Source organism: Panthera pardus, unplaced genomic scaffold (genome assembly GCF_024362965.1).
Source record: "Panthera pardus isolate Hobbes unplaced genomic scaffold, ASM2436296v1 HiC_scaffold_3, whole genome shotgun sequence".
NCBI lineage: Eukaryota > Metazoa > Chordata > Mammalia > Carnivora > Felidae > Panthera > Panthera pardus.
The window spans coordinates 341,430-483,030 of record NW_026526876.1 but is presented as its reverse complement, the minus strand read 5'-3'; the positions used below and the strand labels follow the sequence as shown (position 1 = coordinate 483,030).

General features: G+C 47.5%; 3 protein-coding genes, 4 long non-coding RNA genes and 1 pseudogene across 13 annotated transcripts; 4 read left to right on the top strand and 4 right to left on the bottom strand.

The window, feature by feature from the left end:
• The first annotated feature begins 24,224 nt into the window (after positions 1-24,224).
• Positions 24,225-85,552, top strand: DHRS7B (dehydrogenase/reductase 7B). Of its 4 annotated transcripts, XM_019413230.2 has the most exons (8): positions 34,437-34,630; positions 57,353-57,597; positions 63,998-64,176; positions 68,737-68,846; positions 77,350-77,566; positions 78,197-78,289; positions 81,502-81,654; positions 84,335-85,552. In XM_019413230.2, exons 3-8 carry the CDS (start codon positions 64,023-64,025, stop codon positions 84,538-84,540), a joined length of 933 nt encoding a protein of 310 aa, XP_019268775.1. In that variant the 5' UTR covers positions 34,437-34,630; positions 57,353-57,597; positions 63,998-64,022; the 3' UTR covers positions 84,541-85,552. The 4 variants fall into 4 exon arrangements, with proteins under 4 accessions (XP_019268772.1, XP_019268775.1, XP_019268776.1 ...); XM_019413227.2 differs by lacking the exons at positions 34,437-34,630; positions 57,353-57,597 and adding an exon at positions 24,225-24,341; XM_019413231.2 differs by lacking the exon at positions 57,353-57,597.
• On the top strand, positions 34,640-44,830 carry LOC128774247 (uncharacterized). Its single transcript, XR_008418764.1, has 2 exons — positions 34,640-35,001; positions 35,243-44,830. It is a non-coding gene; the product is annotated as an uncharacterized LOC128774247 (long non-coding RNA).
• LOC128774246 (60S ribosomal protein L31-like) lies at positions 75,145-76,156 on the bottom strand (annotated as a pseudogene).
• On the bottom strand, positions 81,507-84,093 carry LOC128774248 (uncharacterized). Its single transcript, XR_008418765.1, has 2 exons — positions 83,592-84,093; positions 81,507-81,742 (listed from the first exon to the last, which is right to left on the bottom strand). It is a non-coding gene; the product is annotated as an uncharacterized LOC128774248 (long non-coding RNA).
• Positions 85,553-86,748: 1,196 nt separating the features above from the next.
• LOC109245748 (uncharacterized) lies at positions 86,749-89,049 on the top strand. The gene is made up of 2 exons (XR_002071055.2): positions 86,749-87,851; positions 88,252-89,049. It is a non-coding gene; the product is annotated as an uncharacterized LOC109245748 (long non-coding RNA).
• Positions 89,050-89,772: 723 nt separating this feature from the next.
• TMEM11 (transmembrane protein 11) lies at positions 89,773-104,619 on the bottom strand. Of its 2 annotated transcripts, XM_019413226.2 has the most exons (3): positions 104,498-104,558; positions 101,110-101,550; positions 89,773-90,684 (listed from the first exon to the last, which is right to left on the bottom strand). In XM_019413226.2, the coding sequence occupies exons 2-3, from the start codon at positions 101,115-101,117 to the stop codon at positions 90,168-90,170; spliced, it is 525 nt and encodes a 174-aa protein (XP_019268771.1). In that variant the 5' UTR covers positions 101,118-101,550; positions 104,498-104,558; the 3' UTR covers positions 89,773-90,167. The 2 variants fall into 2 exon arrangements, with proteins under 2 accessions (XP_019268771.1, XP_019268770.1); XM_019413225.2 differs by lacking the exon at positions 101,110-101,550 and having other exon boundaries at positions 104,498-104,619.
• Positions 104,620-104,800: 181 nt separating this feature from the next.
• Positions 104,801-112,540, top strand: LOC109245745 (uncharacterized). Of its 2 annotated transcripts, XR_008418763.1 has the most exons (5): positions 104,801-105,397; positions 105,494-106,080; positions 106,622-107,320; positions 107,471-109,489; positions 111,212-112,540. It is a non-coding gene; the product is annotated as an uncharacterized LOC109245745 (long non-coding RNA). The 2 variants fall into 2 exon arrangements; XR_008418762.1 differs by having other exon boundaries at positions 104,801-106,080.
• Positions 112,541-118,067: 5,527 nt separating this feature from the next.
• On the bottom strand, positions 118,068-131,009 carry NATD1 (N-acetyltransferase domain containing 1). 2 transcript variants are annotated; one of them, XM_019413224.2, is made up of 3 exons: positions 130,722-131,009; positions 123,091-123,209; positions 118,068-121,173 (listed from the first exon to the last, which is right to left on the bottom strand). In XM_019413224.2, exons 1-3 carry the CDS (start codon positions 130,825-130,827, stop codon positions 121,057-121,059), a joined length of 342 nt encoding a protein of 113 aa, XP_019268769.1. In that variant the 5' UTR covers positions 130,828-131,009; the 3' UTR covers positions 118,068-121,056. The 2 variants fall into 2 exon arrangements, with proteins under 2 accessions (XP_019268769.1, XP_053748850.1); XM_053892875.1 differs by lacking the exon at positions 130,722-131,009 and having other exon boundaries at positions 123,091-125,060.
• Between the last annotated feature and the right edge of the window lie 10,592 nt (positions 131,010-141,601).

The following is a 141,601-nucleotide window of genomic DNA, read 5'->3' as shown; positions in this document are numbered from 1 at the left end:
AATTAAACACACCCTACCCAGTGATGCAGGCTTCCACTCTTTGATACGTACCAAGAGAAATGAAAATATATTTTCACGAAAAGACTTGCAAAATAATGTAGCCACTTTATTCATACAGCCCCAAATTGGAAACAGCCCTAGTAGCCATCAATAGAAGAATAGGTTAGGGGCGCCTGGGAAGCTCAGTCGGTTAAGCACCGACTTCGGCTCAGGTCATGATCTCGCGGTTTGTGAGTTTGAGCCCCACATCAGGCTCTGTGCTGACAGCTCGGAGCCTGGAGCCTGCTTCAGATGCTGGGTCTCCTCTGTCTCTGCCTCTCCCCTGCTCACACTCTGTCTCTGCCTCTCAAAAATGAATAAAACGGTAAAAAAATAGAATGGGTTAAACAAATGATGGTGAATTCATTTGTTGGAATACTACTTATCAATAAAAAGAAATGAATCACAACTACCCACAACAAAGATGCATCTCTAAAACCTTTTCCTGAGTGAAGGAAGCCTTACACAAAAAGAAGCATAGTATATGATTTTATTTATATGCAGTTCTAGAAGAAGCAAAATAAATCTGTGCTGAAGAAAACCCTCAGAATAGAGGCTGCCTCTGGGCGATAGCAGGTGAGCGTTGAACAGAAAAGGGCATGAGGACGCTTTCCGGTTTATGGTAAATCTTGCTATATTTTTACTTCTTTATACGTGTTTTTGTCAAAACACAGAATATGCTACCCGATATTTGTGCATTTCATTGTATATAATATGTTCTTTTTTATTGTGGCAAAATACATGTAACACAAAATTTGCCATTTTAACCATTTTTAAGTGTACAATTTGGCGTCATTGATCACATTCATAAGGTGACAGCCATCACTGCTGTCCATACCCAAAACTTTTGCATCACCCCAAACAGAGATTCTGTAGCCACTAACCAACCAATGACTCCCCACCCCCTCGTCCCCCACCTCCTGGTAACTTCGAATCTACTCTGTACGAATTTGCCGGTTCTACATGTCAGGAGCTCAGCTCCGCTGGGAGAGAGAGAGAGAGAGAGAGAGAGCGCTGAGCTGCCAGGTGTTGGAGCAGATGACTAGAGCAACAAACCCAGAATGCAAGCGTTAAGCTTTAACCACTTACTGAGACGATCCGGGCGAGAATCTAAAACTGGAGAAGGCCGACTCCCCCCGTTCCACTCATGAAACGGTGTACCTGTTGAGGAGCAGGGGGATCGCACAGGTGTGGGGGGTCATCTTACTGTGGAGGGAGTCCCAACAAAAGGCAGTTTTATTTTTATGAGGCCTGAATTCAGAGGCAAGGCGAGGGAGAGGGCTCAAAGTGGGAAAGTATTGAGTACTGAGCCCGGGGGGAGAAAGTGCCTTGGAGGTTCCCCTAACCTCCCTCCCCCATAAAGAGGCCTCACAGAAGCACCTGGAGATCTCTGCCCAAGGCCTCAGATAAAGAGATCTGACAGCGAAGGCACGAGGGCCAGGAATGCACACAGGCAAGGAGCGGGGCCAGCCAGGGGGCCTGAGTCCTTGACTGCAACTCTCCTTGGAGACTGAAGGGCGCCTGCCCGTGCCCAAGCCCAGTGTGGGGAGAGAGCCTTGACCCACACCACCCCCCTCCCACCACTTCACCCCCACCCACGCCAGTGAGGCCTGACTGAGTAAGCCTTTGTGATGGCCTGTGGTCAGGCCTCAAGGTCACCCCAAGGTTTCCAACCCTTCAGCAGTGTTTTGTGGCTTTCAGAAGAAGGATTTTCTTCTGCCCGCGATCTTCTTGTTTTCTGCGTGTCTTACGAGTTTCTTGCTCGTCAATTCTATGACTATATTTTAGGTGATATAGTTTAGTTATTTATTTAAGTTAAGTAGTTAATCTATTGTAGCGTATCATTTGTATGTAGTGTATTTCCCTCTTCTTTCTTTTTCTGTATGTTTTTTAGTTATTTTCTTAGTGGTTATCTTTTCGACTACAGTTAACATCTTAAACTTATTAGCAACCTAATTTGAAGAATACCCACTTTGGTTTCCATAGTACACACGCTGCTCCCATGCTTCTCCCTTCCTCTCTCTTTATACTGTTGTTTTCACAGGTTACGTTTTTACACATTGTGTACCCATTGACAGATTTATAAATATTGTTTCAGGCATTTGCCTTTTAATCATGGGGGGGGGGGGAGAGGAGTTACAAACCAGAAGTACAATAACATAAGTCTTTATACTTAACTCTGTGGTTATCTTGTTTTTTTCTTACTTCATATGGCTTCAGGGTACTGCCCGTTTCCCTTTCATTTTAGCCCAAAGGGCTCTCTTTAGCATTTCTTATAGGGCAGATCTCCTAATGACTTTGAATTTCCACATGGTTTTTTAAATATTTTTTTTAAAGTATTTATTTATTTTGAGAGAGAGAGAGAGAGCCCGCATGTGAGTGTGGGAGGGGCAGAGGGGGAGGGAGAGAGAGAATCCCAAGCAGGCTCCATGCTATCAGTCTAGACCCTGACTCAGGGCTCAATCCTATGAACTGTGAGATCATGACCTGAGCTGAAATTGACAGTCGGACCCTCAACTGACTGAGCCGCTTAGGCGCCCCTCCTAAGCATAGTTGTGCCAGATGTAGCATTCTTACTTGATGGTTTCATTCTTCAGCACTTTAAGTATGCAATCCCACTGCTTTCTGGTTTCCATGGTTTCTGATGAAAAATAGGCTGTTAATCTCATTTAAGGCCTCTGGTACACGCTGAGTTGCTTTCGGCTGCTTGCAAGATTCTTTATCTTTGGCTTTGAGAGACTTATTACGTTACATGTCAGGGTCAATCTCTTTGTATTTATCTCTTTAGAGTTCACTGTGCTTTTTGGATGTGGAGATTCATGTGTTCCTTCAAATTTGGGAAGTTTGGGGCTGTTCTTTCTTCAATTTTCGGGTGTGTCTCTTTCTATCTCTCTTTCTGAGACTCCCTTGGTACATATATTGCCACTTGTGCTGGTGTCCTGCAGGCTTCTCAGGTTCTGTGCTTTTTCGTTCATTCTTTTTTCTTTCTGCTCCTCCGACTGGATAATTTTAACTATCTTATTTTCAAGTTTGCTGATTCTTTCTTCTGACTACTCAAATTTACTGTTGAACATTTCTAGGGAATTTTCATTTCAGTTACTGTACCTTCGAACTTTGGAGGTTCTAGCTCCTTTTTATAATTTTTCTCTCATTTATATTTCTTACTTGTTCATACATTATTCTCCTGATTTCCTTTACCTCATTGAGCACATTAAAGACAGTTGATTTCATGTCCTCAAGTAATATAACCAATGTCTGGGCTTCCTCAGAGATAATTTCTGTCAAATTCTTTTTTTTTTTTTCCCCTGAGAATGAGTGATATTTATCTGTATGCTTTGTAATTTTTTAATTTATAATTGGACATTTGAGTATTCAATGTGGTAACCCTAGAATTAAATGTTTTGTATGATTTGTAATTTTTTATTTCTAATTTGACATTTGAGTATTATAAGGTGGTAATCCTAGAATTAAATCTTCTCCCTCCTCAGAGATTGTTTTTGTTTCTTGCGGAGGGCTGCACTTGTCTGTTTGTAAAGTGACTTTTCCAAAATATTTTTTAAACCTTGTATTCCTTATTGTGTGTGGTCACGGAAGTTTTTGTTCAATTATTTCCGTGATCAGCCTGTGACCTGATAGAGATTTCCTTCAATGTCTGGATTAAAGAATACAATAAGATAAACTAAAAGATGATCTCTCTTTAAATCTTCTGATAAATGCCAGCTGATGGAGCAGCCTCTCCAGTCATCAACTACTCCCTTGGTTGCTGTAAATGTCTGATCACGTTGTGGAGTTCTGACATTATTGAATCCGATGATTTTTCCCAGCGTAATGGCTCTTTCAGTGGACCACATACCAAGCTCTGAATCTTCCTATCCACCATTTTCTAAGATGTTACTCTGTATGTAAATTCTACATGAAAAGAAAAAAATGTAAAAAAAAAAAAATAGATTCTAGTTAATGATATGCATGGTAAAGTATTTAGAAGAAAGTATATGACAGCTGAAATTTACTTTTTTTTTTTTAATTTTTTTTCAACGTTTTTTATTTATTTTTGGGACAGAGAGAGACAGAGCATGAACGGGAGAGGGGCAGAGAGAGAGGGAGACACAGAATCGGAAACAGGCTCCAGGCTCCGAGCCATCAGCCCAGAGCCTGACGAGGGGCTCGAACTCACGGACCGCGAGATCGTGACCTGGCTGAAGTCGGACGCTTAACCGACTGCACCACCCAGGCGCCCCATTACTTTTAAATATATAACAAAATATACTGGCTTAATGAATGGATAGAGAGATGATAAACAGGTGATAGACTAAGTATATCATTCAGGGTTCAACTAGAGAAGCATAACACGTAAAACATATATATTAAGAGATTTATTGCAAATAATTGGCTTACGTGATAGTGGGGGCTGGCTGGGAAAGCCTGAGATCCAGGAGCAGGCTGTTGGGAATAGCAGACTAGAACTCATGGGTGTGGGTTAAAGCTTCTTTTCTCAGGGAAGCCACAGGCCTGGTTTTAAGGCCTTTCAATAATCAGGCCCGCCAAGAGTATTCTAAGTTATTATGAGATTATTCTAGATTTAATCACATCAACCAGATGCATTCAGGCAACATCAAGATTAATGTTTGATTGAGTGTTTAGGAACTGAGTCTAACCAGGCAGACTCATGGAAAAGACCATCACAAGAACATTTGGGTGAATTTGGATATATCTGAGAACCTTGAACGCATATTTAACCCAGTCTTCCTTGCTTGAAGGCCATGTAATGACCTCATTTGAGGTAGCTGCTTTGTAAGGGGTGAGTGATCTTCTTCCAGGGACTCCCTCCCCCCATCTCTCCTCATTTCCTTCAGACCCTAACTACAGTCAGATCCCAGTGTGCCCCAAGGAGACAAATACAATGTTTGATGCCAAAAGAAATATATTACGCACTGGAAGAACTACAAGATGATGAAAGAATTATAAGATTTTACTAACTTATATGCCAAAACCTGGGAAATGCACGGAAATGGATTTTAAGGGCATTGGATCAAGGGGAAAAGAATATTTTGTTTGATTAGACAGAATTTAGGGATATGGATTCAGTTGCCAGGATTTCTGGATTTGAAATATTAGCTTGAGTATCTGGAGGTGGCTTTAATGGGTTGTTTCATTGGCCGATTGAGACCCGAAATCATCTCAGCCTGTATTCAATGAGGCTTCAGTTATTCCTAGTTTAACACTGAACAGTTGTTCTCACACTTACGTGTGCCTGTTAGAACGCAAGCTGGTGGTCTTCATTCCTGAAGATTCTAATGCAGGAGGTTTGTGGCAGGAGCCAACAATTTCCATTCATATATGTATGAAGAATACATATTCTTGATATGTATGGAGAATAAATATAAACATATAAATATATATATCACATATTTATCATCTCTCTTTCCTCTGTCATCTCTCACCTGCCAGCCAGTTGTTGAGAGAGCCAGACCCCTTTGTATGTTTTACATGGAAAGTAAAAACTTTTATTTGGTGCTCAAAACTAAGATATGAGACTTTGTCTTCAATATCTTTTTCTTTATCGTCACCGTATTACAGAAACTGGGACGTAGAAAAGTTTGATAACTTGTCTGAGGTTACCCACAGCTAGGCCAGGGAACCAGGCAGTCTGTTCCCTAAGCTCTCTTTGACTCTCCCTGCCATGTTCTGGCCACCACTTGACTTGGAAGTCCCTGCTACGCTGAAGGTGTAGCTGGCCCCAAGTGACTTACTAGCCCCTGTTTGTTTGTTTGTTTGTTTGTTTGTTTGTAGCTGTGTCCTATTAGGAATACAGAGGATGAAAAATGCAGTCACTTCCCACATGAGTTTAAATTCTTAAATGGGAGCATCGGACAATCAGACATTGATTATAGAGCATGGTGGAGATATGCTAGCAGAGGGCGCTGGTGGTCCAGATGAAGGGCGCCTCACCCAGCCTTAGAGGTCACAGAAGGCTTTCCAGAGGTGAGATACTGGAACCAAGTCTTGAAAATCGAGGATTATCCAGATTATCCAGACAGAGAGAGAGAGGGAAGGATTGTCCCATTAAAACTGTTCTGTTTATTGGGGCACCTGGGTGGTTCAGTTGGTTAAGGCTCTGACTCTTGATTTCAGCTCAGGTCATGATCTCACGGTTCATGAGATCAAGCCCCACGTTGGGATTCTCTCCCTCCCTCTCTCTCTGCAGTTCCCAGCTTGTGCATGTTCTCTCTCTCTCTCCCAAAATAAATAAATAAACACTTAAAAAAAAAAAAGAAAAAAACTATTCCAGTTATCTATTGCTATACAACAAATCATTCTAAACCTTGGTGGCTTAAAACAATAAGAATCATTACATTCTCTCATGGTTACGGGAGTTGATTGGCACGGTTCTGTGTCAGGATCTCACCCAGTTACAGGGAGATGGCTGGAATCCTGAGCTGGATTCCAAGAGCGCACATCCCAAAGAAGCTGGGAGGAACTGATCTCACGTTGACTTGGAAATGGCGTGGCCTCGTCCCTCCATAGTTACCAGCCCTCCCAGATTCAAGGGGAGAGGTGCTACCTCTCAATAGGAGGAGCATCAAGGTCACCTCTCTTCTCACCACTCAGATGTAATTCAAACACAAACAACCCTAGACCATAAAATAGGTGCAATACAGCTCAATAAAGAACAGACTTTCCCATAATGACTCCTTCCATGCATTTTGGACTTTTTTTTTTTTTGGAGGGGGTTTTTGGGGGGTGTCCCTACTTTGCTGGTGCTCTATGCATGTGCTCAAACTATATGTTAGGCGTTCCAGGCAGAGGGAGCAGCGTACGAAAAGAGAAGAAATAGAAGAACAAGGTTAAGTACACTTGAGTGAACAAGTATTGACGGGTGAATGGGGAGACATCATGCTGGAAGGTTGTTAGGGGACAAAGGATGAGTGGCCTCGAGAACCCATAGCAATAGCATGAATCCTTTTGTTCTTAGTATTCTAGGCACTTTTCATGTATTAATTCATTTAATCATTCAACAATCCTGTAAAGTGGGTAATATGATTACTTTATTTTACAAACGAGGAAAACCGGTTAAACGTTTCTTCAGGTTCGTGTGACTAGTGGGAGGCACGGATAGGATTTAAGCCCAGGAAATCCCACCCCAGAACCTGCTCCTCTAACCACAATCATTATGTCACTAATCAAAGGAGTTTGTAGTGCAGCCCAGAGATGATAGGGAGTGATTTATTAGAAAGTGAAATTTGAATAAAATGAAAGTAGAGCGTTCCCACTAAAACCTTCCGACCCGATTTCAGATCCTATGGGAATACTGACTCAAGAATGAAGTGTTAACATGCATCAACAAGAACAATACAGGCCCCAAATGACATTGCTTAGGTTAAAGCCCCGAGTCAGTAAACCAAGACTTAATACTTAACCTAAATGCAGTTTCCGCCCCCCAGGAATGTAACCTTTAACCACTCAACATGGGAATTCCTGGTCAGCACTAGGAAGTTTGCTCATAGACCTCTTCCATTCCCTTTGGGAGGGTGACCTTGCCCAAAACCATGAGTTCTCTGCTAATGATTTTCCTTTTTTTCTGCTCCCCCTCTACCTTTAAAAACTCTTCCAATTCTGGAGCCCTTTGGCATTCCCCTCTGCTTGCTAGATGAGATGCTGCCCCATTCACGAATCAATAATAAAACCAATTAGATCTTTAAATTCTACTCAGTTGAATTTTTCTTATTTAACATGCTTTACTTTTTTGCAGCATAATACACATGCAGTTGTTATAACAAAGTGCACTAATCTTAAGTGTACATATGAAAAATGTTCACATACATACACATGTATTCCCAAATCAACATGTAGACTAATTCCTGTACCATCAGGCTTTCTCATGGCTTGCTCCCCATCACAATACCAGCCCCCAGGGAACCACTATTTTAGCCTCTGCTGCCTCCATCGCCTGTTCCTGGACTTCATGAAATGGTACTCAAATTTCTCTTTGTGAAAGATCACTCATCGCTATGTCTGTGATATTCATTCATTTTGCCTGTAGTCAATTCTTTTCCGTTGCTTTGCTAACAATGCATTGAATGATTACACCACAAATTGTTGACGAACGTTTGGGGTCGTTTCTGCGTTTTGGCGATTACTGATAAAGTAGCTGTGCACATTCTGGTACATCTCTCTTGGCAATACACCTGACAGTGGAATCACTGGGTGGCAGGGTGGGCTACACCTTCACTCCCTCAATTCCGCTGCCTTGCCCGCGGCAATCCCTGGCCCAACATCCAGAGGCCACGGGTTACTTTCCGAACACTAGGACCCTTCAGCATCAGCACTTAGGGAAGAGCAGAGGTAGACACAGAGCTCAGCAACCCCTCCTCGGGACGCCGGGGCTTGTCTCCTCTCGGGTACTGACATCTCGTTGGCCCTCCAGGCTGCAAGGCATCATGGGAAGTGTAGTTTTTATTGAAGCTAGAGTGACCTGCTAAAAACTAGGGGACTTTTACTCCAATATCGATCGAAAGAATCAATATTTATTACTGTTACAATGACAAAAAGGGATTTTAAAGGAAGGAAAGGGCAGGGATTCAGGGAACAGAAATTAACGGACAACCTCACAGGACAGGATGCTAGAAAGTATCAGCCAAACTCCCTCCACCCATTTTTTTTTTTTTTTTTTCTTTTTGGACTTAACATCACTTCTCGCAAAAGCCCTAGAGACAGAGCCTGATCGGTCCAGACATGACAGAAGCCCAACCTTTGATGAAGACCTCTTGATTGGAAGAACTACCGATCTCTAGACTGATGGACAATTCACAGACGGGGGGACTGACTCCCGCACGCGACCACAGTCGGTAAAGGGAAGGAGAAAATAATTCCTTGCGAGTGGATCCAGGGGGAAAACACTACCCAAACCTAAATCGAAACCACTCCTGTGTCTCCGGCAACACGCTTCCTAACGCTCTCGGAGAGAATTTTACAGTCATTGACACCCGCCCAGCTACAGAGCCGGCTGGGTGGCCGGGGGAGCTGCCTCCCATGAGGGGGTCAGAAGTTGCATCTCTCCTCTTTTCATTTAAGGTGGAAAAGGAGAAAAACCAGTATCTCATCGGAATCCAAATGTGACGTGTGATTCCCCAACAACTACCAGGAGGACGGTATCCATTTCACAGAGAGCCAGAAACTGCGCAAAGAGAAAGTCAGAATTTACAGGAATTCCAGGCAGCAAGCATTTTCTTATCCCTCAGTGAAGAGGCTTGCCCCTGTCTGTTGGCGTTCAATAATAAGCTAGTTGACATTTGGACCCCAGAGCACTTTACAACCTCAAAATAACTCTAGTATCATCCAGATTCACTTTATAGATAAGTATCCCTATGGCTGACACATTAGTAGCTGAATTACAGGGGGGGAAACTAGGCATTCGTAAGCACAAATGAAGGTAAGATGCTTTAAAGTTTCATATCTTTTTTTTTTTTTTAATTTTTTTTTTCAACATTTTTTATTTATTTTTGGGACAGAGAGAGACAGAGCATGAACGGGGGAGGGGCAGAGAGAGAGGGAGACACAGAATCGGAAACAGGCTCCAGGCTCCGAGCCATCAGCCCAGAGCCTGACGCGGGGCTCGAACTCACGGAGCGCGAGATCGTGACCTGAGCCGAAGTCGGACGCTTAACCGACTGAGCCACCCAGGCGCCCCACCACCACATGTTTTTATTTATTTTATTTTTATTTTTATTTTTATTTTTTTCAACATTTTTTATTTATTTTTGGGACAGAGAGAGACAGAGCATGAACGGGGGAGGGGCAGAGAGAGAGGGAGACACAGAATCGGAAACAGGCTCCAGGCTCCGAGCCATCAGCCCAGAGCCTGACGCGGGGCTCGAACTCACGGACCGCGAGATCGTGACCTGGCTGAAGTCGGACGCTTAACCGACTGCGCCACCCAGGCGCCCCTAAAGTTTCATATCTTTAAACTTTCCTCAACAAAGGATTAATAGAAGTGGGTAGAAGGAGGGATAAATAAACAGAGTATAGAGGACTTTTTTGGGCAGTGAAAATACTTTGTGTGATATTATAGCGATGGATATATGTCATTACAGTTTTGTCCCAACCCACAGAACGTACAACACCAAGAGCGAATCCTGTTGTAAACTGTTGCCTTGGGTGGTTATGATGTGTCAATGTCAATTCATCTTGGTTAAAAAAAAAAAAAAAAAGTATCGTTCTGGTGAGTCATACTGATAATAGTGGAGAGAGTGTATGTTGTGGGGACAGGAGGTATGTGGTAAATCTCTGTACCTTCCTCTCAATTTTGCTGTAAACCTAAACTACTCTTTGTAAAATTGTCTTTTTAAAATGTTTATTTTATTTTGAGTGGGGGAGGGGCAGAGAGAGAGGGAGAGAGAGAATCCCAAGGAGGCTCCACACTCAGTGGGGATCCCACCACAGGTCTCGATCTCATGACTCTGAGATCATGACCTGAGCCGAAATCAAGAGTCAGACACTTAACTGACTGAGCCACCCTGGCACCTCTGAAAAATAGTCTTTTTTATTTTTATTTTTGTATACATTTATTTATTTTTGATAGAGAGAGACAGAGCCCAAGTCGGGGAGGGGCAGAGAGAAGGAGACACAGAATCCGAAGCAGGCTCCAGGCTCTGAGCTGTCAGCACAGAGCCCGACGCGGGGCTCGAACTCACAAACTGCGAGATCATGACCTGAGCCGAAGTCGGACGCTTAACCGACTGAGCCACCCAGACGCCCCTGAAAAATAGCCTTTTTAAAAATGTTATTACCGCTTAATATGTGCCAAAAAGGATGAGATGCACAAATTCAATTCCTGTCCTTGAGAATCTGTTGGTTGAGGTGGAGGGAAGACCACGGGTGGTTTGGATAATTAACACAAGTATATGGCTAATTTAAAGTATAACAAGTCATTCAGTGACATTGTTCTCTCTCATCCTTGTCCCTGCCTGTCCCGGTGGCTGTGTCTCCCTCCTTTGGATTCCCTCTGAGCTTGGTCTCATGTGCATCTGTGCTTTGATTGGGCTTTTGCTCAGAATGCTCACTCTTCTCCCCCCGCCCCCCAAGGTGGTAGAATTTACTTCTCTCCTGCTGACTTTGAATTTGACGTTCCTTTACTTACTAGAAGTTGGGCAGAAGTGAAAGTGCGCCATTTCTAAGCTGAGGCTTTAGGAGATGTGGCAAGTTACCTCCAGGACACTTGCATGCCTGCCATCTGCCGTGACAAGAGCTTGTATTTTTCAGACTGGGCCCAGAAGGAAAGACATGTGGAGTTTACCGGAACCTGACTGACAGGCTGAAGCCGTCTGACCCCGAGATCCTCGAGCAAGAAAATGTTGTCGTTGTTGTAAACCAGTTAGCATTTGGGAGGTGGCATATTTTGTTTGGTAGTAAAATTAGGCAGCAAAATTAGGCAGTTTCATTTTGCTTTTTTAACTTTATATAGAAGTCACTAAGATATATAGTGACTTTGCATATTGGAACATAGAGTTTCTTCTTGAGTTTCTTGAGATCTGTGCCCCACTGTATCCAAGCAACCTTCCACTGATGAGTGCTTGGGTTGGTCCACCAAGCTTGGGAAACTGAAAGGACTCTGTCTTGGAAGGGCTTTGTCTCTGCTGTTTTTCTGCTAGGCCCCATTTACTCATGTTCTATATTCTATCTGGTGATTGAATAAACCCAGGAAGCTATGTTCCCACTCCAAGGAGGAAGCAAGAAAGTTAATCATTCTCTGAGTTTTGTCCTAGGCCTCCAAACACCTGATAATATCTAAGAAGAACCAGATCCCAAACACGTTCCAGTACATTGACTTTGAACAAACCTCGGCCACACTGGCACCAATGCCCCCTACCTTCAATGATGCGTGAAATAACACCTATTATTCACCCATCACTCACCTTTGATTGGACGCTACCCTGGATTCCTGAAGGAACACACACCCTGGACCCCTTTCCCATGTAAACCCCTCACTTGTAGTGATGAGACTGGCTCTTCTCTAGTTTCCGAGTCTCCCACTCAGTCTGTTATAACCTGTCGCTGGATGCTATTCAATAAACTTTGTTTTCACTTCCTCCTGGGTCGCATTTGACTTCTATCCTGTGTGAATCTACCTCCAGGCTGGTCCTGCGGGGCCCCCTCTGAGTCCTCAGACCCAGCCTGCCTACATCGCAACCTTTTGCTGTCACAAATAAAGAGGCACTGAATAGTCTTGTACGTATGTCATTTTGCGCATGTGCAAAGGTACCTTTAGAATCTTGGAATTTCTGGGAAGGAGGGAATATGAAAATTGAAATGCTGGAAGATATTGCTCAGTTGCCCTACGTAGGAGTTTATCAGAAACAATGACATTGATGCTCAAATGAAAACCGGACAGGATTAAGAAGACACTTTAGTTTCTGTATCATATGTGTTCCCATTCTCATCCTCTTTCTCGGAGAGTCCCCTTCTACATCTTCTTTTCCTCTTTTCCCTTAGTTCACCAGATCCTGGGTATCAGGCAGGACGAGCCGGGTTATGCTGTGTAAGAAATGACCCGTGTCTCAGTGGAAAGTTTGCTTCCTGGTCACGTACACGCCCATGGTGAATCTGTGTCTTGTGCAGGTCTCAGCCTATTAATGACCAGTTTTGTGATTCTTATTATGATTGCAAGGTGCCCTCCAGCAAAAGCCATCAGGAAACCTTGAAAAAACAGAGGCTTATTCCTTACAAGACCTGGAAATTATACAACACATCTGGAGTCACACAGTGAGGTTGAGGGAAGAGACAGAAAGAGGGAGCATGGGCCTTGAGTTCTACTTTTATTGGGGCCAAGGGGGCGGGGTTAGAGTTTCACAGGTTCACTCCTTATTGGCGAGTGGAAGACATAAGAGGCAGAATTTAAAGTGTGGGGAGGAGGGGCCCTGAGTGGCTCAGTCGGTTAAGGGTCCAGATTTCAGCTCAGCGCACGGTTGGTGAGTTTGAGCCCTGCAACGCGCTCTCTGCTGTCTGCACAGAGCCTGCTTCAGATCCTCTATCTGGCCCTCTCTCTCCCCCTCCCTTGCTCTCTCTCTCTCTCTCTCAAAAATAAGTAAAAACATTAAAAAAAAAAAAAAGTGTGGGGAAGAGAAAAGACAAGTGGCCCAAATAGTTATGAAATCAATCAAGATTTCTAAATCGAAGGGACCCCAGTGGGAGGGAAGTGGCCTGGCTTTTTATGTCGTCCTGTGGCTGGCAGTGTGGTTATTGGCCTTTGAAGTGGATGCCTCTTTGTAATAGACGCCTTGGCAATCAAACCTTAAGCCAAGCACTTGCACTGAGAGAGGCAGAGCCACCCTCAAGGCTTATGCTACAGTCTGCTAAGGTCCCCACCCCTCACTCTCCTCACGCCAGGACCCACGCTATTGGAGATGCCTCTACGTGGGACACTGCTCATATTAAGGCAGGAAGAAAAGGGGCATGATAAACCGCACACTGATTTCTACAGTTTCTGCTTAGGAGTGATACATGTCCCTCGGCCCACATTTCATGGTTGATGCAAATATTAGGGCCACTCCTGAGTTCTACAGAGCAGAGACGTTTAATCCGTCTTCAGGTGGGGCACCACATATGAGTGAACAAGAATTCAATCTACCATGGCCCTATTCTCTTCTTACGTTGCAACGTAGACCTGGGGCCCACGCCCTCTCCCTTTCCCGAGGGTGACCCTAGGAACTCCCACGGTCTCTGCTCTGTCTCAGGCCTGACAAACCGACAAATTCAGTGCATGCTGGGCTGCTCTAGTGGGTTCCCTTGCCAGAACCCCAAACCCGACACATCTAAAATGGAGCTCATTTTATGCCCCGTGCCCCAGCCAAGCCTGCTTCTTCTCTTGTGCCTACATCCCCCTGGGTCATGCGTAAGTCACGTTTGCCTCTTTTGACTCTCCTGGTCCCTCCCCTTCCATCCAGCACTTTGCCAAGTCACACTGAGTCTTACACGTGCCTTGTCTCTGCATTCCAGCCACTCTCTGCTCCATTTCTGTCTGCGCTCAGGGCCTTAATTTTGAAATCTGTTCCCTTCATTATTACTAAACCACCTGGAACATGGGAGGTATGCACAAAATATTCATTAAATTATGGATTAACTTTCTTTATTTTTAAAATTTTTAAAAAACGTTTTTATTTATTTTTGAGACAGAGAGAGACAGAGCATGAGCAGGGGAGGGGCAGAGAGAGGGGGAGACACAAAATCCGAAGCAGGCTCCAGGCTCTGAGCTGTCAGCACAGAGTCTGACGCGGGGCTCGCACCCACGGAGTATGAGATCGTGGCCTGAGCTGAAGTCGGATGCTCCACCGACTGAGCCACCCAGGCGCCCCCCCCCCCTTTTTTTAATGGATTAACTTTCCATAAATCTGTCATGTGTTTTCAGCAAACTTGCGATAAGTTCGGGGCTGGGGATGCACCTGTGAACAGTGTTACTCGTGTGTTCTAACTGGGCTATCTGCCTCCTCTCTCAACCCTCTTCAGTCATGTTTCAGAGAGAGGTTGTGGAGATCTTCCTGATGCGGTATGCAGAACTGCTCCGTTCCCTGCTACAAAGCCAATCGCGGCTCCCCACCTCCAGCTGGACAGAGTCCAATCTGATCCTGTCTGCTCTCCAAATTCTCATTTTCACCTGCCTGCACAGTAGCCAAATCAGACCACTAATCATCCTCTGTGCCCTTGCTAATGTCGTAAGAGCGCAACGGACATATCCAAAGACACGCAAATATCTACTTTTCCACGAAGCCTTCCTGGATGCCCATCGCCACTCATCTCCTTCCAAATTTCCACAGCAGTGTGATGGAAACTCTTCTATACTGCATGCCATTTTCTCCTGTTACAGCTAAGTGTGTTCATGTCTTCTCCCGCCCTCGGATGGTGAGTTTCTTGTGTGCTAGAGCTGTGTCTGCTGTATCCTTGTACCCAGCAGTACCCTACACGGAGTAAGCAGGCCATAAGCATCTGTTGAACGGATGCAAAGGAAAGAGGAAGTAAGAAAACGAGGTGCTTTTCTCCACAAAGGTACCTTGATCCAGGCGGACGCCTGGTCGGTACTCTTCCGAGCATTTACAATATACTTCAGGACTTCAGGCCTGGGCTGGAAGCAGCTGAACCCACAGGCTGCTGGGCTCTCATTGTGTGATCTACCACCCGCTCCTGGGTAGGTAATGGTGGGGGCTGTCACCTCCCATTTCACCTTACAGATCCTACGGTTCAACCCAGAAACGTCGCAGACCGTGTGGCGCCATGGCTGATGGGGCCGCACGCGGGCGGTAAGGGTGCAGATAGCTTTTCATAGATCCTTAAACAGAAATTTGGAGAATCACACGTGTTTTCAAAAGCCAGAAATACCTTCTCCACGGCGGAAAGGCTCAAAGCTGCAAAATGGCCGATGTTGCAGTTTTGAGCCCCCAAGACGATTCCGTTTCCTTCCTGGGAGGAACCTTGAGATCAAAGCTTATTTGTCCGCCTCAGAGAGGGATGTGACCACCTCAAATATACAAACACACCCAGAAATCCATGGCCTCTGTTTCGGCTGCATCTCTGTGCTAGGGTAACAGGGGAAGGGCCAACTGACCAATGCCGCGTTCTAGGGCAGGTGGAATTGCTTTGTGAAGCTGTGTCTTTAAGGGAAGACAAAGAACGGAAGATACCCACCCTCCTGACCAGAGTTATTTACACACAATTCTAAAAAGAGGAGCTTAAAGGGTAGGGTAGCTGGCAAGAAGGTAAGAACGGCACAGACAGGTCACTCCTCTCGAGAACATCATCAGCACGGCCGCCTCCCGGGAGAAAATGGAAGCTTGGAAGGGCAGCCCGCGCCAAGATGTCTCCTCCCGCGCCAGCGCGCCGCTCGCGGGCGCCACCTGCTGGAAGAGTTCGGAACACACCCTTCTTCGGGCCCTGCTTTCCTGATGGACGAGGCTGGTAACCCCGGGCCGCAGGGCGAAGCGTTCGTCCCCTGCCTGGTATTCAACAAGGTCCTCAGTTTTAAGACTTCTGGCTCTATGGTCCTGTGAGGCCACAGAGTCACAGAGGGACGCTGACGGGAGAAAGATGTCGCTCCTCATACTATCTACCCTCCTGTCCCCACACCACCTCTAGGGCAGCAGTCAGTAAATTTCCCCATGAATTCTGGAATTGTAAACCACACACGTGCATCACATTTTACTAAAATCATTGATTAGTTAAAGGGAAACTGAAAAAATATTCCATCACTGTTGTGATCCCATTTGGGGAATTTTTTGTTTTTTAATTTTTTAAACACACGGGGAAGTTCAGAAAGTGGAAGCCCTGGGGTTGAGTACAGAGGAGAAAGGCAAGTGAGACTACCTCTCATCGAATCAGGATTGACACGTTGCAACCATTGAATAGATATGTTTTGATTCAAACGAAACCCAAACGGTTCTGGTGAACTAAAATGGAATTGGTTTTGAGGCAGGGTGTGTGTGCGTGTGTGTGTGTGTGTGTGTGTGTGTGTGTGTGTGTGTGTGTGTGTGTTGCAGGGAGGTGCTTTAGCGTCCAGGGCCCAGAATCAGAGAACTCAGTCCCTGGACTAGAAGAGAAGACGGCTGGAGAGCTGTGCTCTCTCGCTGGAAAAGCTAAGTGGCATAACTATTTCCAGGGATGTGCCCTGGAGTCAGACTCCCCAGGTTCAAACTCCGGTGTCTGAAGGTTGTTTTTTCCATTTGACGTTAGCACATTGTCTGACACACAGATGTCTTTGACAGGAGTAGAGGTATTTGGTGGAAATAATGGTGTGGAAGGAATGTTTTTCAAAGTTAATGTGCCCTTGCCATGACTCATCTAGTGCTGTTCCACAGAACTCTCTGAGAGGGTAGAAAAGTTCTGTATCTATGAACACTTGAAACGTAGCTGGTGTGACCGAGGAACTGAATTTTTCATTTTGTTTTAATTGATTTACATTTAAATAGCCATGTGTAGTTAGTGGTTACCGTATTGGACAGTGCAGTTTTAGCCCCAAATGCCACCAGCTTCCTGTGGAAAAATCAATTGTATGAAAATCTTTAGTCCATCTGGCACTCAGCCTTTCATGAATGTTCCTCTTGAACGTTATATCTGATTAAAATTTTGAAGAAACACAGTGTCGGTATTATTAGTTGAAATAGGCTATAGGATCCTACAGGAATTTTTACTTAAAAAGTTTTATATCCAGGGCACCTGGGTGGCTCAGTCAGTTAAGTGTCTGACTTCGGCTCAGGTTATGATTTTGCAGTTTGTGAGTTCGATCCCTACATCAGGCTCTGTGCTGACAGCTCAGAGTCTGGAGCCTGCTTCAGACTCTGTGTCTCCCCCTCTCTCTGCCCCTCCCCTGCTCATGCTCTGTCTCTCTCTGTCTCAAAAATAAATAAACATTAAAAAAATAATGTTTCTTATAGATCCTTCCTCCCAGGGAAGAAATATAGGCTTTCTTATTTCCGATGGTCACAATCTCTCTTCAGCAGCCACCAGCCCTTGCTTTTCTCATAAGTTTCAGTGAGTAGCAATAAAACTCCCCTTCCTGCCAGGAAGAGGAACATTTCCCAGGAACCACAAACAATAGAACATGTTGTACGTGTTCCAGCTTTCTGCTTTCTGTTCTTAGACGGGCAACGTTAAAAAGTGCATTGCCTTTCTTCTGCTACCACTTCCCAGGTGTCCTTCTGACCATTCAGTATCTTCGACGTAACATTTACACACACAAGTTCATCTCCAAGGGGGAGAGGTCGTATGATAACTGCAAACTACCAATTCAATCCCAAGTGCTTTGGGAAGGTGGTGGTCTTTCCTTGCAGCTCAATTCGGTGGAGGAGTTCTGGAAGGGTCCTTTGTATCTCCCCCAGCCTTCAAGTAGCATCATACAAAGCACAAATCAGAAGGAAACATTATATATATATATATATACATATATATATATATATATGTATATATATATATATAACTATATATATATACATATAACTATATATATATAACATTATTTATATATATATATATATATATGTATGTATGTGTGTGTTTTGAGAGAGCAAGTTGAGAAGGGGCAGAGAGAGAGGGGGACAGAGGACCTGAAGGGTGCCCTGAGGTGCCCCAAAGGAACCGATTATATTTAAAAAAATCCATGGGGTGGGGGGGAAGGGGTCATGTTAGAGTTCATGTCACTAATAGAAAATTTCTCCTTAGAGCTATACAAAATCTGTGTGATTACCATTGAAACATTTTTTTTTCTTTTTCTGCTCTCATCAGAGGAAGATATGGGTATGTATCCTTGTATTCTTGCAACAATTCCACCACTGACAGCAATAAAAACAACAGCCACAATTTACTGAGCACTGACTAATGTGGCACTTTACAAGTGTTATTGCCTTTGGTTTCATACTTTATTATCTTCATTTTAAGATGAGACTGCTGAGGTGTTAAGAAATTCAACATCTGTCGTGTGTGTGTGTGTGTGTGTGTGTGTGTGTGTTTAAATTTTAAACTTTATTTTTTTATTTTTTAAATGTTTATTTTTTTTTACATTTTTTTAACGTTTATTTATTTTTGAGACAGAGAGAGACAGAGCATGAACAGGGGAGGGTCAGAGAGAGGGAGACACAGAATCTGAAACAGGCTCCAGGCTCTGAGCTGTCAGCACAGAGCCTGACGCGGGGCTCGAACCCACGGACCGCGAGATCATGCATGACCTGAGCTGAAGTCGGCCGCTCAACCGACTGAGCCACCCAGGCGCCCCTAATGTTTATTTTTGAGACAAAGAGTGAGAGAAACAGAGCACAAGCGGAGGAGGGGCAGAGAAAGACGGAGACACAGAATCTGAAGCAGGCTCCAGGGTCTAAGCGGTCAGTCCAGAGCCTGACATGGGGCTCGAACCCACAAACCATGAGATCATGACCTGAGCCAAATCATGCAGTGTAGAGCATGATTATAGTACAACATCAAAACCAGGAACCTGACAATGCATGTGTTTGTGTGCGTGTGTGCAGTTCTGTGTCATAGGAGTAGATTCATGTAACCACCGGTGCATCCAAGATACAGAATTATTCTATCACCACAAGGATCTCCTACTAGCACTTTATAGTCAAAATCATTCCCCTTTCTCCCATTCTTTTTTTTTTTTTAAAGATTTTTAAAATGTTTTTTTATTATTTTTGAGAGAGAGAGAGAGACAAGAGAATGAGCAGGGGAGGGGCAGAGAGAGGGAGACACAGAATCCAAAGCAGGCTCCAGGGTCTATGCTGTCAGCACAGAGCCTGATGCAGGACTCGAACTCATGGACTATGAGAGCATGACCTGAGCTGAAATCGGGTGCTTAACCAACTGAGCCACCCAGGCGCCTCCCCCTCCTAGCTTTCTCCCATTCTTAACTAGCCCTGGCAACCACTAATCTGTCATTCCAAGAATTAATGTTATATAAATGGAATCATAAGTAGATGACCTCTTGAGGTTGGCTTTTTTCACTCAGCATAATGCTCCTGAGAGTCAGTCAAATTATTGCATGAATCAACAGGTCGTTCCTTTCCCTTGTTATGTATTATTCCATGGTGTGGATATACCATCGTGTGTTTAACCATGAGGGCATTTTGGTTGGTTCCAGTTTTTGTCTATCACAAATAAAGCATCTATGAACAATTGCATTCAGGTTTTCATCTTTCCGTAAGTTTCTATTTCTCTGGGATCAATGTAATTACTAGGTTTTATGTTCAGTTTTTTGTTTTGTTTTGAGAAACTATCAAACTGTTTTCAGGAGTGGCTGTACCATTTTACATTCCCATCAGCAGTGTATGAGAAATCCACTTTAATTTCTTCTGTATGTCCTTTATTTCCTTGCCTTACCTTATTGCACTGGCTAGAACATCTAGTACTAGATTAAATAGCATCAGTGAAGTTGAATGTCCTTGTCTTGCCCAATTTTAGAGGGAAAGCTTTGGTCCTTATTAGGTATAAGGACAGCTGTGGGTTTTCCATAGATGCTGTTAATCTGATTGAGAGTTTCCTTTTATTACTAGTTTGTTGAATTTTTTTTATCATTAATGGGTATTTGATTTTGTTAAAATATTTTTCTGCGCCAATTGAAATGATAATATTTTATTTTCTTCATTAACCTCTTATGGATTGCATTGATTTTCAAATATTGAAATAGCCTTGCATCCCTGGGATAAACTTCACTTGATTGTGATGTAGAATTCTTTTTACATATTGCTGAATTGCTAGTGTTTTGCTGAGAAGTGTTCCCTCTATATTTATGAGGGATGCTGGTCTATAGGTTTCTTTTTTTTCCTGTTTTTTGTTTTTTCTCTTTTGGTACTGTTTCTGTCTGGTTTTGGTATCAGGTTAATACAGACTGACTTCACAGAATGAGTTAGGAAGTGTTCCCTCCTCCTCTATTCTCTGGAAGAGATTTGTAGACTGCTATTACTTCTTTAAATGGTTGGTATAGCTCTCCAATTAAACTATCAGGGCCTGGACATTTCATCTTTGGCAGGCTTTTAATTATTTCTTTAATAGTTAACAGGCTATTCAACGTTTCTATTTCATATTGGGTGAGTTATGGTAGTTTGTACTTTTTATTTTATTTATTTATTTATTTATTTATTTATTTATTTATTTATTTTTGAGACAGAGAGAGACAGAGCATAAACAGGGGAGGAGCGGAGAGAGAGGGAGACACAGAATCTGAAACAGGCTCCAGGCTCTGAGCTGTCAGCACAGAGCCCGACGTGAGGCTCGAACTCACGGACCGTGAGATCATGACCTGAGCCGAAGTCGGATGCTTAACCGACCGAGCCACCCAGGCGCCCTGGTAGTTTGTACTTTTCAAGAAATTGGTCCATTTCATCTAAGTTGTCAAATCTATATGTATAAGTTGCTTTACTACTCCCTTATTATCCTTCTGATGTCTGTGGGTCTGTAGTGATACCCGCTTCATTACTGATATTAGTAATTTGTGTCTTCCCTCTTTTTTCTCAGTCTTGCTAGAAGTTTATCAATTTTATTTATCTTTTGAAAGAACTAGCTTTTTGTTTCATTAATTTTCTCCACTGCTTTAAAATTTCACTGATTCCGGGGCGCCTGGGTGGCTCAGTCGGTTAAGCGTCCGACTTTGGCTCAGGTCATGAACTCACAGTTTGTGAGTTCGAGCCCTGCATCAGGCTCTGTACTGACAGCTTGGAGCCTGCTTCGGATTCTGTGTCTCCCTCTCTCTCTGCCCCTCCCCTGCTCATGCTCTGTCTCTCTCTGTCTCTCAAAAATAAATGTTAAAAAAAATTAAAAATAAAATAAAATAAAATTTCATTGATTCCTGGAGCACCAGGGTGACTCAGTCAGTTAAGCATCTGATTCTTGTTCTCAGCTCAGGTCATGATCTCACAGTTGTGAGACTGAGCCCTGCATCGGTCTCCACACTGAGCATGGATCCTGCTTGGGATTCTCTCTCCCTCTCCCTCTGCCCCTCCCCTGCTCACACTTTCTCTCTCTCTCAAAATAAGTAAATAAGCATGGTTTAAAAATAAAATGAAATATTATTGCTTTCTGCTATCTTTGTTATTTTCTTCTGCTTGCTTTGGGGTTATTTTGCTCTTTTTTTTTTTTCTAATTTATTTTTAGCTTGTTTGCTCTGACACTGTTCCCTTTTCTAATGTAAGCACAGTGTTATCCCTCTCAGCACCACCTTGGCTGTGTCCCACAGGTTGTCATATATTGTATTCTCATTTTCGGTCATTTCGATTTATTTAATTTTTTTTTTTTTTTACTCTATATAATTTCAATTCTTCTAAATTTGTTGAGGTGTTTTCTTTTTATGGCCCAGAATACAGTCTATCTTGGCCTATGTTCTGTGAATGCTTAAAAAGAATGTGTTTTCTGTTGTTATGGGGTGATGTTCTACACATGTTGATTAAATTCTGTTGGTTGATGGAATTGTGGAGCTCTTTCATGACATGTGGCATGGGAGTTGGCCTTGTTGAGGCCACTTGCTGAGCAGTGGTACAGGTCCTGACTCTTCATCTAGTTCCCTCTAAGACCACCCCAGAAAGGAAGGAGGGGGTTACCTCCTCACCATCAAGAGGGGGTGGACGTTCAGGTTCCCCACGTGGAACCATAACACCACATTGGGTGAGAGCCTTCTGCTCAATGGGAATGAAAGTCCAGCTCTCCACTTGGCCTTCTCTGACATCACATCAGCAGAGGGAGGAAAGCTGTAGTGGTGTCCCTTTATTGCTTACCTTGAGAAGAAGCCTAAGCTTTCCACTTAAGTTTTTTCTGGCAGGAGTGGGTGTGAGGCTAAAGTATTTTTCAGAGGTTTTGGCTGGAGTAGAGCCATTGTTGAAATTTTCTGTCTTCCAAAGCTGCCCCTTTCCTGGTATTTCTAGTTAGAGAGAGTAGTGGTCTTTCCTTGGGGGCTTTGTCTTTGCACGTGGGCATTTCTAGGCTGCCTGCCCCTCTGGTAGAGTCTGGGGTAATGAGGCAAAACCAAGAACAAACCCCAGGGAACTCACCACCATGTTGTTCCTCAGGTCCCAAGGTCCCTAGCCAGTCTGCCTTCTCTCCACTTTTCAGACACTGTTTATGCTTTTTAAATATATATTGTCCAGCGTTTTTAGTGGCTCTTATCAAGAGGAATAGTGTGTCTATTCTGTCTTCCTAGAAAGTCCCTGTCCCATTTTCATTGAAAGCCATGGTGCTGTGCTAGCCTGGGGTCTATTTGTATAACATCCTGGCTGGGAAGTTAGAGTTCTTCACTTGCATTTGACAGAAGATCCAACTCAAATTGGCTATAAAAACATTGGAATTTATTTTCTTGCTTCCAGAATGACTCCAAGCAGGACTGAAGTGTATGAAGGGATGGATGATGGCTTGGAAAATTAACCCTAGAAAACTGGCTCAGTCTTGCAGTAAGGACTCAGGATCATATTGGGTTTATTACCGGGACATTTGCACTTTCTGAACTGGCAAGTAGGAGTCTAGAGTTTCCAGAACAGTGGGCAGGGGACAGGCGGGTCTACAAATTCCTGTGAAAATATCTAAGGAAAGCATATTATACATATTATTTGAAAAGATTAGCTAACATTTAGTTAAAAATATAATTTCCTGTTTCTAGATTGAGTACTTGTGAGGCTCTCCATGAAATTATTAGTTGATGAAAATGAATAAAAGCAATGTACAGAGCAGTATCTACAGTATGCTGTTTGTACAAGGGACAGTGGGGAGAATGCTGAATGTATACGTAATTGCTTGATTATGCATAAGAGAGCCATGGAAAGACAAACACATCTCGTGGCATTGTTACCTAGTGGGAAGAGAACTGGGTACCTGGAGAACAGGAAGCGAGACTTCTCAACTTATACACTGTTGCCATCTCTTGAGTTTTGAGCTATGAGAAGTCTCAGCTTCTCTCTCAACATCCTCTTTTCCACAGTTCCACTTCAAACAAATTCAGATCTTTTAAAAAATCTACTTGCAAGAATTACTTAGATCTTGTGAATAAAAATCATTTTCAGATATATGTATTGCAAATATCTTCTCCACTCTATTGCTTGCACTGTACTCTCTTTTGTCTTAAATTTCCATGTCTTACATTTAAGGACGCCAGCTTATCAGCCTTTCCCTTTCGGGTTGGTACTCTTCTCTGTCCTGCTAAAAAGGATCTCCCCGTCCCACGGTCACAATATCACGCTGTTGTTTTCTAGAGTTGTACCTTTCACAGTTAGGTGTAGTCTTGAATTATTTTTTTGGTCCGAGGTAGAGGTCAAGGCTCATTACCCGCCCCATTCCCCTACTGTCATTCAAGTGATCTAGCACTATTTACCTAAAGTAACTTTCCTATTGCATTACGGTGGCTCCTTTGTGGGGGAAAAAAACGCGACTACAAATCTGTGGGTTTGTTTCTAGCCTCTCCTTTTCCAGTGATCTTTTCATTTATCTTTGCTGTTTTAGTTATGTCTTTATAGTTTATAATAAGTCTTGATAACTGTAGCAGATATTCTCCACTGTCCCGACCACGCCCTCCACCCCCGACCCCAACACGCTAACCGAGAGAGCGCTCGAAACACAAACCACGACCTTCCGAATTACCCTCCAGAAGATGGAAGGAAGGCAATTACGTACGCTTCGCCTCTCTGACCTCAGAGTCGGGCGGATCTTGCCTGCACCTTGAGGGAGGCAGCCCGGCACGCATGCGCAGCCTGAAGGCCGGGATTGGACAGAGCCGCATGGGCTGGGCGAGGGAGGTCTCGCGTCGCTTCCGAGGCGGGAGGATGAACTTGATTGACCATGGTCACTGAGGCGACCAGGTAGGGGCTAGGGAGGAAGCGACCCTGGTGGCGGGGGCGCAGGGGCGCGCCCGGAGCTGAGGCGCGCGGGCCTATCCTGAGTCGAGTGCTCTCTGGGCCCCGGGCGAGGGGGAGGGAAGCGGGCGTGGAGGCCGCCCGCCGCCCCTCATTCTGAAGGAAGGCTCAGCTTATGCTGGCACTTATACTGGAGTTCCGCCTCTGGCACTTTCTCCCTGGACCGCCGGCGCCTTCGCGGAGCTCCCAGCGGCGGTGTGTGCGGCCGGAAAGGGCTGTAGTGAGGCCGCGGACCCGCCCGGGCTTCGCCGAGCGCTGGGTGTGCGCCCCCGGCTCGGGCCTGTCCCTTTCCCGGATTCCGCACCCACGGACGTGGCGCCGCGCGGCAGGGCTCAAGCCCGGGAGGCTGGTGGCGCTGGAGCCTGGTGTTAGAGACCTAGGGTTAGCCGGAGAGATCCCGTTTTTCGCACGGCAGGGGAGAGTATGGACTGTTGAGCACCCGCAGCAGGGGACTCTTTTACTTCTCTTACCCGTCCAATCCTTGTCCTGACGCATCCTGACTGTGCACCTTAGGGCAGATGTCTTAAACTCTTGGCGCCTGTGTACTCAGCTGTAATTTTGGGAATAATACGCCCATATTCGTGAGGTTGTTGTGAAATGTAAATGAGATTGCCTGTAGAATGCCCCCGCCAGTGTCTGGCACATAGTAGTTACCCAATAAATGGTACCTGTAGAATTCTCTTTTAAGTTCCCTTTGGTATAGTGATTTGAGAGTTGAGAAGTTACTTTGGGTGTAACTTATGAGCTTCATATATACCTGTGTTTAGTGAGCTAATAATTGACCGGGAAGTGCTTTTCACGTCTTCCGACCGGTATGGAGGTGGGGGTGGGAGCAGGGTTGGTGGTGAGGAGAACCAAGAGGAAGTCAGTTTCTAAAGAAGTGGCAGGTGGAAAAAGGGATCCTTAGCTTGGCGATCCAGAGATAAAATTAGTAAAATGATCGAATTCTTCAGCAGGATAGGGAGGGGAACTAGCTTTTTGAACACCCACGTAAATGTTTTCTGTTGTAGATATCTCTCTTACTCCTCACCGCAAAAGAGTAAAGTGGGTGGTATCTTCATATGCTTTCAGTGAACTTATGCAACAAATAAGTGGAGGAGGCAGGGTTTTACAACTAGGCCTCTGTGTTAAATCTAGTCATTCTGGTCCGGGGGTTGCCTTTGAAGAGGTCCTTGTTAAAGAAGTTATATTCAAAAGGTAATCTGAAGCCTTGTCATAATATAGTTTTATGAACATACAGAGGTCCCCCAACTTTTTCCCAGGGTAGCTTTTGATTTCTCCTGAGGCTTATGATGGGAAGGAGTGGAGATGGGAGGAAGAAGTAGGGTCATGACTGGGCCTTGGTCGGGGGTGATCAGTAAGACTTGAGTGCTCCTTCTTGCGGGGATTTTTCTGGGATGGCATTCTGCCGACCCCCAGAACGACATGATGAGGCTTCCAGATTAACAGTTGATGAGAGTTTATGTAGTCCCAATAGGGGTTCCTTTAAAAGGAGGCATTCTAAAAATGGATATGCATAAATTACATTTTGCTGAATTAATCTTTTTCAGTAGACAGAAGACCATCTGATTTGTTCCATTGTTTTCCTTTGCAACAATTGAAGCTTCATTAGAATCATTCCTTTTATTCCTGGGTGGGGGGTTTCTTTTATTGTAGCAAACACAGGACTTTGGAAAAAAAACCACATTTATAGCATTGAAAAGGATCTTTGTTGTGTTTTTTTTTTCTGGATTGTAGATTGATTAGGAACCTGGTAGAAACACTGAAACAGTAGTTACCATATGTTTATTTTATGGCACATACTGAGCCATTTACCTAAGAGGGAAGTACTATTTTAGTTCCATTTTTTACAGATGAAGAAATTGAGGCTCAGAGAAGTCAAGTGATGTGTTTAAATTTGGAGAATCTAAGAGAGAACAGAAATAATGTTTAAGGGGGGGTCTCTTAGGGTTACTCGGATGCCAGACAATATAAGAATGAAGGGACATTTTCTCATGAAGGCATGGAGTTTCCTACTGGGAGAGAAGGGCACTTATATCAAAGGCAAAAGCCTGGTGTTTTATCTGCATGTTCTGGGCCAACGTCAGCACAGCTGGACTGTGGTCCTTTAGACTTTGAAGCCCAGGTCTGGAACCTACTGCCTTGCAGTAATGGGTTGCTGATGTGCTTTGCTTTGAAAGAGGCCGACACTGTACACAGGAGTGTGCAAGGCATATAGATGCGTGATCACTTCACATCCAAAAAGATTCCTGGCTTTATGGACAGATCTATTTACGCTTTTCTTTTTTTTTCTTTTTAAAATATTTTTAAATTTACATCCAAGTTAGTTAGCATATAGTGCAATAATGATTTCAGGAGCAGATTCTTTAATGCCCCTTACCCATTTAGCCCATCCCCCTTTCTTTTCTTTTTTATTTAAAATTGTTTTCTAGATTTTTAAAAGTCTTAATTCCAGTATAGTTAACATACAGTGTTATATTGACTTCAGGTGTATGATACAGTGATTCAACAATTCTATATATTACTCGGGGCTCATAAGGTAAATGTACTCTTAATTCCCTTCACCTATTTCACACCTCTCCCGCATACACCTCCCCTCTGGTAACCATCTGTTTGTTCTCTATAGAGTCTGTTTTTTGTTCTCTCTCTCTCTCTCTCTCTCTCTCTCTCTCTCTCTCTCAGTTTGTTTATTTATTTTGAGAGAAGGAGAGAGCAACCATGATTGGGGAGTGGCAGAGAGGGAGAATCCCAAGCAGGCTTTGCGCTGTCCACACAGAGCTGGACGTTGGACTTGAACTCACAAACCGTGAGACCATGACCTGAACTAAAACCACGAGTCAGATGCTTAACTGACTGAGCCACCCAGGCACTGCATTCGTTTGTTTCTGTTTTTCTCCTTTGTATGTTTGTTTTGTTTGAAACAAACGAAAACATGGTGTCTTTTTCTGACTTATTTTGTTTAGCATTATACTCTCTAGCTCCATCCGTGTTGTTGCAAATGGCACGACTCCATTCTTTTTTATGGCTGGATAACACCCCATTGTATATATATACCACATCTTTATCCATTCATCTCTTGATGGACACTTGGGCTGCTTCCATAATTTGGCTATTGTAAATAACGTTGCAATAAACATAGGGGTGCATATATCCTTTTGAACTCGTGTTTTCATAGTCTTTGAGTAAATAGCCAGTAATGCGATTACTGGATCATAGGGTAGTTCTGTTTTTAATTTTTTGAGGAAACTCCATGCTGTTTTCCACAGTGGCTGCACCAGTTTGCATTCCCACCAACAGTGCAAGAGGGTTTTCTTTTTCTTCATATCCTTACCAACACTTGTTGTGTCTTGTGTTTTGATTTTAGCCATTCTGACAGGTGTGAGGTAACATCTCATTGTAGTTTTGATTTGCATTTCCCTGATGATGAGTGATGTTGAATATCTTTTCATGACTCTGTTGGCCTTCTGGATGTCTTCGGAGAAATGTTTGCTCATGTCTTCTGCCCATTCTTTAATTGGGCTATTGGTTTTTTGTGTGTTGTGTTTTATAAATTCTTTGTATATTTGGATACTGCCCCTTTATCAGATATGTCATTTGCAAATATCTTCTCCCATTCAGTAGGTTGTCTTTTAGTTGTGTTGATTGTTTCCTTCACTGTGCAGGAGGTTTTTATTTCGATGTAGTTACAATAGTTATTTTTGTTTTTGTTTCCTTTGCCTCAGAAGATATATCTTGAAGGAAGTTCCGTGGCTGATGTCAAAGAAGTTACCGCCTGTGCTCTCTTCTTCAGAGTTCTTTTAGATAATACGTTCCTATAGTATACTTAAAATATTGTATTCAGACTTGCCACTGTATGTTTGTATAAAAGAGCCGTGTTTGTGTTTTAGTCAAGAGCATGGAATGAATGTACCTTCCCTAACATATGCATTCCTCTCTTTCTCCATGCTTTAAGAATAATAATAGTTAACATTCATTGAGTATTATGTGCCAGAGTTTATGCTAAGCATCTTATTGAATTATTCAATTCTCGCAATAATCCTATAAAGTAGGGACAGTTATTTTTATTTATAGAGGAAGAAATGGGCTCATAGATGGTAAGAAATTTATACAAAGGCACAGAGCTAGTAAGGGCAGAGCCAACTCGATGTACTCCAAAAACTAGTGCTTATCTATGTATTTCATTCATTCCTTCTTTGAGCAGATATTTATTGAATATAGCTACTCTCTACCAGCAGTGTACTAGGTGTTGGGGATATAGTTATGGTCAAAACAGACACGGTCCTGTTGTTGGGTTGCTTATAAGTCTAACAGTGGAGACGGAAAGAGAATTACAAATTAAATATCAGTTGCAGTTGTAGTACGTGCTCTGGAGGACAGTAGAGGGTGCTAGGAGAATGTATAATGGGGCCATTTGGCAGTGGGAGGGAATGAGGAGAGACAGGGAAGGTTTTGCTGAGGAAATATTTAGCTGAGACCTTTAAGGACTGAGTTGGATTACGTTGGGCAAAGAGAAGGGTGAAGAGCTACCAGGGAGAGGGAACCTGGATTGGGGAAGGACTGTGGCTCTTGGAGTCAGCAAAAAGGAAGGGCCTCACCATGATGGTGTGGCCCTCCACCCTGTGTTTCTTACAACTCCAAATCCAGCAGGTCGCAATGCCTCGAGAATAGGAGCAGCTTGTGTCTTGCAGTTACTGAAAGACCTGTGTGGCCAAAGGGTGGAGGATGTTGCCCAAGTCAAACACACAAGGGAGGTAAGGGTCTTACCCTAAGAGCAGTATTGCTCCCCAGTCTTGGATTATGTGTAGTCAGCTCCACAAACCATATCTACTTTCCAGTTCTGATTGGAGTCCACCCTCCTTCTTCAAACATGTGGTTAGACCTCTGGTGGCCTACAGGATGGATATTGGGGATGAGAGGAGGGATAAATACCTAAATATGAGATGTGATTGGCATCGGTAGTTTGCCCTAGAATGCTAAATAAAAACTGAGTGCCAATGTTTTGTTTCATCATATTGTCTCTGGTTTGCAAAATGATTTAACGAACATTTTATAGCCTCACTATGGTCCACACCCTGTGTTAGCCACCTATGGTACAAATATATAAGGACATTCTTTTCCTTCACCGTGCATAATTTACTTAATGTTTATTTGCCTTCCATTTAGGATGCTGCAGTTGTTTTATCAACATTATTTTTGGACATACATTTACTTTGCATTTATTATGTGCTGGGCACTGTGCTATGGATATAGCATGAACAAATAGTCATAGTCTCAGTTGTCATGGAGTTTAAGCTCCCAGTCGGGGCTGGAGGGCAGAGAGAGAGGGAGTCAGGAAGATGAGGTTGAAGAGGTAGCAGGGGTCAGACCATGCAGGCCTCATAGGTCATACCAAGGATTTAGGCTTATCCTAAGAATGGTGGGAAGCCATTGAAAATTTTCAGTCATGAGAGTAGCATCAGTGGGTCTGTGTTATTAAAAGATCACTTTGGCTCCTCAGTGGAGGCAAAAGTCGATGGATTTGAGAACTATTTAAGAGGTAGGATCAATAGTGCTTGACAATATGTTCACTCTGGGGTGAGAAGGGAGAGGGAGGTGTCAGGGCTAATTCTTCATTTTCCGGCTTGTGCTTCCATGATAGGAAACCCTGAAGGAAGAACATGCGTTCAGTTTTGGAAAAGGTGTCTTTGAAATAATACAAGTGGAGGTGTCACAGAGGCAATGATATAGGAGTATCTGGCACTCAGATGACAGTAATGGGCTAAATCCCTAACAAACTCTTGTCAGGGAGGAATTTTTTTTTCTTGTATTGTGGTCATCAAGGTTGGGAAAGTGGCAGTAAGGTAGCCCAGTAGAGAATAGAATTTCTACACGTTTATGTGGGGAAAATAAAATCTGCCTACGTAAGAAATGATCTTCACAAATATGTAATGAAAGAAACTAGTTTTATTGCTGAATGAGCATTAACCCAGACTGGGATACATCACAAGTAGTGTGCTAATGAGATTACAAAAACAAAAAAATTCTACCTTTTACAATCCATTACATATAAAGTCTCAAGACGAATGGTAATCTTTAAGAAGACTTGACAGTGGCATTTGATGTACTTGCTTTCATAGTTCATCCTAAATTCAGCTGGTAATTGTGGTCATCTGTACTAATTAATTGCCTTTATCTGAAGGTAAAATAAAACATCTTTGATTTCTTTGTGCAGGTAATAGAGGTGTGTAGGCTAAACTCCTACCCTGATGGGGAGCTGAAGCACTGTCTTCCTAGATATTTACATTTATTTATTTAAAATATAATTTATTGTCAAGTTAGCTAACATACAGTGTATATAGTGTGCTCTTGGTTTCAGGTGTAGATTCCCGTGATTCATCGCTTACATACAACACCCAGTGCTCATCCCAACATGCCCTACTCAGTGCCCATCACACATTTTCCCTTCTCCCCTGCTCCCACCATCAACCCTCAGTTTGTTCTCTGTGTTTAAGAGTCTCTGTTTGAAACTATTTTTTCCCCTTCTCTTCCCCATGATCTTCTGTTGAATTTCTCAAAATCCAGATATGAGCGAAAACATATATCTTTCTTGGACTTATTTCACTTAGCATAATATCCTCCAGTTCCATTCACGTTGTTGCAAATTCAAAGATTTCATTCTTTCTCATTGCCACGTAGTACTCCATTGTGTATATAAACCACATCTTCTTTATCCATTCATCAGTTGATGGACATTTGGGCTCTTTCCATGATTTGGCTATTGTTGAAAGTGCTGCTATAAACATTGGGGTACAAGTGCCCCTGTGAATCAGCACTCCTGTATCCTTTGGATAAATTCCTAGTGGTGCTATTGCTGGGTCGTAGGGTAGTTCTATTTTTAATTTTTTGAGGAACCTTCACACTTTTCCAGAGCGGCTGCACCAGTTTGCATTCCCACCAACAGCGCAAAAGGGTTCTCATTTCTCCACATCCTCGGCAACGTCTGTTGTTTCCTGAGTTGTTAATTTTAGCCACTCTGACCGGTGTGAGGTGGTATCTCAATGTGGTTTTGATTTGTATTTCCTTGGTGATGAGTGACGTTGAGCATCTTTTCATGTGTCTGTTGGCCATCTGGATGTCTTCTTTGGAAAAGTGTCTGTTCATGTCTTCTGCCCATTTCTTCATTGGATTATTTGTTTTTCAGATGTTGAATTTGGTAAGTTCTTTAAAAAAGATGGCTTCGGGGCGCATGAGTGGCTCAGTCAGTTAGACATCTGATTCTTGATTTGGCTCAGGTCATGATCTTATGGTGAGATTGAGCCCCAAGTGAGCCCCACACTGGGCTCTGTGCTAGTCTGTTTAGGATGCTCCCTCCCTCTCCCCTTCCTTGCTCACACTCTCTAAAATAGAATAGAATAGAATAGAATAGAATAGAATAGATTAAAATAAAATAAAATAAATAAAATAAAATAAAAGGCTTCTAGGACTCTCAGGAAAATTATTCCTGAGTTCTGCAGCTAGCTTATTTAACCTTTAAAAAGATTTGCATACATATCAAAGGGACAGAAGAAAACTTTATAAATACTAGCTTTAAAAAAAAAAATGTTCTAAGAAAAAAGAGGGAGAAAAAAATGATCTCGTTCCCTTTTGGCAACAGGGAAAGGTCAATTTTAAAAATTTACTTATACTTACAGTGCAGTAAAATGTTGGAGTGGAGCACACACAGAAGGGGGATTATTCTGAAGATGACTTTTAAGTGAGTTCCATGTAGTTGAGTGTAGGTAGGATGCCCTCAAATGGCCAAATCTAGCCCATAATTTCTTACACATTGATTTAAAGAAAAATGTGGATCTGGATCCTGCTGGTAGTTTCCAGCCAAAACTATCATTTCTCAGTCCTACCCACTGTTAAAAAACAAAATTCAAGGTAAGTAAAATTTAAAGATCTTATTAGCTTGGGACGCCTGGGTGGCTCAGTTGGTTGATCATCTGACTCTTGATTTCAGCTCAGGTCATGACCCCAGGGTTGTGGGATTGAGCCCTGCATCAGGCTCCATGCTGAGCATGGAACCTGCTTGAGATTCTCTCTCTCCCTCAGCTCCTCTGCCCCCTGCTTACTTGCGCGCTCTCTCTCTCTCTCAAAAAAAAAAAAAAAAGTAAAGGTCCTATTAGTTTTATTCAGTGACTCATGAATCAGGCAGCATTGCATCTAGCAGACAGAGAGGAGCTCTGAAGAACTGTACAAAATGAAAAGACTTTTATAAGCAGAAGGGAGTGGGAACAAGGAAGTTATATTAGCAAAAAGTGGTTTGGTTTTGGCAAGGTCACTTTCCTTTAGGGGAGCTAGGGGTCTGTCAGGCAAATTACGTCACTAATGTTCACCAGATAATTCCTGATTGGTTTAAGATTCCATTTCTGGCAGAGGCTGAGACTGTAATTAAGACTCGGTTTGGTGATGTGGGGCTTAGCTTACGTGACTCCATTTTGGGCCTGTTTTCTTATTTTTAACCCCAGTCATCCACATATGAGACCTTTCTTTTGTGGGTAATGTTATGATTTTAATGCAGAAATGAACTCTCCATTAATCTATTCTGGAAAGCCATAAGCATGAGGATGAAAATTGAGCCTGAATGGCATGCAAATTTAGCTTGGAAGCTTCTTGCCACCCAGCAAGGTAGGAAATTGGATAAATGATTTTAGATTCTACTTGAGCTCTCCCTCTCATCTTAAGTTCGTGGTAACCTGAGACTTGTCTGCTCATCTGCTTATGGAGGGAGAGGTCTGCTGATAGCAGCTGAATTAATGGAACATTGCTTACAGTAGTTTGAACTTATTGCTAAGGTCACGTTTGTACTAGGAACATGAAGTTTTGAAGGGAGAGGTAAGTTTCTCCAGGTTTATGTGAGTAGTACTTAGTTGTTCAACCGCAAGGTATATTAGGAAACCGCTGTTGCTTCTCAATTCTCTGAGTATGGTATTATAGTCCAGATTGGCTTAAAACATTTGCTCAGCTGAATCAAGGAAATTGTACTGAGTTCCTATTAGGCAATTAGCTTGTTTACATTCCATTCTTGCATAAAAGCTTTTGTATTTTGTTTGGGTGATTTCAGCCGAGTATAGGGATTTATTCATCTCCTAGACAGTGTTAAAATTCTTCCTGTTTTAGGCTCCAACCAAAGGATTATTAAAATTATTATTTACACCTTATTTGATGTACTTAATAGTTAATGTGAACTTTAGAATCTGAATACCTGGTTCAAATCTCTATTCTGCCATTTGTTAGCAGTGTGATTTCAGGTGCTTTTCTCATTTAGCATATGGAAATAGCTATCATACCTACCCCATAGGATTGCTACGAGGATGAAATGAGATCATGGGTATGGAGTATGTAACCCAGGACGTTGCAAACCTTAAAAAGTTAGTAATTGTTATTAATATTTTTCTTCATACAATAGCCAATTATGGTAGCAAGCTAAAAGTTACTTTTTTAAAGTATAATTTGGACATCTGTGTAATATTGTTTCACTCTATTAAAGTTGTGTGTTAGAAGGAATCACGGAATAGGTAAGAGATTATGTTAGATATAGAAACGTACTTCTGGTTTGAGGAGTTGGGATACGTAGTAATTTGTACCACATTTTCAAGGGAATGAAGGATTGTGACATTAGATCTTATAGCATTCTGTAACACATAAAAAGCATCTGAAAGCAGCACTGTTCCTCTTTTCCTGTCCGTTTCCGGATCTTCACAAAGGGTGAGTGTTTTTCTCTCTTCTCAACCTGGAGATTTACAAATCGTGACAAAGAGTGGTTCTCACATACCTGCGCATGCACCTCCCAAGGGCCCAGTCTGGTAGGTCGCACCAAAGTGGTATCGTTTTTGCTCTCCACTGACTCTTTGGGATAGTGATTGGGGCCTGACGTTCTAGCTCCTGAAAACTAGGAGGGAGCCCCAGGTGCTGTTAGGGCTCAGTTGGCTCATTTCACACAGGCTGTCCGTTTGTTCATCATTCATTCAGCAGTATTTACCCAACATCCACTTTGTATCTGACACAGGAAACAGAGAGACGAATTGAGGGGCTTAGGCCACCAGGGAGAGACCACGTGTGGACAGATCACGTACAACCAGGGGTTCCAAGAACTCTGGCATGAGGCATCAGACAATTCTGGGCTTTCTTCTTCATCTCATTTCATACTTTGAGGTTGAGAAACACTCACATGAGGTAAACATGCAACAGCAGAGGATGTTTTAGCAGCCAGGGTAAGTAATGCCAATGGACCTCTCTCATCACTGTGTAGTGTACAAGGAACTGTTACCTCTTTACTCCTTAGCTCATAACTATCTCAAGATGTGTGTAGAATGAGGATTATTTCCTTACTTTATTGGTAGGGGAGCTGGGATCCAAAGGGGATGATAAGTTGCATTGTGGAACAGAAAGTAAATGGTGGCAACATTTTGACTCCAAATCAGTCGCTCCACCATTGTAGTAATTACAGTGATTTGCATTTCATTTGTAATTCTGGACTGCCTCAGTTTAAGGAATCTAGACTTCTGCAAATCCAGGTGTACTAATTCATTCAGGTTGAAGAGGTGAATATTTGCATTGAAGAAGGACTTGCCAGCAAAGGTAGGTATTCTAAATTTTTTTTTTTTTCAACGTTTTTTTTATTTATTTGTGGGACAGAGAGAGACAGAGCATGAACGGGGGAGGGACAGAGAGAGAGGGAGACACAGAATCGGAAACAGGCTCCAGGCTCTGAGCCATCAGCCCAGAGCCTGACGCGGGGCTCGAACTCACGGACCGTGAGATCATGACCTGGCTGAAGTCGGACGCTTAACCGACTGCACCACCCAGGCGCCCCGCAAAGGTAGGTATTCTAACTTGTGTCCAGATGGACTCCAGGGGGTTTGTGGATCTCTTGATATCATTTACACAGTTTACCTGTACAAACTTGTACTTTAGTAAATTCAACAGTTATAAGGCTTTCAAAGGACTCTGTACTGAGAAAAGGTGGAGAATTTTAAAAATTCAGTATACAAGTTTAAAAACTATGGTACTTAAGTTTTTCTCAGACAATATTTCCTAGACAGTAAATGCTCCACCCAAAAATTGTTTAAAAAAATAAAATTTAAATGCCACTTTGTAGGAAACTGTTGTGTTCCTTACTGTGTGGTAGAATATTGTACTATGTAGAAGTGTCTCAATTAATGAAAAAGGGGATAAAAGAGAAGGAAATTAAAATAGTTAATTTGGCCACCCATGAGTGCCGGACATAGCAAGGAAGATTAATTTATCCATTTTGTCTCTTGGTTCTTTTCACCCTGACATTACTTAGCAACTTTCTAAGTAGATAACCCAGCAATTGTAGAGATAAGTGCTATCATTTCTAATCCTTCCTGCAACTGTGTGAGACAGGTATTAGGCATATTTTGCAGATGAGGAAATTGGCTGAACTATTAAGTAACTTGTCTAGAGATACTTACCTAGTTAGTCTGATTATTGGTATTTGAACTTAAGTCTGCCTGGTTCCAAAGACAGTGTGCTGTATCATATAAATAATTTTAAATTATTATTCACACCTCTCATTTATATCTCAATGGAAAAATGGTAGCTGGAAACTTGATCTTAGGTAAAAATCAAGACAGACTTAAATTTAAAGAGAAATTATTTGTTGGGGGAAAAACACTGAATCGTAAGAAACAAAATTTGGTTTTGAATTGTATTAGAAGGAAGGCATGGTTGGACAACTGTAGCAACTGAACCAGGCCAGGGATACTGGAGAAAGTGAGGAAATGTGAATTCTTACAACAAGAAGCAGTTTTGCAGTGATCTAGTCTCTTTTGTCTTTCTTCCCATAAACTTGAAATTTATTTTTTTCCCCTCAACATTTTAAATTTAACTTGGCCACACATCACATCTTACGAGCCGTCTCTTTTGAAAGTTTCTAAGTGACCTGCAGTATTTGATTATGAAGACATTCAGATAGGATATTTGAGAGAAATAATTTCCGTTTGATTAGGTTTGTGTTATCATCATCAGTTTTAATTTCTATCAGTAGAAAAAATTCTATGACGTCCTTGGGATGGGCTGGGAAGACTTCTGGTATGGTGAAGAGGTTACAAATTTGCCCTCCCCAAACTAACTTTAAACAGGACAAAATTGTCAAAAAAAAGCATTTCAGAGGTCTGGGAATTGACTAAAGACAGACAATTGAGAAGCATTTATTCATGAAAAAGCACTGAACATTAGGTAAGACCAGTGAGAATCTGTGGCATTCTTGTCTGCACTACTCCCACCCCATACCCCCAGCTCAGTTAGTTCAGTAGTTCCACCAGGGTGGGGCAGGTGGTGAAGACCAGCTGTCTCACTGTCAGAGGAAGCTATTTGGAACGGAGAGAAAACAAAAAACCATGCCCAGCATCTTTGTCAATAAAGCTAGTAATCTTGTTGGGAAGTGAGTGGGGAAGGCCAACCGCTTACTTAGTCTTAGGTTGTGGCCCTGGTTGGGCATGCAGTGGACCAGTAGACTAGTTAGAAATTTGACAAGTCCTATAAGTGAGACAGCCGTAGATGGGTTTGATAAACCCCCAAATACCCTGGATGACTGGAAAGCTACATGTATGAGCATAGTTGACTAGGGAGGGCACAAGCTATCTATATATATCCCTGGATGACAGTGTGCAAATACAGAGGAGTTAAAGAAAGCTTAATGGAAAGTAAAAGCTGAGGAAGACTTAAAATGTGCCTGAACTTTGAAGGTACTTCCCATACCACACACAGATTTATCTGCAAAGGGTAGAAGCTGTATTGCTTTGAGGTGTTTGGGCACAAACCCTGACATGTACTGTTGACCATTACGATACTCAGATACAGAGTCTACCCTCAGTAGGAAGCCAAACATAAAAATAAAAATGAGAAGAAGAAAAAAAAAAAAAAGAAAAACTGAGCAGAGATATCAGTGGCCACACTGAGTGAAACAAAATCTATAGGTTTAATACAGGCAAGTTATTAAACAAATTTTAAAAGTCAGCTACTCTGGCAGTCTCCAGAAGGGAAAATGAGAATCTGGAGTCGCTAACAATGTGATATCTAAAATAGCCAATTTTCAACAAAAATTTATAAGACATGTTGAAGAAACAGGAAAGGGTGACTCATACCTAGGGGAAAAAAAGCAAAAAGAGTAAAGGTTGAAGGCAGATTAATAGAGCCTCAGAAATCTGTGTGTCAATATCAAGTACTATCATTTGGGAGTCCCAGAAGAAGAGAGAATGGGACAGAAAAAATATTTGAAGAAATGATGTCCCCAAACTCCCAAATTTGATAAAGAACATTGTATTAATTTCCTATTGCTGCTGTAATAAATTACCACAAATGCAATAACTTCAAACTCAGTAAATTTATTATCTTATAGTTCTGGAGGTCAGACTAAAATCAAGGTGTCAGCAAGGTTGTATTCCTGCTGAAAGCTCTAAAGGGAATCTTTTTACCTGCTCTCTAGCTTCTAGAGGCCATCAGCATTCATTAGCTCAGGGCCCCTTCCTCACATTACTCTAACCTCTACTCCTATTGTCACATCTACCCATATGACTCAACCCTCCTGCCTCCCTCTTACGAGGACTCTTGTGATTGTATTGAGCCTGCCCAGATAATGCAGGATAATCTTCCCATTTTGAGATCCTTAATTTCATCATATCGGTAAAGTTCCTTTTACCATGTAAATAAGGTAATATACTCCTAGGTTCCAGGGATTAAGATGTAGACATCTTTGAGGGATTTTTATTCAGGCTACCATAAACATCAGTGTATATATCCAAGAAACTCAGCAAACCCCAAGGAGGGTAAACACAAAGATTCACACCGAGATACATCATAGTAAAACTGTTGAGAGGCAAAGATAAAACTTAAAAGCAATAAGAGAAAAATTACTTTTTCACATACCGGGAACAACCATATGATTAATGGCTTAACTTCATCTTAAAGAATGGTGTTGGAACTTTTGGTTTCTTATTCAGCATGTAAGGAGCTTAGAAGCTGCCCTTCCAATCCCAACAAGCAAAAAGCTGAACAAATGGACAAATCAGCCAACGCTTAGGATCTGTCAGAATCATGAGATCACAGAGCAAACTGTTGCCACCAAAATTGGTGAGACAGGTACAGAGAATCACATTTATTGGAGTGGTAGGAAAGTCTGAACTATAATTGACAAATTGCTGGAGGCTCAGTGTGAACAAGTCTGAGATTTAAAAACTGTGGAGGGACCCAGTCAGAAGAGGGCCCCACAGTTTGATGAGTTTTAACTTAAGAAGCTCCACAAGGCCCTCATACTGAATATTGGAGAAAAATTCCCTTGTGCTTCTGGTATGGGGAGGGAAAAGTAACTGTTTTGAAATATGTCACAGCATTCTGTTCTTAACAAGACCTGCCCCCAGAAGAAACTATTTTATCTAGAGAACTTACTTAGGGAAAGGGAAATCCTCAACTCCCATCTCCCTCTAGTCATCCTGTCCTATCTAAGGAGGGGAAAAAACCCTGAGAACCACTGATGAAGTTAACGGTTTGGGAGATGGGCTCACCAAAAGACTAGATAGAACCACAGAGCCATAGTATGCTTCCACTGCCTCTGCATTTCTCAAGGCCTATTTCCTGCAGTTCTTTTTAACCAGCACATCATATCTGCCTTTCAACAAAACATTACAAGGCATACTGAAAGACAACATAGTTTGAAGACACTGAATAGCATTAGAGCTGGAGTCAGATATGGCAGAGAAGTTGGAATTATCCGACTGAGAATTTTAAAACTGTAATTGATATGCTAAGGACTTTAAAGGAAAAAGTAAGCAACATGCAAGAACAGATGGGTAATGTAAGCAGAGAGATAGAAAATCTAGGCAAGAATAAAAAACGCTACAGATAGAAAACACTCTAAGAGAAATGAAGAATGTCTTTGATGGGCATGGCTGTGGAAAGAATATCTAAGCTTGAGCATGTGACAGTGAGAGCTTTCAAAACTGAAAAGCAAAAAGACAGAAAAATATACAAGAACTGTGAAATAACTACAAAAGATGTAACATATGCATAATTGGAATGCCAGAGGAAAGAAAGAGAAAGAATCAGAAGAAAGATTTGAAGCAATAATGATTGAGAATGTTCCCAAATTAATTTGAGACACCAAACTATAAATCCAGGAATCTCAAAGAACACCAAGTAAAGTAATGTCAGGAAAACCTCACAACACCTAGGCATACTATTGTTAGACTTCAGAAAATCAGAGATAAGAAAAAAAATCTTGGAAGAAGCAGAAAAAAAAAATGTATATATATATTACCCATAGAGGAACAAAGAAATATATCTAATTTCTCCTTAGAAACTGTGTAAGCAAAAACAGAATGGAGTGAAATTTTCAAAGTGTTAAGAGAAAAAAGCTGAGAATTAAAAAATATATATTTTTAAAATTTTTGTTTATTAAAATATTTTTAATTATTTTTTATTTATTATTTTTGAGGGACAGAGATGGAGCATGAGTGGGGGAGGGGCAGAGAGAGAGGGAGACACAGAATCTGAAGCAGGCTGCAGGCTCTGAGCTGTCAGCACAGAGCCTGACATGGGGCTCAGACCCAGGAACTGTGAGATCATGACCTGAGCCAAAGTTGGACGCTTAACTAACTGAGCCACCCAGGTGCCTCAAATTTTTGTTTATTTAAAAAAAAATTTTTTTAAACATTTATTCATTTTTTGAGAGAGAGAGAGAGAGAAAGAGAATGAACGAGGGAAGGACAGAGAGAGAGGGAGATGCAGGCTCCAGGCTCTGAGCTGTCAGCACAGAGCCCAACGTGGGGTTCGAACTCACAAACAATGAGATCATGACCTGAGCTGAAGTTGGACGCTTGACCAACTGAGCCACCCAGGCACCCCAATTTTTGTTTATTTTTAAAGTAATCTCTAGGATCAGGAGTTGCATGTTCCGCTGACTGAGCCAGCCAGGGTCCCTAAAAGGCCTAGAATTCTATAACCTTGGGAGATACCTTTCAAAAGTGAAGGAGAAATAGACTTCAAACAAAAATTGAGGGAATTTGTTGCCACTAGACTTGCCTTGCAAGAAATGTTAAAAGAAGTTCTTCAGAAAAGGAAAATGGTATAGGTCAGAAACTCAGATCTACATCAAAGAAGGAAGAATGTCGGTGCAAGTATAAGTGAAAGTAAAAAACTTTTATTTTTATTATCCTTAATTGACCTAATAGGAACAGTTTGCTCAAAATAATAATAGGTAAGATGTATCAATTTGTGTGTGTGTATGTATGTGTGTGTGCTTATGTATAAGTGAAATGAATGACAGCAATGATAGATGGAAGAAAGGAATTAGGAATATTTTGTCACTTGCATTATCCGTGAAGTGGTATAGTTTTGTTTGAAAGTGGCCTTGGATTAGTTATAAATATATACTGCATTCTGTAGAGCAACCACTAAAAAAAGCATAACTGATATTCTAAGAAAGGAGAGAAAATGGAATTATATAAATGTTCAGTTAAAACTCCAAAATGTAAGGGTGCATGGGTGGCTCAGTTGGTTAAGTGTCTGACTCTTGATCTCAACTCAGGTCTTGATCTCAGGGTCATGAGTTCAAGCCCCTTATTGGGCTTTGCACTGGGTGTGAAGCTTACTTAAAACAAAACAAACAAAAAGTCCAAAATGTAGAAAAAGTGTGGAAGACAAATATAGGAGCAAAGAATGATTACGACACAGAGAAAACAATAACAAATATGATAAATATTAATCTAACTATATCAATAATCCCTCTAAACATCAGTGGTCTAAAAATCAAGACCCAACCATATGTTGCCTGCAAGAAACTCATTTTAAATATAAAGACACATATAGATTAAAAATAAAGGGATGGAGAAAGATATATCATGCTGAGTAATCAAAAGAAAGCAGGAATAGCTATATTCATTTTAGACAGAACAGACTTCAGGGTAAGGAAAGTGATCAGGAATAAAGAGGGGCATTACATGATAAAGGGGTCAATACTCCCCAAAGACATAACATTCCTTAATGTGTATGCACCTAACTACAGTGTGTCAAGGTACATGAGGAAAAACTGGTAGAACTACAAATAGATGAATCCATTATTACAATTGGAGACTTCAGTACCTCTCTGATCAGAAATGGACAGATCTAGCAGGCAGAAAATCAGTAAGAACATATTTGAAGTTAACAGCACCATCAATCAACTATATATAATTGACATCTATAGAATATTTCTTTAAAATTTTTTTTAATGTTTATTTATTTTTGACAGACAGAGAGAGCATGAGCTGGGGAGGGGCAGAGAGAGGGAGACACAGAATCCGACGGAGGCTCCAGGCTCTGAGCTGTCTGCACAGAGCTCGATGCGGGGCTCAAACTCACAGACTGCGAGATCATGACCTGAGCTGAAGTCGGACGCTCAACCGACTGAGCCACCCAGGTGCCCCAACATCTATAGAATATTTCATCCCGAAACAGCAGATTACAAATTCTTCACGTGGAACATTCACCAAGATAGATCGCATTTTGGGTCATAAAACACAACAAATTTAAAAGAGTAGAAATCATACAATGTCTGCTTTCAGGCCACATTGGAATTAAAGTAGAAGTCAGTAACAAAGATAGCTGGAAAATGCCCCAAATACTTGGAGATTAAACAACACACTTTTTTAAAAAAAAAGTTTATTCATTTATTTTGGGGGCGCCTGTGTGGCTCAGTCAGTTGAGCATCCGACTTCGGCTCAGGTCGTGATCTCGCTATCCATGAGTTCAAGCCCCACATTAGCCCCACATGTGCTGACAGCTCAGAACCTGGAGCCTGTTTCAGATTCTGTGTCTCCCTCTTTCTCTGCCCCTCCTCCAGTCATTCTCTCTCTCTCTCTCTCTCTCTCTCTCTCTCTCTCTCTCTCCGTCAAAAATAAATAAACATTAAAAAAATTAAGTTCATTTATTTTTGAGAGAGAGCGAGCATGTACGAGCAGGGGAGAAGAGAGGGAGAGAAAGTCCCAAGCAAGCTCTAGTCTGTTAGCACAGAGCCGGATGCAGGGCTTGATCCCATGAACCATGGGATGACCTGCGCTGAAACCAAGAATTGGATGCTTAACTGACTGAGCCACCCAGGTGCCAGCACACTTCTAAATAACAAATGGCTCAAAGAGGACATCTGAAATTTAAAAATATTTTTAACTAAATGGAAATGAAAATCTAATTTACCAAAATATGTGGAATGTAGTGAAAACTGTGCATACAGAGAAATTTATAGCATTGAATACATATATTAGAAAAGAAGAAAAATCTAAAATTAGTAATTTAAACTTCTACCTTAGGAAAAAGAAGAACAAATCAAATTGAAAATAAGAATAATGATAATTAGAGTAGAAATCAATGGAATTGAAAATAGGAAATCAGTAAAGAAAATCAACAAAACCAAAAACTGATTTTTTGAAGAGATTAATAAAATTGATAAGCCTCTAGCTAGGCTAAGGGGAAAAATAAGACATTGCTAATATCAGAAGAGAAAAGGGATATCACTACAGATTCCATGGACATGAAAAGGATAATAAAAATATTATCAATTCTATGCCCACAAATTTGATAACCTAGATGAAATTGACCAATTCTTTGAAAGACACAATCTGTCAAAGCTCGTACAAGAGGAAATAGACAATTTGAATAGACCTTTATCTGTGAAAGAAATTAGATTAATAATTAATGTTCCAAAGTAGAAAGCACCAGACCTGAATGAGTTCACAGGTGAATTCTGCTAAACATTTAAGGAAGAAATCACGCCAATTCTCTGCAATCTCTTCCAGAAGATAGAAGCAGAGGGAATACTTCCTAATTCACTATATGAGATCAATATTACCCTGATACCGAAACCAGACAAAGACATTACAAGAAAATAAAAGTACAGACCAATATCTCTTACGAACACATATGCAAAAATCCTCAACAAAATATTACCATATCGAATCAAGGATTGTATAAAAATAATTATACACTATGACCAAGTGAAATTTATCTCAGCCTGCAAGGCTAGGTGAACATTCAAAAATCAATTAAGTAATCCATAGCATTAACAGACTAAAGAAGAAAAATTATGGGATCATATCAATGGATGCAGAAAAAGCATTTCACAAAATATAATACCCATTCGTGATAACAACAACAACAACAACAAAATCTCAGCAAACTAGGAATAGAAAAGAACTTCAACTTGCCTGAGAACATCAAAGCCTCCCTGCTGAGGTCAGGAACAAAGCAATGATGTTCCTTTTCACAATTGCTTTTTAACGTAGTACTGGAAGTCCTAACCAGTGCAGTAAGATGAGAAAAGGAAATAAAAAATATACTGTTTGAGAAGGAAGAAGTAAAACTGTCTTTTCTTGCAGATGATATGATTGTCTATGTGGAAAACCCAAAAGAATCAGTAAAAAAAACAACTGGAATTAATAAGGAATTATAGTTATGTTAAGAATACAAAGCTAATACATAAAAGTCAATCACTTTCCTGTATACCAGCAATGAATAGTGGAATTTGAAACTGAAGACAATATCATTTACGTTAGCATCCTCCCCTTCCCCAAACAAAGTACTTAAGTATAAGTCTAACAAAATATATATGAGATGTATCTAAGGAAAACTACCAAACTCTGATATATGAAATGAACTAAATGAATAGAGATATATTCCATGATCACAGATAGAATGACTCAATATTGTCAAGATGTCAGTTCTTCTCAAGTTAATCTATAGATTCAACGTAATCTCAATAAAAATCCCAGCAAGTTATTTTGTGGATGTTGACAAACTGACTCTAAAATTTATATGGAGAGGCAAAAGACCCAGAATAGCCAACTTGATAACTGAAGAACAAAGTTGGAAGATGACACTATGCAACATCAAGACTGACTATAAAGCTACAGTAATCAAGACAATATGGTATTGGTGAAAGAAGACAAAGATCAATGGAACAGAGTAGAGAGCCCAGAAATGGACCCACAAAAGGTATGGTCAGCAGGTCATTGACAAAGGAGCAAAGGCAATACAATGGAACAAAGATAGTTTTTTTCACAAATGGTGCTGGAACAACTGCACATCCGCATGTAAAAAATGAATCTAGACATAGGCCTTATACCCTTCACAAAAATTAACTCAGACTGGACCATAGACCTGGATGTAAAACACAAAGCTATAAACCTCCTGGAATATAGTGTTGGAGAAAACCTTGATGACCTGGGGTATTAATGACGCCATTTTAGGTGCAACACCAAAGGCACAATCCACGAAAGAAATACTTGAAAACCTAGGGCTCCTGGGTGGCTCAGTTGGTTGAGTGTCCGACTCTTGATTTCAGCTCAGATCATGATCCCAAGGTTGTGGGATTGAGCCCTGTGGTCCGTGGCCTGCTTGAGATTCTCTTTCTCTCTCTCTCTCTCTCTCTCAAAAAAAAAAAAAAAAGATAATATGGACTCTGTTAAAATTAAAAACTTCTGCTCTGGGAAAAACAGTGTCAGGAATGAGAAGACAATCACAGATTGGGAGAAAATATTTGTAAAAGACATATCTCTGATCAAGGACTGTTATCCAAAATACACAGAGAACTCTTAAAACTCAATAGTAAGAAAATGAACAGCTCAAAATTTAGGCAAGACTGAACAGACAGCAAAGAAGATATACAGATAGCAAGTAAACATGCGAAAACATGTGTAACATCATATGTCACTGGAGAATGGCAAAACAACAGTGAGACATCAGTACACACCTATTAGAATGGCCAACATCCCAAACACTGACACCACCAGATGCTGGCAAGGATATGTAGCAACAGGAACTTTCATTTATTGCTGGCAGGAATGCATAATGTCACAGCCACTTTGGAAGACAGTTTGACAGTTTTTTTTTTTTTTTAATAAAACTAAACATATTCTGGGGCGCCTGGGCAGCTCAGTGGGTTAAACATCCGATTTCGGCTCAGGTCATGATCTCATGGTTCGTGGGTTTAAGCCCTGTGTCGGACTCTGTGCCAACAGTTCAGAGCCTGGAGCCTGCTTCGGATTCTGTGTGTCTCTCTCTGCCCCTCCACCGTGTTCTCTCTCTCTCTCTCTCTCTCTCTCTCTCTCTCTCAAAAATAAGCCTTAAGAAATTAAAAAAAAATTAAACATACTTCTACTCTATGATCCAGTAATTGCACTTCTTTGTATTTACCCAAGCAAATTGAAAACTTATGTCCACACAAAAATCTGCAAACAGATGTTTTTAGCATCTTTATTCATAATTGCCATAACCTGGAAGCAACCAAGATGTCCTGCAGTAGGTGAATAAACTGTGAGACATACGGGAATTTTTTTTTTTTTTTTTGTGGTACAAAAGAATGTTATTCAGTGTGAAAGGAGAGTGAGCTACCAAACCATCAGAGGACATGGAGGAACCTTAAATGCATATTGCTAAGTGAAACAAGCCAGTCTTAAAAGGTTGTATACTGTATGATTCCAACTATCTGACATTCTGGAAAAGGCAAACTATGGAGACGGTAGAAATACAATGGGTACCCAGCGTTGGGGGAGGGGGATGAATTAGCAGAGCACAGAGGATGTTTAAGGCAGTGAAACTATTCTGTATGATACTGCAGTGGTGAACACATGTCATTATACATTTTTCAAAGCCCACAGAATACGCACCGACAGTGAAGGGTAATAGAAACTGTGGACTTTGGTTGATAATGATGTGTCCGTGTAGGTTCATCAGTTGTAACAAATTTACCACCATGATGGGAAATGGTGATAGCGGAGGAAGTTGGGCATCGGTGAGGATAAGGGATATAGTTTTATTATGAACCTAAAACTGCTTTAAAAAATAAAGTGTATAAATTAAATAATTGAAAAGAGAATGGTAGTCACAGAACAGTGGAGTTACATGTTCAAAGCAAAAAGTCAACACCAAGTTCTATATTAAAATTTATATCTGAAACTATCCTTCAAACACGAAAGTAAAGATATTCTCACATAAACAAAGACTGAGAGAATCTATTGATTACAGACTTAACCTTTCAAGAAATACTAAGCCAAGTCCCTTAGACCAAAAAGAAATGACTCCAGACTGTATATCTGCAGGTAGAAATAAGGAGCCCTGGAAATGACTAACTTGTGGGTAGCTATAAGAGACTGTAGAGGCGCCTGGGCGGCTCAGTCGGTGGAGCATCCGACTTCGGCTCAGGTCATGGGTCCGCGGTCCGTCAGTTTGAGCCCCGCATCAGGCTCTGTGCTGACAGCTTGGAGCCCTGGAGCCTGCTTCAGATTCCGTCTCTCTCTCTCTCTGTCTGTCTGTCTCTCTCTCTCTCCCCGCCCCCCCCCCCCACCTATGCTCTGTCTCTGTCTTTCTCTGTGAAAAATAAACCTAAAAAAACTTAAAAAGAAGACTGTATAAATACATTTTCTCTTAACTTTTGTAAAAGTCATAAGATTGTATTAAAGCAGCAATAATTATTAACACTCTTGGGTTTATAACATGTTTCGATGTAACATGTGAGGCAATAAATTCGCAAAGGAGAAAGGCGGTAGCCAGAATGGGGTGTTTGAAATGAAGATTATAAAGGGCTTCTCTTTGGCTGTGGGAGTGGCTGAAGTGGGTGGAAGACAAGACAATAGAGGACAGGGTCACGGAACTAAGGCATGGGCAGGTGGAAGGCTGTGTATATGTGTATATACAATCTCCAGGAATTATAATGACAGAAAATGCCCTGAAGAGAGTAATAGTGAGTGGCTAAAATCTTTTAAGTAACGGTGGGGGTGGGGGCGGGGGCGGTGACCAAAAGGAAAGCGGGTGATTATAAGGAGGGGCAGTGAGTGACCCAGTGTGACACAGAAGAGTCACAGCTGGGCAGTTTTAGGGAGAAAGAAGGAGTACTAGGGAGGAGCTAGTTCATGAGGGACGTGGGGGAGACAACAGCCACCAATGCAGAGGTCTGCAGGGGGAATCTGTCCTCAGGAAGAGCCAGACGTTGCTAGAAGAGGAAGGTGAAGGAACTATTCAGAGTCGAAGACACAAGTGGTGTTGCTGCTGATTGACCGAGAGGACCACGTGTTTAATATCGGGAAGAGTGGGAGACGGGATCAGAAGGGAGTGCAGAGTGGTTTGGGAGCCGAGGGTTGTCTCAAGGGGTCTGGGCTTCCTGTGGTGACTGGTGTAAACAGGGATAAAAATTATGATGAGATTGGTCTCAGTAGTTTCTGGGCAGATGGGGGTGGTAAGGTTGGGCATTGGGGTTGGGGTGGAGGCCTTGCTGGGAGCTTCTTCTGGACTCCTGTTGATGGAATCTAGAAAAGATTCCTGTCCCCGTGAATAGAGTTTGGCAGACGGCCCTTGTCACTCCCAGGGTGGCACATCTCTCTTGGTAGACAACTGTAGAGATCTTCAGGGGCTTCAAACTTTAGTATCTATTAAAATCATCAGAGGAGGATATCAAGAGTCCAGATTCCCAGGTGTCACCCTTTCTGGTATTACTGATTTCAAAGGTCTACACTGGGTGGGGCCTTAGACCTGGATTTTAACTGGTGCTTCTAATGCAAGTAGTGATTATCAGACTACGATGAGTAATGTGGCTTGGAGCCAGCTCATAGGAAGCCTGGAAAAGTCTGGTGATTTACTCTGTAGTCACCTGGTCTCAAGTCCCAGGAAGGTGTAAATCAAGACCCCACCCACCATGCTGTCCCACATAGATGCCACTGTAACTTAACATTGATCAGTTTGTTCCTTTTGATGTTCTAGTTGATGGTTTTTATTAGCTAATTTTATTTTACAAAGTTGACACTTTCAGTGTAGCTAATTATTCATTTTTCCAACTTCATTCTGGCAAAGTTGAGTATGAAGTAGACATTATGCAAATGCTTTTGTGTATCTTTATACACAAAACTAGAATAGTACAGTGAACCTCCATATACCCAGTGCCCAACCTCAATAGCCATCGGCATTTTGCCATGGAATGAAAGAAATAACATGTTCCATTTCTTGACTCATAAATTTGACTTTAAAATTTGTTGTTTTCACCTCATTCTATGGCTAAGCTTATTAACGCTTATATCATCAGAAAAAAAAGCTTCGTTATGTCACCGCGTATATTTAAATGCAGTTTAAAAGATAGCCCTTATACTGTTACACGCTGTGACCACAAATACGGTGAACGTGTAAAAGATGTTGTCAGTCTGAAGGATTTTTTCCTTTTAATATAGACTCTGGAATTTGCCAAGTATTTTCTTAAGACCAAAAAGGCTCTGAGAGAGAAATGAGGCGAAAAAAATCTGTTCGGGGGTTGGGTGGGTGGGGGGAGTGGGAAAGCAAAGAGTGAGTGAAAGAAATAGTTTGTTTGACTCCCTACCGTGGGCCCGTCCTGAGGAGACATAGCTGTGTCTCAGGGAGCTATTTGCTAGGACACTATGAAAATAAGGTGATAGGGCACTTGCTGGGCTATTTTTAAACGAAATCTTAGAAGCTGGCTATGGAAAACCCCTCTCAGGTTATTATGCTTTCCTTCTCCTTTTGCCCTTTCAGTTTGTGAAGTTCCTTTTTTTTTTTTTTTTAATGTTTTCTGGCATAAGAGTCCATGCTTTACAAGTTTTAAGTAGAAGCATTGTAAAAACTGCTTCAGAATAAAGGGCGTTTCCTAGTTAAGTTTCACAATAATGTTTTTCAATTCTAAAAATAACTTGGAATTCAGGGTGAAGTATCATCCTCAGTAAATTACAGTAAGGCAGATTGTCTGAAAGATGGTGGACAGGGACAGAGGATCTATCCAAATCTGTGAGGAAACTAAGGCAGCAATTTGTTAGAATTTAAAATAATCTGATTTCAACCACGAGCCTACTTGAAATTGGACAGCATTTAGTGTTTAATCCTTAGTGAGTGACATACCTACTTTTCTTTTTTTGTTGTGATAAAATACACATAGTAAAGTTAACTGTCTTTTTAAGATTGTATTTTTAAGTGATCTCTACACCCAGCATGGGGCTCGAACTCATAACCCTGTGATCCAGAGCTGCCCTCCCCACAGACCGAGCCAACCTGGCACCTCACAGAGTTTACCATCCTGACCGTTTTTAAGTGTACAGGTCAGTGGTATTAAATACATTCGTAGTGTTATGCCACCCTCGCTACCGTCCATCTCCAGAATTCTTTTCATCTGGTAAAATGAAAACTCTGTACCCATTAAAATATAACCCCCATCCCTTCCCGCTCCCACCCCAGTTCCTGGCAAGTGCCATTCAACTTTCTCTAAGGATTTGACTGCTCTGAATGTCTCACATAAGTGCAGTCATAAAGTATTTGCCCTTTTGTGACTGGCTTATCTCACTTAGCATAATGTCTGCAAGGTTCATCCGTGTTGTAACATATTGCAGAATTTCCTTCCTTTTTATGGCTGAATACTATTCCATTGTATGTATACTATATTTTGCTTATCTGTTCACTGGTTGATGGACACTTGGGTTGCTTCCGTGTTTTATCTATGGTGAATAATGCTTCTGTAAGCATGGGTGTACACTTACCTCTTTGGGATTCTGTCTGATTTTTCGCGGTATATGTCCAGGGGTGGAATTGCTGGATCATATGGTAAATCTTTTTATTTTTTTGAGGAACCTCTGTACTATTTTCTCAGCACGTCTACCATTTTATGTTCCCACCCACAGCGCGCAAGGGTTTCAACTTCTTTACATTTGTCCAAACACTTGTCATTTTCTGGTTTTTTTTGTTTTTGTTTTTGTTTTTGTTTTTGTTTTTGTTTTTGTTTTGGTAGTAGTCGCCCTAGTGGATGTGAGGTACTATGTCACCGTTTTCATTTGCATTTCACTAATAAATAGTGATACTGAGCATCTTTTCATGTACTTACTGGCCATTTTCATACCTCCTGTTGAGAAATGTCTATTCAAGTCCTTTGCCCATTTTTGAATCAGATTGTTTGTTTTGAGTTTTTTTTTTTTTAAGTTTATTTACTGATTTTGGAGAGGTGGGGGGAGGGAGACAGAGACAAAGGCAGAGAGAATCTCAAGCAGGCTCCACACTGTCAGTTTGGAGCCCAAACTGGGTTTGAACCCATGAACCGTGAGATCATGGCCTGAGTCAAAATCAAGAGTCAGGAGCTTAACTTAACAGGCACACCTGTTTTGTTTTGAGTTTTATGAGTTCTCTATATATTGTGGATATTGATCCCTTATTAGATAAATGGTTTGAAAATATTTCTCCCATTCTGTACATTGCCTTTTATTTTGTGGATAGTGTCTTTTAACGCACAAAATTTTAAAATGTTCATGAAGTTTAGTTTGTGTAGTTTTTCTTTTGTTGCCTGTGTCTTTGGAGTTGTATCCTAGAAATCACTGTCAAATCCAATGTTGTGAAGCTATTGCCCTATGTTTTTTCTTCAAAGAGTTTTATTGATTTAGGTCTTACATTTAGGTCCTTGATCCATTTTGAGTTAACTTTTGTATAAGGTAAGGGTCCAACTTTGTTCTTTTGCATGTGAATATCAGTTTTTCCCAGCACCGTCTGTTGAAAAGACTGTCCTTTCCCCATTGACTGAGGTTGGCACCCTTGTCAGAAGTAATTTGATGATATATGGAAGGGTTTATTGCTGGATTTGCTGTTGTATCCCCCTGGTCTATACGTCTATCTTTATGCCAGAACCACATTTTTTTTTTCATGTTGATTTATTTTTGAGAGAGAGAGAAACAAGAGCGTGAGTGGGGGAGGAGAGAGAGAGAAGGAGACACAGAATCCAAAGCAGGGTCCAGGCTCTGAGCTGTCAGCACAGAGCCCCACGCGGGGCTCGAACCCATGAACGATGAGATCATGACCTGAGCCGAAGTCAGACACTTAACTGACTGAGCCATCTAGGCACCCCAGAACCACATTGTTTTGATTACTGTAGCCTTGTTTTGAAATCAGGAAATAGGCGTCTTCCAGCTTTGTTCTTTTTCAAGATTGTTTTGGCTGTCTGGAGACATTTGAGTTCCCATATGAATTTTAGGATGGGTTTTTCTATTTCGGAAAAATGTCCCTCGGATTTTGCTAGGTATTGCATTGAATCTATAGATCACTTTGGGTAGTATTGACATTTTAATAATATTAAGTATCCTACTCCACGAATATGGGATATGTTTCCATTTATTTATATCTTGTTTAATTTCTTTCAGCAGTATTTTGTAGTTTTCATTTTATAAGTCTTTACCTCTGTGGTTAAGTAAATACTTAAGTATTTAATTTTTCAGCTATCTTGTAAGTAGATTTGTTTTTGTAATTTCCTTCTCAGATTAGTCATTGTTTGGATATAGAAATGCCAACTGATTTTTCTGTGTTGACTTAATATCTTGCTACTTTGTAGTATTTATTTATTCTCACACCTTTTCTGTAGTCTTTAGTGTTTCCTATGTATGAGATCATATCATCTGCAAACGGAGATAATTTTACTTCTTCCTTTCCAATTTAGATGTCTTTTATTTCTTGCCTCATTCCAATACTATGTTGAATAGAAGGAGTGAAGTGGGCATCCTTGCTTTGTTCCTGATCTTAAAGGAAGAGCTTTCAGTCTTTTACCATTGAGTGTGATGTTTGCTGTGGGTTTTTCATATATAATTTTTATTAATTCGAGGTAGTTTACTTCTGTTCCTATTTTGTTGAGTGTATTTCTCATGAAAGTGTGTTAAATTTTGTCAAGTGCTTTTTCTGCATCAATTAAGATGGTTATGTGGTTTTATTTCTCCAGTTGATGTGGCATATTTTACATTGATCAGTTTTCATATGTTGAACCATTCTTGCATTTCAGGGACATCTCAGTTGGTCATGATGTATATTTTTAAAAATATGCTGCTGAGCTTTGTTTATTAATATTTTGTTGAGGATTTTTGCATCAATTTTCAAAAGGGATATTGGTCTGTAGTTTTTTTTTTTTTTCTTTTGGTTTTAGATTTTTTTCTTTATGGTGTTTTTTTTCTTGGTATCAGTGTAATGCTGATCTCATTGAATGAGTTAGGAAGTGTTCTCTACAATATTTTTGGAAAAGTTCAAGGGCTTGTATTAGTTCTTCTTTAAATGTTTGGTAGAAGTCATGAGTGAAGCCAACTTTTCTTTGTTGACTTTTTTTTTTAATCACTGACTCAGTCTCCTTAATAGTTACTGGTCTATTCAGATTTTCTATTTCTTAGTAATTGAGTTTTGGTAGTTTTGTGTTTCTAGGAATATGTCCATTTCATCTAGTTTATACAGTTTATTGGTGTATCAAGTTCATAGTACTCTCCTGGAATCCTTTTTTATTTCTGTAGAATCAGTAGTAATGTCCTCACTTTCTTTTCCGATCTTAGTAATTTGAGTCTTTTCTTCGTCTCTCTTTTTTTTTTAGCCCAGCTAGCTAAAGGTTTGTCAATTTTGTTGACCTTTTCAAAGCACCAACTTTTGGTTTCATTGATTTCTCTATTTTCTATTCTGTTTCATTTATCTCTGTTCCAATCTGTATTATTTCCTTTCTTTTGCTAGCTTTGGCTTTAGTTTGTTCTTTTTTCTAGTTTTTTTTTTTTTTAATTGTAGTTAGGTCATTGAGATCTTTCTTGTTTTGTAATGTATGTATTTACAGCTATGAGTTTCCCCCTTAGCACCATTTTTGTTGTATATCATAAGTTTGATGTATGTGTGTATGTATGTATGTGTGTGTGTGTATAATATTTATTTAACATAATAATAAATATTTAATATATATATGATACATATTTAAAAACACACACACATATATATGTGTATTTTTTAACTTTATTTATTTATACCGAGAGAGAGAGAGAGAGAGAGAGAGAGAGAGCACACATGAGCGGGGGAGGGGCAGAAAGAAAGGGAGAGAGAGAATCCTAAGCAGGCTCCATGCTATCAGCACAGAGCCTGATGTAGGACTCAATCTCACAAACCATGAGATCATAACCTGAGTGAAATCAAGGGTCAGACACTTAACCACCTGAGCCACCCAGGCACCCATGGTATATTATATTTTTGCTTTTATTTATCTCTATTTTCTTATATCTCTTGTTGTTGATTTCCAACGTTATCCTGTTGTGGTTCACAGAAGATACTTTGTATGATATCTATCTTTCAAATATTAAGACTACTTAGAGAGGGGTACCTGGGTGGCTCAGTTGGTTAAGTGTCCGAGTTCAGCTCAGGTCACGATCTCACAGTCCGTGAGTTCGAGCCCTGCGTCGGGCTCTGTGCTGACAGCTCAGAGCCTGGAGCCTGCTTTGGATTCTGTGTCTCCCTCTCTCTCTGCCCCTCCCCTGCTCATGCTGTCTCTGTCTCAAAAATAAATAAAAACATTAAAAAAAAAAAAGACTACTTAGAGAATTTGTGCCTAACATATGTATATCCTGAAAATTGTCCCATGTGTACTTGAGAATAATGTGCATGCTGTTGTTGTTAGGTAGTGTTTTATACGTCTTTTAGACCTAGTTATTGTGTTAAGTCCTTTATTTTCTTACTTATCTTTTGTCTGGTTGTACTTTCCATTATTATGAGTGGGATATTAAAGTTTCCAACTACTATTGTAGGACTGTCTGTTTTGCCTTCAATTTTGTCTGTTTTTACTTCATATATTTAAAGTCTGTTTTGTCTGATATTAGTGTAGCCACCCCTCCTTTCTCTCTCTCTCTCTCTCTCTCTCTCTCTCTCTCTCTCTCTCTCTCTCTGTCTCTATTTGCATGGAGTATCTTTTTCCATCTTTTAACTTCAACCTCTTTGTGTCTTTGGGTCTTAAGTGAGTCTCTCGTAGGCAGCATGTAGTTGAATCATGTGTTTTTATTTATTCTGCCAAATTCTGTCCTTTGGAAAGTTTAATCCATTCACATTTAAGGTAATTACATAAGGAAGGACTTACTTCTGCAGTTGTGCTATTTGTTTTCTGCTCTCCTCCCCTTATTTACTGTATTACTGTCTTCTTTTACATGTAGTTGATTTTTTTTGTAGCGAAACGTTTTGATTCTCTTCTCATTTCCTTTTGTGTATGTTCTATAGTAATTTTCTTTGTGGTTGCCATCGGGGTTATGTTTAACATGCTAATGTTGTAACACTGTAATTCGACTTTATACCAGCTTAACTTTAATAACAGACAAAAATTCTCCTTTATAGCCCTTATCCCTTTTGGTTGTTGGTGTCACAAAATTACGTCTTTATACATTGTGTGTCCCAAAGACTAATAATTTAAAATGCGTTAATCTCCTAAATTATATAGGAGACAAGATTCAGAGTTACAGAACAAAGTTACAATAAGATTAGCTTTTAAACAAAACTGTTTTTAAAAAATGTATCTTTTATAGCATGTAGAAAATAGAAAGTGGAGTTACAAACCGTTGTAATAATTCCAGTTTTTATAGTTTTGCATGTATATAACTTTACTGAAATCTTTATTTCTCCGTATGACTTTGAAGTACTGTTTAGTGTCTTTTCATTTCACCTTGTAGGAGAGGACTTCCATGAACATTTCTGCAGAGCAGATCTACTGATAAACTATCTCAGCTTTTGTTTATCTGGGAATGTCTTCATTGTCCCCTCACTTTTGAAAGACGATTTTGCCAGATACAAGATTTTTCGTTGACAATTTTTTCTTTTAGCACTTTGAGTATAGTGCCCACTTCGTTATATTGGCCAAAGTTTGTGACGAGAAATCTGTTGATCATCTTATTGACGATCTCTTATATTTGACAAGTCTCTGTCTTTGCCTTTAAGGAAGTTTGATTACGATATGTCTTGGTATGGTTCTCTTTGAGTTCATGTTACCTGGAGCTCCTTGAGTTTTTTGGGTGTTTTATTCGTGTCTTTCAGCAAAGTGGGGAAGTTTTCAGCCCCTATTTCTTCGAGTATTCCCTCTGCCCCTTGCTCTTTTCTGTTTTTGAAGCCTCTATAATGTGTATGTTGGTCGGCTTGATGTGTCTTGTGATTCCCTTACAACTCCGTTCACTTCTATTCAATCTTTTTTTCTCCTGTTTCTTAGATTCAATACTTTCCATTGTCCTGTCTTCAAATTCGGTGATTCTTCTGCCTGCTCGAATTTTCCTTTGAATTGCTCTAGTGAATGTTTCATTTCAGTTATTATTCTTTTCAATTCCAGTGTTTCATTTTGCTTTCTTTTTCTGTCTCGTTATTGATACTTCGATTCTTTTCATACATTATTTTCTTGACTTTCTCTACATTTTTCTTTAGTTTTTTTTTTTTTTTTAGCATCTTTAGACAGTTGTTTTAATATCTTTCTTTATAAAGTAAACCTATCTTTAGGTCTTTTGCAGGGACAGTTTCTGTTGTCTTTTCCCCTTTGAATAGACCATGGTTTCCTATTTCTTTGTATGCCTTTTGACTTTTTTGTTGAAAACAGGACATTTGAATCTAATAACGTGGTAACTCTGGAATCAGATTTTCTCTTTTCCCTAGTGTTTCCTCTTTTTTGTTAATTAATTAATTAGCTTCCCTGTTTTTGTAGGATGTGTCTGTGCCAGGGATCAGCATGATATATAAACTTAAGGTCTTCTCAGGTCTTTCCAAAGCCTGGCTTTCTAAGAGCCTAGTTTTCTAAAAGCCTACTTTCCTTGGACATGCGTGGTCACTTTCTAATTTTACCCACACATTCAGTTGCTTTTGAATGTCCAACTCTTTAATTAATGGCTCCCAAAAGGAGAAAAAGAGGAAAGTGAAGGGAGGATAACATGCTGCCAGCTCTTTAAATAGCCAGTCGTCACCTCATCCAGAGGTGGAGATGCTTGCTCCAGTGGAGGGAGGTGCAACCACAATGGTGGCCCACCTCTGTGATCAGAAAGCAGCAATCAGCAGTCAGACCCAAATCCATAATATTGGGAGCAGAGGGTCTTTTTTGCCCACCCTCATTCCAGCAGGCTGTGTTGCGCCAGGATCTGGTGCACAGCTGCATGTCCCTGAGGTGGAGCCTGTGTAGCTGCTACTGTGTTTACAGCTGAAATTGACTGAAATTAACTACAACTTACCAGACAAGCCTTCTCAGAGAATTTGCAAGCCTTCAATAGATTCCGGAGTTCTAAAATACACAGTTGTACCAAACATTCTGCCAGGACGATTATTGAGGACGTTAGCAGACAGATTCCTGGTGCTTCTTACTCCACCACTATCCTAGCATCCTTCTTCGTCTTTTTGTTCTTCTTCTTCTTCTTTGTTTAAAATGTTTTATTTTATTTTTAAGAGGGGGGAGGGGCAGAGGCGGCTCTGCGATGAGAGCGGAGTGCCAGGCTCGAACTCACGAACCGTGAGATCATGACTTGAGCTGAAGTCAGATGCTTAACTGACTGAGCCACCCAGGTGCCCTGTCCTAGAATCCTTCTAGTGTACATTTTATTTGTTTTTTTACTGTTTGTCTCTCCCATTGATATGTCATCTCCATGAGGACAATGATTCACTTTGTGTTTGTTCACTATACCACCGACCCTGGAAAAATCGACACACAGTAGGTGCTCAGTAAATGTTTGTAGAATGCATCTATACCATAGCAGATACGGAGGGCAATTGTGCTCAAGTTTGAATACAAACATTGTGAGTTACTGTGTTGTATGATTATTTCTGAAGCTCATGCCCAGGCCCAGTTCCTGTTAGATAGTCTGGTTTGAGCCCTACCAGCTCCTTTTAAACACACTGGATTCCTGACTTTATGTTTACATGGCACCTTGTTTGTCATATTCATATTGTTGTATGTACTTTTTTAGGTAATAATCTAAAACTCAGGAGTCACAAACCAGCAGCTTCCCTGGGCCAGGTTGTGTGTTGTGTGGCCAGCACAGTGGTTTGAATTGTTTTGACTTTGAATTAAAGCTTCAGGTGAGGCTTGTCCTTTAGACAGGCCACCACTATGTGGCTTTACAATGATTGTTTCTTTCATTACCACAATTCTAATCACTTAATTTTTGTATTTCTTTGTTTGTCGTCAGCCTCCTCATCTAGGCTGTGATCTCCACGAGGTCAGAAACCATGTCTACCTCATTCATTGCCTTACACCCCAGTCCTAGCTGAGCCTGATACAGGATGGCGCTTGATAAATGAGGTGTGAATATAAAGTAATCCGTCTGGTCTCTTTACCACACATACTTAAACACGAATAACCCTCGAAGCCGCCTGCTTGGCTGCCATTGCCTAGTTCCTTCCGCAGATCTTCTCCAGGAATTTCCTTTCTTCGGTGAGTTTAGGGGTCAGCACCATGTGTGTTCAGAACATTAGCATGTACAGGATGCTCCCTATGTGTTTTCTCATTGGAATAACCATCCCCATTTTGAAATTACAGTACACGTTTGCAGATGGTAAATTTGCCCATGTCACCCAGCAAGTACACGACGTAGTAGACTCGAACCCAGCTCCCCAAGTGCCAACTTGGTGCCTTTTCTGCTTCACCCTCACAGTGAACTTGCTGTCTGGTTTCTGTCAGGGCCTCTTGTGTGTTTTCTAGGAAAGTGGGTGGGATCACTCCTGCATCTCCCAGTAATACCTGACTCATTTTATAAAGCATGTTAGACACCAAAATTTTTGTTTTGTGTGTGTGTGTGTGTGTGTGTGTGTGTGTGTGTGTGTGGCAAGGTCCTAGGTAGGCATCATGAGTGCTGTTTTTAAAAAGCAGAACTAAGACTCCGGTTTCTAATAAACGTGCCCTGTCCTTGTGTAGGTAGCCTGCCCTGCAGGGTCTGGAGCTGTGCTTGGCTCCTCTCTTCCCGCCCTCCCTGGCTGGGGCTGCTGTGCAGCGTGTGTGCTCAGCGTCTCACTGGGGAGCAGGGCTCGCTTCAGCGTGGTTGCTCTTCCCGGGAGTGGGCGCTCAGGAGCCCGGTCTGGAATAGTCTCAGGCCTCCCTTTTGGTTTTATCTTGACTAATGCCAGCCGGCACTCCTTTAAACTGGGGGCCCTAAGGCTGGCATCCCAAAGTACACCCTCCAGGTCACTTGTCAGTGGCCCGTTCCGGCGCTTTAGAGAGGGCTTGCTGACCTGAAGTTGTCCTCTGGCCTATACTCTTAGTCACTCTGTCCCAGGTCAAAAGACCAAAGAAGACGCTGGCACCAGGACCCGCCACTGGCAAAGTAGCTGGCATTTGAGGTAGGATATTGTTTTTTCTTTCCAGTTGAAGACAGCCTTAGCTGCTGCTGCTCATGTGCTTAGACCGAAAAAGAGCAGCTTTCTCTGCTTTTACTTTCTGAAAATAGATACGTATTTTCAGATATGGGTCATAAGCATGACCCGTAGCTTATGTCACCTTTGGTAGATCAGCTGTTCAGAGCTGGTCTTCAGTTACGAAATATAAGAGCGGGTGTAGGTTTGTGGGAACGGGATCCTAACTGCTTTTGGTGATACTAAGCCACTCCTTGCCGCATGATTTCAGCGTCCTGCCTTCCAGTTGGAACTCCTCTCTGCCCTTTAGCCCGAATTTCTTGTGCATAACATGGCAGATTATTCCATGACTAATCCTTCTTTCAGACCTGAAATCATTTTTATTCTTGAACTGTGGAGAGCTTTTGGATACCCTCTTTTGATTTTCAGATGTGGCTGTTAATGGTTTAATTTCTATGTGTGGTTCTGAGTAGATTCCCACAACTTGTTTTTTATTGATGGTTCAAATTATTTTTTATAATTGCTCGAGAGAAGAAAGGAATCTCAGGAACAGATTGCATCTGTGAAATGCAACGTAGAATTGTGGCTAAAGGATGAGGAATGGAATAACGTTAAAGTGACATTTCTGCGCAGAGTTGATTTCTTGGAGATCGTCTTGTTTCTAGTTTGAGGTTCCAAAAGGAATGTCTCAGTAGAATAAGGGAACAGCTGAATTTCAAGGTCACAGTGAGAACCCATGAACTTTCTGGCTGCCCAGGCCCATGTAACACTCACGCACGAGCAACTTTTCTACCTTTACCCTCTTTTAACTTAGGTCTAGAGCTCCATAGCCTGTGGTATGTGAAAATACAGGTGGACGAGCTTAGTGCGTGAATGCCTAAACTCTCTAACTTCTACATGCCGGTTGATGTGGCTTATTACCGGAAGGTCATGCTTCAGGTCACTTCCCTGTCAATTAAGAGAGTAGACATGACTGTGAGTGCATACGCTTCTGTTAGGCAGTGCACTCGCACATCTAGACCATGTGTGATCTGTGGTTCCTATTCAAGGGAGGCTATCTTGCCTTTTTCCTTTTCTGACCTCACTCTCTTTTTGTGACTTGCCCTACTTTCTGCTCTGGCTCACAGCGATGCTGGGCCATCCCTTCTATCTACGAGCTGATCTCCAAATGCTAGAAATTGTGAGCTAGATTTTTTTCCCCCACTCTCTTTTATGCCGTCAGTCCTGCCTTCCCAGTTCTGTCTGAAACTAGCAGTTGAGCATTTTGGTATAAAAGGCAAAACTTGTAAACACATTAAAATCCTTCTTAAATGTCATTTTCAAAGTACACAGGCCCCCTTTGACTCCGTTTTACAGAAGAGATTTACTTCCTAATCTGGAAATGTGGCCAGCCAGGACACAATTCCTTTCTTCCACTTTGAAGTTGTCTCTTTGCTTGGAGAATGCCCCCGGACACCACAGCAAGGTGGTAGGGCTGAGTTACCTCCATGCCTTGCTCTCTTGAACATCCTGAGTGCTGAGGGTGAGACAGGGAGGAGCCGGCCCAGCTGATGCTCAGAGACTGGAGAGGCCTGGTGGCCCAGCGGCCCATCAGTATGGCCGCGTGCACTGCAGAGTGGAATGCGAGGGGGAAGGTCTTTCCGAACTTGAGAAACTCCCGGAGAGTTGGGATCGTCAATATGACCGCCTTCGCCTGGTCAGGAAAGTGACCTGAATACCTACCCTGAAATTGAATGTGATGCTGTCAAATAAATGGCTTGCTCTGGAATGTCTTTCGCCACCATCATCATCCTGAGTTAGCTGGGCGCAACTGGTGCTGATTTCTAATTTACTTTGCATTCTGACTCTAATGACTTCGCCAGACTGAATGCAGATGTGCGCTCTCCCCACAGAAAGCCGGCCCGTGGGCCGAGGATGGATCCCATTAACGTGGTGCCATATTTGCCTCAGGCAAAGTGGTCCCCAGGGCCAGGAGACCAAGGCTGGCATGCGATGTTGTGTCAGGTGCTCAAGGAATCCCAGAAGTGTACCAGACGGTGTGTAGTTTTCTCTCTTTTCTTCGTGACCTAGATTGATGGCTTGAGTTTTAAATAGGTGCATGAAAATGCGGTTTGTTGGGAGCGTCGTCGTCCTCTGGGGGGAACCTCGCTAGATGTGTTTTCATCCCGCTCCTCCCCAGGCGTGAGGAAAGGGTGGCAGGGGCGGTTTGAAATTTGTCTGCTCTCTCCTTGCTGTGTTGGCCTCGATAACTCTTCTGGCAGCCACATTTTCTAATACAAACCTTGGCATATGGGATCCTGACTTCTGACAGAGTTGGGGTGTCTTTTTTCCTACTTGTTAATGTAATTAAACCAAAGGGTTTATGAAGATATAAAAATTAAACTCCAGTGAGCTCTATGTTTAATTAATTTCCTTCATTTGGAAGAAACCAGTTTTCATAAACCAGGGGCTCTTTCAGACAACCTTGGGAATCTGACTGCGGTGAGACCAGTTCCTGGGTCAGGAGCTTTTAGTTAGTTGTGGGTCATGATGATGCTGACGGCAACTACATTTACCGGGCACTTCCCCTTTTCTAGAGACTGTGCACGCTTTTCCACGTATTAATTCATCTGACCTCAGAACAACAACCTGCAAGGTGGGCACTCACACGCCCTCATTTTGCAGATGAGGATACTGAGGCCCAGAATGGTGAGGTCCCGTACCCAGGCTGGTAAGTAAGTGGCTGAGCCAGAATGGGAACCCAGACAGGCTGCTCGAGGGTTCATCCTTCTAACTCCTGCACTGCCGTCACTTTGCCATCATTAGTGTTTTCCATGTGGTCTCTGCAGCCTCTGAATTTGAGGGGCAACAGGCCCCCATAGCCTTCAGTGGAGTTCTGGTTCAGCCCCAGGTTGAAAGTCTGAAACGGGCAGGCTTCACAAGACTCTGGTCTCCAGGGCCTGTGGAGGAGTATGCAGACCTGTTTCCACCCAGCTGACCCAATGGAGCTCTGGGCCCCCCTCCCATGGGCCGAGGCCTGTTTCCCCTTCATGAGTCCCGTCTTCACCTCCCTGGTCATCCTGGGCAGTGGCCGGGTCCTGGGTAATTCTGGGCCAGGCAGGGTGGTCCACCTGGGGACCTGCCTGGTACAAGGATCTGGGATTACAGTGGGATCAAGCTCTTCCTGGACGGTCGTCCTGCTGGGTTGAAAGCTCTCTACCCCAAAATTTATTACATGAAAGTTCTGAGCCATAATTACCTTGGGGTCTACCTGTGTTTTCTAATTGCTATAGTCTTCTGGTAAAGCTACACTAACAGATTGGCAATCATTCCTGCCCCCTGAGAATTCATCCCTCCCATCCTCGGGAAACACTCCTACAGCCTCGGTCTTCAGGGGTGGCCCCGTGAAGATCCCCAGGCAGCACTCACAGACCCATGAAACTGCGGAGGCACTGGTACCTGCTCTAAGTACCTGCTTCTGAGTACTTCCCAGGTGCCAGACAGAGGGTCCTAGGGTCCTAGCATTTCCCCCTGGGACTCGGCCTGACCTGTAAGCTCCAATACCTGGCCTCGGCTTCCAGCCGTGGGCAGGGGATGGTGCCATTAGTACCCTGGAAAAGAGCTGGGCACTTTAGAAGCCACTTTAATTGCCAGTCCATCCAAGTGTAGGCCTGACACAGTGTAGGGTGAGAGGGAAATGTAACCACTTAGCAGACAGTAGTTGGGGATTTTTCAGAAGTAGAATAAGTGGAGGTTGATGGGAAACAGTCATTTTTACAGGTGTTTGCTAAGAATGGTAATTTTTTATGGTGACCAAGAAATTGGATATATTTGGAAAGGCAGATGAAAAAATAAACCAAATACTAAACTAGTTGAGTTGACAGTTCAAATCCGAGCAGAACTCTTTTGCAGTCGAGCGGTTTAACTTACATCAGGACAACTCACCCTGATCCTAAGGTTCAGGATCAAAGCCAACTCAGCCTATAAGTGGATCGATGTTGGGGTTCAGTGGGTTCCTGGCTTCATGGTGTCCACGGAGGTGATGTTGTTTTGGGAATGGAAACAGAAATGTATTTTTTTAAATATATGGAGTTGAGGACATGGGGCATTCAGCAGGTGGGTGATGGTTTTTATGTAGTTACTCCCAATCTGATGAATAATTAAAAGCTTTAGACTGGTTTGCAGGAGCTCTGCTTTTGGTTTCCAGTCTCTTCCTTCCTGGACAGGATTATTATGCCGATAATATCCCGGTCCTGGAGGTGGACTGTGGGTGGTGGGACTTTTGTGTAATAGACTCAGCCTGTGTGTCAAATCGCCTTACAGGGCATCTCTTTCAAAGTGACAGACATGGTGTTGCTCCTCACTAGCTCATTCTTGACCTTCCTTTAATCCTGTGTCTCCCTCCTCTCTTAGCTTGCTTTCGGCATAGGGGCATGGATGAGTGACAAGGAATCGAGGAAGGTTGGGGGAGCAAGGAAATTTGGGGCGGTTGTGTAAGGAATGGATGTGTTTCCTAAGAACTGACTGCCACAGATGCACAAATACTCCTGTGGCCCCCTGATTTCATCCGGCTGGCGGTGGTTCACCAGCGAATGCTCAGCGGGAGCCTGGCACGGTGCACGGCCGGACAGCCCACTTCACAGCCTAAGTCTGTGCCTATGCCTGGCAAAGGGCAGCTCCCCTGTGCACTGAATTCCCTTTGGGTGTCTGTGAGGCCTGTGGCCAGGAGGATGTTTGTGGGCCATCGCAGAGACCATCCAGAGGACACCCCATCCAGAAACATCTATCTGGTTAGGGAGGAGTATATGGATTGGTATAGTTTCCTCTTTCTTTTTTTTTTTTTTTTTTTTTTAACGTTTGTTTATTTTTGAGAAAGAGAGAGAGACAGAGTGGGAACAGGGGAGGGGCAGAGAGAGGGAGACACAGAACCTGAAGCAGGCTCCAGGCTCTGAGCTGTCAGCACAGAGCCCGACGTGGGGCCTGAAGCCACGAACCGTGAGATCATGACCTGAGCTAACGTCGGATGCTTAACTGACTGAGCCACCCAGGCGCCCCTTCTCTTTCCTTTTTAAAAATTGTTTTCTAGTTTCACAAACAGGGGTTGAAAATGATAATGGGCATACCTAAGTTCCCCTAAATAGGCTTCTGAAGGAGATTCAGGTGAGCGTTGACGGGCCAGAGCCTCCTGGAATACTCACAAGTAACTGGGTGCTGTGCCGAATGGCTCCCTCAGCTTGTTCTGGGGTTGCTGTGCGCCTCTGAGATGCATCGCGAGGTCTGTGGCTTTGCTGTTTGCTCATGTCAGCCAGAGTGAGAGAAAGCAAGTTCCACGATGCTGAGCAGTCAGCATAGAGCACGGGGCCCAGAAAGACATTTGTTGGGTTCAGAGCTAAAGTCCGCGCAAGAGAAACCTGGGCTCTGTATCATCAGTCTAGGGGGAGGAGGGCTGGCAGGTCCCTTGAGTTTTCCTATTTTGTCACAAATTCATTGGATTTGGGTTCTTTCAGGAAGAGTCTGCTGAAGGTGAGGGTCATGGATTTTATCACCTCTACGGCCATCCTGCCCCTGCTCTTTGGCTGTGTGGGAATCTTCAGCCTCTTCAAGCTGCTGCAGCGGATGCGAATGAAGGCCTACCTCCGGAACGCTGTGGTGGTCATTACAGGCGCTACCTCAGGCCTGGGGCGAGGTGGGTCCTGGGGCCAGTGCTGTCAGGAGGGGCAGGGAACTTGGCCCAGACTCGAGGAGCAGCTCGGCTGCATAGGTGCAAATAAGTGACACAGGCTAGGTGACTGGGGAACAAGAGTATGTCACTGTCTCTGGTCCACTTGGAAGAAGCAAGAGCTTAAGTGCAATGAGAAACGGTCCCTGACTTTCAGCATCAGTGTGGGGGGTAGAATCCACGACGAAGACTGTGGCAAACCGGACACTACGTGCCTCGTCTAAGTGGGCAGCTGCTGGCTGTGGAAATAGGGAATTTTATGTGAAGGCTCCCTATTTTCAAATATGACAACTCATTAAAAAAACATTTTTATCTCTGTGAGGGCCAAACGAAACGTGCCTTTTCCTGGATTTAGCCAGCATCCCTAGTTCATGGCCTTGGTGTCCCCTTCTCCTCACCTTCCTGTCACTGGGGCTGTGCCTCTAGCTGTCCCGCATGGCCTTGGCGGGACTGGAAACAATAAATGATACCTCAGCTGTGCCTCACCTAGGTTCTCCGGGTTAGTTCCATCTACTTTGGTGAACGCGGCGAGCCTCTCGGCCCCAGGAACTTTGTGCCAGGTCACAGGCCCAGAGTCAGTCACCGCCCCCTGCCTCGTACAGATGAGTCTGTAGAGCTGCCGTCATTTCCCTTGCACACATGTGCATTGACTTTGGCATAGTACCAAGGACAGATGCAGGCACGTCCTATGGAGCTTCCTCCTTCTCAGCACCTGCACACGGAGCACACTACACCAGTATACCCTCTGCGTGGGGGCTCAGTTCCATGGAAGAAGGCCGAGAGGCACCCAGAGTCGTGGTAACCCCATCCCTGCTGCATCTGTCCGTCGGGACCATAGCACAGCCAGCGCTGATGGAACATCTCCGATTTATAAGGCTCTGGGCAAAGTGCTGGGACAAATAAAAGACAGGGTGCCTGGTCTCAGGTAGTTCACAGTCTGATGAAGAGGGGCAAGGACTTACCTCAGCATATTGACATTTCAGTAACGGATGCTCCCGTTGAGGCCCGGCAGACGAATGGGCTGGGTTGTGCTTTATCTCCCCGAATCCTTGCAGCTAAGATTCAGAGACTTGCCCTAGGACTTCTAGATTCAAACCCCATGTCTGACTCCAGGACTCCGTCTTGTATCACCTGTGGGGGGCATGGCCAGGGAAAGGAAAGCACGGGCCAACAGGGAGGGTGTTGCAGATGGGCCCAGAGCAGGGAGCAGCATGGTTGTGCCGGGGTGGGAAGCACTTGGCGGTTGCAGGAACATAAAGGAGCAGATGGGGTCTCGTCTGCCGGGTAAGTGGCTTGCGGGCAGCCAGGGGGAGCCTGGGAAAGCTGTAGGTAGGTTCATCCGCGTGCTGCTATGATGTTTTAGATGAGATCTCTGGGGGTGAACTCTGGGCCTGTCATTAGATATCTAGACCTGCGTGGGGACAGCTGCCTCCAGGCCCTTTGCCACAGTCGGTTCTCTGACCTTACTCAGCTACTATATATAGGGTAGTCAGCAGCCACTTCTCTTGATCTCAGAGAGAAGCATTTTTTTTTTTTAAGTCCTTGAACAGTATTTGAGAGTTGGCTGGGATGGAAAGGTAACTTGCAGGTACTCTGATATGGGAATGTTGGAGAAGGACACTGTCCTCTTTATCATTCTGCGGTTCCTCTTCTGGAAACCAAGACTGGGAAGGGAATAGAAAATATAATTGAAAGAAAAACAATACGTGTGTGTGTGTGTGTGTGTGTGTGTGTGTGTGTGTGTGTGTGTGTGTCTGTGTCTCCTATATTAGGTCAGCCTTTTCCCAAATTCCAAATCACCCTGCTTATATTGTGTCCTATATAACATGTTAGGGACAAGAGTCCACGGATCTCTCCCCACTCCAGCCAGTCAGAACGGGAACAGATTCTCACCCAGCCGTTGCAAGTACAGGAGCCACTGTTGGTGACTCCCAAGGAGGTGCTGCTGCACCTTAGCTTTCAGAGGAGGAAGGCCACGGGTTGCCCTTGGTGGCTCTGCTCTGCCTGCCTGCCGTGTCAGCTGCTCTGAAAGTCCGAATTGTGACAGTCTTCAGATAGCTTTCTGTATTTCTCCCCTATTTTGTATATTTAAGCTACATGAGCTTATCCTTGTAAAACAGTAAGACCATTGACTAAAGGAACAGAATGTTCTGCATACCCACTTTAGCCAGCCTCAGCCCTGAGGTTGTGAATAACTATCTTGATGGAGGAGGCCCAGAGTGCCTGCAGCACTGGGGAATCATCTGGCAGCCCTAGCTAGATAAATGGTACTTCGGGACTGTTTTCCTTTTTCCCTTGACCCTCCTGCCTCCCTGTGTCAGCTTTTTCAAGAAATGAAAGTGGAATCCTTGCAATCTGTTGTTTTCATTTCTGTCACTCCCTACACAGACTTTAATTTCCTCCTTGTTTTGGCTTTGCTGGGAAGTAAAGCTTAAGCAGAATGCACGTGACCATTTTCCAGAAGCTGTTTATATGCTAGTGTGCCTCTCCCCACCTTTGGTTCTGCGTGTCTGCACCCTGTGGGGGCACCTTATGACACGTCCATTGTGTCAGTCACGTCGGGATGAAATGGGGTGAGGAGGCTGGCCATGCCAGAGATTCCTCATCTTTTGGAATGATTTTGTAAACCAGATGAGCCAGATCTAGCCTCAGGAATGCTGCTGTCTGGCTTTGAGGGCAGCCGCCACCCCCACCCCTATGAGGCGTTTGCTGCTCTGCTGAGAAAGCACAGCAAGGCAGGCTGGGCAGGAGCTGTGACCCTGACCAGACCATGTGGGGACAAGCAGAGTGAGGGCTGCAGCTCTCTCTGGGTTTGTGCCCTTTGTCAGGATGAGCCAGTGAACAGACCAACCAGATCTTCAAAGAAGGTGATATAGCGCACCTGAAAATCCCTTGGTTTAGTCCACTTAGCACTTCCTTCCAGAAAAGTCCACCTGGAGACATACTAGGAGGTGCTGGTCTGAGGATGGTAAGTGAAAGCTCTAAGAGTAGCTAAAGGAGGAGCTGTAGAGTGAAAAGAGAGGGCTCTGCACAACAAGACAGTCTAGATGTCAAAAGAACTTTCTCTCTGTTTTCCTGAAGGATGCTGGAGTTTCTTTTCCCTTCCTGTTTTGAGCCCTTCTAGCTTTTGACACTTTTGTGGGTGAAGGACTATCAGACCAGTACACCCTGTCTGGACTCACAACCTCCTCCTATCCCAACCAGGAATTGACAGACTTGATCTCTCAATATTCCCCACAGTCTAGTCCTGGTTCTGGAGGTCTCCCCTCCCTACACTTCCCCCTGGGCCTCAGGGGACTTACCTGTGACCCTTGCTGGGCTAGTCTTAGAGATGCCACCCCACCGCAGCTGGCCACAGAGCCTGCCTCAGTCAGAGGCCCCTCTCCCAGAGTCAGGGGAGCTGTGTTGATGAGGGGAAGCCAGGCCCAGGAGATGAAATGGAGAAAAGCCCTGCCAGCACCTGGTTCCTGCTGCCGGGGGCCCTGGGCAGCCACCACTCCTGCCCCTCCCCAGCCTTGGCCACTCTGCTCTTTCCTCTTCATTCTTGAGCAATCCCAGCATCCTCCTGGTCAGTCTTTTTGCTTTGCCCCAGTGTGTGTTGGGTCTCTTTTCTTGCCACCAAAAGAACGCGAATAGAGGTACCTTGGTCTCAGTTGATGTCCTCATCACTTGTTGCCTGGAATGTTGTAGTGGGTTCAGCAGAGCCTGATCGCCACAAGTCCTCTTCTCACCCAGCCGGAGGCAGCCTCTTAGACACAGCCTCCCTTACTGATCCTTTGCTGTTGTAGGCACTCGGCACGTTCAGCTCTTCTGACTTGTTTGTCATTTCCCAGCCTAGCAAGGCTGACATTCTGTGTCCCAGATATGTCTGTCCATGGCCCCTCAGGTGCTTTGCAAACTCTGCTCCTTTAGCCTTAAGCGCTTTCCAGAGAAACAGCCCCTCAGGCCTCAGGACTGGGGTAGGGCCCCCCATCCCTTCTCAACAGAGTCCCGTGCCCCCTGTGCTTGTAGGAACCATCTACCCCCCATAGATCTGTACCTGTTACATTGAAATGATTTGGGAAACAGCCTAGATTGTGCCAGAATGCAGGCCTCGGCAAACCACGGTCTCGCAGTAGCTGGTGCTGCCTGATCGTTGAGTGTATCACTTGACCTCTTGGAGCTTCCTCAGCTGTGAAAATGAGGATAATGTTCACAGGGTTGTTCAGAGCTAAAGATCATTATGGAAAGTTCTGAGCATGGTACCTAACAAATCTGTCCACCAGCCTCGGCCTTCCTCTTGGCTTGTGGATGTCTGTTGTACCACTGACCCTGAGCTCTCTCAGGACAACAACAGAGCTCATTTATTATTGGGGCCTTAACTCCTGGCTTCATGCCTGGTCCACAGCAGGAGCGAATACACATGTGTAGAGCATGTGAAGAAACAAATTCATATTCTGAAACATCGGGTAAGTTTGGACTGACCTGCACCGGGGAAGAAAGGCATGGAATCTCCTCAGCTGACAAGGTTCTTTCTTCTTCCCTTAGAATGCGCCAAAGTCTTCTACACTGCAGGTGCCAGGCTGGTGCTCTGTGGCCGGAACCGGGAGGCCCTGGAAGAGCTCACGAAAGAACTTGCTGCCTCTCTGGCCACCAAGGTGAGCCCAGGGGTGTGTTTGCCGTGGGCACGAGGTGCAGCGCATTGTCTGCAGGCATCTGAGGAGATAGCGGCCACTTGGGCTGCTGCATGTGCAGGGCACCCACGTGGTCACTCGGTGCCAGGGTAGGCAATGGGTCCCCACGGCCTGCGGAGGGAGAACTGTCAGACGGTTCAGATCCCCTCTCTGCCACTTACTAACACTGCTCATTTAGGCGGTTCCCTCTGTGAACGCTTCCCCTCCGCCTTTACCTGGCTAATACCTAGTCATCTCTTTACGGTGGGGGGTCGGGGGAAGGTTGGCCATGACTTCTAAAGTTTTAATTGTGGAAAATGTACATAACATAGTATTTACATGCATAGAAAGATGTACATTTAAATAAAATATTCACGTCATACTAATGATTTTAACCATTTATAGGTATACAACTCAGTGGCATTAAACACATTCAGAGTATGTGTAACTATCACCACTTTCTATACTTAAAACCTTTTTATCATCTCCAACAAAAATTCTATACCTATTAAACAAGAATTCACTCTTCCTCCCCTCTCCCCAGTGCCTGTATTCTACTTATTTGCCTCTTCTAGATGCCTTGTATAAGTGGAAAATACAGTATTTGTCCTTCTGTGTCTGGCTGTTTCACTAAGCCTTATGTCTTCAGGGTTCACCCCTGTCGTAGCATGTATCAAAATTTCATTCCATTTTCATTCCAGTACTCCATGTCGGAGTGATATTCCAGTGCACGTATATACCACATTTGGTACATTTATACCACATTTTATTTCTCCGTTAATTTGTTCACGTGCACTAGGGTTGTTTCACCTGTTGGCTGTCATGAATAATGCTACTGTGAAGGGACCTGTGCACATATCTGTTTGGGTCCCTGCTTTCACTTTTTTTGACTCTGTACCTAAGAGTGGAATGGCCGGGCCATAGGTACTTTTATATACAAGCTTTTGAAGAATTGTCAACTGTTTCCCACAGCAACTATACCATTTTACATTCCTACCAGCAGTGCACGAGGGTTTTGCTTTTTCTACATCTTTGCCAACACTTGTTACTTTCCATTTTTTATTATTTTCTTAAATTATACTCATCCTAGGAGATATAAAGGGGCATCTCATTGTGGTTTTGAATTGCATTTCCGTAATTTCATATGATGTTGAGCACCTCTTCATGTGCTTACTGACCATTTGTATGTCTTCTTTGGAGAAGCGTTTCAAGTCCTTCTCCCATCATTTTTAATCAGATCGTTTTTGTTGTTGAGTTTAGTTTTCTGTATATTCTGGATATTAATCCTTTATTAGATCTATGACTTGCAAAGATTTTTTTCTCATTCAGTAGATTTTCTTTTCACTTTCTTAACAGTATCCTTTGATGAAGAAAAGTTTTTAACTTAATGTAATTATTTTTAAAGTTTGTTTATATATTTTGAGAGGGATTGTTGAGTGCATAAGAGAGAGAGAGAAAGGGGGGCAAAGGGCAGAGAGAGGAGAGAGAGAATCACAAGCAGGCTCCACAATGTCAGCCCAGAGCCCAATGCCTGGCACAGTCTCATGGTGGTGAGATCATGACCTGAGCCAAAATCAAGAGTCAGATGCTTATCCGACTGAGCGACCCAGGTGCCCTAGAAAAGCTTTTAATTTTAGACAAAGCTCAATTTATTTTTTTTGTCACCTGTATTTTTGGTGTCATATCCATGAGGTTGTTGCCAAATCTAATGTTACGAAGATTTTCCCTGATATTTTATTCTAAGCGGTTCTATAGTTTGACACCAACATCTAGGTCTTTAATCCACTTGATTTAATTTTTGTGTATGGTGTTAGGTAAGGTTCCAACTTCATTCTTTTGCATGTTCATATCCAGTTTTCCCAGCACCAGTTATTGAAAACATTGTTCTTTCCTGCTTGAAATGTCTTGCCACACCTGTCAAAAATCACATGACCGTGAATGCAAGGGTTTATTTTTGGGCTCTCTATTCTATTTATTGGTCTGTATATCCTTCTTTATGCCAGTACCGCACTGTTTGATGGCCATAGCTTTGCAGTAAGTTTTGAAACCAGGAAGTGTGAGTCTTCCAGCTTTGTTCTTTTTTTTTTTTTTTCAGTGTTGTCTTGGTTACTCAAGGACCTTTGAGATTTCACATGGATTTTAGGATTTTTTTCTATTTCCTCCAAAAAAAATGCTATTATTTTGATAGGGATTGCATTGAATCTGTACATCACTTTGGGTAGTATCGACAACAATGTTAAGTCTTCCAGTCCACGAATGTGAGATGTCTTTCCATGTATTTAGGTCTCCTTTAATTTCTATCAGCCATGTTTTGTAATGTTTATTTAGCATACAAATCTTTGACCTATTTAGTTAGATTTATTCCTAAATATTTAATTCTTTTAGGTGCGATTATAAATGGATTTTCTTTCCTAATAATCCTTTTCAGATTATTCATTGCTAGTGTGTAGAAACATAGCTGATCTGTGTGTGTTGACCTGGTACCCTGCAACTATACTGAACTGACTTATATTAGCTGTAATAGCTTTCTCTGGATTCCTTGGGGTTTTCTAAATATGGAATCACATTCATCTATGAATAGTTGTCTTCTTCCTTTCCAGTTTTGGTGCGTTTTATTTCTTGTGTAATTGCTCTGATTAGAACTCTAGTACTGTGTTGAATAGCTGCAGTGAGAGCAAGCATCCTTGTCTTGTTTTTGATCGTAGGGGGAACACTTTCCATCTTACACCATTGAACATATATTAGCTATAGGTTTTTCTTAAACATCCTCTACCACATTGAGGAATTCCCCCCCCTCCCCATTCCTGGTTTTCTGAGTTTTTATCATTAAAGGGTGTTAGATTTTGTCAAGTCTCTTTTTTGCATCAATTGAGACAATCCTATGGGGTTTTTTCCTTTGTTCTATTAATGTGATATATTGATTGATTTTATTACGTTGAACCACCCTTGCATTCCTAGGATAAAACCCACTTGTTTGTGGTGAATAATCTTTTTAAAATGCTGTTAAAATTGGTTTGCTAGTATTTTGTTGAGGATTTTAACATCTATATTCATAAAGGATGTTGGTCTGTAATTCTCTTGTGATGTCTTTATCTGAACTTGGTATCAGAGTAATGCTGGCCCCACAGAATGAATTAAGAAGTATTCTCTCCTTCCTCTTCAGTTTTTTGGAAGAGTATGAGAAGTGTTGGTGTTAGTTCTTTAAAGTTTGGTGAAACTCACCAGTGAAGCCATCTGGTGCATGACATTTCTTTGTTGGGAGGTTTTAAGTTATCGCTTTAATCTCTCTACCTGTTTGTTATATGTCTGCTAAGATTTTCTATTTCTTCTTGAGTCAGGTAATTTGTGTGTTTAAAGGAATTTTTTCATTTATTCTAGGTTATCTCATTTGTTGGTATACAGTCATGTATAGTATAATTTTTTTTATCTAGGTAAGGACCCACTTTCATTTCTAATTTTTTTAAATGTTTTTTTTTTTGAAGGAGAGACAGACAGAGCATGAGTGGGGGAGGGTCAGAGAGAGAGGGAGACACAGAATCCGAAGTGGGCTCCAGGCTCTGAGCTGTCAACACAGAGCCTGACGCAGGACTCGAACCATGACCTGAGCCAAAACTGGATGCCTAACCAACTGAGCCACCCAGGCTTTCATTTCTAATTTATTTCCATCCTCTCTTTCTTTGTCTAGCTAATGGTTTTTCAGTTTTGTTGATCTTTTCAAAGAACCAACTTTTGCATTCATGATTTTCTTTATTTCTACTCTGAATTTTTTTTTTAATCTCCTCTCTAATCTGTATTATTTCCCTCCTCTGCTAGCTTTGGGTTTAGTTTGCTCTGTTCTAGTTCACTAAGGTGTAAAGTTATGTTACTGATTTGAAATCTTTTTTTTTTTTTTTTTTTTATGTAGCCAACTACAGGTATAAATTTCCCTCTTAGCCTTGCTTTCTCTGCAACCCATAAGATTGGCTATGTGGTGTTTTCATTTTCATTTGTGTCTAAATAGTTTCTAATTTTCCTTGTTATTTTTTATGAGTCAGTGGTTTTAAAGTGTGTTATTTAATTTCTGCTTATTTTCTGGTTTACCTTCTGTTACTGATCTCTAGCTTCGTTAAACTGTGGTTGAATAAGACACTTTAAATGATATCTATCTTTTTAAATCTGTTGACATTTGTTTTGTGGCCTAGTATATGGTCTCTCCTGGAGGATGTTCCATGTGTGCTTGAGAAGAATATGTATTAGGCTGTTGTCGGGTGGGATGTTCTGTATACATCTGTTAGGTACAATTGGTCTATAATGTTGTTCAAGTCCTCTATTTTGTAATTGATCTTCTGATTGTTTGTTCTATCCATTATTGAAAGTGGAGTTTTGAAATATCAAAATATTGTAGAACTGTTTGTTTGTCCCTTCAGTTCTGTTGATTTTTGCTTCATATATTTTGAGTGTCAGTTATTAGGTACATAGATATTTATAACTGTTATATCTTTCTGCTGTAATGACTATCTTTTTATTCTTACAGGCTTACCTTATTTTATTGTGCTTCACCAATATGGTGTATTTTACAAATTGAAGGTTTATGACAACCCTGTGTCAATCTAGTCTATCAGAGCCATTTTTCCAACAGCATTTGGCCACTTCACAGCTCTGTGTCACATTTTGGTAATTGTCACAATATTTCAAACGTTTTCATTATTATTAATTTGTTATGGTGATCAGTGATTACAACGCACTGAAAATTCAGATGATGGTTGGCACTTTTAGCAGTATTTTAAAATTAAGATATGTAGGTTGTTTTTAGACATAATGCTATTGCACACTGATAGACTGCAGTATTGTGTAAACATAACTTTTATATCCACTGGGAAACCAAAAAACTCATTTGACTTGTTTTATTGAGATAGTTGCTGTCAGTGGTCTGAAAGCAAACCTGCAATATCTCTCAGGTATGCCTACATCCAATATCCTTTTCTGTCTCTTGTAACCTTTTATGATTTAAAATCTGTTTTGTCTGATATTAGTACAGCCACTCCAGCTCTCTTTCGGTGATTATTTACATGGAATATCCTTCTTTCATCCTTTCACTTCCAAGATAATTGTATCTTTAGATTTAAAATGAGTCTCTTAAAGACAGCGTATAGTTGGATTTTTAAAAGAAATTCCAGATTTTATCTGTCTTCTGATTAGAGATTTAAAAGTATTTATATTTAAACTAATTAATATTAAGGAGGAACTTCTGCCAGGTTGCTATTTGTTTTCTGTATACTTTACAGCTTTTTTGTCCTTCATTTCCTGCATTTCTGTCTTTTGTGTTTAGTTGATTTTTTTGTAGTGAAGTGATTTTGATTTCCTTTGTATTTCCTCGTGTATATTTTACAGCTGTTTTGTTTGTGGTTTCTGTTTAAAAAAATTTTTTTTAATGTTTATTTATTTTTGAGAGAGAGAGACAGAGTACGAGCACTGGAGGGGCAGAGAGAGGGAGACACAGAATCTGAAGCAGGCTCCAGGCTCCAAGCTGTCAGCACAGAGCCCGATGTGGGGCTCAAACCCACGAACCGTGAAATCATGACCTGAGCTGAAGTCAGACGCTTAACCGACCAAGCCACCCACCTAGGCACCCCTTGTTTGTGGTTTCTAAGGGGATTAATGGCATAGAAAAATTCTACTGTGGTACGGCTCTGTCCTCCCCCATTTCTGTTACTCATGTCATAGATTACATATTTGTATGTTACTTGCTCATTACCAGATTAATAATAGTTTTTAAACACATTTGTGTTTTAAATTATGTAGAAAGTAAAAAGTGGAGTTACAAACCAAAATTACAATAATACTAGCTTTCATAATTGCCCCTGCATTTACTCTCCTGGAGATCTTTATTTCTTCATATAGTTTTGGATTATACTGTTCAGCTTTCTTTTATTTCAAACCTGAAGGACTCCCTTTAGCATTTCTTGCAGAGCAGGTCTAGTGGTAACTAACTCCCTCAGCTTTTGTTCATCTGGGAATCTTAATTTCTCCCTCATTTTTTTTTTAAATTTATTTATTTTATTTTTTTAATTTTTTTTTTCAACGTTTTTTATTTATTTTTGGGACAGAGAGAGACAGAGCATGAACGGGGGAAGGGCAGAGAGAGAGGGAGACACAGAATCGGAAACAGGCTCCAGGCTCCGAGCCATCAGCCCAGAGCCCGACGCGGGGCTCGAACTCACGGACCGCGAGATCGTGACCTGGCTGAAGTCGGATGCTTAACCGACTGCGCCACCCAGGCGCCCCTGTTTCTCCCTCATTTTTGAAGGATAGTTGTGCCCGATACAGAATTCTTGGTTGACAGTTTTTTTTCTTTCAGCCCTTTTAATATATCAATCCACTGTCTTCTGGCCTCCAACGTTTCTGATTAGAAATCAGCTGATTATTGTATTGAGAATTGCTTTTATGTGAGAAGTAGTTCTCTCTTGCTGTTTTCAGGATTCTGTTTTTGTCTTTTGACAGTTTGATTATAATGTTTCAAGTGGGCCTCTGAATTTATCTAACTCGATGTTGAGCTTCTCTGATGTGTAGATTCATGTCTTTCATGAAGTTCAGAAAGTTTTCAGCAATTCTTTTTTTTCCCAGTTTTATACCTTTATTTGACAATCAGCAATTAGTTCTCATCTACATTAATGGTCTGTGGATTATTGGAAGTGGTGACAGATACATAGGTGACCGACATATAGAGCTTGTTTGGTGAATTTTCATCCTCATTATGTTTTCTGAACAACCAACCGCACATGGTTACTCATGTATGGAACATTTCTTATTCCCTTGGCCCAGATGGCTTTGTTGAGCCTGGTGTCAGTGTGCACATCTGGAGTTCCCATCTCCTTCATGGCAAATTTCTGGATCTCTTTGAGTGTCCAAGGGGCTTTTTGAAACCCACTCTATGCGTGTGCTTGTGAATATTGATGATGTGTTCTCTGGTCCCTACCTCATTGATGAGAGAGCGGCCCTTCTCGCCACCCTTCTTTGAGGGAGCCATTCTGCCAGGCCCCTCAGCAATTATTCTTCAAATATTCTATCTTCCCCTTTCTCTCTCTTTTCTCCTTCTCAGATTTACACAGTGTGTTTATTGGTCCACTTGATGGCATCCCACAGATCCCTTAGGTCCTGTTTACTTTTCCTTTTTCTTTTTTTCTTATTCTCAGAGTCAGTGATTTCAGATGTCCTCTCTTCAGTTTCACTGATTCTCTCTTCTCTGTGCTCAAATCTGCTTTTGAACTTCTAGGGTATTTTCCATTTTTGTCATTGTACTTTTGAGCTCCAGAATTTTTTTTTATAATTTATTTCTTTAATGATATTCTCATTTTGTTTATACATCAATTTTCTGACTTTTTCCATGTCTTCCTTTAGCACTTTGAGGATCTTTTAAGACATTTGCTTTAAAATCTATGTCTAGGAAGTCCATTGTCTAGGCTTCCTCAGGTGTGTTTTCTGGGGATTTATTTATATTTTTGAATATCAGAATAATAAGTGTAACTCCTTTAAATCTATTGGAAACTATTTTAGCTAGTAGTGGTTAAAATAATGCAACTTGCATCCATACTGCGCCTCAGTGATCAGAGCAGCAATCCACCGTCAGAACGCAATCCTGATTTTTGGAGACAAGGTCCTCATTGCCTACCTTGGCATCCTCAAGCTGCACCAGAGATGTGGGTAGCCTTTCCTACAGCGGCCTGCCACAGGGATGGGGGTGGGGAATGGAAAGCTACCACCAAGCTGATGGCTAGAATTGACTCAGATTATCCATAACTTGCCAGCCAAGCACTGCCCCGGAAGCTGCAAGCATCAGATAGACTACAGAGTTCCAAAATTGTCATATCAGAGAGTTTCTGCTAGTACAGCATCCAGGGGGAAAGACGGACTCCTAGAACTTCCTACTGTGCCATCTTCTCTCATTTCATACCCCCACTCCTTCTGCCTCTTGTTAAACTCACTTCCATTGGGAAGTCCTGTAAGTTAGACGGCTCAGCTTTTCATTTCTCTGGCATCCCGTTCTTTACAATTAGAGAATCTGTCTGTCTTCCTCACTAGACAGTTTGCTTCTAGAAGACAGGAACCATGTTTGTCTTGCTTTTTGCCCTGTCCCCAGTGCCCGGCACATAGAAGATATATTAACAACAACAACAAAAATGTTTCATGAACAAATGAATGAAAGTGGCTTAACCCGAGAAGAATAGAGCCTCTGTTGAGATGTAATGGTACCGGAGAGCACCATGCTGGCACAGGGCAGCAAGGGGAGTCTGGCTCTAGTAGTCATTTTCAGTTCAGGGGACAGGTTGCCCAGGTCATGCGTGAGCACCACAGGCAAGATCCTTCAGGCCACATTTCTTTGGAAGACAGGTGCTAGAGCCTGAGCATGTCATGCCCAGCGGGCTACTCCCCACCCTCTGAAAAGCAGGGACATGTGGTTCACATGCCTGTCACTCTGAAGATGCCTTCGGTTTCTGTCATATTTGACCAGGTGCAGACACACAAGCCTTACACGGTGGCCTTTGACCTTGCGGACCCTGGGGCCATAGTTGCAGCAACAGCCGAGATCCTGCAGTGCTTCGGCTACGTGGATGTGCTCATCAACAATGCTGGCATCAGCTACCGAGGCGCCATTGTGGACACTACCCCAGACGTGGACAAGAAAGTCATGGAGACAAACTACTTTGGCCCAGTTGCTCTAACGAAAGGTAACAGTCCTGAAGTAAAAGAAAAAGGAGCACTGCTATGTTGATGTTCTTTTCACTTTACTTGGTTCCTTTTTAGCTAAATGTTGCCCGTCTCCATCTATTTTACCCTGGAATGGGTGTTGTCATTAGAGCTTGGGTGTTTGTTTTCTCCAGGCTTTCACTTGGATTTTCTTTATCTGCTTTATAGCCTTAAGTCAAGATGTTCTCCCCAGTGACAGCTTTATTTATACAGCATTGTCCCCCCCCCCCCCATTTCCTCTTCATGGTGTTTGCAAACCCATACAAAGTGGGGATATTTTTATGTCCAGCCATGGGTATCACTCAAGGGTAGAGGCTCTGCCTAGAAAAGGTGACTGAGCTGACTGACTGTTCCTGGTGATTAGGCTTCTGCCTGCCTCCCTCCTTGCTTCCTTCCCAGTCCTCCACTGGCCTCCTCCCTCCTGTTGGCAGTCTGCTGGGCACAGGGGACCTGAGAGTCCCAAGGAAGCGTGGTGCTCCCCATTGAGAAGCCTTCCCTGTTCACCTCTCTGGCTCTGACTACATACAATAAGCAAGCTCGCCTCCTGTCAGCGTTAGCTGTGGTGACCAGAAGAGAAGTCCTGCCCTAAAGCCTCTGCTCTCTTTCTTCAGCACTCCTGCCCTCCATGATCAAAAGGCGACAAGGCCATATTGTTGCGATCAGCAGCATCCAGGGCAAAATCAGCATTCCTTTCCGATCAGCATGTGAGTACTTCCTAGTCTCTCTCCCCTATGCTTTTCCCTAATGTTTTCTCGTGATTATAAAAATAACACACTTAGTGTCGCTGGGCAGACACTCAATACAGAGTGTGGGAGGGAATTGATCAGAATGTGCTCTGAGCAGGCCGGGCTTCAGATGGCAGCTCCACTCCTTACCCACCCCCCTCTCCCCCGCGTGACCTCGTGCGAGTGTCCTCGCCGCACCCCCAGTCTGCAGCTGCAGAAGGGAGACAGGGCCAGTCCCAGGCCAGAGGAGCCGCCGGGAAGACTGAGTTCCTCTCTCGGCGCTGGGGGAGAAGCGCCCGAGCGGTGCCGGGCCGAGGGCCGTGCGCGCTAGCCACCATCTCATTGTCGGTCTGCACCGTCCTCACGGGCACTTCCGCTGGGTCACTTTGCGGCACGTGCCTCCAAACTTTTCTCACGTGAGCAAACACATGGTAGCGTACAAACACGGAATCACATTGTACATACCGTTTTGTGGCTTGCTAATTAATTCCACCAGACGATATAGTAGTAATGCCTCGGGTAGATACGACGTGAGCTGTTGAGCCATCTTCCTGGACGCGTGAGGATCACGTGCCCTCAGTTCTTGTCCGGTACCGATGATGTGCTACCCAGAACCTCCTTGAATACTTACATCTCTGGGCACTCGTGGGAGGGTTTCAGTAAGATAAATTCCCAAAAGTGGAAGTATTAAATAGGACCAGGAAATTAACCCTGCCAAACTGACTTCCGGTTGGCACACTCACCTCCACGTACGAGTGACTGGGCCAGAGTTCTGAGATATCATTTCACTCCGCTGTCTACCGCCCCGTTGTACCGGCAAACAGACGGAGCCTGGTTCTGTTTTGCTGAAAGATTTCAAAGGTGGTTTCACGGACCGCCCGGGGAACTCCTTCCTTTGCTCTGCCCTGTGCAGTCAGTGCTGACGTCACCTGTTCTCACCTCCGAGTGCGGTGCGGGCCTCCGCCTGGCGCAGCTGCGCGCTGGGCAGCGAAAGGAGGGAGGGCAGAGCCGGGTCAGCACTTTGCGAGGGCCGTACCAGACATCCGGCCGGACGCTATCTGAACCGGAGCTGTGACAAAGACATCTTCTTTCTCTCCAGATACAAACCCCTGCTTTGCCTGTGGTTCTAGTCGCGTGTCCTTAGGCAAGTAACTTAAAGTCCCTGACCCTCTGTCTCCTTGCTTGTGAAGAGACTGACGGTTACCGCACACACTTCACAAGTCTCTGTTAAAGATGAGAGGAGACACCTGGAGACCAAGAGTCCTTTGTGAACTGTGGGGTTCTCCATCCATAGTTGTTTCTGGGGTTGTTATTTCCCTGCTCACCAGCATTCCATTTTGACTCCCGGCAGCACAGGACAGCTCTCTAAGACAGCTCTAATGGTTCAGGAAGAAATATAATCACAAATGATAAAACAAATGAGGTGAAATGTTAATAATAGATAAATCAGGGTAAAGGATATATTCTTTGTACTAAATTACTTTCAAACTTTACTTTGACTTAATCTCCCTGAATTTTGTTCTCCACTTGGCCTGTGGCTGCAGTAGGTCCCGCAGAGTTGGTCTGGGCGCTTTATGACGAGCAGACTGAGTGTGGCGGTGTGCCTGGGCATGTTAGCTAACCCTGGTGAGCAGCAGTCTTCTTGACTATAAAATGGGAGAGCGGCCTTACCCGCTTCCCACCGCTGGTGGGATGATCTAGGTGGCCTGTCGAGCCCCGTGCCCTGCAGGTCGGAGGGGCTCACTAGTGACAGCCGTGGTGATGGTGATAAGTCAGCCTGGCTGAGGACCTACGGCCTGGGACTCTGTGAGAGTAGTCATCAGGGTGCAGCCTTCTATTTGGGGACCCCCCCCCAGGGTGACTCTTCTCAATCCTTGGGCCTGGGCTGCACACCTGGGATCACAGCTGACAAGAGCAGCTCTCTCCACCCACCTACCCGCAAACTCCTCGTCCAGCCCCCAGCAGCTCGGCCCACACCAAAGGCGCTGGCCTGAGAAAGGCACCACAGGGAGGGCCGATGCTGGACTCTCTCACGTGCCTTGCCGGGACACTTCCTTGCTTTTTCCCTTCCTGCCATTTCGGCTGATGGATGCCCCTTTCCCATGGCTAAGCTACTTAGAACTCTGAATTGGAGGAAACTGATTTTCAGTGGAGATGCTGTGTGTTTCCCAAGAATGTCATTGTCGGGTCACTGTTGTCCCCCCTCAGAGCACCTTTCACCACACTGTGGAGCCGTGGCCGACAAGCTGCCGTGGCTCGACTTCTCCCAAGTGGAGCAGGATCGATGGCTCTTCCAGATGAAGCCACTTCATGGAAGTTTATCAAACAAAATACATAAGAAAGCTAAGCATGGATTTTATACACACACTCCCATGCATGCAAGGATGCTCACTGGCAGCTCTGTTCAGTGACGAGACCTGGAGACAAGCCCGGAAGTTCCAACCCCTGAAGTCTGGTGGCCCATGGAGAGCATGGTGGGCCTGCACAGGTGCCACAGAGGCTATATGGTCTGTATCACCAGGGGGAAAAAGCTACTGGCAGGAATAATATAAACAGTAGAGCTCACTTCTGTTAAAAAAAAAAATTAAGTGTAAAATCACATATATGTACATAGAGTATCTAAAAAGTAAATGCTGAGAAACCATTAGCATAGGTTATCTCTGGAGAATGGAATTGGAAGACAGAAGGAAGACTTTGACTCTTATATCCTCTGTCCCACTTAAATGTTTCACTCATTAGACATTAAGTTGTGATATATATATATATGTTTTAACTCTTAATGTTAGAATAATTTCAGACTTAAAAGTTGCAGGAACAGTACAAGGAACTCCCGTGTCGCCTTCATGTAGATTCCCCAGTTGTTAACGTCTGACCATATTTGCTTTATCATATTCTGTGTGTGTTGTGTGTATATATGCATGTATGTGTGTATATATGATTTATAATTTTTTTCCTGAATCATTTGAAAGAGGGTGAGGAATATGATGCTCCTTTACTCCTACACAGCAGGGTATTTCCTAAGAACAGGTATACACTGCACTTCCCTAAGTCAGGAAAGGAACACGGCTGTAATACTGTAATCTTAAATTGTAATGTCAGTTTTTAAGTAAAAGCGAATGAATGGGAACGAATATGTGGGCCTGTCTCAGGCCCTCGCCCTCACCTGCATCTCTGGCCACAAACCTTTGCAGATGCGGCCTCCAAACATGCAACCCAGGCGTTCTTTGACTGTCTTCGTGCCGAGATGGAACAGTATGAGATCGAGGTGACTGTCATCAGCCCTGGCTACATCCACACCAACCTCTCTGTAAATGCTGTCACTGCTGATGGGTCCAAATATGGAGGTGAGGCCCTAGTTTCTCTTTTCTTCCGTGAAAAGCTGTCGGCTGGCGATAGCGAGATGTGCTTCTCTCACCTGATGATTCTTTGATTCTTTTTCATTTGGAATGTAATTTTTTTAAGTTTATTTATTTGAGAGAGACAGAAAGAGAGAGAGGGAGGGAGAGAGAGAGAGAGAGAGAGAGAGAGAATGAGTGGGGGAGGGGCAGAGAGAGAGAGAGAATCCATGCTGTCAGCACAGAGCCCAATGTGGGGCTCCATGCCACGAACCATGAGATCATGACCTGAACCTAAACCAAGAGTGGGGCACTTAACTTCCTGAACCACCCAGGGTGCCCCTGGAATATAATTAAAAAAAAACTTTTTAAAAAATGTTTACTTATTTTTGAGAGAGAGAGAGAGAGAGACAAAGTGTGAGCAGGGTAGGGACAGAGAGAGGGAGACACAGAATCCGAAGCAGGCTCCAGGCCCTGAACTATCAGAAGGATGGAGGGCTCAAACTCAGGAACCGCAAGATCATGACCTGAGCCAAAGTCGGATGCTTAACTGATGGAGCCACCCAGGCGCCCCTGGAATATAATTTTTAAAACTAAAAAACTTGATGTATGGGTGTTGGTTATATATACTGTTGAATAATGGTCATTTACCACGAGCCATCCTTAGCCTGAGCATCACCATTGCAGCTGTTGGAACAGGGTCCCTGTTGGCCAGGACTCAGTCCTTAAAGGACTTTGAGGGCCAAGCTGAAATGCTGCCAGACTTTCCGCTAACCCATCCTCAGTGAATTAAAGTAAAATCAAAGTGGATTAATCGCATGGAAAGTATGGGTTGCTTGCCCCAAAAGATTCCCCACTCAGTGTGCTTGAGAAATGACTGATTTCAGGATACTCAAAGGAAAGAGCACAGTCTTCTGGGGTGACGCTGGGTGTACCGGTCTCAGATCTCCCATCTTGCTTCAGCCAAAGATGTGGTGAGCTGACCTGCAGTCACCACTAGTGGGCTGAATGGCCCGGCCCCAGCGTGCAGGCTCAGGCCAGCCTCCCGGGTCAGGTGACCCATGCACGCTATTGCCCTGGGAACTGAGTTGCTTTCCCACACTTGCGTGGGGCCTGCCTCCCTCTTAAGTACTGACCTGCCTGTCCTGCCTCCCTGGATGTGACCTTTTGGGCCTATGCTATGGTGTTCACCAGGGGCCTCCTGTTCCTGCACCTCGCCTCGGCCAGACCTGAACTGCACGTGCCCTGGATAGGCGCTCACTCAGCAAGTCAGCAGAAACCATATAGAGGCATAGAGCTAGAGAGGTTCATACTTATTTATACCTAGAAGAATCTCTTTTTTTTAAGTGTTTATTTTTGAGTGAGATAGAGAGAGCAAGCAGGGGAGGGACAGAGAGAGAGGGAGACAGAGGACCGGAAGTGGGCTCCACAGTGACAGCCCAGAGCCCAGTCCAGTGCTTGAACTTGTGAACTGCGAGATCATGACCTGAGCCAAAGTTGCCCCTAGAAGAATCTTTTCCAACTGAGCCACCCAGGAACCCCTAGAGGAATGTTTTTTTTTCTTTTTAATGTAAAGCTCTTTTCCTTTTTTTTTTTTTTTCCAGTTTATTTATTTATTCTGAGAGAGAGAGAGAGTGTGTGCGTGCGCACATGAGCAGGGGAAGGTCAGAGGGAGAAGAGGACAGAGGATCCTAAGCGGGCTCCAAGCTGACAGACAGCAGAGAGCCTGACGCAGGGCTCAAACTCACGAACCGTGAGATCATGATCTAAGCAAAGTCAGATGCTTAAGCCACTGAGCCACCCGGGTGCCCCTAGAAGAATCTTTTTTAAAAAATTCCCTCTATGGCCTTTAAAAAGAAGCAACTATCAGAAATCAATTCTGTGTTGACAAAAACCCAACGAGAACAGATATCGGTGAGGAGGCTCACGCGGTTTGGACAGCTTACAAATAGTTTCAAATGGTCTGCGCTAGTGGCCTCTCCTCTCTGGCTGCCAACTGGTTCTGCTTGGTCGGCAACACTGTCACATCACTAGGAAAGAAGGAACATCAGTTGGCGTCAACCAGCCTAACACCTCCTAACCTCCCTGAGCTGCCTCTGACACCGAAAACGAACCAAGGATTTCTTCCTGTTCCTTACCGGTCACCACATGATGTGGGGAACTGGGACGTCTCTTCCTGACCCACCTCACTCTCAGTCTGGCCAGCTTGTCGTGCACATGAGGGGTCATAGTCTCCTCCTATCACCTGTCTGGCAGACCTCAGGCCAAGCTACCCCAGACGAATCAGTGCTGCAACACCCTTAGTTGTGCGTTCCGGTAGACAACAGTTCCCAAGGTCGGGAATCGGTGTGTGTGTGATTGCTCTTTGAGACCCCATCTGGGCTGGCCTTTGGCCTGTGTCATGAGCCACCAGTTGTAAGCACTTACAAGGTCACCCATCTACCTCGTTTCCACATCTCACCCACAGTCCCCTTTCCCCCTTCACACATACTGAGCTGCTGACGGCTTCCTCATTTCTTTGGAGTACGGAATAGTCAGGGATGGTGGCAAACCCCTTGCCTCCTGACAGACTGTGGCAAGGGCCCCATGGTGGGAAATTCAGCCGACATCGGTTCATGTCACCTCAAGTCCTGCGGAGAGAGACCTCTGCTTCTAAGTTCATGTGTTTCTTTGGTTTTGTTTATTTTAGTTATGGACAAGACCACAGCCCAAGGCCGAAGCCCCGTGGAGGTGGCCCGAGATGTTCTGGCTGCGGTGGGGAAGAAAAAGAAAGATGTGATCCTGGCCGACCTCCTGCCTTCCTTGGCCATTTATCTGCGAACTCTGGCTCCTGGGCTCTTCTTCAGCCTCATGGCCTCCAGGGCCAGAAAGGAGCGGAAATCCAAGAACTCCTAGTCGCGCGTCCGAGCTGGGATAGGGAAGCAGCACCTGCCTGGGTACAGGTGCTGGACAAGGGACAGCTGTGTTTGTTGAGACTTTACTGGATGTTTGTCTTACGAGTGGGAAAGATGGAACATACATACACTTGTCCTGAACTGAAGATCCCTGGCTAGGCCTCTGCTAATAGAATGAAAACCAAAAAGGCAACAACCTTCTTCCCAGGGATGAGGGGTAAACCTTACGGAACAAATGTGGAGCTCATTTTAAAGTAAGGACCTGAAATGAATGAATGAGCAGTCAGAGGTGTAGTCCTCAAGGGCTGGAAAAACTATGCCTCCTTTGAATTCCAGCCTCCGCCAGCTCCTAGAAAGTGTTTCAGCCTTGAAAACAGAAGACATCCTGACATCACCTGACCCAGTTCTCATATTTGACTTATCTGGACCACGTGCCTAATTGTTTTGGCAGAGGCACCTGTAGCACTCAAGGGAGAAGGCTGTCGTAAGAAGCCATCATCCATATCCATTTTCAGGGCTCTACAGTCCATCATCCAACATGACCAATGGGCTAATATGCCTTCTGTCTTCCAGCATAACCCAAGTGATGCCGGCTTTAGTTCCTAAAAGGAATTCCCTGTTTCCCCTGTAAACTCTCACCTCAAGCCCCGTAGACCAGGCCCCACTCCAAGCAGAAGACGAATTTATTAAGGAAACAGGCAAAGGGGAGAGGAAAACCCCACATGGTCCCGTGTATCCTCTAGGAAAGAAGACTCAGAAGCCTGGTCAGGTGGGGAGGGATTGTAAAGCGGCATCTGGTCCCTGGTGAGAGCAGTCATTTGCTAGCTGTGCCTGTTGGATGCCTGCTTCCACCTTTTTGATTTCTTAAAAATACATGGTTGAGGTTCAATGAGTGAATCAACTTCATATTGAAAGTTTAGGACGAAACTTTTCCTATTATTGAGGCTGAAAGTGGAAATTGTGGGTGTATTGTATGACTTTCCCAACTTGGAATAAAAATCTTGCATATCATACCGGCACCTCGCACTGTGTCCCAACTCTGGTCCTATGGAGCTTGTGTTTTAAAAGCTATCCCTGAAATAAAAATGGCCAAAGCCACAGCCTGTGGTTAGTGTTTGAGGCCGTCAAGTTTCCTGAGAGCAGGAGCATGAAGAGTGGGGCGTTAGATCTGGTGATCTTCCCCAGCTCCCACCATGGGCCTGAACATTCCAAGGGCCCCTGGTTGAAATGTGGATATAGACCTATGGGTTGGCTCTTCATCTTCCAAATAAACCATCTACTTCCCTCCAGACATGGAACAGAGAGACCTTACTGTTCACATCAGGGCTCTTAGAGCCAGGGAAGAGCTGGACCCAAGACAGCAGTAGCAGCCACTCTAAAGCCTAGCGTGACATTGAGTTAAATGGCCAAGGGCACAGCAGGTGCTCAGGAAAAGGCAGTGACAAAGAAAGCTTTTCCTCTAAATGGGAATGAGAGAACATCTCTCCTTGGACACTTGTTGATGGGCACTTTCAACAGGGCCCGTATCCAAGTGCTGCCCTTTTCTCTCTGATAAGCAAAACGGGCAGCACCTGGAGGCCGATGCGATCTCCTGCCCTCAAAAGAACACACGTTTAGCAGCCACACGGTCTGTCATCAAAAGACGTCAAACGCACTGTTGAGGTGGTTGCTTTGGGGGCCACTGTGACAGTGGCTGGGAGCCCCCCAAGCCCTGACTGGGGTGCAGGTGGCACGCAGAACTTGGAGCAGACGTGCAGGGTCTCAACCTAGATACAACACTTGAGCCAGATCCCAAACCACTGGATGTGTCTTTACCGTACATTCTTGAAGACTCAACCAACTCACTTGCTAAAACTTACTTTAGAAACCTTATATTCTACCGTATGAATAGTGAATAATGTAATACAAACAACCATTAAATTTAGCTGGATCTGGCTGTCTGCCAAAGGCTGAGGCCCAGCTGCCCTTGAGGAGGTCGGCAAGGTCAGAGAGGTACTGAAGATCCGCTCGCACCGCAGCACATGCTCTCTCCGGCCTTGGAAACTACGCAGAGGACTAAAAGGGCAAGCGATTCAGGGTTCTTCAAAAGTCCGTGTGGCACGTCAAGCCATGTTGGGGGGCCTCTGGAGTTGGGCGCGGCTCCCCGGAGACAGCACTGCCTGGTAAAGGCGGGGCTTGCTGTCTCCACTGGGATGGCGGCCGCAGGACCAGGACCCCAACTTGGCATCTCTTTTTAAAAATGTTTTAAAAATGTAGATCCTAGTTACTTAACACATAGTGTGCTAATGATTTCAGGAATAGAATCTAGTGGCTCATCACTTACATAGAACACCTGGTCCTCCTCCCAGCAAGTGCCCTTAGTGCCCATCGCTCCTTTAGCCCATCTCCCCACCCAACACCCGAGAGCAACCCTCAGTTTGTTCTCTGTATTTAAGAGTTTCTTACGGTTTGTCTCCCTCTCTGTTTTTATATTATTTTTTCTTCCCTCCCCTTATGTTCATTTGTTTTTTATCTTAAATTCCACATGTGAGTGAAATCATGATTGGAATACATTTATTCCATTGAATGTATATACCACATCTTCTTTATCCATTCACCAGGCAGTGGACATTGGGCTCTTTCTATACTTTGGCTACTGTCAATAGTGCTGCTACAAACATTGGGGTGCATGTGCCCCTTCGAATCAGCACTCCTGTGTCCTTTAGATAAATTCCTAATAGTGCAATTGCTGGGTCGCAGGGTAGTTCTATTTTCAGTTTTTGGAGGAACCTCCATACTGTTTTCCACAGTGGCTGCACCAGTTTGCATTCCCACCAGCAGTGCAAAAGGGTTCCTCTCTATCTGCACCAACATCTGTTGTCGCCTGAGTTGTTCATCGTGGCCATTTGGCAGGTGTGAGGTATTATCTCACTGTGGTTTTGATTTGTGTTTCCCTGATAATGTCACTCTTGCTTTCAGATCGGTGTCTGAATACGAACATCTGCCGCCTGGGGTGGTGGCGGTGCTGTTCCAGTTTCTCCTTTCTGTCCTCAAAGCTTTGTTCTCCTCTCTCTCTTTCATCCTGGGATTCTGGGTATGGTTGAAAAGCTCAGTTCTGGATTGCTTCTGCCTGCAGATGAAGTTCAAAGGCACTTTCCACTTTGCTCTTTAGGTCTCCTGGTGTTTCACTGGTCCGAGGGCAGAAGCAGGCGCGCCTGTGTTTCGTGCCCAAATCAGAGCATGGAAAGTACAACCAAGTGAGTTTCCAGATGGCAGCACCACACATCTGCGCACTGCTGAGCGGCCACGGCTCGCGAGTGACTGGATGGAATGGTGAGCGCGCAGCTGCCTGGGCGCACTGCCCGGCTCCTCGCAGGCTCCATGGAAGGAGTCTCCCTCCCCTTCAGTGGGGCCTGACAGCTGCTGAAGCAGATGTGAACACTTCGGAGGGCGCAGATAGACTAACGAAGAGAGACCGCCCCTGAGCGCTTGCCAGGATCTGCTCCCCCCGCATTCTTGACGAGTTGACCTTTACAAAGGCTCTCTGCTCTCCTCTGAAACTGGGGTGAGACTGGGCAGTTCCAACAAGACTCACGTAATTAGGTTAATTGCACGATGCATTCACAGAAATGGCACGCACAAGGCTCGTGTGTGGACTTTGCAGAGAAGGGCCCAGCCGACTTGGCCTTTGTTTCTCAGTTGGCAGTGACTTAAAAATTGCTGTTTCTTCCAGAGCATCGTGGCACGTCACAGAGGAGCACAACCCACTTGTCAGCGATGTCGAAGTGGGAAGGCGACGGGAACAGAGAAGCCGGCGCCCACAGAAGGGAATCCTTCCAGCTGCAGGAGGTGTGATCCTGCCGCTCCCCTTCCCAGCCAGTTTGGGGCGCCGCTCGCGTAGAGGCCTGGAACATGAGAGTCCTGCCCCGCGCTCCCCAGCAGTGCCGAGCCCTCACCCTGGCAGGAGACCTGTAAGTGAGGTGGTGTCTCAGAACCTGGGCTAGTCCACCCGACAAGAATCAGTTTGTTGAGCGCAGCCTCAGGCACCTTGTTCGCACTTGGCCTCTTCTCCTGGTGAGGGCTTCTGCTCAGCCCTCAACCCACCGAGATGGCTACTTGTCCACTTCTAGCCTCCTGCCCCAGGAAAGCTGATGTGCAGGCAGAGCATGGGGCTCCCTTTCCGAACCTGGGCCGTTTATTACAAAAACACCTACCATTCCGGCCCAGCAGGCTCGAGAGCCGGCAGCCAGACGCCCAAGGGACCGCAGGCACTGTACAATTGAGACCAGGTCTATTTGTCTGGGATCGCTACCAATTTATCCTTTTGCTCCAGACGGCCAGACTGCCCCGTGAACGACAGTGTGTAGCCAACACCATTTTGCCACCCGGCATTCGAATGAGTGATTAGTATTTCTAGGCTCCTCAGAGTTACAGTTTTTCAAACTCTTTGTGGATGATGGACGGTCCATTTTGAAAGCTTTTAAAAGCTCTGAATCTCCCTTACAATAAATAGCCCAGTCACTCCCTTTGAGCTCTGAACACCTCCGCATGCACCCCTTCATTATTCTCTGGTATCAGCTCTTCCTGGTAGAGCCTTTAAAACTAGGTTGCTTCTTGAAGATGGACCCTTCAGAAAGAAGTACCATGTAGCTCTTCAGGGAGGACTGAGCAGGCCTTAGGAAGGTTGCAGTTAAGGCGGGGAACCCAGTGTCTTTGTGGAAAGGCCGGTTTCATTTATCCGAAACCTTACAGGGATATGGAGGATGGTGTGCAATCTGCCCTTTGCTGTGAGGGGGACACGGGACCTGACTGCTATGGAATGGGAACACTGAGATGGGCGCCGAGGGGAGGGTGCTTCCTCAGCCTAGGGCAGTGGGCTTGAACTCAGGGTCCGCCTCAGGAACAGCTCAGGTGCCGGATGTTCATTTGTGTGTCCTTCAAAATCAAAAGCTCTGGACAGGGGATCCCAGGCCTCAGTTCTCCACGTGGACCCAAACGGAAACCCAGTGACCTCTGGACCTCGTCACCTGATCCTACCACGTGGCCCGAGCAGCATTCAGCTGTGCTGGCCTTGAGAACGAGGCCGCCGTCAGAGGTGAACCGCTCTGGGAAGGGTCTGGGCCTGCCTTGTTCCGAGGCCCGTCCTTGCTGTGGATGGCGACACCAGGTGCCCACCGCTGCCCCGGGCGAGCTACCACCCAGAGCAGACTGTGGGCAGCAGCTAGGCAGTCATGGAAAGAGAAGACACCCGAAGTTGAAATTCTCATAATTTTAATGGTCAATAGCTTCTGGTTGGCTCTGGATGGTACAGTTAAACAATATACTTAAAGACCTCCCCCCGCCCCCCGCAAGCGCATTCACATCCCCTCGGCAGCCGTGCCGCCAACGCGCACCGCCCGGTCTTCCCAGACTTCCACCGCTCGGACCCCCTGCGGGTTATGGAAATCCATATCTTAGTGTAAGGAGTTGAAAAACCCTTGGTACGCCTGTGACCTGTGTTATTTTTTTAAAATAACAGATATTAAACCAAACACCTTCCCAGGCTCCGCCGCCGCCTCACAGAGCAAAAACCTGTTACTGTGGCAAATCTGAACACTCTGTGGTCTCTCGTGGGCCGGGCCGATTGCTTCTCTCCCTGTTCTACTGAAATCATACGGCATAGAGTTCGTAAATCTTCTTTACACAGTACACCAGGGCGGCGAGTGCTATCGTGTTGTGCAGTCTCTTTCTGTGCAGGTCGTCCTTCCGGACCAGCACCACCGGGGTGGACGAAGTGAGTGTGTGCAGGGGCAGGCGGGACAGTTTATAGGCGTCGTACTCCACTTGGTACTTGCAGCAAGGGTCAAACTGCCAGGAGATGCCGTAGAGGGTGCAGCAGGCCAGGCTGAGCACGCCTGCGGGCAGGGAGATGTAGTGGGAGTAATCTAAGGGCAGCGCCAACGGGGTGAAGAGGCAGGCGGTGCCCGCCAGCACGGTGGTCTTGTGCAGGCAGTTGCCCACGGTGATCCAGCGGGCAGTCTCGTCGCCGATGCGCGTGGGCTCGATCACGATGTACTTGTACTGGGCTTCCAGGGCCTGCTCCAGCTCGTACTCAAACTGGTCTTGGGCGTTCTCCCCATTGTAGATCTCGTGCACGATGTAACAGTCTGTGGCCGACAAGCTCACCCTTGGAGTGGGGGTGGGGTGGGGGGGGGAGAGAGAGGAGACAGTTAGGCTGAGGGGCACACACACCACGCTTCGGCGCTGAGACGCCGCGAGAGGTTCGTGACTCAAGTCTGGGCCTGGCGCTCAGCAGAGAGCCTGAGCTCCTGAGGGCACCACATCTCACTTAGGAGTTAATCCTCCCTGGAACCCAATATGTAAGATAGGAAAGATTTTATTGTTTTTCTGAGAGAATGATTACTAGTGAAATGTAGAAAAGACACAGGAAAGAAGGGGTACCCAGCTCTCCAGAAGATGACAGCCTATGATGTGTACTGGGCCCGGGAGATAGCCTGAGGCAGTGGACAGATCCAAGTTCCCTAAGGAGCCCCAAGGAAGAAAGAATGGTTTCAGCCCGGATTCTTATCAACACAGAGGCCCAAGGTCGGCAGAGTGACACGTGCTCTTGGTTAATCAGGGCGATTGCAGGAGGAGGCTTCTTTGATGGAAAGCAACAGACCTGAGACCGACAAAGCCAAACACTCTGCCCTTTGCAAAGTTTAGAAGGAGTCAGCCCTGCCCTGCGGGACAAAAGATAGATAGATAGGGTCGCCTTCGCCTTGGATGAAGGAGCACAAAACTCCTCCGGCCGTCAACAGAGGACAAGCTGCACAAAGCCCCCACGGCCCTTCCCAAAGCCAGCAGCCTCAAGAACAGCAGTGACTCTGAAATTTAGTGTACGGATGACACAAAGGGCCCCAGAGGTTCTGGCCCATTCTGACCCTGGTCCTCCAGGCCTCTGTAGGTGTTTACTGCCAGTAAATCCTCCTCTCGTTCATATAAGAAACACTTCACAAAGACCCACTTCAAGTGGCTGAGCTGATCCGACGTCCCCCTGGGACTAGGGACGGGCGGCCTGACCCTCACCAGCGGAAGACAAATCTGGACGCTTACAGACAACTCAGCTCTGGGTCAAGGCCAGATAGCTGGCTGTGACCGTGGGCCACGGGGCATCGCAGGCAGTTTCGGGATCCTATGTGAGGTCCCTCCAGTGCAGACTTTGCATCCAAAGCAGAGTCTTTCCACACCCCCTGATGGGCAAACCTAAATATAGACCTGTACGTGCCTTGTCATTTCCATTTGGCTTGTTTCAGCCTGTCCAGATCTTTCCAAATCTCCATACTGCTGTCTAGCATATACTGTTTCTCCTAGTTTTGTGTTCTCTGTTCATCTGGTAAAAAGCCTTCTTTATACCAGCCTCTGAGAGGGCACTGCTAGACACAGCTCAAGGCTGGATCAAGTCACTTAACCCCTGTCACAGGCAGTGCAGAGCACCTCTCACATATGCCTCAGCGGCTGTGAAACAAGGTCACCCCCAGAAGCTCTAGGTCTTGGCCCTCCTTCAGAGATGAAAGCAATTACATGTTAGATGTGGTGAAAATCAGGTTGTCATGGGCGCATTTCAAGGACAAAGGCCGGGCGATCAGAGCCCGAGACCACAGTGACAGACCCCTGAGCACTCCTTCCAGTTACTACCTACTACCCCCAGGCAGGATTCAGCACAGTAGAAACTACTTTCAGCCAACAAATAAGCAAACCTAAGAGGCAGTTTCACTCTGTTAGGAAAATGCCTGATCAATACTCTCCTGTGGGCACATCAGAAAGGAAAAGTCACTTAGGGGCGCCTGGGTGGCTCAGTCGGTTGAGCAACCGACTTCAGCTCAGGTCATGAGCTCGCGGTCCTTGAGTTCGAGCCCCGTGTCGGGCTCTGTGCTGACAGCTCAGAGCCTGGAGCCTGCTTCAGATTCGGTGTCTCTGTCTCTCTCTGCCCCTCCCCCGCTCATACTGTCTCTCCCTCTCAAAAAACAAATAAAACATTAAAAAAAAAAACAAAACAAGAAAGGAAAAGTCACTGGTAACAGGCTGACCGTGCCCCCAGGGGCAGGGGGAAGGGCATCCTCCAGGAGGGGCCTCCGATCCGGGTGGGAAGCACTGTAGCAAAAGGCACGGGCTGGGACTCGGGCAGAGGGAAGTCTTTATCCTGAAAAGGTAACTGTAATTAAGCTGGGCTCAAGGAAGCCTCGTAATTAAATCACAGGCCCTAATTAACCGGCGTGCACTGGGTAGAAGTTGTTCCCTGGGGGTCGGACAAGAAACCTCCTAAACATGGGACGTTGCCAAAGCAGCTCACCAGTAGTCAGGGCTGCCTCTCCACGATGGGTCAATGAGTTGTTTCCACAAGAGTCCACCGGAAGTTGAGAAAACAGGAAAAGTGGGGTTTGCCCTTTCAAGGCCTCCACTTGGTTTTCGTTCAGAGAGAGGAGATGGGGCTGTTTCAGTCCTTCCTCCCAGGCAGGACTCAGCACTTTAGAAGCCAGTTAGCAAACACGCCAACCTGAGAGGCAGGGTTTCACGCTGGTCGGGTAAGTCACTGGTAAGGGGCTGACTGCGCGCGTGCGTGCAGGGGCAGGGAGAGGGCTTGCTCCCGGGCCGCGCGTTCAGGTGGTGGAGAGGAGACACTTCCAAGGCCGTGTGTCCTGCTGACTATCAGAGCGAGTCCAGGGATGCCTTTCTGGCCACAAGGTTCCTCTAGAATGTTCAAAGCCGAACGTGGGTGTCAAGACTGGGATTATAGAATGTTCCTGACCAAACCCAACTCGACCTCAGTACGGTGCCCTCTCTGCCCAGCAGATTGTAGCCATCCTGAACATGGTGGAAAAAAAGTACCGTGAGGCCCAATAAGAAATGCCTGTTGAAACCCCACCGACCTAGAACAGACTGCTCCATTCTGGAGGCCCGTCAGCAGGGAGATCCCACCTCGCCCTCCCCCAGCTTCTGCAAGCCCCGCCGGCATCCCTATCCACACCGCCTGCCTTTTCCCAGCCCGTCCCAGGGGCGGGCGTGGTGGGCACGGTACTCTCCTGTCCTTTGTTGACACAGATGAGTAGGTGTGTCTACGGGTCCCTTCGAGCCTGACCCTGTACCCTCCGGGTTCCTGTCTCACCGCTGCTGTCACGTGTGCCTGCGTCAGGCCGGACGGCACAGGAACGGACAGTGAGGGGACATGGACGGCCGTCCACCCTCTGCCTTCCGGCTGCCGGCAAGTCACAAACACCACAGCTCAGAGGAGTGTGTGTGGGCACGGGTTTGCTCCCCCAATATACACATCCAGAGCACGCCGGCTTCCTAAAGCCGCCGCGGCTTTCTGTGGGCCGGCCACCCCACTCCTACCCATCACCAGTCGCCCACAGTGCAAAAACAAAAGAGCGTAAGCCACACTGAAGTAACATCCCAGGGGCCTTCAAACAAGGCACCCTCTGCAGCCAGTCCAGCAGGCAGGCACTGCCACACCACTGCCCTGACCCTCTCGAATCCTCTCAAAGCCAAACTACTCGGCCCAAATTCAGGAAAGGGATTCTTGTTCTTGTTTCATTGCCAAAGGATATAATCTGAAGTCTGGAGAAGGAGATTTGCAACATATACAAGGAGATAGCAAGGTTCGAAACACACACACACACACACACACACACACGTTGGGGCCCCCCTCTGTTAGAGGCCACCCCATCAAGTACTCCACTTCCACCTGGCTGTGGCAGCTGGGGTGCCCTATGTGCCTGCAAACATAGGTGTTAAAAGCTGCCTGGACCACAGGATTCAGTTCACATGGCTGCCATGGGCAGTTACTTCAGAAACTTGGTGGCTGACTACTCCCAGGAGAGAGGCATGTCCATCACCACCCAGGTACCCCAGGGCCCACCCACGTGTGGCTTGCTTGTTTCCGGGTCAAATGTAACCCAACTAAAGAAGGAGCCTAGTTAGAAGGTTGCCCTGAACAATTTCAGAGCATTACCAGCCAACCCTCAACTTGAACCCTGGTACACAAGTGCATATGGGGAAAAAAAAAAAAAAAAAAAAGCTAACTGGGAGTCTCTGGGGCTTAAGGGACTTCATTTGTGCTTTCCATGGCAGGTGTGTAATGACCAGTAAGAGTCCTAATAAAGAGTTCATGTAAAAAAAAAAGAGGAAGAGTGTGAGAGGGAAAGAGCAGTGATGGAAAAGTATCTACGAGATCAGTGAAAAAGGCCAAATCCAGAACAGTGATTAGAGTATGCGAACTTTAGTGCACATGCTTGCTTTTACACGCATTTCTGGAAGTACAAAGACCTGAGAATTCTATCACTTGGGGAGAGGCATGGAGTGGCTCCAGAAAGGAGAGTCCCGTTTACCAAATGGCTTCTGAACCTCTCGAATTCAGCACGTTCCGTGGTACTTACCACGAGGTAAGGGTTACGCTCTTGCACACCCTCTCTGCCAGTGCTGAGATCGATGCGCACGTTGAGCCCTTAACCAGCCTGTGGAGCAGAACATCAACCCATCTGAGCTGGGGTGGCGGCTACAGATGTGGCCTCAGGGTCACGGGCACTTGTGACCGGGGCTCTTGGATCCGCCTCCCTCCCTCTGCCTTTAACCACAGTGGGCCCGAGACCCTCCGCTCTCCTCCTCTGAATCTGTGCTCGCATCAGAGGGATCCCTTGGAAACACCGGCTTTGTGGTGAGAAGGTGGCCGTAATGAAGAAGCAACCTGACAAACTCCATTCCCTGGGTGCGGGTATCTTCTCTGCACAGCTGGCAGCCTGCCCGGCATGTGGCCCTGGGGTCCCCTGCACCACTGGGAAGCTTCTCTCAGAGGGATCTGAAATTACAGAAGTAGTCTCAAACATGGGATCCCCAAAGTCTGCAGATACCTCCCCAAAAGTCAGAGCTGCGCAAAAAAGTTCTGAGTGGCACTGTCCGAGAAGAGCAGAACTGATGGGAAGGGATCGATAAATTGAGCTGTTCCTCCACGAGAGGGAAACCGGAGGTACAGCTGAATCCCTCCCATGCAAAGCGAAGGAGAAAGCAGGTTCAGAACACACGCAGACGGACAGACACATTCGGAAGCACACAGAACGCAAAGATACGGCATTTAGGAACGTTTTCATGTGTGGTGACTAGGAAGAAAAACAAGGAAAGGACAATTCAGGAGCGAGGTGGCCTCTGCCTGCAAGAAGGGACATGTGCGCCAGGGTAATGCTAGTTTTCTACTTCTTAGGCTGAGCGGTGAGCACGCAGGTTTAACTATCTTCAAATCACGGGGAAATACAGATGAAATTTCCTGTCCTAACCATTTGTAAGTGTGCAGCTCGGTAGCGTTAGGGCACATTGCTGGGCAACCAATCTCCAGGACGGTTTCATCTTGCGAAACTAAAACTCTGTCCCCGTTAAACGACAGCTCCCAGCCCCCACTCCCCACCTTCTACTCTGCGTCTCTGTGAATCTGATAACCTTAGGTACCACACGCAAGTGAAATCATATAGTATTTGTCCTTTTGTGGCTGGCTTACTTAACGTAATGTTCTTAAGGTTCATTCAGGTTATGCAGCATGAGTCAGAACTTCCTTTCTTTTTAAGGACGATTAAACAATGTTCCATCATATGTATACACCTCACTTGTCTATCCATCATCCATCCATGATGCTTGGGCCACTTCCACCTTCTAGCTATTAGGAATGTGGCGAACGTGGTATAAACCTACCTGCTCAACTCTCTGCTTTTAATCCTTCTGGATACGTATCTAGAAGGACTGTCGGATCATGTGGTCATTCTTTTCATTTTTTAGATTTTTTTAGAGAGACGGATCCGCGTGCAGGTGTGTGAGCAGGGGAAGGGCAGGCAGAGAGAATCTTAAGGATACAGACTCCAAGCTCGGTGCAGAGCCTGACTCGGGACTCAATCTCGTGACTCTGAGATCATGACCTGAGCCGAAATCAAGAATCAGACATTTAACTGACTAAGCCACCCAGGCGCCCCTAATTCTTTTCATTTTTGAGGAACCACCACACCGTCTTCCACAGTGGGTGCATCATTTTATTTTTTAAAACTTATTTACTTTGAGGGAGAGAGAACACGAGCACGAATGGGGGGAGGGGGAGAGAGAGAATCCCAAGCAGGCTCTGCTCTGTCAGTGCAGAGTCCGATGCGGAGCTTTAACTCGTGAAGCCATGAGATCATGACATGAGCCAAAATCAAGGGTCAGCCACTTAACCGACTGAGTCACCCGCATGCCCCACGGCTGCGTCATTTTATATTCCCACCAAAAGAACATGAGGGTTCCAACTGCTCCACATCCTCACCAGAAGTTATTATTTTGTTTTTTAAAAAATGTTTTATTTATCTTTTGAGAGAGCACGTAAACAGGGAAAGGGCAGGGGGTGGGGTGGACGGTGGACAGAGGATCTGAAGCGGCTCTGTGCTGACACACTGACGGCAGTGAGCCTGATGCGGGGCTCGAACTCACGAACCACGAGATCACGACCTGAGCCGAAGTCGGACACTCAACCGACGGAGCCACCCAGGTGCCTGTTTTTGTATCTCACTGTGCTTTTGATTTGTACTTTTTTTTTTTTTAATTTTTTTTTTCAACGTTTTTTATTTATTTTTGGGACAGAGAGAGACAGAGCATGAACGGGGGAGGGGCAGAGAGAGAGGGAGACACAGAATTGGAAACAGGCTCCAGGCTCCGAGCCATCAGCCCAGAGCCCGACGCGGGGCTCGAACTCACGGACCGCGAGATCGTGACCTGGCTGAAGTCGGACGCTTAACCGACTGCGCCACCCAGGCGCCCCTGATTTGTACTTAAAAAAAATTTTTTTTTTTAACGTTTATTTATTTTTGAGACAGAGAGAGACAGAGCATGAACGGGGGAGGGGCAGAGAGAGAGGGAGACATAGAATCCGAAACAGGCTCCGGGCTCTGAGCTGTCAGCACAGAGCCTGACGCGGGGCTCGAACTCACGGACCGGGAGATCATGGCCTGAGCCGAAGTCGGCTGCTTAACCGACTGAGCCACCCAGGCGCCTCTGATTTGTACTTTTTAATGACAGCGTTACTGAGACAGAAGTCACGGGCCACACAACTCACCCATTTGGAGTGTACAATTCGGTGGCTCAGCACTTGCACCAAGTTGTGTAACAAACAGCACAATCGATACTAGAATATTTCCATCACCCCAAAGAGAAACCCCACGGCTCCCCATTTCCCCCACCCCTCCCCAGCCCCCGGCAAGCACCCGTCCCCTTCCTGACTCGATGGACTCACCTATTCTGCACGTTTCATATGAATGCAATTATGTTTGTGGTCTTTTGTGACTGGCTTCTTTCATTTAGCATAAGGTTCTCAAAGGCCAGACGTATGGTAGCAAGTTTATGACTTTCCACATATTAGAAACATACTTTGGGTCTGTTTAATATACAATTTTTAAAAATCCAAGACAAAACACCTGGAGGGAAGTATCAAAGATGCAATACGTGGAAAACGGTCGACAATGGTTTTCCCCGGATGGTGGCCTAACAGGTGACTGAGATTTTATTTTCCTTCATACGTTATCTGTATTCTTCAAAAAAGAAAACAAAGAATCATGGGTTTCTCTTATAACAGTGGGAAAATTCACTGCACGCATTTTCTTAAAAAGAAAAGTCTTGTTCAACAGCCCATATCCCTTGGGGTGACGAGGGCAGACAGCCACGGGCCCTCGGCAGCCGGAGGGGGCCCAGTTCCGGCTCCGGCAGTCTCTGTGCCCGCGGAGAAGCCCACGCTACCAGGGAAGCACCCCGCCACCGCGAGCCTGGGCACAGGCGGCATCTCGTGGCTGCGGTGTCCTGCCGGGGTCACACCCGTGCGGTCCTGCCAGGGAGGAGGAGGAAAATTCCACTTCCCTGTTCGCTCACGCAAGCCCCCATCACCTTCTGGTCGTGGCAGAACCAGAAGAACCTAATCGAACTGTGGCGGAAGCGCCTGCTTCAGGCCTACGTCCCGGAGCGGGCCTGCGGCTCACAGGCAGCGCCCAGGCATGCGCTCCCTCCCACGTGACATACAGAGGATGTCAATCCTGAGCTCTGTGAAGGCAGAGTGTGTTTTCGTCACGGTATCCCCTGCACTGGGCCTGAATGTGACGGGTCACCTAAATGCATCGGCAAGGCGGGGCGCCCGGGTGCTTCAGTCGGTTAAGCGTCTGACTTCTATCTCAGGTCATGATCTCACCGTCCATGGGTTCGGGCCCCTCGTCGGGCTCCATGCTGCCGGTGCGGAGCCTGCTAGGGACTCTCCCTCCCCCTCTCTCTGCCCCTCCCCCACTTATTTACGCTCTTTCTCTCAAAATAAATAAACTTTAAAAAAAAAAAGACAGTGGAAACTCATTTGAAATAACTGACAGGAGAAAATTACATGAAACTAGGTCCATATGTCAGGTTGCTCTCCGCCTAATAAGCACGTGGTCACCTATGCTCTGTGAGGTGCCGGACTGTCCCTCTAGCCCCCAGATCGAGGAGAACGCACTTTTGGCTAACCGAAAGGAGCAACTGCTCCCTCAGAGAGGGAGTAGGAGCCAGAGAGGCAGTAGGACCGTACATTGTGGATTGAAAGCCCAACAAGGGGGCGCCCAGGTGGCTCAGCAGCTAAGCATCCGACTCCTGGTTTTGGCTCAGGTCATGATCTCAGGGTTCGTGGGGTTGAGCCCTGCGTCGGGCTCTGCGCTGACAGCGTGGAGCCTGCTTGGGGCTGTCTCTCGCGCTCTCTGCCCCTCCCCCGCTCATACTCTATCTCAAAACAAATACAAAAACTTAAAAAAAAAAAAAAAAGTTGGAAAATTAAAAAAAAAAAAAAAAACGAAAAGAGTGGGGGCAATTAGTACAGGAAGACACAGGCAGGTAGACCCAAATATTGAGGACGGTTCCAAACGGGCCGAGGAACTTCCACAGGCACCTGACATTATCATCTGTCTCAAAGGAAGCCCCACGCGAGACCACACTTTCCTCCTCTGTACTCTGGAAACCGAGCAGCTCTCGGCCGTGGGAAGAACACAGCACACCAAGGGTGGGAGTCAAGAGACCTGGATTCAGGTTCCCTCTCGGTTACTCACTGGCTTTGTATCCAAGGGCAACACACCCGGCCGTTTCGAGCCGGGCCGCCCCGCGTCAACTAGGGCAGAGGCCTTACCTCTCCCCCAGGGCCGCGGTGGAGGTGGAGCAGGGGTCAGGCGTGCACGCCAAAGTGAAGGCCGCCAAGCACCACCCCCATGTGAGACCCAGGCGGCTGTTTACATTTAAATTAATTAAAACTACAATAAAAAGGTGCCCGGTGGCTCGGTCAGTTGAGCGCCTGCTCGGCTTTGGCTCAGGTCACGATCTCACGGCTCGTGGGTTCGAGCCCCGCGTCAGGCTCTGCGCTGCTGAGCCTGCTTGGGATTCTCTCTGTCCCTCCCCCGCTCGTGCACGTGCTCTCTCTCCCTCAAAATAAATAAATACATAAATAATCTTAAAAAGAAAACCGTAAAATAAAAAATCCAGTTGCTCAGACGCGGGAGCCACACTTCCAATGCTCACGCACACGTGGCTAACGGCTACCCTCACGGACAGAACAGATCGGCGACGCTTCTGTCGTGGCAGAAAATCCTACTGAACAGCCCTGAGCTAGAGAACTCTTATGGCTACTAAGTGATTACTGGCTTTCCCAAGAACTCTGTGGCCTGTCCAGTGGCTGCTGGCACCGGGGACCGAGCACAGTGGCAGCCGGGAGGTTCCCCTGTGCCGGCTCTATGGAGCACCTCCCGCCTCCTCCCGCGGCCCCTGCTCACTGAGGCCCAGGACACAGAAGCTAAACTCAGGCCTGGCTTCAGCCGCCTCCTCCCGTCCCTGGGTACAAGGTTGCCCCTCCGTTCTTCAGAAAGTCGGGTCCGCGCTGGAACGCGGCCTACGGGACTGAACCACTGAGGCACAAGTCAGCGCTGCCGGAATCCAGACTGCTCACGTAAATCAAGGAAAATGGAAAGTCGTGCCTAACAGGATGAACCCCAGCGGATGATCTTAACACGCAACATCCAATTTCTGGGAGCAGAACGTGTGGCCCAGCCGTGCCGGGCTCCACCTTCTGGCAGCCAGCTGAGGAGGACCCACAACCGTCAAGGGCCGCACACCCAGAGATTTGGGGGCGGATGCCGTACCAGGCTCATCCAGACCAGGAGGAGGGAAACATTTTTACCACACGCTAGAGCCAGAACGGCAGTTTTCCAAGAGAAATAAAATACCCCAGACCCCTAAGGTGCCTCAGCTCTAAAAGGAAAGGATCAGACCAGAATGAGGAGAATGTCACTCCCGGAATGTGAGCCACCTGCCCACGTGGCTTGTGGCCCATCTGTTCGGCTGGCCTGGGAACTGCGCCCTTCACCAGCCATCCGGGAGCACGTCTGTCCAATTCATATACGAAACAAAGCGGCAGAAAGGAGGCCCAAGTCCTGGGGAATAAGGTGTGGTACGCAAAGATGGGGAAGCAGTCCCGTGGCACGGGCCGCCTAGACACGCCGACGGCTGCACAAGCCAGGGGAGAGGAGGGCCACGAAAGGTGATCTCACACTACAACCTGAGCATTTAGTCCAGTTTGCACGGCCCTCTGAACACCCCAGGTCTTCAGACAGCGCCGCTGCCTCGCACCATGGTCAGAATCAGATCAAGGACTTCTTCACATGATGAGAAAAACAGGAACTGACAGCACGTGGCTATACTCCCATTCCAACAATCACGGAGAACTCAGGGATGCTCAGAGGCCCTGAGGGAGTGAAGAGAAGCAGCCCGAGTGGGACAGGAGGGACCGTCTGTGAGCTGGTCCACGTTGGCACCCGAGTGGCAGAACACACAGATGCCTGCACTGTGCCTTCCTAGATGGGCAAGCGTGTCTCAAAGACGCCGACGGGACAAGTGGCAATCTGTGTCGTGTGCTCGCTGCCAGGGTGCTGAATTTTGGACAAGAATTCAGGTTACAGCTCAGAGTGTGATGTTCTTCATTACAAACACTGTTGATTCCCTGGATTTAATGGAGCGGAGAGAAAAATCAACATGCAAGCAGCTATCATTTTGCTATTTCTTACCCCTCTCCTATTTTAGTCTAGACCAGTATTGTTGTATCAACAGAACTTTCTGCAGTGATGGATGTGTTCTCTATCTGTGCTGTCCAGTGTGGTAGCCCCAAGCCACATGTGGCTACTGAGCACATGAAATGTGACTAGTGTGACTGAGGAGCCGAATTTTGAATCACTTTTTACTTTTATTTTTTTAAGGAATCTCTACACCCGACGTGGGGCTTGAACTCACAGCCCCGAGATCAAGAGTTGCATGCCTTACCCACTGAGCCGGCCAGGAGCTCCTGTTTTTAATTACTTTAAATTTAATTGCCACATGTGACTAGTGGCTACTGAATGAACACAGCTCTAGACTCAAGAACCAGGTAAAGAATTCACACATTGGGTATTCTAAAGTGGACCGTCATTAACGCTGTCTTGTGGACAGTCTGGCACTAGGCAGGGCCTTTAAATACAAGTCATGCTTTGGAGTTTGCAGGCCCTGGCGAATCTGGAAAGTTTGCCCAAAGTGTTGCTCTGCTCCAGCCCCTGCCCCAAACCAGGCAACGTGTCCTTCAGTTTCAGCATAAAGCAGACTCCAACTAGGTGTGTCAAGCAATTCTAGAAAGTGGTCTCACAATGTGAAGCTGAGATTTGAGTCAGCATGGATGTGACATGGAACAAACTCATTTAAGAGGGCCATAAACAGCCTATTTCCGACGCTGGAGCCAATAATATGCTTGGGCCTCTTAATCTGTGGCGCTGGGCAATCAATTAATCCAGCCTGCCCCACCCGAACACTCTTTCCGCCCACTGAGCAGGGATGGAGGTGTGCCCAGAAGTTAGCTAGCTGGCCCAGTGGCGGGTTATGTTTCCATCCCCTGCTCAGCGTGGGAGGATCTTTGGGAAACCGGGCTCCGGCAAATGTCCCCTCCAACAGAGCCCGGGTAGGGCCTCGCAGCAAAGGCAAACAGAGGGGCTCCCCCCAGCCACACCACGTTATCTGGAAGAAAGAGAGATGGTGCCACCCGAATCACAAAACCTGACACCCCAACCCTGGCTCACATACAGCATCTGCATGAGTGAGTAGTTCCAGGCCAAAGGTTGCGATCTGAACACCTAAGGAGACTAGGCAGGTAACTGCAGTGAGTCGAGCTGTCAGGTGAGTAATGAACTAGAGAGTACTTGCCTTGGCCAAAAATGTCGGCCACCACTCAGCTTTGCGAGGAGAGTTTTATGTGAAACCTTTCAGCTCCTAAGTACTGGCAACTAACTTAAATTCTTTTTTAAAACCGATGGTCAACAGCCTCTGGGCTGCTGGTTTGCAAACTCAGTTTTGAATTAATGCTGGTCTCCAACCGAGGAGAAAAAAATCCCCAGTATCTGATTTCTCAGATCAATAAAAGCTTAACTTGTACTGGCACGGCCCTTGGATGACGTCTGGGGCATCCCCACTTGGCCCTTTCAATTGTTTTTGTCCAGTAAGGACAAATGCCTTTCAGATACTCTTGAGTCTTCTAAACAGGTCACTTCCTATTACTAAAGGATTAATGTTCAGATTGAAGACCTTGAAGACGTTTGCCAGGTTTAAAGACCATCTGGAAACCTTTAACTTCTTCCTATGGTCTGATCTAAGAAATACCAGATGAGAGTTGGAAAAACAAAAATATCTGCTTGCCATTCACTGCTTTTCCACGGAAGAGGAAATGCAGAACTGATAACATTGGGTAACTCTGAGCTTAAGAATAAAATGCAAGCTGGTTTATCACAACCATCAAAAAGGAATCTTCTGAGCTGAGAAAGCCATCTGCACTAAACAGCAATGAACGTGATAGAATCAAAGAAAAGGAAAAGGAGGGTAGTTGAGAGAAAGGGGGGGGGTGAGGGGGGAGAGAGAAAGATAACTTTTCTGTTTAATAAGCCTCTCCAAAAAGACCAAAAAAAGCAAACACAAAACTTTCCTGCTGACCTCTGCTATACCAACCAAGCCATAACAAAATGGACTGAGCAGTCGAATCCAGGTGATTCCACCAATACACACCCTTTCCCAAATTTCTGGTAGCTGAACAGCTAGCTTCTAGTGGCTTCTACTAGGTGACACTGCTTTCCTGAAGCAAAAACTGTAAATTCAACACGAAGCACGAAAACTATTCCAATCTCATCTTCTACAAGTCAGTTCTACAAATCGAGATCCACCTTGGAAGACACAAGTCCCTTGCTCCGTATCCACACACCATTCATTAGGAAAGGTCACTTCAAAGGACTTCCACGGCAGGGGCGCTTGCAGAGAACCCGCGAAAAGTCGCAAACATCGAGGGTTCGAGGAAGCGGCCGGTTCTCGGCCCGGGAGACAAACTGGGGAAGGTTAAGGCTCCCCTGATAAACGTGCAGACTGCACTGCCCTGCCCGCAGCTGGCCCACTTAGTGAAGGTTTCCCCTTCCTTCTCCCTTCCCCGAGCTATTCCTCGCCACGTCAGGGGTCGCGGCCAATATGACCACGCTCGTGGCCAGGTGGGACGGGAGCTTCGGTCGCCGCTCGGCCGCGGGATGCTAGGCGGGTCCCTCGGGCCTGCGCGGGGCTCCGGATCCTTCCCGCGTGGCCCGGCCTCGATCCCCGGCCCGACCCTGTACGGCCGCGGCCCACTTCGCCCGGCCCCGCCATCGTCACCTCCCCTGAACCCTCCATGGAGACCGCCTCAGCCCAGCTAGAGGGGGCGCCGGCTCCCACCCAGATCCTGGGTCGGCCCGAGCAGGAACCCCGCGTGCCCCGCAGGGGTACGAGGAGGGCGAGTGGGCGAGAAGGGGGAGCCCGGGTACGAAGGCAGGGACAGCGGTGCGGCTCCAGGAGGCTTTACTGGCTCCCCGGCTCCTAAACCACTCGTCCTGGGAGAGCAACAGGCCCCCGGATCTCACCTCTCTCGGGCGCTGCCGCCACTGCTGCCCGGGCCAAGACGCCTCCTTCCCCAAGCGGCCATCTTGGAGACACTCTGCTCGCAAATGTCTCGCGCCAAGACGGCCTCGGGATAGCGGGCGGACTGAAGGGAAATGTAGTCCGGGCCACATCCCCGGACTGCCCGGGAGGTGAAAATCGAGCCCCACGGGACTACAATGTCCAAAATGCATCGCGCGCGCCGGAAGCACCGCCTCCTTGACGTCGCCTGGGAAATGTAGTCCTCAAACCTTCCAGTAGAAGGAGGCACTCTGGGAGGAGTTCTATTCAGGACACCTTTTTAGAAATTAAAATTCCCAAAATTCACAGGCTAGGAGTTACAGGCGCCCACCCGTTAGTACGGCCTTGGGCTTCAAGAGCAAAGCGCGGAAGGAGAGTGGAAAGGAAAGTGCCTACAACTCCCAGAGCGCCACGCGGGAGGCGTCCCGGCGCTGCCCGCTGCAGTCGCCGAGCGGCGCCGCGCTTGCTGTGAGGCCCGCCTGTCGCTTGTCGGTCCTACCCGCGCTCGCCGCCCTCGCGCCCGCCCCGCAGCCGGCGCGTCCAGCCGGCGCCTCGGTCTCGCCCTCCGCGAAGGTGGCCCGATCTGCCCTTCACAGCCGCCTCTGTCCACTAAGGTCACCGAGGGGCCCGAGGCGCCACCGGCCCTTCTCGGAGGCCCTCGCTACTCCCGCTCCATTCCCCCAAATGCTCTGGACTCCCGGGATGCTCTGGGGACAGGACGGACGCGGTCCCTGCTGCCACGAAAGTCCCTGCTTGCAGACTGTTGGAATTGAGAATCTCAAAGCAGAGAAGAGGAAGAACTACAACACGCGATCATTGCTATGAAAGAAACATGGTCCCGTAGAGAGAAAAGCCGATTTTAGGTGGGCCAACTTAGGCCCTTTGGTCTCCACCACGCCTCCCACTCGTGTCTTGGTGCGGGGACGTGAGCATAATCGCATATTTCCGTGTCTTTGAAGGTATATGGGGGGCAACACCCCCGTCGCCCCCGACGGGATCCCTGCACAGCACCTGGCATTTCCCTGCCTGGAGGCTGCTGTAAAGTCAGGAGAGACTAAATGGAAACCACGGATTCCTAGATGCGGCTCCCGTGAACCTTTGGGCTATTTGGGGGGAACCTTTGCAGTGTTTGAACTTATAGTCCCTCTCCTGCTTTCCACAGACAACGTTGCCAGACACATTAGGGGGCTCCATAAATATTTGAGCACCTCTTAATATGTCAAAATGTCCAGATTCAAAGACAGGAAGAAGCACAGCGCTCCCAGCATCCAACTCTGGTGGAGCTCAGCAAGCCTGGGCAGGGGGTTGGCAGGTGTAGAAGGCACTTTTACCACTGAGGATTCATCAGTATTTCCTTCCAGCTCACATTCTGCGGTAGATTTAAATGCTTGAAATCCTCTCACAGTCCCTCATCACCTATGCGATGAAATTCAAGCTCCTGAGCACAATCTGGAAGCCCCTTCGTGGTTTGGAGGTTGTCTAACTGACCAGGTTCAACTGCCTCTCCTTGCCTGGAACTTGCCAGGCTGGCGAATTCAGAACATTTGTAGGTCCCTAGTTGTTTCATGTTTTCCCTAAAAGTCTTTCTCTCCCAGCCAACAATCCTTTGTCCGTTCCCCCCGCCAACTATCCTTTAGACTTGAGTCTGGTCCCTCAGAACTATCTGCTCTTCTCGTTGGGTCACACAACCTTGCCTCAGAGTCCCGATGTGTAACGCTGCTGGAGACCTCTGAGCAGTTATACAGATAGGCCCGTTTTCTCCAGCCCGGTGTGGTGATTAAGAGGGTTTCTGGGGATTCTAGAACAGCTGGGTTTGAAGCATGGCTCCCCCATTCTGGATCCGGGGCTGCTTCCATAACCTGCTTCTCACAGCTTCCTTGTTGGCCAGGCAGCGGTGATATTAGCAGCTCTCCTCACACGACTGCTATGGACACGATATAGGATGATACGTGTGTGGAACTTATCCATAAATGTTAGATAAGGTGACAAGAACAGCTGATGGCTGTGTGTGCCCAGCCCTGTTCAAAGTGTTACGTGTTCCAAGTGTCACATGGTGAGTGATTTAACTCTTCTCATCTTCACAACAGCCTTGTGAAAGTGTTATCAGCATTCTCATTGTGCAAATGAGGGAACCGCCCAAGTGACTTTCCAAGGTCACCCTGCCTGCCGGGTCAAGAATGGTGCCAGGAATTGAACCCAAGCTGTCTGATTGCAGAGATCACACCATGCTATGGCGCCTCTCAGGAAAAGCTCTGGAAACGCCACCTTCGTCAACGAGGACCGGTCCCAGGCCAGCGTCTAAAGCACAGAGGAAATGTTAAGTGCTCCAACAGCTGTGGACCTAGCATGATCTTCCCATCTCCCTGGCTCTTGCGCTTAACTCCTGGCAGGCCATCTGCTTCCAATCTGCTGACTTGAGCTGAGATCCTGCCCTCACCCCCAGAATGTTGCCTCTTGATCACTGATAGTGCACAGACACCTTCGGGAAGGTTCATAGGGAGGCTGGTTCACTCAGCTCGTAGCAACTGAGCACCCAGTTACTGAGGGTACATCCTGAATGGTGGGAATTGAAATTCCTGTGGCCTCCCGCGCAGTGGAGCCTCCTGAAGAGACCCCTGAACTGCTAGCAGACAACCAGCCGGTGGGAAAGGCGGGGCCTCCCTGGTGCTCAAAAATAATGGCACTTCTCGTGCACCCTTTTCACTCATTCATTTTTAGAGCCAACAAGTATTGAGTGCACATTCAGTGCCGGGTGCTCTCAGGCACCAGAGACAGCATTTAGTAAGGTAAGCACCGTTCCTGGTCTCATGGGCTTTCCAGTGTGAGTAAATATTTTCAGAGAATTTCTAAGAAGAAATCAAGCAGGGTGATGTAGAGTGGCTTGGGGATTGTGGGTGGCTACAGGAGCTCTCTCTCAAGAGGTGACGTTTGCACAGGACCTGAATGAAGAGAAACCGTGTGCACATGTAGAACTAGCGACAGAATGTTCTGCACAAGAGAAGAGGTGTGAAGGCTCTGGGGTGTGAGCAAGCTTGATGTGTCCCAGAAATGAGATGAGGATACCCGGAGCATGGTGAGGGAGGAGAGGTGCTGGGTTTGCCTTTGGTTAAGTCACTTCCTCTGTCTGAATTTCAGTGTTCTCATCTGTAAAATGGGCGTAATTTTACCTGTGTGTTAGTGTCTAGTTAGGGGGTGGGGAAAGCCACCCTAGGTATTTCAGGCAGAAGGAATGTAATACAGGGCATTGTTTACAGGGGTGTTGGGAGGGCAGGAGGAGCCAGGGAACAATGAGGACACGCACAGATTAGTAACTGGAGGGAGCGGCTGTGGCCCCTAAGACCAGAGGAGCAAAAGGAGAAATAACATTTCCCAGAACTGTGATTCCTGCTTGCTCGAGCAGGAATTGAGAGCCACACCCTCAGGGGTGCTACTGTCACACAGCTGCTGTCACCACCAGGGCCTGAGGGGCCGCCAGAATCCTGGGCTGGGATGGCTCCTCCCTCCCTCCTGTCTTCTGAAGCCCTGCTGGTGCCTCCTGGAGGCAGGGTCACCTGACCAGGGCATCTGGGAAATGAGGTTTGCAGGCTCCCGGTCCTGGCTGCGAAGAAGAGCCTAAACAGGCAAGTGCAGGATGGGAACCACAGACGCCATTCCCACACCAGCCACTGCACACTTCTGTACGAGGAGGGAAACAAGTATGTGTTCAACAAATTACTGCACGGATGCTTCATAGCACGTAGTAGGCATGCGGGAAAGGCAAACAGAAACACCTTTAGTATAATATATTATATTATACTAAACACCTTTATATAAACACCTTTAGTATAATATTTTAACGTGAAGGTCTGAACTTCTGATGTGAGGCATCAAAAATGAGCATTTTTAAAATAGAATTTTAATTCCGAATGGGTCATGTATTCACCCATCGAATTCAAATTGCAAAGCAATGTGCGGCAAAAATAAGTTTCTCGTATCCTGTCTTCTCATTGCCTCATCCTTGACTCCTCCTAAAGCTATCGCTGGTCCCTTTCTTCTGTGTCTATGGATCGTCCAGACCGGGGCAAGGGTATACGTCTATTCAAAACAACTGTTTTCTTTGACCCACAGGGTGCGTGCCACGCACACAGCTCCGGGACTCGCGTTTCTCTCTCCACCGAATCTTGGAGGTCGCTCTCAGCACACACCACTTTGTTTTACCAGAACCATGCTTTTCCTAGCCAGCCTCCCGGAGTCTTTCACCGTTTCCGAGAGGGCTGCGGTGCGCGCGCTTGCACAACTTCCTAGTGCCCGTGCGCATGTCTTCCTGTGGGATCATTTCCGAAAGGGAACTTGCTGGGTCAAAGGCTGTGGGCGCTTGTCACTGTGATAAATACGGCCCGACCGCCCTCCGCTCCCACCAGCGGGGGCTGTTTTCCCGAAGCGTCACCGGCACCCTCTTCACGCCGCCCCCATGGAGGCCCCAGACGTGGAGGGACAGAGATAAGCCCTCCCTGCTGTGCCCTGTCTGGATTCCTGACCCACAGACTGCGTGAGCAGGATCAAATGGCTGCTGCTCTATGCCTCCGTGAAGTGGCTGGTTACGCAGCAGTAGGCAGCTGGAACAGCCCCTTCCTAAACTCCTTTTGGCACAGCTCTCCACTTGGTGAGACAAAAGCGGGCCTACCTGTGCTCCCTGCTGCAAAAGCCCAGTCGTTAGCCCAACTGCAGCTGGCCAGTGTCCTTCCAGGATGTTCCTGGGGAGCCTCCGTCATCCCACCCATCGGCAGGCCACCTCGGATGCAGAAAAGGCCCTGGTGTGTGTGCAGAAACCGCACTCTTTGGGAACCCCCGGCACATGCCGTTCACGCCCGTTAAGATAAAACAGTTGCCACAGCTTCACGCAGCGAGTCTGGGAAAGGCACAGATCGCTCCTAATTTATCTTTTTGGTGGAGATTGATAGCGGTCAGCATGAGCGGTGAGCCTACTTAGCGGTTGTGATGATCCATGGGAGGTATGTCACTCGCTCATTTGTCACCTAATCCTTGCTGAGCACCTGCTCTGTGCCAGGTTGTGAAAAAGCCCTGGAGACAGAGGAATAAATGGATGAGGCCGCTGCCTTCCATCAGCCCTAGGTCAGGGCTGGGGCAGATGGGGCAAGGATACCGAAGGGTGACGCGAACGGGTGACATTCCAGTGTTGGTTTTTTAAGTTCGTTAATTCATTTAGAGAGAGCGAGCGCACATGTGAGCGGGGGAGGGGGGAGGGAAAGAGAGAGAGAATCCCAAGCAGGCTCTGTGCTGTCACCGCAGAGCCCTGTGTGGGGCTTGATCCCGTGAACCGTGTAATCCTGACCTGAGTCGGATGCTGAACCAACTGGGCCACCCGGGCGCCCCTATGGGAACGTTCCCGTGTTGATATGAGGAGGAAATAGGCAAACTGGGCCAAGATGGTTTGCTAATAATGGTGCCTTTTTGCAGTGCATCGTATGGCCTGCACCTCCCTCGGGAGCATGAGGTAGGCGAGACATCCGTTCGCATGTTGATTTCACAGCCGGGCTGGGGCTGGGGGATGGCAGGGGAAGGGAGGCGATTCAGGATATATTCCCAGGACATTGAAACATACTGTGTATTCATTCACTAGGGCTGCCACAACAAAGTACTACAGACCGGTCCTCACATGACCCCCTGTGCACGCGCACACACACACACACACACACACTCTCCTAGTGTCTCCTTGTGGGTCCAGATTTTCTCTTCTTCTGAAGTAGCCAGTCAGATCGGGTCAGGGCCACCCATGTGACCTCATTTCACCTCACTTGCCTCTTTGAAGACTATCTCCAAATACAGCCCCATTCTGAGGTCCCGGACTTCAACATATGAATTTTGGGGTGACACAACTCTGCCCAGAAACACACTGTTGCCTAGTTTGGACTGAGGCCACCGTATGTAGCAAGTCTCTGTGCCCTGCGGTGACCGTTGCCAACATCCAGCCTAAAAGAAGTTGGAGATCCAAAGGAACATTGATTCGGGACAAGGACGTGTGGGGTGACGACACTTGCCCTGGGTCCCGTGGGTTGGGCTGCTGTGGGCTGGTGGATGGCTGCGCGCGAAGCTGTCTAAAGGGCACCCGTGCTCTCGCCAGCACTATTCACAGTCACCAAACGATGGAACTACCCACGGATGAATGGATAAACCCACACGATGGAGTATTATTTGGCCACTAAAACAGTGGGATGAAAATGTTCTGGAAGCAGGTAGAAGTGATGATCGGCATTTGTGCCAGACCCTTAGTCCACCCACACTAGTGCTCCTTGATGGGTTCACTCTTTGAGCACTGAAATATATTTATTTAAATGGGAAATTCTATGTGACTATCCAAATGTAATGTCTGTATCATATGCAGGACCTTACAAAAATAAATACAATAAAAACAACAAAAAAAGATTATGAGATTCTAGTTAGATATTGTTGCTCCCCTAAAGCTCCCTCAGAAAGGGGGGCACTTGCCCCCTAGGTGAGATGTTGCCATTTAACTCTGGGCTCCGTACGACCCAGGACCACCTTGCTGGCCAGCCAGCCTTTGAGGAAATACAGCCTCACGCTAAGTAAGGAGCACTCCCCAAATCCCAGTGGGGGGCAGGGGAGGATTTCTCTCTCTCTCTCTCTCTCTCTCTCTCTCTCTCTCTCTCTCTATCCAGGCCTGAAAACACAGGCTCCTTGTTCATATGCCTGGACCTGGACCTGCAAATGGACTGGGCTGCCTGGATTCCTCACAGAGAGGGTCCCAGAGACACTCCGTGAGATGTCCGAGCCCGTGAAGTGGGAGACCTGGGTTTGCGTCCTGACTCTGGCCCCTAGAGGGGACTTAACTGTTCGCTCATTCGACAAACATTCCTACGCTCCAAAGACTGTGCGGCAGCGGGGGGCGGGGGGGGGGGGGGGGCTGGCAATGCACAAGGTGGGTGCAGTCCTGCTCTTTGGGAGCTTTTATTTCAGTGGCAAGAGTTGGTCAACAAGCAAGGACGCAAGGAAGAAAACTCCAAGTAGTGGTGCAGGGTCAGAATAAGATGGGGAAAATGAGGTGAAGGGTGCCCAGGGAGGCACCATTAGATGGCGAGGTGAGGAAGGGCAGCATCCACCTTTCCTCTTGCCTAGAATATGGCTGTGATGCCTGCAGGTACGGGAGCCATTTTGTGGCCAGGAAGCAGCAATCAGGAGGGCAAAAGTCAACATAGAAAGGGGATGTAGACGATGAAGAGCCTGGGCCTTCAGTAACCTCACAGCACCACCGCACAAGCCCCGGACCTTCCTCCTCCAGACTTTCTAGTACATAAGACAAAGGAAATGCCCCTGTGAGTTGGGTTTTCCTAACAGCTGAACACCTGTCTAATGACAACAGATCTAAATGACAAGATTAAATTATGGTGATGTGTGGAGGAAGAAGCTTTCAGGTAGAGGGGACAGAAGTACGAAGGCCCTGAGGCAAGGACAGACTCGAAGGATCTGAAGAACTGAAACAAGGCCAGTGCGGCTGAAGTGGGAGGAACGTGAGGGACACGGGGGGGAGCAGGGGCTGCTTCGGGTCCCTCGGATGGTACCCTTCGCGCAGCGGGAGGGCAGTGGAGTGTTTGGAGCAGGACAGAGACGTGATCTGAGGTCTTAGAAAGATCTTTCTGGCTGGGAGACCATATGGTCAGGCAAGGGATGCTGGGCTCCGGCCTAGGCTGGCTGTAGTGCAGATGGAATCTGGGGGCCATGTGTACACACACACATACACACACACACACACCACATGGGGCCCTCTTCCGCCCAGACAGACTCCATTTTGAATCCCTACCCTGCCACTCGTCAGCTGTGGGATTCTGGGACAGGTGACGGAAACACTCCAAACCCACTAGTTTCTCTGTCTTACCGCCCCTGGTGTGGCCTAGGTTCTGTCCTGCCCTCCTAAGCTGCCTTCCTACCCACAGCCTTCACCTTGCAATCCTTTCTCCACACTGCAGCCGCCAAGATTCCTTTAAAATAAATATGAACATGGCTGGGGCGCCTGGGTGGCTCAGTCGGTGAAGCCTCTGACTTCGGCTCACGTCCTGATCTCACGGTTCGTGGGTTCGAGCCCCGCGTCGGGCTCTATGCTGACAGCTCAGAGCCTGGAGCCTGCTTCGGGTTCTGTGTCTCCCTCTCTCTTCCCCTACCTGCTCACGCTCTATCTCTGTCTAAAAAATAAATAAACATTAAAAATAACATAAGATAAAAATGAACATGGCACTTCCCTGCTTATAACCCTTCGATGACTCCCCATAAGCCTCAGCAACAAATCGAAATGCCTGACCGGACCGGGCCTCTCTGTTAGTCTAACAGAGAGACTGCACAATGCCTCAGAGATCAGATGTACAAGCTGGGTTCTCCCTCCTCGCAGCCAGCTGCTTCCTGAAGGGGAAGGTGGGGCCGGGGGCGGGGGGGGGAAGCCCCACCTTCTGAAAGCCTCTGTCCACTTCTGCCATTAACCACCTAGGAGGCCGGGAAGTGCAGTCTGTCCAGGAAGGGTAGGAAATGGAGTTTTGGTGAATTACTGAGTCCCCGCAACAATCTGCCCTCTGGTGACCCAGAGGTAGCGTCCCCTTTCTCGGCTCGCACCACCCTCCACCAGGGGCACACCCTCACGCCACACCCCGTTTCCACTCGAGGCCTCCTATCTCTTAGGGATGCACCGTGCTCTCCACCTGCGGCAGCCCGGGATCTAGAAGTAAGAGCCAAGTTACTACCTGCTCTGAACCAGAATGAGATGTGGGACAGGGACGGGATGAATGTGGGTAAAACTCATCAGAACAAGGGAGAGCACGCGGCAGCACCAGGCCAGTGACGGTGGGATCCAGAGAGCAGGCATCGGGGGTTCCCCCGCCCCGGCTCTGCTCTCTGGGAGGACCCTCCCAGGCCCGTTTTCTCCGAGGAGGAGTCTGTACACTTTGTGCAGCCTGCCCACACAGGCGTGGCTCGGGGGTCAAACCGCAGGCTCGTGGCTTCTTTGGCAAGAGCGATTTCCTCCAAAATGTAGGGAGCTCTCCTTTCAGGAAGTTCCAGGGGACTACACCTGAGGTTCTCTTTTTAACATAGCTTTCTGGAGGCTTCTTTGCTTTGCTCTCTAATCACTCGTCTGTCTCTGTCTCAGTTTACTGATGCTTCACCTCCCGAGCCTCTCAGACAATTAGCGAGCAGGCCAAGTCAACACTTCCCCTGAGCTTGGCCTGCGGCCGAGGCCTTTGCCCACAGAACCGAGAAGGTTGTTGGCTAAAACGTTTTCGGTTTTATTCCCTGCTATTTGGGGCCGGTAGCAGGTGCCTTTTCCAACTGCAAGGCCTCCAACGCTTTCACCCACCTTTCTTCTGGCTGCAGACCTGTATCCCTCACGTCTCGCCTCGAGCTGAAGGAAAAAGCCACATGCGTGGGTATCCAGCTTGTTTCACCGGACACCCCCCCCCCCCCCCGGAGCCACAGGGTGGGTGCCCGGTCTGCCCCCCAAGGCACCGCAGGGGACGGTGTTCACAAACATTTGGCCCCTGCAGAACATGAGTCCTCAGCTTCCCACTCTGCAGTAATATGTCCCCGCTGCCTGACCACTGAGCCCGTGCTACGAATTTCCGGCTGTAGATCCTGGAGGTGCCCTACGTGAAGACGCCTTTGGCGCACTATTTGGTATAACAAACACGCCCCCAAATGCAGCTCGGCCCAAGCCCAGTTAAGAGTTTGGTTTTGGCAGGGGCCTCGTCTCCATGCAGCAGTTCAGGGACCTGTGGTCTTTACGAGTGGATTCACCGTCCCCAAACTCTTGCCATCGACTGCATCCAGCAGGGGAATGAGAAGGACAGAGCCTGGGAGGAGCCCAGCTCGTTTCCACACATGTTCCATTGGCCAGGACTCAGGCCCAGGGACACGCCAGCCACACGGAGGCCGGTAGGTGCAGCAGCTGTGTGTCCGCGAGTGGAGACAGATTCAGTTGCGAGCAGCCTCCGCCACACCTCAAGGCTCTCCGTCATCTGGCCCGCCCACCTCCCCAGGCTCCTTCCCTCACTCCCTCACTTCCGGCAACTTCAAAAGATGCCCTAAGCCACCTCGCTGTTGGGCCTTTGCTCATGCTGTTTGGTCTACTCAGAGCTTTCTCTCCCGACTGTTCCATCTGTCTGCCCATCTGTCCATCCAGCCATCCATCCATCCGACCATCCAGCAAGTATCGTTGAGCCTTAAACCTGTGCCAGGCACTGATCTGATCTCCAAACGAGCAACATGGAAAACAAACAATACCGTCTTCGCGGGGCTTGTATTTTGCAGCGAGATGCAGACAGAAAATAACAAACAATCCCAAACAAAGCGGGTATGTATGCAATGTAAGAGGTGAGCGATGACCGGGAAAAGTGGAGAAGGGGTAAGGGAGTCAGGATGGGTAGGTAGCAACATGAAAGGCAGGGTAGGCTCTGGGAAAGGAGGCCTCACTGAAAAGGTGACGGTTGGGCACAGACCTGAAGGAGGCAAGGGAGGGACACCTGAGGATGTCTGGGGGAAGAGCATTCCGTGCACACGGAACAGCATGTGCAAAGGCCCTGAGGTGGGAGTGACTTCGCAGGCATGAGGAATAGCGGTGGCGGGGGAGCCCGTGTGGCTTACAGAGTGGGGGGGATGAGGTCAGAGGCCGTGGGGACCATGTCGTGTGGGGCCTGTGCGCTGATCCCTTCACAAAGCCCACCTCTTTTAGCTTTCAAGCTAGATATTCCTTCTTCAAGAGAGCCTTCCAGGGCTCTCTGCCACACACTGTGGGTCCCCTGAAGATGGAGCCCCATCTGCCTTGCTCACCCTTATGTCCTCAGGGGACACATAACGGCTACTCCACGTGGGAATGGGACTGGCATTCTGAACTGTGGGGTCTCCACGTGGAAAAGGAGGACTGTCCCTTCACGGGCGTCTTGGGAAGTTTCAACGAGGGCAAGTGGCTCTTATCTTTAGTTGGCCGTTTTGTCTTAGCAGATGAAACACCAGTGAATTCTTATTCCCCGACTCTTTTTATTCTAGATTCCAGAACGACCACGGAGAGGCTTATTCCTGTCCTGTCTCGGCATCTTCCCACATCTGACGTGTGACTTCATCGTGGAGTGCCTCTCACATCTGGACAGTCTGTAGAAAGAAGCCTCTTGAAGGATCCTCCCGTGACCTCCCGCCTTCCAGCCTCTCCCTGATCCAGGAGGTTGCCGGACCTCAACCCCCAGGTCTCCCATCCAACTCCCTGATTCGCGGCCTGCCAGCGTCCCCCTTCACCTCCTACAGGCTCATGACACGCCAGCCCCTGGGGCGCCACCGTCGTGAGGACTGAGGGCCTCCGCATGGGAGTGGCCATTCCAACAGCCTTTCTGCGTCGGCTTGGCATTGGGACCTGTCATTCTCGATCATGCCGGCTTCAGCCCTTGGCGTCTAGATGGCCTGGCGTGATGGCAGGTGCCCCGCCCCGAGCTGGCAAGAATATTTTATCCCGGCTACTTGTCTGCGTGCATCCACGTCCCTTCCTCCCCTGGATCACGCAGGGAGGACACGCCTGCAAGCCCCACTTCCCAGAGCCCTTAGCATTGGGCTGCCCGGTCATTTCTGCCCCAGGGAGGCGCTGGCAGGAGACTAGAAGGCAGTGAAGGAGTTTCTGGATATGGGGGGTGTTTTTAGCGGCGGTGGCAGCGGGGACCTGCGGGCCTGTACTCCGGGGTTTTGTTTGGGCAGCGAAGCCCTTCCAGGGGCCCAGTGATCGCAGCTTGTGGCGACACTCCGTCACCGGCTCCCACCGGTAGCTTCCCACACTTGCTACTCTTCGGGTCACTGGGTCATCTTCTCACGCTGGCTCCTCTCATCCTTCCTATGGCTTGGTAACCAGTCCCCGCACGAAATCCCCTCTGTCTGAAGCACCTAGAGTCAGTTTTGCTGACTCTCCACTGACCGCTGTTGTTCTTGGGACGGGCTACGGCCTCCGAGGATCGGGGAGCCGGGCCCCGGCTGCGCTGGAGCGCAGGCATGACCTCGCTGCCGGAAAGCGGGGCCTGGAGCCCCCCTGGCTGCTGTCCCCAGTCACCGTGATGGGGACCACAGGCGCAGATGCTCTGGTATGGGCTGGCAGCGGGGGCTGCGCTGGAGTCAGAGGGAGGAAAACCCAGGGATCGGCTTGAGGCGCAGGTACCAAACCACAAAGCGTCCGAGGCCAGGAAAGCCCGTCTTTGATATCGTGTAGCTGTCGGCCGGATACGACTGCAAACAGAACCCCGGATGGGATCTCGCTGGTTGTGGTGACAAGTCTGTCGCGTTCACAGCCTCGCCAGACTCTGACGTGCACTTTACGGTGCTGACTCGGAAGGAGCGGGGCCCTGAGAATAGCACAAGGGACACTTGGCTGGACTTGAGCAGATTAGAGAATCCTGAACTGAGGAAGGGACAATGTGAGCGAATGCTTGAACGTCATGCCCCAGCTGCACGTGATGTCTTCTCACGCCCGCTGGGCCCCCCGATTAGTGATGCCCCTCGTAGCTCAGCACGGAACCATCCTCAGCCTTCCAAACGAGCAGAGAAGCTGCCAGAAGAGTTATCTGTGTATTGCCCTCGGTTACCATTTGTCACCTAAAGTAAGATCTCACGACACACAAGCACAGTAGCATAAGGAGGGCAGGAGCTAGGTGTGGATCCTGGTTCCCCTGCTCTCTAGCTATGTGGGCTGCAGCCTAGTGATTCCCCCCTTCTGAGCCTCAGTTTCCTCATCCGTAAAACAGGCCTAAGAACCGGGATCTCACGGCATGGCTGTGACGACGAAGCCGGACGGAAACTCTGAAGGGCCTGGTGATCGTGGTGCCTTCCCGTTTTGTTCGGACTAGCACCGTAATTCCGAGTGAGGACTAGGAGAAAAACTTCCCACTCGAGGGTCCCGCCCTCCCCGGGCAGTGGCGTCGTGGGTAGGGAGCGGGACACACACACGACGGGGCCACACAGTCCTCGGGCACAGTGCCCGGCTTACCCCAGAGGCCCGTACCACTGGACCAGGATTTCCTGACAAGGCTCTTTGGCAGGGAGAGGGCCATGCCTAAGAGCAGTAGCTGACGTGAGGTGACGGGACCTCACAGCCTTTTCCTGGTAACCCCCGTCCAGCCGCCCTGCTGGCCGTGTTGAGAGCACGGCCGTGGCCTCAGGAGGTGGGAGCTGCGGCACGGGAAAGGATGACAAAGTCCCCGGATCCTGACACCACCGGTGTCTGGCCGGGAGACCTTAGCCAAGCCCTGGTGCCTGTCGCGAGCTCCTTACCTGAAAATGGGGGCTTTGCTGCTCATTAAATAAGCGGCTGAACGCCAGGGACCAGGGACAGAATGGAGACCGCCTGCCAGGCCCGCTCTCCCTTCCTTCCTCACACCCCATGGCTCCCGAATCGAACAGGTAGAAGGGGGCCAGGGATCAGACTGCTGTGGGGAAGGTGCAAGATGCCGCCTCCCACCCTGGCCTGTGAGCACCCACGCTGTCGCATCTAGCAGTCCTGGGGCCCGCACACCACATCACACCTTTTATTGAAATGTATGCCATGCAATCTGTTCAGGAGCTTGAAAAATAACAAAAGGGAGCAGGTCTGGAGACCAGCCTTGGCCCAGACACCACACGGAACAGGTCCTGAGTAGGAAAGGCACATGAGTTACCCCCTATTTTGACTGGGCAAGAAAAACCCACAAAGCGAGACACGGCAGGACAGCGCGGGGCCTTTGGGGGAGATCTGCTGGAAGGGGGGCCCGGGTGGGATCCCTAAGCGTCCCCCTGCCCCTGCAGGGTGGTGCAAGGACCGGCCCGCGTGACCCGCCTCCTGAGGAAGGGCTCCTGGAACTCCCCGGATGGGTGGGGGTGACGCTGGAACAGACTGAGTAGCACCGGGGCAGGCCGGTGGAGGTGGGCTGGGGGCTCCAGGGCCCGCGTCTGCTGCAGACCGCGGGGTCCCAGCCTCAGAGAGCAGGCTGTTGCTTTGAGACTCCGCTGAAGGCTGAGGGCCCCGTAGGGGGGGCAATTGTCCTTTAAGGCAGCCGGAGTTGAGGAGGCTCCAGGTTGCTCCTGCAGGAACTGGGGATGAGCTGTTCCTGGGCCCAGGGCTGTAGACGGCCCCCGAGACCATGCATTTCCCCTGGTTCAAGTACTAAGTGTTTTGTGTGTGTGCTGGCCAGTGTGGCACATCACCTGCTGTAAGAACACAGGTTCGGGCTGGGACACACTGGGGACTGGAACAGGGCTGCTCCCTCCTGATGCCACCTGGCTCTCTGCTCCTGTAGGCCCTGGGGTCCCGTGTGCCACTGCTGCAGGGCACCCTCCCGTGGATGGGCCGGGGGGACCCTGGGGCCAAGTACCCTCCTGGTACCCACATCACCCTGCAGACCAGGGAGGGAAGCAGCACCAGCTTGCTGAGCTACTGGGGAGGAGTTTTCACGACTGAGTCTGTGCTTGACCTTGGGAAGGCATGTGTGGGTGGGGAGTGGGAGGGGACCCCCAACCGCATTGCCTCAGGAGTCAGAGGGAGAAGGCCCGGCTCCTGGACTGGCCCATCTGTCCATTCTTGGGCCTACAGCCTGCTCTTTCCTCAGACCGCACCAGGGATGCGATACCCCCAGCCTCGGAGGGGACTCGGCAGCTGAGCCTACTTCCTGCTGGGTTCTTCCTGTCCAGGGACTGCCAGCCCAGTGGAGGCCTAGGCGATTCTCTGACTCCTCGCGGTAGCCCTTCGCAAACAGAGCTGAGGAGCACGGTGGGAAAGTGAGGGGTGTCCTCAGCCCTCGGGGAATCCTTGGAGGCCGGAGTGGGGTTGGGGGCTGGCACGTGGAGTGGGTGGGGGATGCTAAGGGCAGTGCCTCTCTGGGGCTCAGGGACCCCCAGTGGGCAGGCTGTCGGGCCTCTGTGCACCTGCTGATCTAGACGTTCCTGCCACTGGGTGAGAAGGTGTCTGTGCAAATGTCTGAGGTGGCCCCTGAGCTGCTGCGGTGGTAGCGGTGAGCTTGGTGCAGAGACTGGAAGCGAAGAGGTGAGCGGAAAAGGCCGACCGCAGGCCAGTGGATGCCATGGCGAGTCACAGAAAAGGGAGGGGTCACCTGGCAACCAGTACCCCGAACACACACACCTCCCCAAACCCTCCCCCAGTCGGAGGCCCGAAGGGGACAGGATACCCCTCCAGATGTGCTGTTAACTGACATCTCAGCCCCAGAGGGACTCTGACCCCAGGGTCGCCCTCCAGCCCCACAGAGGAGCGGGCATGGATTTGACCTTGTGGGAAGTAGGGCACAGGTCAGGACCCCGAGCTCTAACCAGCTCACAAGGCCGGCAGAACAAAGGGTGCTGGTGTGCACCTCCCAGGCCAGGAAAGTTGGTCTGGGAGGAACCCCGGAATTCTAGCCAGGCCACAGAACGTGCCCGGCCACCAGCTTGCCAAGAAAGAGAAAAGCAGCTCTGACATCCAGCGGCCATGAAGGAAATCCCTCTGCAGAAATGTTTCTTCCCATTGGGTGCTGAGGACGGTTCCTTGAGGACAGTTCGCCTCCCTCCCATTCGAGCTCCAAAGGGTCATCTCTGAGAAAGCCCACCCTGCGGGTGGCCAAGGGGCTGGTGAAGGGGGGCTTCCCAGTGCTTGGTTGCTCGGGCCACACCCGGAGCTGGCTCCAGGCAGACGGGGCAAACGGAGGGTGGGGGCGGGTAGCGGGTGGGTGTCGATTTCCTGCAGAGCTGACAGGCCAGGGGGCAAGGAGTGAAGGGAACAGGTACCACGGAGAGAACACCCAGCGCTCCCTCCGCTGACGCACAGCCCTGCACATAGTGTCCTGTGTGTGTGCGCATATGCGTGTGTGTGCGTGCACGTGTGTGCGTGTGCATGTGTGCTCACGTGTGCACCCATTCCGGGCTCTGCACATGAAGGAGGCTCGCCCCTCGCCCTGGCCTGCCCCCCGGCGCCAGGGCACACGAGCTGGAGGAAGAGAAGGGGCAGTGCTGGTGGCAGCCGTGGCTCGGTGCTACGCCCCTGGGAAGTTGGCACACGAGGTTTCTTATTGCACCTCTCCCCTCGGGGGGACACCCTCCTCATCTGCAGAAAGGACACAGACGTAGGTGGTGGCAGACGGGGCCCCAAATTGGCCCTACTGCCAATCACAGAGCTGGGAACAGCAGGGGGGAGCCAGACTGGCCACGGGACGCCCCTGAGCACACTCCGGTCCTGGCGGCAGGCCCTCGCAGGCCTGCCTGCAAACGGCCCGGGTGGCCTTCTGAGAAGCCAGCCAGCGTCTGAGGAGGGGGAGCGGCCAGACCCTCGGCTGCTTGGCCTCCCCTTTACCGGGGTAGCTGGACCACTGCCCATCCTCGGCCAGCGGCCTCCAGGGGCCACAGGTGAGTGTCCTTACAAAAATAACTCTGAGTCTGTCCCCCGGGGCGGGGGCGGGTTTCCTGAGAGCACGCGGAGGGCCAGGGCGAAGGCCGTGAGGAGAGGTCTGGCAAGGAGGGCTCCCGCCCTGCGGGGCCGGGGTTATGGCTGCAGGCGCTCCAGGTACTGCGGCAGGGGGTTCTCCTTGACGTACTTCTGGATGTACCAGCACGTGAGATGGGCCCGCAGGTCCTCCTCCACTACGAAGTCCAGAGCGGCCTGGCAGGCGGGGCGGAGAGAAAGGCGGTCAGTGCCCGGAGCCCGCACCCCTGCCGCCGCGCTTCCCGGGCCGCTCCCCGACCCCGACCCCGAGGGCGGGAGCTGGCTCTGCCTGGTCTGCAACGGAAGGTGGGAGGTGCTGCCGCCACCCTCCTCTTCCAGTTGGGGCAACCGAGGCAGAAAGCTTTGGTACGCTGCCCGAGGCCACACGGCAGTGAAGTGAACAGGCCAGGACTGGATCCAGAGGCCCCGCTCAAAACCGCCCTGGGAGGGAGTCTCTACCCAGGCAGCCACGCGGGCACAGCTCTGTGCTCGTGAACGGCATCGGGTGGACACGGAGCAGGAGAACCCCCTCCCCGTGGCCGGTCTGGCCCGTCCCCTCCTTCCCCGCCCCTCCCCCCCAGCCACCAGGACACCTGTCACCCAATGCACCTGCCCCGGCTGAGCTCAGGGCCTCCGTGCTCCCAAGGCACCTGCCGCCTACAGCGCCTTTTCCCTCATCTCCACGTGGCCACTCATTTGATGCCTCCTTCTGGAACCTTACCCTCAGGCTGGGTCAGGGGCGCCCCAGGGCCCCCCGCACCCAGCAGAGGTCACGCTTAGTTCTTACAGGGCTCCCAAAGCCAATCGTGGGGGAAGCGATGAGGGTGCCAGTGTGTGGCCTTCATCTGTGGCTGTGGTTGTGTGCACCAACGAGCTCACGAGACGGAGAACGAGGGCCTGTCTGGTGCACGCCCTGCCTCTGGTGCCTGGCAGGATGCTGCACACGGCTGGTGTTTAATAAACGTTTGCTGAAACAAAGTGGAAGACAGCCCGGGTGGGGTTGGCTGGTCTGATGAAAGGGGAGCAGCATTTACTGAGCACCTACCAGGGACCCCGTGCTTCCAGGTTGGCCAGCGTGACCCTCCAGCCCCACGTGCCCGAGCAGGCCTTGGTGCATCTCACCGTCCACACCCCGTCTCAGGACTCACTACCTGAGACCCTCAAGAGACAAGACTCCAGTCTCTGCTCCCGTTTCGCAGAAAAAGAAACCGAAGCCCCAACAAGGTACCCGTCAGAGGCCACACGGTGAACACTTGGTGCCCTCGGCAGGCACAGCTCAGGGGAGTCCCGGACGGGGCCTCCAGCAGGTCCCGTGGCTGGCCGAGGCCGTGAGGGAGGGGTGCACCCCGCTCCAAGGCCCACCTCCCCTCTACCCAGGTGGGTAACTCCCGGGGTTTCCTCCTCAGTAACACGGGACAGCCCCCCCACACCAACTGACAGCTTGTCCCACTTAAAGGAAGAAGACAGCCATGTCTGAAATACTCAGGAGGCACAAGCTGCTGGCCCCGGTCAGCAACTAAACCAGGGCAGAGGCTGGAGGAGGAACAGAGGCCCGAGGTCGGGGTGGAGGTTCGAAGGACGGGCGGAGGGAACGTGGGCCTGGAGTGGCCCTCGGGAGAACGAACGGAAGGCCGTTCCGTTCCAGGCTGCAGTTCCCCGCATGAAGCCCAAACGTGCTCTCCAGCCGGCCTGGGGTCCGAGGGGCTTTTGGATGAAGGGGCTGGGGTTGGGGGTTGCGGCACAAGCCAATGTACCCGAACGTTCATTTATCCACTTGTTCAGGAAGGATTTACTGAGCGCCCATGGACTATATGCCGGGTGCTGGGGCCCCAGCCAGTGAGCTCCTGACGCACGGCAGGCATCAGTGGCCAGGAGGCTTAGCTCTACAGAAACCCGGGCCCCAGAGGAGCTGGGGGAAGGCAAAGTGTGCTGCCTGACGCCTGCATAATCCCAGCTGTAACCTGTTGGCCGGGGCGGGGGGCACCCATCTACACGTCAGCCAAGACACAGGCCCCGATCAGCCCCCGGGACCATGGTTTAGCTGAACGCGGGGGCGGCTCCCTCTCCCCACCCTTCACCCTCCGCGCCCCCTACCTTGGCGAGGTGCTTGGCAATGCCGCGCCCGCGGTAGGCGTCGGGGACCTCCGTGTGCTGTAGGTCCACGATCCGCTTGCCCACGTACTCATACAGCAGGACGGCCCGGTCGTGACAGCCTGCGGACGGAGGGTGGTGAACAGGTGAGGCTGTGACGACTCTCGGGGCCTGACTCGGGCAAATGGTGGAGGGACGGGCATTTGGAGGCACGCTGCTAGAGTCGGATCCGGAATAATGTCTCTGTGCCTCAGTTTCCTCATCCATAAAGTGGGGATATGAGAAAGCACTCCTCACACGTAGTTGGACGACTAAGCGAGGTCGTCTCTACGAAACGCTCTGAGTAGCAACCTCAGCACCAGCCGTCCATCTACCCACTCATCCACCTACACAGCCATCTCAGCCATGCAGCCACCCATCTAGTCCCCAGCCGTCCTATCGGTCCACCTGTCCGTTCAACCATGTATCCATCCATTCCACTCAGCACGTGTTTACTGAGCCCCAGGCACTGTTTCTGATACTGGGACTCACCCACAAGCAAGCCAGACAAAGAGCCCTGCCCTAGTGGAAATGGCTAGAGGGGGAGACAGAGAATAAACAAGGAAAACAAGTTAATGTGTAGCGTGGCAGAGGGTGGGGCAGAGGGAGTGTTTGGTAGAGACAGGAAGGAGCAGAGGGAGTCAGCCCTGGGACCTCTGGGGGAACAGTGTTTTGGCGGAGGGAACAGCTGGCGTAAAGGCTCTGAAGCAGGAGTGGGTGTGGTGTGTTTGAGGGACAGTGAGGAGGCTGGGGTGGCCGGAGCAGTGTGGGCAAAGCGGGAGAAGGTGAGAATAGGGAGGTGACAGGAACAGGTCCCGCAGAGCCTCTTAGATCTCTGTGAGCTGTGAGCCATAGGAGGGTCGTGGGCAGAGGAGGGGCAGGAGGTGACTCATGACTTCGTGGAATCCGTCCGGCAGCCTCAAGAACAGGAGAACAGACCGGGGGCAGGAGCAGGGAGACAGCTGAGGCGGCTGCTGCACTAGTCCAGGTGAGTGATGATGGGGACACAGACCCGGGTGGGGGCGGTGGGGGTGCGAGAAGGGATCAGAGTCTGAGGGTGTTTTGCAGGTGTAGCCAGCAGGATGTGCCGATGACTCGGACGTGGTAAGTGAGAGAAACAAGAGTTGAGAACAACTCCACGGTTTATCATTTCAGACAGTTTCAAGTGTGCGAAGGAAAAAGTAAAGTGGGTTGGGGGCAAGATGGGGCCATTTAGCCAGGGGGGCAGTCTGGGGAGATCCCTCCAAGAAAACCTCTGAGTCGAGGGGGTGCTTGAGGGAGGGACAGGCAGAGGGTGCAGTCAATGCAAAGGCCCTGAGATTAGAAAACACAAATCGCTGCCCCTAAAAGAAAACATGTCAGTGCCAAGTGTCTTTCTCTAATTTTTGTAACGTTTTTAAAATTTTATTTTTGAGATAGAGTGAGCACGAGAGGGTGAAGGGGTGGGGACAGAAGATTCAAAGCCGGCTCCACGCTGACAGCACACGGCCCAATGTGGGGCTCGAACCCATAAACCGTGAGATCATGACCTGAGCCAAACTTGGACGCTCAACCCACTGAGCCACCCAGGCACCCCTATCTTTCTAATTTTTAAAAGCGAATTGTCTTCCATGTGTTTTAACTTTAAAGCATCCCGGAGAATTCGCCCCTAGTGCCGTCTGGGCTCCCCGTCTATGGCGGGTGTGGAAGACGGACAGGCCTAGAGATAGAAATGACCAGACCAGGGTCTTGCAGCGAGTCAGACACTGCACCAGGGCCCGATCCCGTGCGGGAGGCTTTCTGTTTCTCCCCAGAGCTCCAGGAGGGAGGCTACAATTCATCTTCCAATTTCCAGATGGGGAAACTGAGCTCCAGAGATCCAAGTACCACAGCGAGTGCCAGGGGAAACTGCCACCCAGGCCTCCGGAGCCTCAGCCCAGTTCTCTTCCTGCCCCTCCCCGCCCCCCCCCCCCCCCCCCCCCCCCCCGCCCTCAACATGCCTCCTGCCGCCGGGCCTTTGCCTTGGCAGTTCCTTCTGCCTGGAACACCCTTTCCCCTTCTCAGCCCCAGTGATGGTGGCCCCAGTTCTGCTTCCCCCCCCCCCCCACCTCCAGACCCCCAACATCTCCTCCTTGTGTCCCAACTGTGGCTCTGCCGGCTGAGCTGTGGCCAGGGTCCAGCTGTGGCCTCCACGGCAGCCTGCCCCAGCTGTGTCGCAAGGGACTTGGTTCTCGGCTCCTGCATCTGTTGGAGTTACTCCAGCTCACCCAGTACAGGAGAGCAGAGACCAGGAGGCTATTTTGGGCCCGAGCTGGTCACCAGTCACTGGAGGAGCTGTCTGCCTGTCCTGGCCATTTAATTACCCCAAAACTCACAGAGGGTCTACTATGTGTCAGGCAGGGTTTTGAATGCTATGCATGCAGCAGTGAAGAAAACGGACTGACCCTGCCTTCGTGGAGGAAGACAGAGAAACAAAACCACCGTAATAAAAGACTCGAGGCCAGCAGTTGGACAGCAAAGAGGGAAGGCCTACCATTTTAAACAGAGTATACAGGGAGGCCTCTTTGGAGCAAAGACCTGGAGGAGGCAAACCATCCAAGAGGAGATGCGGGGGCTGAGTTATCCAGGTGGTTAAGAACAGCATGTGCAAAGGCCCTGAGGTGGAACGTTCTCGGACCAGTGGCTGGGGAGGGGGCAAACCGAATGAAAGAGGGAGAGCAGTAGGAAGGTGCTTTGGGGTCCTGGCTTTCCCAGGCTGGCCTTCAGGGAGATGACAGGCAGCTCACATCTGTGGGGCCCTGCCACGGGCAGCCCCGTGCTCAGCTCTCTCCACACACCAATCCTCTCCACGGTCTTACAAAATGGGTAAGGTTCTTACAGCCCCATTTACAGATGGGGAAACTGAGGCTCCAAGAGGCAGTCACACAGGCTGGCAGCCTGTGGGGCTGAGTTCACTTAGGAGAGTTTTCTACCTGAAAGAGGTACAAAAAGGCATCTGGGGCCACCAGGGTGGGTGGGCTATGTGTGAGGGAAAAGCTCTGTACTGAATTCTCCCGCTGGCCAGACCCAGGACTCCAGGCTGGGGAGGACCCAGAGACCCCTAGTGAACAGTCTTGGGGAGCCTGGCCCGTGGCCTGGCACCTGGGCCTTAGAGAGGCAGCAAAGGTCACCTGGTCCCAACCACCCACACCTGACGCCTGGAGAGCCCCAGAAAACGGCCACCTTCCCGTGGCTCAGGCCAAGATCCTCAGGGCCCTCTGTGCCCTGCTTTCCTCTCAAACTCTGACCTGATCCTTCAGCAGGTCCATGGACATAACCTTCAAAATGTGCCTGGAATCTGGACAGTGCTCACGTGTCCACAGGCACCCTCTTCCGGCTGCCTTACCGGCTTCCCTGAGTCCGCCCACTGGATCCTTTCTCTCACCTGGTGGGGCCCTGGTCCAGCCACACTGGCCTTACGGCTCCTTACACACACCCAGCTCTTGACCCCCCAGCCTTTGTTGAACTGTTCTTGCCGCCTGCTTGGGCCCCAGACCCTTATCTGGGCCAGGTCCCATGAACCGCCAAGAACTCCAAGCCTCACTAGCAAGGGGGTCAGTGCTCGCCATTGGGGGGCCACAGGAACAAGCCCAGGGCAGAGTGGGGCCCTGAGTTCCAGTCCCAGCTTTGCCAGGTGACCTCAGGCCAATCCTGAGACCTCTGTGGCCAAGACCTTACCTCTCCTGCTTGGGACAATCAGTACCACCCTCCCGGACCGCAGAATCACATCGAGATCATGAACTGTAACTGATTCTGAGGAAAGTTACAGCTGTTCCGCTAATGGGGCCCTGCCCTGGGTGTCTCCACTCTGGCACCCTCCATCCGGCCCCACTGAGGACCGAGGTCCCCAGGAAGCCATCAGGGGAAGTGGTCACCGAGAAATTCTTTTCCCTGGCAGGCCGGAAGGAGGAGCCAGGATTCAGGGTTGGAGATGTGGGACTTTTGGAGAGAGCCACCAACCCTGCTGAGTCGGGGGCCGGTGGATCCAAACACCCATTGTACAGGTCAGGAAACTGAAGCGGAGGCAAAGCCGGAACCCGGGCCCTCTGCTCCCTCTGGGAGCCTAAGTAGCAGACTTAGGACAAGTGGGTGCCAGAGCAGGGGGGCAGGCCCAAGAAGCACCTGGCTGGCTTTTCTGGGCATCTGCACATACAGAGGCTGGTTTGGGGAAGGGCTACACATCAGTGGCTCGAGGCGGGTTAGACATCGGGGCTGTGACCCAGAGAAGTGCGAGGGGCAGAACCCAGCACAGCCAGGAGGCACATGACGCCAGAGCCTGCGGGTCCCCCAGGCGAGTCCGTCCACAGACTGGGTTAGTCCTCTCGCCAATGCAGGCATCCTCTCCGTCCTCCCTGCTCTAGGTACCTGCCAACTCTCTGGAGACTTAGTCTTCCCATCTGCAAAATGGGGGTCAGAGAGGATGTGGAAAGCACCAGGATTCTAGGACCCCCCAGATGACCCTCCTACTTGCAGCATGTGGGAAACTCGGCCCTGGCTGGGAGGGGAGAGGAGAGGTCAAGGAAGGGACCTGCCAGGGATGGGGGCTCAATTCTGGCTTAGATGCCCACTGGCTGTGTGCCCTGTGTGTTTCCTGGGAAATGGGGATGCGCAAGCTAGTGTTTCAGAACTTGGATGTGGGGGACAAGCCTGAGCTCCGGCATCATCTCATGCTCTACCCACGCATCCTTCTTCGTCTCTTCAGGACCCAGCCATTTCTCCCCAGCCCTCCTCGCAATGTCCGGACTAGTGCAGTAGCTACCTCCCTGCTCCTATCTTGCCCCACACAGTCTGGTCCCCTGGGAGCAGCTGGAAGGAGCCCAGAACATCCCGTCTAGCCTCCTCCGCTCAGGACCTTCCCAGGCACCCACCTCACTCAGAGTCAAAGCCAAGTCCTCAGTGGCTTCTGTGGCCCTGGTACCCCCCCACCCCGTGACCTCTTGATCTTATCTGCTGCGATCCCCGAATCCTCCTCTCCATTACTCCACTCCCTATTTCTCTGGATACACACCAGGCAACGCAGGGCCCCCGTTCTTGCTGCTTCTTCCACTCAGAACCCCCTTCCCTGCCTCCTTTATGTCTTTACTTAAATGGCACCTTCCCAGAGTGGCCCTTCTGGACATCTGATTCTAAACAGCGGCCCTTTCCCAACACGCCTTCCTGCTGCCCTGCTTTATTCCTCACCAGGCCCTTGGTTTCTAGGACACTTTAAGCTTTCTTCACTGTTCACTACCCCTTTAGACTGTCAGCCCCATGAGGACTCAGCACCTAGAATGATGCTCGGCACCCGGTAGGTGCTCGATAAGGACTTCTGGAAGGAATCCCAACTCTTCCCTTCCCAGGTACAAGACCTCGAGCAAGTCGGTCGCTTCCCTGTATCTCAGCATCCTCATCTGCAAAACGGGAAGAGCAGTGTCCCCTCCCCCCGCCCCTCACATGCCCAGGGCCTTCGTGGACTTGAACGCGAGGACTTGAATGCAGCTGCTCAGTCTCTTCCCTCACCCAGAACCAGAGCTTGCTGGAAGCTTATCAGCACAGCTCTGCCAGGGGGGATGGCCCCAGAGCCTGCACCAGGAGCCCTGGGGCTGCTCTGGCTGTCCGCCTAGGCATTCACGTCTCTCAAGGGGCACAAGGAGCCAGTCTCCAGGGCTTGCTCTGCGGTTCGGGAGCCGCCATGACAGGCTGTTTCCCCTCGGCAGCCGAGGCAGGACTGGGCCCAGAGAGAGATGATCTCCATCCCCTCCCCATATACACACCCAGACCCCACCTTGCAGGCTGGAGAGAAGCTGGCCGCCTCCCACTCCTCCCGGGGCTTGGCCGGGGAGCCCAGGCCATTTTATACTTAGCCATCTGGGGAAGGGAAGGAGGCAAGTTTAGAAATAAAGCCAGGCCCACATCCAGCCTTGACCACAGCCAATTCTAGAGGGGTGTCCTTCGGCTGTACTGATTTGCAAAAAAAAAGGAAAACCCCAAAGGTTCCCTTTTTCTTCTGTCTCTATGAATGTATAGAGGAGCCTCTTAAGCCCCCAAGGGAACCAGAGGCCTCTCTGGAACCTCAGAAAAGAGGATCTGAAAAACCCCAAGGACCCTCCACACAGGAATGGCCAGCCCTGAGTGTCATGGCCAGCTAGGCCACAGCGAGCACCATGGTGGTGAAAGGCCTTAGGTCCACAAGGAAAGAACGCTGCGTAGGGTCATTTGGGTTTGAGCTCTGGCACTTGGTAATGCGGAGCAAATCACTATCCCTGTGGTTCAAACCTCAGTTTACTCATCCCTAACATGGAGGTGATAGTGCCCACAGCACCGGGATAGTGTAATAGGGATGTGGTAGGGCCTGAGAAATGTCCAGGCCCCAGCCCCAGCCTTTCCTGACTGCTTCCAAGTGCAGGCTGGACAAGCCCATTCCAGGAGTCACACCAGGTAGGATTCTATCCCAGCTCTGCCCTAACTTACTGCCTGACCTCAGGCAAGCCTTTCCCTTTTCTGATCCCCTGCCTTCCTTTCTCAGAAATGGGCACAATGGCCCGTAAGGGCCCTTCCGGCTTGGACACTGCCTCGAGGGGCCCAGCTGGGAGGGAAGAAAAAGTTATTAATGCGGTGCACAAGGAGTTCATGGTCCTGGATTTTATAATTCTTTTTTCAATCCCCCAGACCTCTTAGCGGGGAGGGAGTATGGGTTAGTAAGTGGTGGAAACTTTCTTTACAGGAAATGAAGACTCGACTTTACTTTCTGGTTTTAAAAACAGTGATCAGTCCACGCTGATCAGCACTTGCTCTATGCCGCCGGTGCTATTCTAAGCCTTCTTCACTCTCATTATTGTATTTCATCCCTACAACCAGCAGAGAGGAGTGCACTGGTGGTATTACCATCGCAAAGATGGAACTGGGGCACACAGATGAGGCAACTTGGCCAAAGCCTGAGAGCCAATGGGGCTGACGGTGACGGTGACACCTTCCCCTCCATCGTCCCCACCGGGGCAGACACTTCACTCTCTCCCTCCGCCCTAGATCTGCTCAGAAGATTCTCCCAACTCTGTCGGTGCAGGAAAGCTAAAGTCCGGGGGGCGGCAAGAAGCCATTTAGCACCCAGGGAAAGGGGAGACGTCCCCATTGACCCACACTCCAGGACCACTGACGGCAGCCCTCAGGGGGTGTCCAACACCGGAAAACAGCCGCGCTCGAGCAGGTGAGGGTCCCGAGTAGCTGAAGCAGGGTGCCGGCCGCAGAACACCCGGGCTGGCCCTACTTCTACGTTTGCCTTCCCGGGGGGAGGGGGAGTCCCCTGCCCGCCTGCCCGGGGCGCTCCGCGTGGGCGCGCCTCTCCCGGGCAGCCCGCTCCTCCCCAGCCCGCGAGTCGGCCGCGCCCCCACCAAGCCCGCGAGCGCAGCCCCCGGCCTGATCCCGGGGCGCCGGGCGGAGCAGCACCCGAGCGGCGGCCGCCGGAGGCCACCCCGCGGCGCGCGCTCGCGACGCCCCTCCCGGGCCGCGGGCCGGGGGCGCGCGCCCCAGCTAGGGGGCGGCCTCGGCGGGCCCCGCTTGCTCGCAGACAAAAGGCGGGGGCGGGCCGGACGCCGCGTTACCGTTGAGCCGGACGGTGAACTGGCGGCGCCGGCGGTCGTGCTCCACGCGGATGGGGCAGCCCTGCTCCAGCGCGCCCAGCGGCGCGGCGGCCGCCGAGTGCGCCATCTGCGCGCCGGGCAGCGGCCGCTGGGACCCGCGGCCCGCGCCTGCTCGGCAGGGCCGGGCGCGCGGAGCGGTGCGCGGGCCCGCGGCGGCGGCGGCGGCTGCGGCTGCGGCGGGGACGGAGACTCGGGACGGCCGGCAGCCCGCAGCCGGGAGACCGCAGGCGGCGGCGCAGAAACTGACACTCGGCGGCGGCCGCGGCGGCGGCAGCAACAAAAAAAAGGAGGGGGGCCAGGAAATCAGCTGTGAGGTCACGTGCGGCGCGCAGCCAGTGGGCGCGCGACCTTTTTGTTTTGATACATTCCATTCGACTCTTAAAGGGGCCGTGCGCCTCGCTGGCCGCGTTCCACTCGCCGCCGCAAACAAAACAACGCGCTCCCCGTCTGCGCCAGGACCCCTTTCCCCTCTTGCGTTTGACCCGCAAGCAACTTTGGGCCCCCCACACGGACCCCTTCTCAAAAAGATGTAACAACCCGTGGGGAATCTAATCGTCCTCTCGAAGCCACCATTTATGAAGCACTTGCTGTGTGCACAGCGTGTGCATAGCAAAGCCCTGGTAAGCTACAGGGGGCGCTCAGTAACGACTCCCTGCACTCAGTGAAAATTCTCATCACAAGCCTGAAAAATAGGTATGCTTGACTCTATTTCACAGATGAGGAAATAGAGGCCCGAGGCACTGAAAGACCTTGAGGTCACACAGCTGGGACCTTGGGAGGCTTGGTGCTTCCTATCCGACCCTTATGCAGGTATGGCTGGTGAGGAGGGACAATCCTGAGAAGACTGTTCGGGATAGGGGTGAAATACCGTCTCACCCCAAAAGAGACAGAAGTGTAAGAAGCCGTGGAGATCTCTGGATCCACTCCACAGCTGGGGAAACTGAGTCCCAGAAAAGGGGCAGGGACTCACAAGACTGTGGGAATGGTGGCAGTGGTGGCAAACTTCTTTTCCGAAAGGGGGACTTGACCAGCCTTCCTCCGACCGACCCTCATCCTGTTCACACTTGAAGCTGTGCTCCCTCCCACCCACTGCTGTTTATGAATCACATGAACTACAGGTTACCCTTTACTAGTTTGTTAATTAAGGTGCAAGCTTGAAGGTCACTGCCACATGACCACTACCCAAATCACGGCAGAGAACACTTATGGTTCCCTCACAGCTCTTCCAATCAGTGGCCCACGCTTTCAAGTAAGGACTGTCCTTGACTTCCAGCATCATTGACTGGATTGATTGTTAGTTTGATAGTTTGATTTTTCTGGAATTTCACATAAACAGAATCATAGTATGCACTTTTTAGTGTCTAATGTCTTTTGTTCCACATTATCTGTGAGATTCATCCATGTTATCTTGTCATCACTGAATGGTATTCCATTGTGGGCACACACTGTAATTTATTTATCTGCTCTCGGGTTGCTTTCGGGTTTTGACCATTACGAATAAATCTTGAACACCTCTTTTGAACACATTCTTGAACACCTCTGTCAGTGTCTGTATTGTAGCACTCCTGCTGGGTCTTTACCAAGAATGCTGTGTCTTACGGAAGGTGTAAGAGAAATTGCCTTTTATGAGACCAAATTATGAGACACTGTCAGACCTTTTTCCAAGATGGCCATACTATTTTATGCTCCTAATAGTAATTTTGAGAGTTCCATTTGGTGTTGGCATCTTTTAACTTTAGCCATTCTGATGAGTGACTGTCAAGTGGTCTTTCAGTGGCTTTAAGTTGCATTTGCCCGATGACTGATGATGTTGAGCCTTCTTCGAAAGACTCTTAGCCATTTGGATATCCAATTTTGTGAAGAGCCTGTTTAAGGATTTGCCCGTTCACTTTTCTTCTTTTTGATTTATTGGAGACTTTTCTTTTTATAGTTTGGTTGTAAGTCCTTTGTCAGATGTATTTATTGAGAATATCCTAGCAGGAGTTTTTTTTTTTTTTTTTTTAACAAGTGTACATTGTATCATGGAGTTTGGAAATAAAAACAAGGCCGAGGAGTGAGTCATTATGTACAAGGAGACAGAAAGAGATTCTGGGGTCAGACGGGGCCTTGACCTCAGCTGAGTCAGGGTTGACTGTAATCCTGTGCAAGCAAGATGTGACCTTTATATGTCTCAGGTGACTTCTTTGTCTCCAAAGCACTTGCTTCTGGAAATTCCATGAACAGGCCATGCTGTTTCCCATCTGGGCCTTTGTTTGTGCTATTAGTCAAATATCACCTACTCCAGGAAGCCCTCACTGATGCTTCCCAACCAGCCTCAGTCCAGGGGAGATTCCTCTCTGAATAAGTCCCTGGCACACCAAGTCCCAGTGCACACCAAGCCTAGCAGAAGAGCCCAAGATCCTCCCTGGTTTTTTTTTTTTTTTTTTTTTTTTTAATTTTTTTAATGTTTATTTTTGAAAGAGAGTATGAGTCGGGGAGGAGCAGGAGAGAGAGAGAGGGGATCCGAAACAGGCTCTGTGAGTGCAGAGCCCAACTCAGGGCTCAAACTCATAAACCATGAGCTCATGACCTGAGCTGAAATCAAGAGTCTACCGCTCAACTGACTGAGTCACTCAGGCGCTCCCCCAACCCCCCCCCCTCCCCCCGCCCCAACCTGTTTTAGATTCCTTTCTTTTTCTCCTACTTTTTAATGTAGTAGCTTGCTGGGGTGTTTAAAATGTGCAGAAATCATTTGGGAAACAAGGCAGCAGATCAATAAAAGATGAAGTGAGTAATTAATATATACCAGGTTGAATGGATTTGCTTTATCTTTTGACCCCAGAGCATGCTGGCCACGAAGGAGAACTTGCGGATGGGTTGCTGAATGAATGTGTGACTCCAGAAGTTAGAAAGCAAAGCCGGGTCCCAATAGTCTTGGGGTCGGTGAGCCCTGACTGCTTAAAGCCCCTATGACTGGGGGCTGGTGGGGCCACATGGAGACCCGGTCCTATGTATAAGGATATCATTTATTTAGTCATTTCATTACTTCATTTAGCAAACATGTATTGAGTACCGACTGTGCGCCAAGCACTATTCTAAGGGGACACACAAAACAGGCCAAACTCCCTGCCCTCCAGGAGCTTACATTCTAGGAGAGGGAGAGACAATAAGCAAAGAAAGAAAGAAATAGTTGTTCCATCTCATGGGGATGAATGTCCCAGAGATTCTGCCAGGAGGGATGTGGGCCATGTTATTGGGGGAAGTTTCAGACAAGGTTGCCAGGACCCACCTCAACTGACTTGAGGTCTTTTAATGAAAGATTTGAAGGAGATAAGAAAGTGAGTCAGGAGATGTTGCAAGGGGAAAAGCAATCCAGGCAGAGACAACAGCCAGTGCAAAGGCCCTGAGGTATGTTTAAAGAACCCACTGAGGCCAGTGGGGCTGGAGCATAGGGAGCCAGGGGAGAGGGGTGATGCTGAGGGGCCTGAGGGATAGATTGAGGGTCCTTGCTGGCCACAGTGAAGACTTTGGCCTTTACTCTGAGCCAGTAGAGAGCTATGGGAAGGTTTTGAGCAGATGAGAGATACAATCTTAGGGTTTTTGTTTTTCTTTTTAATATTGGAAAATTTCAAACATACAGTATATATAAATACATTGAATAGTAAGATGAGGCCCAATGTACCCATCATGGTTGAGGTTTTTGTTTGTGGGAGCTTTTTAATTAAAAAAATTTTTTTTAATTAAAAATTAAAAAAAAAATTTTTTTTTAATTTTAATTAAAAAAATTCAGGTAGTATTTACATACAATAAAAACGACCCTTTTCAGGGTATAGGGTTTTTTTTGTTTAAGTTTGTGTATTTATTTTGAGAGAGAGTGCAAGTGGGTGAGGGGCAGAGAGAGGGAGAGAAAGAGAATCCCAAGCAGGCTCCGCACTGCCAGCACAGAGCTTGTTGCGGGGCTCGAACTCACAAACTGTAAGATCACGACCTGAGCCAAAGTCAGACCTTAACCAACTGAGCCACCCAGGCGCCCCTCAGCGTATGGTTTTGACAAATGTATACCCTCATGTAGCAAAACTCCCAAACAAGTTATAAAAGTTTTACTATTCCCCCAAATCCCCTGAACCCCTTTAAAAAATGTTTTTAATGTTTATTTTTGAGAGAGAGCAAAAGCAGGGAGGGACAGGGAGAGACGAAGACACAGAATCTGAAACAGGCTCCAGGCTCTGAGCCGTTAGCACAGAGCCTGACGCGGGGCTTGAATGCACAAACTGCGAGATCATGACCCGAGCTGTAGTCGGATGCCCAACTGACTGAGCCACACACGCGCCCCTCCCCTGAACCCCTTTAACCACTCCCCCACCCCACCTCTGATTTGTTTTCTGTCCCCATCATTTTACCTTTTTCAGCATATCCTATAAATGGAATAACGCGTAGCACATGGCCACCTACGTTGGCCTCCTTCAGTCAGCATGATGTCTTTGTGATGAGTCCAGGGTGCTGTGCCTGCCAGCAGCCTGTTCCTTTCCGTGGTTCCATAGCATTCCATGGCACTGTATAATGACCTCCATTGTGAGAATCCCTTTGCCTCCTTCGTGGGGGATGGACCATGGGAAGGGAAGCAGAGAAGCAGGGGACCCCTGCAGCAGTCCAAACAAACAGCGACAACAGTGGCCAATGCCCATTGTCCTCAGCTCTGTGGTTCTCACAGAAATGCCGAGTTGAAGGTAGCTCATGGGTGTGGCACCCACACTGCCCCCCCCCCCCCCGCCTCCCCTGGGACAGGGGGACTGAAGCCTCATGAGAAGGAGGCTCCTTGGAGAGTAAAGTGACGGATTTAGAATTTGAGCCTGTTAGTCTCCAGACCTGTGCTCTTAGCCTCTCTAGCTCTATACCCCTGGGCCTCAGTTTCCTCATCTGTGAAATAGTTAAGGGGTGTGAATAACCTCACCAAGTGTCCAACTTCCTGAGGTTGGAGGCTGAGACCCGAACAGGCTTGGATTGTCCATCCTGGCTCTGCTGTGAGACCCAGGTCAGTCACCGGCCTTCTCTGGGCCTTACCTCTCCCCCTGGCCCCCCCAGTACCTCAGCTCCACCAAGCCTGCATGGAATGAGTGTGGGTAGGATGTGGGGGGATGCCTGTCCTGGTCACCAGCCCAACATTCTTCCCGGCCAGCCCTCATCCCCTTACCTCATCTGGACTCCAGCCACCCCCAGGTCTCTGGACAGAGCCTTCACTTTTCCTTTTTTATTTTTTTAATGTTTATTCATTTTTGAGAGAGAGAGAAAGCGAGAGAGCGAGCAGGGGAGGGGCAGAGAGAGAGGGAGACACAGAGTCCGAAGCAGGCTCCAGGACCTGAGCTGTCAGCACAGAGCCTGATGCGGGGCTTGAACTCATGAATCATGAGATCATGACGTGAGCCGAAGTTGGACGCTTAACCGACTGAGCCACCCAGACGCCCCTTCACTTTTCCTCTTAATGCCTTTACTGTTCTTCTTTCCTGATTAGATGCACAAGGGGTGCTCGTTTAGAAATTTCAGAAGAGACACAAAAATATCAACACAGTAAAAGTCCCTCACAAACCTACCTCCAAAGCCCACCATGGGTCACGGTTCGGCCACATGTCCTTCTAGACATCCTGCTCTTGTAGCTATTCATTCATTCATTCATTCACTCATTCACTCATTCACTTATTCGCTTGCTCATTCAGTGTTTATGGAGCCACTGTTTATGGAGCCACTCTGGATTCTGAGAACATCCCAACGAATAAATAAGGTGGACAAAACCCCTGCTCTCATGGAGGTCTGTACACAGAGTGTTTTTTCCAACAAAAGTGTCAGGGGCACCTGGGTGGCTCAGGTCACGATCTCACGATTCGTGAGTTCAAGCCCCACACCTGCTGTCAGCACAGAGCCCTCTTCAGATCCTCTGTCCTCTCTCTGCCCCTCTCCAACCTGCGCTCTACCCCAAAATAAAAAAATATTTTACAAACATAATCAAATCATATTCGCTATTTCGTACTGTTTCTTTTTTTCCTTTTAACAATACACTGTGAGCATTTTTCTTTGTTAATATATGGAAGCCACACAGCATTCTTTAAGAATTTTTTGAAATTTATTTTTGAGAGACCGAGAGAGAGAGAGAGAGAGCATGAGTGGGGTGGGGTGGGGGGAGGCAGAGAGAGAGAATTCTAAGCAGGCTGTCTACACTGTCTACAGTGTCGGGCTGACACGGGGTTCAAACTCGCAAACCGTGAGACCATGGCCTGAGCTAACTGACTAAGCCAGCCTGCAACCCCTCTTGGAGAACATTTTTAAAGTTAATTTTTGCCTAGGTAATGAGTTCACATGTTTCAAAAACCGAGGCAGAATAAATGCGGGTAACTGAGAACAACCTACCTCATGACCACGTCTTCTGTGTCCTCAGTTCCCCACCCCACACAGGGAAGCGGTTTTTCTTCTTTCTTATGCATTTTTCAGGCTTTTCCACACGCTAGGTGTATATACACGTGTATATCCCCCACGCCCTTTTTTACAGTAAGCTCCACGTCCGGTGTGGAGTCTCGAATCCATGACCCTGAGATCAAGACCTGGGCTGAGATCAAGAGTCAGGCTTACCCGACTGAGCCACTCGGGTGCCCCTCTCTCTTCCCATTTTGATCCCCCAGTTAGCAGGTAGCTGCTAAGTGTGCTGTGTCACTTTCCAGTATGTCCCAGAGATTCTGCTGTATGAGCACGTCGTGGGTACCCTCACGCTCCAGCTGCGTCGTTTTCCATTGATGAATATCATGATGTCATTAACAGATGACGAGACCCTAACCGTCCTCCTAGACACAGTCCTTTATTGATGGCTCTTTGGGTCACGTCTAAATATAACATCTTTGTCTCAGCTGCTGATTCTTCCATTTTATGGATACTGTAATTAACCAGTTCCCTGTTGTGGGGCGTTTAGGTCAACTTCCAGTGTTGCGCTGCCTGGAGATGAATGTTTGTACAGACATTGTCGCCTACCTTTGCAACTGTCTTCTCAAAAAGCCTTCTGCGACCAACAGCGTCTCTCGAGAGCTCCTTCTCTGCCAGGCGCCGTGCTGAGTGCTGTGCTGTATGTGGGTGATCCCGCTCTCCCTGGGTGTGAAGCAGGGATCATCCAGATGAGGGGACAGGGCTTGGGAGAGACAGCACCATTCATAGTGTCCCCAGCGGTAAGGTAGTGCGCTGGGATTTGAACCCAGGTGAGGCTGAGTCCCGAGTCTGGTATCCCAAGCAGGGGACAAGCCACCACCTGACAGGACCTTCCCAAGGACAAGGATGGCTCCCTCCTGAGAAGACCCAGTCTCTCAGAGATCATCTGGAGGAGATTGAGCGGGAAGAGCTGTGTCTGCAGAGTCTAGGCAGGTCGGATGATTGAGGGAGACAGGTTGGGTGTCAGACAAAAGGGAGCGATGGGGATTGTGGCAGAGTGGGGACTCCTGCCCTGTCCAGAGGGGCAGCTGCTGCTCGCTCCAGCTGACTGTGCCATGTGGGAAGCCTGTCCCAAGTTTTCTTTGTTCTTTTAAAACATTTATTTATTTTTTTTTTTGAGAGAGAGACAGAGCATGAGCAGGGGAGGGGTAGAGAGAGAGGGAGACACAGAATCCGAAGCAGGCTCCAGGCTCTGAGCTGTCAGCACAGAGCCCGACGCGGGGCTCGAACTCACGGACCGTGAGATCATGACCTGAGCCGAAGTCGGACGCTGAACCGACTGAGCCACCCAGGCGGCCCCTGTCCTGGGGTTTCAACAGAAGCTGGAAATCAATAATAAATTGAGCTGTTCTTATGTTTACCTGATGGCAGCTGATTAGCAAACACAATTGCGTGTGTCTGCTGCTAAGCCTTACATGGTTGGTGGAGAGCGAGACATCCTGAGAATCGACGTATCCAGGTGAAGACCATGTGTGCATCCGTTGAGCCACTCTGGCCATTTCCACCCCCCCGCCCCGGGGATGTAAACTTTTTCAAAATAAAAAATTAGCGGGGGGGGGGGGGGTGGGGAGGGTGGCGGGTAGGTAAAACCAAATAGAATAAGTGAATCTGGGCTAGATCCTGATTCAAACAAAGAAATTCAGCCATAAAAGATGTCTCGGAGGCAATGGAGTCACTGGAATATGAATTGCATATCAAATGGAATTGCAGCTTTTCTCTCAGGTGGGATGATCATAGTGTGGCTACAAGTGAGACTATTCTCGTTCCCGGGGGGCACGTGCTGAAGGGTTAGGAGCAAAAGGTTACAATGGCCGTAACTGACCCTCAAGTGATCCAGAAGACAACGGAGACTTATGTGTGGGAGAGAGAGGTGGCGAGAGAGGAGACTACGTGGGCCAGGCGTTAGCAGTGGCCATCTGAGCCTCCAACTTCTTGTGTGCCCGAGGTTTTTCACAAAAAAGTTGGGGGTAAAGATGGAGAAAGCGACCATGGGGGGAAAACAAAATGTATGTGGGTGCTCAACACGGCCCCCTGTTCGCCACCTGTCATTTAGCTCAATGAACCCCCATGCCAAATGGGGAAACTGAGGCCTAGGGAGAAGGAAGGAGCCTCCTCTTTTTGCCACTGATTTACCTTCCTAATTGATTTTCCTTATCCAGTGTGCGAGTGGGTGTTTGGGCTGGTGGAGATAAGTCACTTCCTCTCTCTTGGCCTTTTCTTTCTTCCTGATGGGTTCTGTTAGAGTCCCGTCTTACAGAGGTGGAAACTGAGGCCTAGAGAGGGGAAGTGACTTGACTGAGTTGCACATCACGTTGGGCAGGGGAAGCTGGTCCTCAGGGATTCCTGTCTTCCTTCTGTCCCTAGACAGATTCCTTCTGTCCCTAGAGCAAGAGCACTCACTTCCGAGTCGAGAGGCCAGGCTCTGCCTCCAGCTTTGCTGTGTGACCAGAGGGCTGACCTAACTTCTCTGAGCTATAGTTTGGGGTGAGAAGGCTCCTGGCCCGCTGCCCTGTGAACGGTTAGAGCTGTCATATGTCCCCCTCCCCTGCAGTCCTTGAAATCTCAGAATCCCCAGCTGTTACGCCCACCCAGCCTGCCCCAAAGGGCCATTGGCCGCCTCCTCTAGTCCTTCCCTTCCCCAACTCCAGACCCACCCAGCTGCTATTCCTCCCCACCCCCCAGCCTCATCCTCACTCTCTGTGTGTTGGCTCCTATCAGGGCTTGGACCCATGACGTCACCCTTCTGAGCATTGAGTCTCCCCGCACCTCCCCACCCCCGCCCCCTGCTCTGTGCTGCTCAAAGCTTTTTTTTTTTTTTTTTAATTTATGGACTGCCTTTCCTCCTCCTCCCCAAGCTTTTAAGGTGTAGTTGACACCCCATAAAATTAATACACGTAAGTGTAATTTTGATGATTTTTGACAAAAGCGCACAGCTCCGTTACTACCATCACGAGCATCCTGTAGAATATTGTCTTCACTCCCCAATTTTCCTCACGTCCTTTTGCAGCTAATCCTCCCACCCCAAGTCCCTGGCAACCACTGATCTGTTTTGCGTCACTGTAGTTTTACCTGTCCGGATGGCATACAAATGGAATTGTATCCAATGTCACCTTTTGTAGCGTGGCTTCTTTGACTCAGCATAATGCACTTGAGACTCAGCCACGTTGCTGCCTGTATCTGTAGCCCATTCCTTTTTAGTTGCTGCCTAGTATTCCATGGACGGATATGCCATAATTTGTTCCTCCATTCACAAGTTCATGGACAGTTGGGTTTTAATTATAATGCAAAAATATGCTATTGATATTTACATACAAGAGGTGTGTGTGTGTGTGTGTGTGTGTGTGTGTGTGTGTGTGTAAAGAAAGGTTTTCCTTTCTTTTGGAGTGGAATGGCTCGTAGATAGGTGTATATTCAATTTTATAAGAGACTGACAAGCTGTTTTCTAGGGTGGCCATACCATTGTGCATCCCTGCCAGCAAGGTTTCTGCGGATCCTGGTCAACACTTGGAATTGTCAGTGTTTTAAATTTTAGCCATTCGAATGGGTGTGTAGTAGAACGTCATTGTGGTTTTAATTTGCCTTCCCCTAGTGACTAATGACGCTGACCACCTTTCCACGTGTTTATTTGCCATTCGTGTATCTTCTTTGGTGAAGTGTCTGTTTGGATCTTTTGCACATTTTTTATTGGGTTGTTTGTTTTCTTACTTTTGAATTGTAAGAATTCTGTGTATATTCTGGGTATGAGCCCTCTATCAGAAATGTGTTTTGCAAATATTTTCTTTTGGGCTTGTTCTGAGGATTAAATAACATCGTAAATGCTCAGTAAGTGGGGGTTTTATCATTACTATTCTTATGACTAATGCTACTTTATTACTCTATTTTGTCCTTGTGGATAGAACAAAACCTCATGCCTCTCGGGTTGGAACTCCCAGTGGCACCAGCCAACGGAAGCTCCCCAGGGCCCCCAAACCCAACACTCAGGTCCCCTCGGGCTGCAACTCCCGGAGGGAGACATAACCTCTACTGGAGCCCAGGCGTCTCTGTGTTGTTTGTTGCTTATAAAATTCACTTATCAAAACCAACCAGCTGGCCTACGCTGCTTGGCTGGGCTGCTCCTGGGAGGGGAGGGTGGCCCAGAAGAGACCTCAGAGATACCCTCGCCCGCCCTGCCCTGCCCATGACGCAGAGCCACATCCATCCCCGTCTCCCGCCTGCCTCCAAGACTCTGGTGTGCCGGGCACGCTCGGACATGCTCCCTCCTTGGAGCTTCACCACCGCACCCGGTATCTGATTTCATTCGCCAAGGGAGGCCCCTGAGGCTTGGAGAGCCCATGCGGCCGCCCCAAGTCCTGCAGCCCAAGAAGGGTGGCACTGAGACACCACCGCGGGCTCTCTCGCAC

What these genes read in the sequence shown, in the direction of transcription:
- TMEM11 (XM_019413225.2), bottom strand. Translation starts at nt 104,559, where the DNA reads ATGGCCGCTTGGGGAAGGAGGCGTCTTGGCCCGGGCAGCAGTGGCGGC. An exon ending in GGCGGCAGCGCCCGAGAGAG is followed by an intron (nt 90,685 to 104,497) that starts GTGAGATCCGGG and finishes CCCCACTCCAAG; the next exon opens with GGTGAGCTTGTCGGCCACAG.
- NATD1 (XM_053892875.1), bottom strand. Translation starts at nt 123,354, where the DNA reads ATGGATGAGGAAACTGAGGCACAGAGACATTATTCCGGATCCGACTCT. An exon ending in TTGCCAAGCACCTCGCCAAG is followed by an intron (nt 121,174 to 123,090) that starts GTAGGGGGCGCG and finishes CCCGCCTGCCAG; the next exon opens with GCCGCTCTGGACTTCGTAGT.
- DHRS7B (XM_019413227.2), top strand. Translation starts at nt 24,322, where the DNA reads ATGGTCACTGAGGCGACCAG. An exon ending in CCCAGTTGCTCTAACGAAAG is followed by an intron (nt 77,567 to 78,196) that starts GTAACAGTCCTG and finishes CTCTTTCTTCAG; the next exon opens with CACTCCTGCCCTCCATGATC. An exon ending in CATTCCTTTCCGATCAGCAT is followed by an intron (nt 78,290 to 81,501) that starts GTGAGTACTTCC and finishes AAACCTTTGCAG; the next exon opens with ATGCGGCCTCCAAACATGCA.